Raw genomic sequence first — 123,153 nt, 5'->3', positions numbered from 1 at the left:
TACCACGGTTTCTTTATCCATTCATCTGTTGAAGGGCACCTAGGTTGGTTCCATAGCTTAGCTATTGTAAATTGAGCTGCTATAAATATTGATGTGACTGTGTTACTGTTAAGTCCTTTGGGTATAAAACTAGGAGTGGGATGACTGGGTCAAATGGTGGTCATTATGTACATAACAGGCAGTTATTTGAAGATATTTACAAGTGATAAAACTATAACTTAATCTAAGCAATGAAAAGAATGTACTGGTTCATGTGTTTAGGAAGATAACTTCAGGAATGGATGGATGCAGGAATTCAAAGGATGGATGCAGGAATTTGGGATGGGGATGTCTGTCTGTCTCTTTCCTCTCTCTCTGTCCTTCCCTCCACATATTGGCCTGTCTCTCTAAGTTTTCTGCTTTGGCCTCACTTCAGATACAGTCTGTCTTTGGGAAGCTAAGATGGCCCCCAACGGCTCCAGGCCCACATCTTGCCAGCTCAGCAACACAGGCAGAAGGAGTTGGTGAAGAAAACCCCAAGGATTAATAGCATTAGGATAAATTGTAGGGGAAGATGCTCATTGTTCCAGGACTGGGTTGGGTGCCTATCCCTAGACCTGGGGGGATGAGGTCAGCCCCTCCAGGTGGGAAATTAGAAGAAAGAGTTTTCCTAAAGAGAAATTGAGGTGCTGTAAAATCAAGGAGAGAAACTGCTGTTAGAAAAAGACACCCACTACCTCTCCTCCCTGAAAGAGGATGAAAGGGCCTGTCTGGACCTGCCTGTGTGGGCCATGTGCTAATTCAGGAATGTGGCTCACATTCTACATGTGAAGCTTGTCTGTGTTGCTGCCTGGAGACACTGCATAGCTCATGGGCCGTGTTTTGGGGGGTGCATAAAGCTGGACTCAGCGTCAAAGGAATCCCAGTTTCTCAGGGAAATGGAAGAAAAATATTTGGGGGTCAGACAGACTTGGATGAGATTTTTTATGACCTTGGGGCTAATCGTTTATTGTCACTAAGCCCCATCAGCAATCTTATCTGGAGAGGAACAGATTCTCGCTGTGAGAATGAAGCAAAGACGTGTAAAAATTATCTGGCACAGGGCCTGGTGCACTGTTTGTTCTCCACGTATTCAATACGCTAGTATTTTAAGTTGTACTTCTTGGCAAAAGAGATCATCTATTTGGGAAGTGGTGGTTTCCCTGGAAACAAGTTACTCTGCACAAAAGGTCAGGGACCTCTAAGGACGGGGACTCGCTTCTCTGACTTTTTCCCCTTCCAACCCACCCCGGGGTTTTCATCTGTCTTAAAACCGTTTTCCTCCTTTGGCTTAAGCTATTGATTTCTTGAAGTTCCACCAGATAGACACTATTTTTCGGCTCATGAATTTGGAATACTCAGATTCTCCGATGACCTCTTGGCTACAGATCCTTTGCTCCTTCTTCCCCTGGGAGTGAATTCTTATCTCTGGCCCTGGCACTGAGTTCATGTGGATTGGGAGCCACTCTGACTTCAATTTGTCTCTCAATTATTCCCTAGCCAGTACGTAATTATTAGCATCTACTTTTTCCAGCCCAGGTTTGGCCTCTCCCCAGTGAGGGAACAGTGTGGCTGAGAACCAGGCCACACTATGTTCCTGGAACAAGGCAGCGGAGGGGCTGGGTGGCTGAGGGGCAGTGCTAGGGTTTGGATGTGGTTTGTCTCCAAGGGCTCATGTGTCAGAGGCTTGGTGCACAATGCAATGTGTTCAGAGGTGGTAGAAACTTTAAGAGGCTGGGCCTGGCGGCCCCTCAACTTACTCTCACTTCCTGTCTCTCCCTCTTATTGTGTTCTGCTGTTGTGATGCCATCTGCTATAACCCAGCCAAGAGGGGCTCACCAAAAGGCTAATCAATGGAGCTGCCCAATCTGGGACTTTGAGCCTCTAAATTATGAACTAAACAAAATTCTTTAGAAAGCACCCAGCTTCAGGTATTTCATTACAGCAATAGAAAATGTCACACACTAATAACGGGAGCCAGGCCGGGTGAGCCAGGAGCAGCTCTAACTCTCAGGCATGCTCTCTTTGGCCTGCCAATGTTTAAAAACATTTTTTTTTACATTATCCTCACTGTATTCTTATATTAAATCTAGCATGAGATTAATTGCAAGATGGGCCTCTATTTTATTAAACACTAAGTAAAAAACAAAAAAACTCACAAACTCCGACATACCACAATTATAAGCTCGCCCGATCTTCAGTGATGTTAATATATAAATATATGTGCTTTTTAATGCGGTGAAATGCAATAATTACCAATATTTTAAAATTGGGAAAATAGTATGGAGGTTGGGATTGTGGCTCTGCGGTAGAGCGCTCGCCTAGCACAGGCAGGACCTGGGTTCGATCCTCAGCACCACATAAAAATAAAGGCATTGTGTTGTGTCCATCTACACCTAAAAAATAAATATTTTTAAAAAAAGAATGAATGAAAAGAAGACCAGGACCATATGATTCACTTACATGAGATAGTAGAATAGTCATATTCACAGAGACAAAGTAGAATGGTGGTTGCCAGGCGCTGAGGAGCAGGGGTGGGAGTTGATGGCTCATGGGTACAGAGTTTCAGGTTTGTAAGATGAAAAGAGTCCTAGAGCTGGATGGTGGATGGTTGTACAACAATGTGAATGTACCTACTGCCATGGTACAACTAGAAATGGTTCCGATGGTACATTTTATACTGTGCATATTTTACCATAATAAAAATATTACCAATTGAAAAGTCATATATTTTAAAAATTCAGCCATTTCACACTAAACTCCTGTATTCTGGTTTCTTCTGAACTCCAGCGAAACAGGGTCCATGTCTTTGCACAGTAACAGTCAACTGAAAAGGAATGGGCTTCCTTCTTTTGTTATTTAAAATCTCTTTTTTTATATACCTTAATTTTATTTATTTATTTTTTTATGTGATGCTGAGGATCGAACCCAGGGCCCCCAATGTGCTAGGTGAACACTCTACCACTGAGCCACTACCCCAGCCCCTAAAATCTCTTTATTTTAAATAAATAATATATGCTTTTAGGATTCAACAATCAAAACAATACAAAGAAGTAGAGAATGAAAAATCCAACTCCACACCTGTTGCCATGCACTCTGTTCCCAACCCCCTACCACAAATAAACCCTTATCTTAATTTCTTGTGTATTTTCCCTGTGTTTTTATGCAGATACAAACAAATACAAATAGCTTTCCCTTCGACTATTACTTATCCTGTCTTTGCTTTGATAACAATGTGTCGAGCAGACATTTCTAAAGCTGACCCCAGAAAGCCTCTGCCAATGGAAGCCTCCTCTTTCTTCTTTGCATCCCAGTGGGCTCCAGGGGCCATGAGGGTTCAGCTTCTCAGTGAATGCCAGGACCTATGGCTGGGGACAAGTAGGTTGAAGGTGAGGGGGTAGGATGAATAAAAGGAATATTTCCAGGTTTCTCTTTGCTGTCAAAATGTGTGTTGATGCTTCACTCTGCTCTAAAGGCTCTTGGATGAGTGAATGGAGATGAAGAGATAAACCAGGTACCTGGAATTCATCATTTTTTAGGCAAGAGGATGAAATGAAAACCAAAATGGACAATTTAAAGACTACTGTGGGGGGTATAATGTTGGGTAGGTAAATAGGATATTTTGAGCTTCTGATGTCTCATTTCCAAATCAGAAATATTTTAGTCCCTACCTTTTAGGGTTATTATGGTGATTAAGAGCAACAGCACAGTGGCTGGTATACAGTAAGTACTCAATACATAGACGGTTCCTGACTTAATAATAGTTAGAATTAACACATTTTTATTTTATGATAATGCAAATTAGGAACTACACTTTGAATTTTGGTCTTTGCCTGGGCTGCAGTGTGCAGTTTGATACTCTCTGATGTTGCTGGGCAGTAGTACCAAGCCACAGCTCCCAGTCACTGCCATTGGATTATGAGGGTAAATAACCAATACCCTATGGTGTAATATGTTGCCAAACTATGCTATTAGGGAGATTAAGTGTATTAAGTGCATTTTTGACCTATGATCTGTTTAACTTACAATGGATTTATCAGGACACAATCCCACCAAAGTTGAAGAAAATCTGAATTATCTCTGATGGGGCATAATGGAGAGGCTGAGACTTCTGCAGGTGACACCAAGTGGGGTTTTGAGGGCCAAGTAAGAGTTTGCAAGGTGGAGAAGTAGGAATAGTATGTTGCCACAAAGGAAGTAACATGACCTATGTCCAGCTATGAACTCTGTTTTAAAGAGAATGTGACTGAACCCCATACAGAAGATGTGATCTGCTCAAGGTCAGGCTTGCAGGAATGCAGAGCTGTGCGCCACAGCCTGTTAGGTCAGACTGAATTCAGAAGTCAATGCTGCCAAGACTCATTCATGCAGTTGGAGTTTCTAAGTTGTATTGTCTGCTCAGTGGTCAGATCACATGACCATGCCTGAACCAATCATGTCAGGTAGGAGAACGTGGTTCCCTCGCCTAGTCGCTGTGACCATTGCTGGAGCCCTGAGGAATCAAAAGTACAGGGGCTGAGAGTAGCGGTTGTTCCCTAAAGTCATTCTGAGGACCTGCATCTAGAGAAGGGGAGATTGTTGGCCAGCAAATTCAGCAAGTGTTCCTCACAAAAGCCCAGAGAAACTTATATCCTGGTCTGTGACCCTGCGCTAAGGGAAGCACAGGGCACCTGAGATGGGGCGGATAGGAAAGCCCTTGGAGGAGGTATGGAAAAGCATCCATCCTGAGGAGCCAGATTGCTGATTCAGGTGCACCATGATGGAGTGGGAAGCATTCTCATCTTCTCCCTGCACTGTCTTGTTCTGCAAATACTAAGGAGCTTTTCCAAATCCTGAGCTTTCACGATTCATGGGCCCAAACCTGGACACCATCTGATGAGGCTCTCCAGGGATGAGTAGTGATGATGCAACAAGAGGAAAAGGATTTTATGAATTAGTACTATCCCCTAGGGGGACAAAACCAGTCCGGGGGAAGCTAGAGAGGTGAGCCCAGTCCCCATGGTATCCACTGACCCTTTGTACAGAGAAACCTGTTTCCAGGGCAACCACTACATCCTGATTGGATACCTCACCTTGCCAGAGAGTGCAATTTGAAACATTTGGGTCTATAATTTATTTCTAACATTCTGTGTACGAGGCTTTCCATATATGATCTCCTTTCATCCTCTCTGCATGAAGCTGTATCATCCCCATTTTCCAGGCGAGGGAACCAAGGTTGTAGGAAGTGGGAAACTTCCACAATGTCCCCCCTGGGAGGAAGAAAAGCCAAGTTCCCCGAGTCTGTTGGATGTTCAAGCATTTGTTCTTCTAAGCTGAGACCCCTTTGATACCAGGGGCCAGAGACCCAGAGGCAGCCTGATGCACCCAGAAACATAGTAAGTGGGGGTGCTGCTTGTACCCTGCAGCCGCTTAGCAAATGTTCTGAGGAAATTCATCTATGAGACACTGGCAGAGAGAGACTTCGCCTCCTGTCCCCAGTGTCCTGGCCTGGACAGTTTCCTCCTCTCAGACTCCCCCAGACCTGACACTTCCTTTCTCATCTGGGGCTCAGATGGGGACTCCCTAGGTCCAATTTCTTCAGTGGGAAGGACAGAAGGTTTAAGAGAGGTGGGAGTAGGTGGGGAGGGGCAGGGCACAGAGCCCTGGGTCCTTGAGGAGGCGGGACGCAGGGAGGCAGCCTCATTAGCCTGTCCCCAGGGGACTTGGCAGCCAGTTATTAAATGCTCCCTAGGTTGGTGAGCTTGGCAGATGAGGGAAAAAACAATTGTGGGAACTGTGTGTGTTGGGGTAGGGGAGGGGAGGAGGCTGAGTCTGTCTGGACCAGAAAACCCCCTTGTCTCATTTTTTGCTGAGAAGGCTGAGATTGGGAGTTCTCCATGACCCAAGGTTATCATCATGGTACGAACCACTTCTTGGCAGCAGGTATGGCCATGATCATCCTTGGACATAGGCAGGGTGCTGATTCAACCGTGGAGCGGGTTCTTATGACCACTACAGGGTTTACCCTCATCTTAGAGGCTCCTTGGCTTCCCTGATAGATGGACAGGAGGCTGTGATCTCCTGGACTCTAACCCTTTCTTGCCCATCTCCAAGAATCCTCCCAGTTCTATATGTAGTCTTGGGGCAGTTCCCCAGCCTGCTTTTCTTCTTACTTATTTCCTGCCCTTCCACCTCTCAGCAACGACTCGGCTCCCTGCCCTTGCCTCAGAGGTCACTTCTGGGCAACCACCTCCTGGATATCTCTGGGTCAGTTCCAGGCTCCACAGACTCTGCCTGTTCTCATCATCCTCTGTGGTGCCCCATCTCAAAGAGGGGCTCTACTGTCCACCCACTAGCTGCGGCCTGAAAACCAGGACCCACCCCCAACTCCATTCCTTCCCTGACACAGTTCCTTCTGCCTGGAATGTCTTCTCCTCCACTTTTTGTTGTCCTGGGGACAGAACCAGGGCCTCGCACACGCTAGGCAAGCAGTCGGCCACTGAACTACACCCCCAGCCCCTGCTTTGGGTTTTAAATTTCTGCTCATTCAAGAGTGAGCTCAGCTTCTGACTCTTCTAGGACAAGCTCCCTGGATATGTCACCCTCCCTGCTCCTAGCAAGTTTAGGTGTCTCTACTCTGGGCTCTGGTGACATCCTGCATGCTTCTGCATTATGGCACTGATGGTGCTCTATTGGAGTCGACCACCCTGTCCCGTGGCTGACTTTTGGTGCCCAGAGGGTCAGATTGCTGTTCCTAGCATCCAGCTCAGAGTCAGGCACATGGTTAATGCTCAACTAGGGCTGCAGGAAGGAATGAGATATCTGTCACCCAATTTCTTGAGTGCCAATATTGGGGTCCTTAATGTGTGCCTTGATTTCCTATGGCTGCTGTAACAGATTACCACAAACGAAGTGGCTTAAACAACACAGATCCATTCTCTTACAGTCCTGGACATCAGGAATCAGTTGGGGCTCAATCTTACTGGGCTGAAGTCAACTCTGCACAAGGCCGTTTTCTTCAGAGAATCATTTTGCTTACCTTCTCTGGCTCCTAGTAGTCACTCATATTCCTTGACTCGTCTTGATATCTAGAGATACTGGACTGAGTCCTTTTCATGCTGCCATTGCCCCGGTTCTCTCTTCTGTCTCCCTCTTCCATTCTAAGGATACTGGTATTTTCATTGAGCCCCATTGGATAACCCACGATAATCTCCCTAATTCAAGGTCAGGTGATTACCAGCCTTAATTTCTTCTTAGCCTTAATTCCTATTTGGCATGTAAGGTAACAACATGTTCTTCACTTTGGATGGTTTTAGTTACCTGTGGTCAACTGCAGTCTGAAAATATTAAATAGAAAATTCCAGAAATAAACAACTCATAAATTTAAAATTGCACGCTGTTCCGAGTAGCATGATGAAATCTCATGCATTCTGTTTGTCCTGCTTGAGTTGTGAATCATCCCTTTGCCCAGCATACCCACACTGTGTACACCATCCACCTGTTAGTCACTTAGGCACTGCCTTGGTTATTGGAATGACTATTGCAACGTCACAGGGGAATAAGAAAGAACAGCATTATCATTAGGATGAAAGCATTTAAGAGTTTTGTGTAAGTTTAACAAAGCAGTAGCCAAATTTTCCAGAGTACATTTTTAACCCCATTTGAGCCAACAGCTGTTGAGCTGAAGCTGTTAATGATTTTATATCTCCTCAAGTCACTGGAAGTCAAGTATCTCAGGGTCCTCTTGTAGTGTTTCTTCTCTTTTGAGGAGAGTGATTATCTTTTTTTTTTTTTTTTTGGTGAAATCCTTCTCATTGATTACTTTGTGATCAAGTAAACCTTATTTTACTTAATAATGGCCTCAAAGTGGAAGAGTAGTGATGCTGAAAATTTTATTATATTGTTATAGTCATTCTGTTTTATGATCCATTATTATTGTTAATCTCTTACTATGCTTAATTTATAAATTAGATTTTTTTTTCATACTGGGGATTGAACCCAGGGGTGCTTATCCACTGAGCCATATCCCCAGCCCTTTTTTATTTCAAAACAGGGTCTTACTAAGTTGCTTAGGGCCTTGCTAAGTTTCTGAGGTTGGCTTTGAACTTGAGTCCTCCTGCTTCAGCCTCCCGAGCTGCTGGGGTTACAGATGTTTGCCACCACACCTGGAATAAATTAGATTTTATCATAGCTTCATATATATATAAGAAAAAACATGGTATATACTATTTGAGGTTTCAAGAATCCACCAGGGTCATGGAACATAACCCCGTGGATAAGAACAGACTACCATAAAAAAGGGATTCATTGACATGGGGAATGAAAAAAGCCACAGGTAGGAATTCCTCCAGGGACAGCTTGGTTGAGGTTCAGGTGATGTCCCTACAATTCTATTTCTATTCATTTCAAAAATTTCTTCGTCTCGCATTGGCTTCATCTTCAGCCCACTTGACATGGCAACGTGGCAGCGGCCACTCTTGCCTCACGGTCTGCGGGTTCAAGTCCACTGATGAAGAGCTATGGCAGCCTCAGCAAATCTCACTGTCCTGCCTGACGTCCCCCAAGTCCCCATCATAGGGCCAGGGGAACACTTGGTGCTGATTGGATTGTGTTCCATCCAAATCATGCATAGATGATAGGGAAGAGTGGGGAACAGTAGGCTCCTAAAGGAAATTCAGGGTGCTGTTTTACCAAATGGGTGGTACTCCCCACTCTGTCCTAGGGAGCACTGGATTGGGAAGAGACATGGATTGTTTCTGGTCCCACTGCTGCTTTGCTGTGTGACATTGAGAAAGTTACTTATTAGCTTCTCTGGACCTCCCTATAAAGTGAGGGGGTGGGACTGGATAGTCTCTAAGGGACCTTCCAGCTCCCACAACCTGGCCACTCAGGCTTTTCCCATCTGCTTAGCCCATCTGTTTTCTTGTATGTGTAGACACTAGTAGTAAAAATCCTTAGAAAACCCAGTGCGTTTTCTGTAGGGACAGTTGTGGGGAGTGAGTGGAGCTACACTCGGGATCTGTGGTCATTCTAGGGAGGCACTCCAGGCTCCGTTTTCCACGTGCAGGGTTGGGTGTGGGGGAGGCAGGCCCCAGGTTCCTAGGAGGATTTAGGGCCTGAGCAAATGATCAGGGGCCATCACAACCCATGTGTTTACCATGAGAGCTGAGCCTCACCAGTGCTTGTTCTCAAAACCTAGCATGTTGCCACGGCTGGGGGTGGCATGTGAGTTTGGGGGGTCCCCATATGGCTGATTAGAAGTCTCAGTCTGGATTCCAGGTGATAGTGGGGTCAGAGATTGGTCAGCAACAGATAGGGCAGGTCTGTGGGTGACTCGGGTCATACTGATTGGCTTTGGCCACATGCGGCTTCTCAAGCACTGTCATTTAATATTGTGTACATTTTACTTGCTCCTTTGTTCTTTGTCTGCCCCTTGACTAGAATGTCAACTCCATGCAGGCAATGACTTTATTCTGTGTGGCATCTCCAGCTCCTAGAACAATGCTTGTCTTCTTGTAGGTGCTCAATAAATCATGGTGGAGAGTCTAAATGCATCCAGGGGTATTCAGTGCTTTTTGTATTTGACTAGTGAGTTCCCAATTTTCCTGCTCATTAGAACCACCTGGAAAACTCTTAAAAATCTCCGTGCCCAGAATGCACCCCATATCAGATGAGACCAGGTACATTCAGGGTGGCTTGGCCATAGACTGCACCCCATACCAACTGAGTCACAAAGTCAGGGACTGAACTGGAGTCAGGTATCAGTATTTTTTTAGAAGATTATCTCAGGTTAATCCACTGTGCTGGGAAGTTTGAGAACCACTGCATCTGGCCACGTACAGTGCAGAGGACAGGCACCGTTGTGAGAGGACACACATGATGGCCCACACACATGCAGGAGGAAGGAGTGGGACTAAAGATGGAGCTGCAGTGAGGCTCTGGTTCTGGGTGGTAGGATGGAGACTTTTTGTCCTAGATGTCTATCACATTCTCCGGACACCCGCCACGGAGGTGATTACTTTGCTATCACAGAATGGATTTTGGCTGCAAGTCAAGAAGAGCTCTTGGTTCTCAGCTAAACGATGGCAAATCAATTTGAGGTCTCGGCTGGAGTTGCTGATTAGTGCTGGCAGCCAGGGAGCCTCTGGCTGTCAGAGACAAGGCAAGACTTGGCTAGGCCTTTGGGAGGAGGTGGAGGTGGCAGGCAGGAGCAGGGGGCCAGCTTTGGGGTGCAAGTGCCTAGGTTTTCTCTTGGGATGCATAGGAAGCCTTGACAGGTTGCTGTCCAGACGTATAGGCACAATTTCCATTTATTTAGAGCAGTAGTATTAATAGTATTAGTTGTCAGTTTTAAAAAATTTACAATGTGTTCGGTATCTTAGAATATATGTTGTGAAACTGACCTTGCAAATCTTATAGTCCTTCTTATTTATTTATTTTTTTGGTACTGGAGATTGCACCTGGGGCGCTTTACCACTGAGCTACATTCCTACCCATTTTTTTTTTAATTGTGAGATGGGGTCTCCCTAAATTGCCCAGGCTTTGTCTTTTTTGCAATCCTGCCTCAGCTCCTGGAGTAGGTAGGACTTCAGGTTATTTTCCCTCTTAATAGAGGCCCTGAGAGGTAAAAATAAAGTGCTCCAGGTTCAAGGGCTTCAAAGGTCCAAGCCTGGAACCAGGTCTGTCTGTGAAAAATTCGGATGTTTTCCCTTGATGAGCGGCTGGGTGCTGGTTTTCATGTCCAGACTATGAGCTTGAGGGCAGATTCAAGTCTGAAAGGCAGTACCTAGCCCAGGCACAGTCATGGAAAAGTCCCCTGGGGAGAGTTTACTGAAGGCAGAAAGGAACAAGGAAACATTCTCTAAATGGGTGGATGAATGGAGTTTACTAACTTGGGGCTGAAGAAAGAGCTGCAGGAGGTTGAGGTATGCATTGTGAGGTAGGCAACCTCCAGGAGAGCCCCAGTCCCCAGGTACCTTCCCTTTGGATTCATGCTCTACACAGTGTTTCCCATATTAAATCAGAGCTGGTCTGGGTGACCAATAGAATACTGCAGAAGTGATGGTGTATGGCTTCTAAGGATAGGTTCCAAAAGACACTGTGGCTTCCACCTTGCTCTCTTAAATAACCTAGCTGCCATATTGTGAAGGCATTCAAGTTCTACAAAGAGCCTTCCCTGAAAAGGAAACCTCCTGCCAGCAGCAGTTGCCAGCAGAGTGACTGAGCCACCACAGCCCAGGAGAATCTCAGATGACACTGCAGCTCTGGATGCCATCTTGGTGGCAACTTCACGATAGATCCCAATCTAGAACTATCCAGTCAAGCCATTTCAGAATTGCTGACACAGAGAAAATGTGAGAAAAAATGTTTACTGCTTGACATCACTAGGTTTCGGGGATAATTTGTTATGCAGCAACAGATCACTACGACACATAGCTAAGTTTCTTCTGAGCTAAAGATTCAAGAGAGCTTCCTGAAGGAGACAGTTATTCTCTCTGTCCCCTAACTTTCTTGTGACCCTTTCCTCTCAGCTTGTCTTGTTGTTACAGTGAAAAGACACAAGACAGATTGTTTCAAATCCAGGCTTGAATGACAGGAGGATTTTGTAATGAATTTGTAATGATTGTAATGAATTCTTCTCCTTGTCCTTTTTATTTCTTCTCCCTCCTTTCCACTCCTCCTTTTATTATTTTCCTTCACCAGTTTTGCCAAATTAGCAGTAGTATTTAGTAGCAGGGCAATCGATTTTTAAGTACATGCTATATGTCAGGGACTGCGATAGGGGATCCTTAGACATGACCTTATTTAAGTTCCTCAGTGATACTAGTAGCAGGGTTGGACTTTATTATACTTAGTTTTTAACAAATAAGGAAATCAAGGTCTGCAGCAGTTGAGTCATCTGTGCAAGATCGGAAGGAAACAGCATGCAAACTTGGTTCGTCTGGGTCAAAGTCAAAGTTCATTCCCATTGTATTCCTCTTCTTCCAAGCCTCAGCTTCCATGTTTCTATAGTGGGATAATACTAACCTTATAGGTCCCTGTCAGGATGAGGTGACTTTAAAGCCATTAGCTCTTGAGTATGACATACACAGTTGCTTGGTGAGTGAGGGCTCCCTCGCCCTTTTTCCCTCCCCGTGTGTATTAATATGGGCTCTCACAACCCTCATGGAGACAAGGCATGCCCAGCGGCTCCTGCAATGAGAGCAGCAGGGAGTTGATGTGGCCAAGAGCTGTAGACCCCGGGGCCTGCCCCAGGATAAGGTGGATGTCCTGGATTTGGAGTCCAAGGAAATTTGACACCAGTTCTGATGTCACCCACTGAGCCGGTACCATGGGCCAGCTCTATGCTTCAAGCTGCGAAGGGCCCTGCCTGAGCTCATTTGGAGAGAGGGAGAGCTGGAGTCTGCATTCATACCCGGGTTGGTGCCCATGGCGAGGCTGGGTGTGGAGAGACCTCTCCAGCTGGAGGATCCCAGCTGAGAAAACATTGTCCTCAGGGGGTATTGAATCATCTCTCAGATCAGGCAAGAAACCCCAATTAATTACAAGTGCTAAGTGAGTGGTCTGGAAGCAGGATTTTGCAGTCAATTAGGGAGATGCTGGAGGAGGTTTCATTAACCCCCTGCCTCCTGGCAGCTTTCAGTTTAGGTTAAAGAAGGGCTGTCTCTGACTAAAATGAAGGCTGACTAGAATAAGCCTTTGATAACTGAGGGAATGCAAGCCAAGAGTGCCCTCCACCAACGATGACAGAGGAGCTATTTTCAGATTGCATGGGAGGGTGGATAAATCCCCTTCCCACTCCAGGTTTCTTATTTTCTAGATGCTTTGGTCCTATGGCGAAGCCAATAGCCGAGTGCTCTATTTGGGGTTAGCCTGTGCTAAGTTCTGTTTGTGCTTCTCCTGGGTGAGCCACTGTGGAACACAGATCCCCCACCAGACTCTCCCCAGATGCCTCAAACCCAGAAGCCTCAAACTCATGTCCTCCACCTGTGTTCCAAACCTTGGAGAATGGTATCATCCAAGGTAGAGAGGCGGGAATTAATCTGGAACCTCACTCCTCCATGCTCCCTATCTCCAATCCAGCCAATTTGCTTTCCCATATATCCCTGCTTCACCCTATCCCCTTGTCTTTTCCAGAGGTCATTTCCAACTTGACATTGCACTAGCTTCTCCCTGGAGCTCCTCTTACTCTTAGTTTGTTCCCCTCACAGCCCTGATAATTGCTCCATCTACATACCTGATCATGTCACACCTTGGCTTAATACCCTTCACACTAACACTATTAATATCCATGGCCTTCAGGGAGAGCCCCAAGCTCTATCGCTTGGTGTACCAGTTGATGTCCCCAGACTCTCAGCCTCTCTCTGGGAGCTCGGTAAGTCCCTGCAGACATCTCTTGCTTTCCCCCTCTAACCTACTACCCAGATTAAAATACTTTTGTTTCCCTTATGCCTTTGCTCAAGCTAACCCCTCTGCCTGGATTGCCCTCCTGCTCCAGGGAGGACTCATCTCAGATGTTGCCTTTTTCCAGGGAGCCTTTACCAAGCACCCGGTTGACTGGTGTCCCATGCTGGATGGAGGGGGCTGGGTGATTTGTATTCTTGGTGCACAGGACAGTGCTGAGCATGTGGTAGAAGCTCAGTGAGTAATTCTTCAACAGAGAGGATTAAGATTCCTAGAATAAGGATTTCAGGATTAAAACCCAGGGGTGCTGGTATTTACCCACCAGGACACAGGGCACAGGCACACTGGGATCTGAGTGGAAAGGAGAGGAGAGGGGAATTGTTTACTGAGAGGAGAGGGAGTTGTTTACTACGGAAGGATCTTCAGGAGGTCGTGTCTGGGGTGCTGAGCACAGATGGACTCCCAGGGAAACCCAAATCCCTGCTGTTGTCTTTCTCTCCAGTCTTCAGCCTTGACAGGCCTTGGAGACAGCCAGTGGCTCAGAGAATGACCTTAGTTTGGCAGGAGTCCTGGGGGAAACTGCCATTGGCCACTGCCCCTGTACTGACCCATTCCTTTATCATTTGGGACCCTGTGGCTGAAGAGGATTGGAACTGTGGCTTCTCTGAGGCCCTGCTCAACTCTAATGGTTTGTAGGGAAGGGAGACTTTTGGCTGTTTCTGTTGTAGGCAGCTTCTGAGACTCTCAGTGATCCCACACCATGGTATTCACACTCTTTTTTTTTTTTTTAAATATTTATTTATTTATTTTAGTTTTCGGCAGACACAACATCTTTGTTTGTATGTGGTGCTGAGGATCGAACCCGGGCCGCACGCATGCCAGGCGAGCACGCTACCGCTTGAGCCACATCCCCAGCCCCGGTATTCACACTCTTGTGTAATCGCCTTCCTATAGGTGTGGGAGGGACCTGTGACTTTCTTCTAACCAATAAGAAATGGCAAAGGTAATGGGATATCACTTCCACAGTTAGGTTATGTAGCATTGCGGCTTCTAGGTTGCTAGCAGACTCTTTATTGCCTTCTTGGCTTGCGTGCCTCAAATCAGGCTAGCATTCTGTGAACTGTATCAATGAAAGAGCCATATGGCAGGGAATGGAGGATGGTCTCTGGCCATCAGTCTAATAGGAACTGGATCCTGCCAGCAACCACATGAGTCTGGAAGGCTCAGCTGAACCTTCCAATGAGACCCCAATCCTGGTCTGCACCTTGCCACTGCAGCTTCTTGAGAGACCTGAAGCAAAGGACCCAGCTAAACTTGTGCCCAGCCTCCCTAACACCCAGAAATTGAGAGATAATAAGTATGTGTTGCCCATATAGAGCTCTTAAGTTAGGGAGGGAGACATGCGCAGTGATACAACTTACAATGGAATTTGCAAAGAGCCATGCGCAGAATGCTTGGCACTCAGTGATAAGAATGTGTATGCAGGGCCCCATTTACTTCTCACAACAGCCACGGAGGTCAGAGGAATTGTTACCATACTATTTACCTGTGAGCAAACACTCAGAGAGGTTAAGTGACTTGTTCAAGATCATCCTTCTGGTGGTAGTGTGTGACCCAGAACACTCAGCTGTGATGTTCTGTGTTGTGTAAACGCAGCAAGACTCTGCTCTGGGGACAAGGAACTGTATCAGGGTGGACCTCACAGAGGAGATGATATTTGAGCTGGATCCTAAGAAGTCTGAGGAGTTATACCAAGGAAGGGGAGGTGTCATTCATCCAGGGCACAGGGGATAGGATATGCAAGCACAATACAGCATGGTATGTGGGGTGACTCAGGGCACTTGAAATCGAGGTGGGTGAAGGTCTGACCTAGGTTGGGGGTCATCACCCAGGAACATTTTGACCATTTAGATGTTATCCTGTAGGCAGATGTCAAGGCATAGGAGGGTGTTGTGCAGGGATTGCATTTTGGTAAGTCTCCTAGGAGGGGCTGGGAGACAGGGAGAGGATGAGTGGGAGGGAAGAGGGTAGCCAGGATGTGGGAGACCCCGTGCTTGGCAATGGGAAGTGCTGAGAATTTCAGGTGGGGTACTGACGGGAGTGCGAGAGTGGAGGGGGTCTCTGGTCTGGTCCTGACTCCTCAAAAAGACCTGGGAAGTGTCTGTGTCCAGGAGGAATGCTCAGTAGAGCCCTCTCTGTACGTCCCCAGCTTCTTACCCATGGCCTGGCAGAGAGTAGATGCTCCATCAATGTTGGTGGAATGACTGATTTATAGATCTGTGCCCACCTGAGACTTTGTGGTATTCTCAGAATGACATACCCTGAGGAGCTTGCGGGGGGGTAGAGAGAGTTGGGATATGGGGGTCAGCCTAACCACCTGGCCTCTGGGGTTTAGAGTTGCCATAAGGAGGTGAGTGATCCTGGAACTTTGGGGCCAGCCCCAACTGGTCTCAGTTGATTTCTGGGAGTCATTTCCATCATGTCCTTGCCAGAAGATGGGTTAAATGGAAGATTTTTCTGGGGCCTCTAGAGCTCTGTGGGATGTCTCTCCTCAATGGTGAGTCAGTGCCTCTGTTTAATCCTGGTGGTGTTGATGGACAGAGCAGATAGACAGACACATTGTTGCTGTACAAGGTCTTTTTCTTTCTTGTCATGGTTGGTTTTGTACATCTTAGCATTTGCATCATACAAAGGAGGGAGCAACAGCCATGGCTTTTGGTCAGGTTCAAGGGGGCATGAGGGAGTGGCCCTCCCCTCCCCCTAGGCACTGACACATTTAAAAGAAGCAGAGCAACAAGGACACAGCACAAATGTAGGAAAGGGGTTCCCCCGCGTGAGCAGGATGGTCCATCTCACCTGGGTATCAGTAGGACTCCTCACCCGCACCCCAGGGCCAGCAATGAGCACCTCCCATTCTCTCCCCAGTGAAGAGGGTGGGGCAACAGGAGTGGGGACTGGAGCCGGGGACATTTGGTGGGAGGCAGGTCTTAAGACCTGGAAGACATCCCCCATTGGAGTCGGTCTGACTCCCAGCCTCCCTGTGCAGTCAGGAGCCTGTGGATGGAACAGGTGGGCTGTTGGGCTGGGAACTCCTGACAGCTGAATGTTTGGGGGCTCTTAGGGCTGGAGAGTCTCCCCATGTCCCTCTAGCCACTGCTGCTTTGCCAACTGGCTGAACCACCTATGAAGGGTCCTGGGCTGCAATGCTTCTCTTTGTCTTATACACCTCGGTGGCCTCTCAGCTTCTTGCTTCTATTTGAAGGAGCACCTCATGAAGCTTTGTAGTTAAGGACATACCTTCCGGGCACTTTTGTGCGCAGAGTAGGGGACATCCACATTTGGAAATCCTGGTCCATCACTAGAGCTCAGCCTGGGGAGATCCAGAGAAGCCCTTTTCCTTCTCCCTGGTGGTAAATCCCAGACCACAGGAGCCTGGGCCGCCTTCCTGCAAGCACATGCATGCTCCCTTGGCCTCAGTCCATTTTTACCACCTACCAATGATTGCTCTTCCCTAGTCTCCCTGGGTGTCATGTATGTATGCTGAATTCTGGGGCCTTCCCCACTCAGTGTGTTACACTGCCCCATTTCTGTGTGACACACTCATGTTCCTTCTATCAAGTGGGTAACACACATCTCCCATTGCAGGTATGTTATGTGACCCTCCCTTCCCCTGCTGCAACACCCCATGCATATTTTGCCCGCCCCCCCCCCCAACTAGTGGGTTGGACAGACATCCTTTCTGGGCCACCCATTGACTTCTACCCACAGTCAAGTCTTTGTCAGAAATGAGAGTCACTCTATTCCCTGGACCCGACGGTGGTCACTTGGCAGTGGGTAGAGCCAGGTGCGTGCCAGGCAGAAACTCTCTCCCTGACCCCTGCCTCCAGAAAGACCTCAAGTCCTGCTGCCCGGGAGCAGAATGGAGGAGTCTGGGAGGTGCACCCAGACTAAGCCAGCCCAGCCTGGAGGGCACCGAGGTGGAGTTGAGAAGCCCTGAGCCCACCCTGGGGATCCAGAGGGGCTGTGGAGACCACCAGGGACACCATCTGAGGACCTGGGGTCCCTCAGGTGCACCTAGGGTATCTTGTATGGCTGGGTCCCCTGCTCATCTGCATCACTTTGTGCCCTGGCATTAGCTTCAAGGTCTGAGGGTCCCTGTCAAGGGGGAGACCTCTCTCAACACTGGTATCCACACCTATGTCCAAGTGGGACTCACACAGGATTTAGGGAGGTCTGGGGCCCCTGAACTGGGCCCTGTCTGTCTCTGGTCTGAAACCCCAGGCCTCTTGAGAATGACCATCCTGCCTGGATAAAAGACACAAACAGACAAGCAGACAACAGGGGTGCGAGGTGGCTCCCCATCACAGACACAGGCACGGTCAGACAATGGTCCCCTGGGGGGAACCCACAGAGGGGCACAAGGGGAGGGGGCGGGGGCGGGGGTGGGGGTGGATGGAATGTCCAGGGAGCTGGAGCTGCCGAGGCCCTGCTCCCCAGAGAAGGGACAGACCAGGGGACTGTTCTGGTTCCCTAAACATATGGATTGTTTTGTCTCATCTTTAAAGTATTGCAGTCTAACTGATATGGCTTTAACTATTGGAAACGGACAGAGAAGACTCCTGTCTCTCTGAAATAAAAGCATAAATCCACTAAAATGGAAAACCCGCAGAATGCAAACTGGGGCTAATGGGACAGGGGCTTCAGGGGCAGGCAAGTCGCCCCCTCCCTGGCCCCTGCTTTTGGGATAGGCCCTGGTAGGGGGCTAGCATGGCTTCCTGGGGCACTGTCTGGGTCTGTCCCAGTGGAATTCTGGGAACCTCAGACAGGAACCCTCCAAGGGTGAGAGGACTCTAGGCCAAGGACAAAGTCTCCTGTTGGATGTAGCCATCTGTGACCAAGGGTCTCAGGCTTGGAGGGGGTGTCTTCCCCACATTCCTTCTCTCCAAGCACACATCCATGCACACAACTGCCTTTTCAGATCCCTACACATGTGCACAATAGTCTTACTACGTCTGACACTTCTCTCAAACACACACTTCTACATTAACCATGAATCTATCACTCTGGACACACGTGCCATTTTGAAAACTCATGCATATTCAAGCTAACACATGCAATCTTAAACACATGAGATGGTTATCACACACTTAGGACATAATCGTGACTCAACTATATCACCTCAAACAAGCACGCATACACAAGGCTGCCTAACAAACAATCTCTAAAACAGAGATTTGATAACCAACACACACGCATTCTCAAGACTCACCTCACTCTAACTGTACATATATGCTAAAGTCTCCGGACACACGATCGCTGCTGCAGTCTCAGCCACGCAGTATCACAATGGACTCACACTTTCCTCCCTCATTTGCTTTCCCCCCTCCTCTCTCAACCCATTCTCATACAACTGACTGAATGGGAAGCCTTGAAAATCTGGGAGGGGGTAGTTGGGGGACAAATGCCAGTCCCATACATCCCAGAGAAGAGTTTGTTCTTGGCCAACAGGATGAATGGACAGATAGATGCCTTCTGTCAAGTGGGAATTGGCTTCTCCCCAGTGGCTTGGGGCTTTGGCCGGGAAGGGTCCTCCTGGGGACCATGGGGCCCTGGAAGCACATGGACAGGACAAAATGGGGAAGAGGGATGGATAGGAATGGGGGCAGCTTGGCCACACCAATGGGGGGGGGTCCCATGGCATAGACCATCACTGCCCAATGGCTCCAAGTGTTTTCTGTGGGCCTGGAGAGCCCCTTGGCTGGGCAAGCTGGGTCCAGCCTGGCAGTGGGGTCCCAGGACCTAAGTGGGGTGAGGGGAAAAGGGGTTGCCCTACCCTGAGGGTCCTCTACAGATGTGCTGAAGTCCAAAGAGGATCTGTTTAGAGGGACCAACTTGGCAGGGGCCATGCCTCTCCGGGAGGGGTTTGGGGAAGGGTGTGCTCCTGGGCTGGGTGTCACCAGGAAGAGAGGAGAAGAGTCTCAACCTCCTGCCCAGACCCTGGCCTGGCCAGACCCAAGCCCTCTCAGGCTAGGACCTTATGGAACAGGCTTACCCTGATTCCCTTCCTCAGAGCTAGGCCACTCAGTGCCCCTGCCCTGACCATGAGGCCCACTGAGGTATCAGAAGCCAAAGATCAGCATGCTGGGCAGGGCTGGAATGTGTCATTACTTTGGCTGGCTGGGGACAGTGGTCCTCCTGGCAGTGGGGAGCACGAAGGAATGTATGGGGGTTACCACACTAACATAGAACTTAGGCTTCCAGAGGGGGCCACCCAGTGCCTTTGGCCCTGGGTTCAACGCCCCCTGCTGGAGAAAAGCTGTCAATCCTTTTTTTTTTTTTTTTTCAAGCTGCTTGGGAGTGGAATGGGAATGGCTACCCAGGGATGAAGGAGGGTATAAGGGAGGGCTGAGGGGGAGGAGCCCCTGGCCAGGGAAGGGGGGCAGAGGCCAACTGAGGTTTTCCCCTTCAGAATTGAGACTTAACTGAATAAAAAGAAAAGAAAGAACAAAATAAATTAAAATAAAAAAGTAACAAGTGGAGAGGGAATGGGGCAGGAGGGCTGGTTACTTCTTGAACATGTCTTGCAGTGGCCCAGGCAGGTATTTGAGCACCGTGTCCAGGATGCTCTCTTCTTCCTCCTCGTCCTCATCCCCGCAGCCTGCAGGGATAGCCTTCTTGGGCCGGGTCAGGCTCCCCTCACAGGGCTGTTCGAGGGCTGCCTTCTCCTCTGCCTCTTTCTCCTCCTTCTTCTTCAGCCCATACTGGGAAGAAGGGCAGAAAGGAGTATGAGGAAGGTGGGCAGGACACAGGAGAGAGCTGAATCTCCAAGTCATGAAGATAGGTTGACATGCTCATGAGCACTCCTAAGCCTCAATCTCCTTATCTATAAAGTGGGGTTAAGGGTGCTTTCTCTGTAGGACTGTGCCTGGTCTTCAGAGTGTAGATAATTAATAAAAGAGAGACTGTGTTTGGGCTTCCCTTTATAATTTAGACCTACAGATAATAAATTCTTGCTCTTTTGAAATCCCCAAAGATCTAAACACTGAAAAGTTTTCCTGTATGTTTGGAGCTAAATTTCAGTGACAACACCAAGCTTGAACCAAGGAAGATTACTTACAGTCTTGATTTGTTGTGTGGTGCTCCCAGACAGGCACCTGACTGTTTGGCACACAGACCCAGATTCACCGGAAGTGCTACCTAACAGCACTGTCAGGTGTTCAGGGTACTATAGTATTTTCTCTAATATCTACAAATTCTCAACTCCACGCAGTTTTGACTCGGAGGGTCTTGCATAAGATATTGTGGGCCTGTCGCACTTGCTATGTGCATTATCTTATCTAATCTCCATAATGATTCATTGAAGGAGGCATCCCTTTGACACCCATTTTTTTCTGATGAGAAGAGTGAGGCTCAGGGAAGAACAAGATCTAAGATGAAAGCACAGGATTGAGGGGAACTGGAGGTTGGAGCCCTATTGCCCTCTCTGTCCTCCACCCTTCCAGGTGGTGCTGACCTTGTCGCGAATCTGCTGCCGGACCTTCTCGCGCTCAGCCTCCATGCGCGCATGTTTGGCCTTGCGCTCTTCCTCCTGCTGCCTCAGCGCCTCCTGCCGCTCCTCCTCCTTCTTCTGTGCATCGGGGTCCTTTTCCTCCTCTCCCCCCAGCATCTTCCCCATGTCCTTGGTGGCCCCTGTAAGGGGGTGGGAAGAGAAGAGATGTGGTAGATTGGGAGACAGGGTTGAGGAGAGAGGGGCCAAGTGAGTTGAGGTCCCCTCCCTTTTGGGCCAGGACCAGGTCAGGAATGTGCTGTGGGTCAGGGAAGGTGAAGCGGGGCTCACCTCCGAGGGCCTGCTTCATGACGAAGTCCATGCTGCCGGCTCTGGCTAATGTGCCCTAGCCAAGGGCTGAATTCGCATGCAGAGCCCTTGCCTGGCCTGGCTTGGGGAGATGTTTCAACCTGCAAGAGAGAAACTGGGAGTCAGATGGGAGAGGCCTCTGCCCAGGCAGTGGGGTGGACTTTGACATAAGGCAACTTTACCCTTGTTCACACTTGAGCACCCACTGGTCTTAGGCCAAGGCAATGTCCTGGTAGGAAGGGAGAGGAGGTGGAAAGGGGCTACTTCCCGAGAAAGCTTCTGCTTCCTATTTTAAAGCCATCATCTTTACCATGTTGTTCTAATTTGATTGAAACCAGGAATACTGGAACGAACTTGGAATTTGGTGCAGGGTGCATTTTCATGCCTCCTTATGTGACATTCAGCAAGTTACTTAGCTTCCTTAAGCCCCCAGTTTGCTCTTCTGTGAGACAGAAATGGCAATGTTTTCTTTCTCAGGTTACTGTGGAGATTGGAGAGAATCCAGCCCAGGCCATTGGATCAACCCATAAAAATAAATGAGCATGTGCTTATGGCCCCAGCAAATCAGAGGGGCATGGAAAAATGGGGACAGCTGGCTTGGATGAATATGCCCAGACTTTGGAAATTAGACAAATGGAAAAAAAAAGTTATTTTTTATTGCAGCATGCAAGTTTTTTATATTTTGTAGCTTAACATTGATTTTTAGTTTCAATTACACACGAAGGCATTGGAGACATTATAATCTTCTTGGGGCTTAGGGCCTTTAAAGTACCTAGCATGGGCCTTGTAGGCATTCTGCTAATGTTAGTCCTTCTTCCCTTCTCCCTAAATCACCAACTTTCATTTTTATTATTATTTTTTACTGTTTTTTCTTTTTGCCTTAAAAGATTTTCTCCAAATAAAATCTTAATGGGAATTGCAATATGCAAATTATGTAAAAGTGGAACTATTCCAAGGGTCGGTGTGGGAAAAGGACTTGAACGCTTCACCCTTGGCTTCCTTCTTACCATATGCCCCCCACATTCCTGAGATGAACCCCAGTGCTCTAACTCAGAGATAATCTTTTTCTTTTAACCACAGTTTCAGGGACTCTTTAACAGACAAAGCTACTAAATTCTCTTTTCAGGTGTGGATGGAGATATGGATGAGCTATCCAAAGTGTGATGTGGCTTTATGATTAATTAAGGCCAGTCTATTCCCCAAGACCTTTTTATCTCACACAGCCTTGGGGGCTTTAGGGTTTCTTAGGAGGAAAAAGAGTCCTGGAAAACGGTAACAGAGAAATCAGGCTGCATGTTATAGCCAGGTTGGGTTCAAAGTCATTGGTTAGTCATTGATGGATCTTTCTCATTTCCTTCAGAATGAGAAATCATATTAGCAGACCGGAGTTTTTTCATACCAGAGGGCCCAAGAGCTTATCTACTTGATCAAATCACCTGATAGATTGTTTTGGGAAGGGAATATCATGATACAGTAGGAAAAAAAAATCCCTAGGGACTTTGGCATCCATCAAACACAATTGGTTCAGAATCCTAGCTATAACACTGCTATGATTCCCTGGGAAAGCTTCAGTTTGTTCCCTGAAAGACAGAGGAGTATTAAGGCTGCCTTTGTACTGATGTCTGAAAGAGAAAAGAGAATCCTGGTCAAATGCCTGGGGTGTAGCTGGAGCCCATAAAATGTCAGCCACTGCAGACACTATATTTGTGGGGACTGCATTTAAGCCAAAAAAGGGAATATGCTTTCCAGGAAATGTAAGTGAACCCACCTTGACCCAGAAATCTGAGTTTGGAGTTTGCTCAGCTCAGTCAAAATGTTTTCGATGGACTTTAGGGCCTTGAGAAACGACTTCATTTGTAAGAACAGGAAAGGAACAGTGTAATAATGAAGTGATGTCAGGAACACTTGAGTTCTGCTCAGTGTTTCATGGAGCTCAAGGAATTACCAGGTGGTGGTGGAAGATGCAGGACTCTAATTTGAGATGTTTCAGGTTGGTAGGCAGGACACCTGGGCTTTAGTTCCAGCCTCATTCCCAACTTGTTGTGTGTCTCTGGCAATTCTCTTCGGGAACAGAGGATCCTCCAGTCCCTTTTCCTTTGCTTCTGTGCTAGAGCCATCCTGCTGCATTTGAATTGCTGACCTCCCTAATGTACCTTCAGTCCCCTCTCCTCTCTACCTCCACACCCCTCCCTGCCCTGACTCTGTGCCTTAGATCTTTCTCCTTTTCATCTCCCACTGCTCCTCCCTTCCCTCCTCCTTGCTCTTTTTCTTTTACCAACTCCTCTTTTTCCTTCTGTCCTTATATAAACTTGTTCTCCAGGACTCTGACCTCAACCTCTCTCTCTCTCTCTCTCTTTTTTTTCCTTCATTTTTAGCCTTTCTCTGGGAGAACACATCCCCTCTGGGGGGCTTTAATGACCACTGGCACTGATGGCACCTAGACCTCTTTCTTATCAGGGCTCTAGATTGCCATTTTTGTTCATGTAACCAGCATTAGCTGAGCCTCTACTATGTGCCAGTTGATATGGTAAGCATTGGGGATATAACAGTGAACAAAAGATACAAAGCCTGCCTTCGTGCAGATTACATTCTGAGGGGGTGTGTATGTGTGTGTGTGTGTGCATAGGTGTGTAGGGAAATAGGTGATGAATAAGGACACCTCATGGACACCTCCCTCTGGGTGTTTTAAGGGCACTATTCAAGTTCACCATGCTATCCATCATCAAACCATCTCTTTTTCCAGATACCTCTGCTTTCATGCATTCATTCAGCAAACACTGAATTTGCAAAGCATGCTTACTCAAGGATTGAGTCTTTTCAATGCTTATGTCTTTAGTACTCAAGGTGGCTGCTACTTAGCCTTCTGGGATTACTTGGGCCATCTTCTTGGGTCTTCCTCAAAACCCACCACCCAATCCCAGTGTGGCCCTCTGAATTAGGCAATCTCTTGTTTATTCTGTTGAGACTCCCCTAACCAACTTTCCAGTTTTTAAGGCCCAACCTATTCCTGACCCCTCCCTCTCAGCAGGTAACTTTCCTCTCACATCTTGTGGCAGCCAAGGGATATCAGCTCTGAGGTCAGGCTCACCGACTCAGACCCCAAGTCTTCCATTTCTAACTGTGTGATAGGAACTCATCTCATTTCTTGGATACTAGGTCTTCATTAAAAAATGAAGATTATACTACCACTTTGAAGGGTTAAAAATAACCTGCAGGATGTGTTTGGCAATGAAGCGCTCAGTAAATTGTGGCAGTTACCAAAATGATGAATCTTCAGCTATTGTGAGCTCTTGCAACCTCCCTTCTCCTAATTCCCAGAGTCTCCTCCTCTGGCTGAGGCCAATCCATTTGCTTGTGCTCTGGGTTTTCTCTCTTTATACCTTCCCTCCTTGGTCCATCCATCTGTTCCTGTTCCTTACATCTTCAATCTCCTCTCCAAATTATTCTCTCCTTCTCCAACTCCCTCCTTGAACCCTGAGTTTTCCTTGATCTCTGCCCTCTAACATTTTGATGAAGGGGTCTAAACTTGGGGTCTCTACTTCTTCACCTTCTGCTCAAGCCCTACCCCTCCATGAGTCCAGAGATCTGCCATTCTGCATCAGTCCTGCTGCCCTAACCAGAGTGGCCAAGAAGCTCCCGAAAGGCCAGAGCAGGAGTGTTTTCAAAGCCCTCCTCCACCTTCCCTCCATAGCATCAGATGCTAATGATGACTACATTCCAACTTTTTTCAGTCTTCTTCCATCTTCTCCTGAATTCTACGACAGTGCTCTTGCTGTCTTCACTCTACTTCTCACATGAGTCTTTCTCAAATTTGCTGGCTTCTTTCCTTTCCTTTATATAGACATTCTCGAAGCAAATTCTCTTCTTCTCCTCCCCACTATACCTCCTCTCCCCACTGTCTCCATGGGAGTCTCATCTATCACTGATTTTTATTTTTCTTTCCCAAACCTGCACATTTAACTCCCTACTGCATGTTATTATATGTGTCATCTCCAATTCAATCTGTCCAGAAATCAATCTCATTCTTGCCTCCTCCACCCAACCATCTTTTTCCTCCAGCATTCTTTGTTCCGATTGCTTTAACTGAAGATGCCAGAGTCAGTCATCGGTTCATTCACTCACTTACTCATACTGAATACTTTGAGTATCTACTCTGCCACATCCTGTTTTGGATGCTAGGACTATGGAAGAGAATGAGGGCGTCCCAGTGCTTTATCTTACAATATTCAGTTGTTTGGGGAGGGTAGACATTGCACAGCAAATCACACCAGGGCTTGGTGAGTACAACTAGGGTGTAGACCCAGAGACTGTAGCTTTGCAATGCTTCCAGCATCCTCACCCTCCTCTTTCCTATTGCTGCTAATTCTTTGGTTCAAGGCCTAGAGGCTCTGGATTTGCACATAACCTCTAACTGTCTCTCTCCCTGTTCTCATCCATCCTCTGTATGGTTATCCAATTAATCTTCCTAAAGGGCAGATCTCATTCAAACATACCTGCAATGGTTCCCGTGGCCTTGTTAAGCCAATCAGAGTCCTAGTTCTGACCTTCAAGTCCTGCACAATCTAGTACCTACCTTTTTTGCCTCTCACTTCCCATCCCTTGAACGTGGCTCTGCTTCAGCCAGGCCCCACAGCACATATTCTTTCCAAACAACTCTGGCCATTTGTACATGATATCCCCATCACTTTGGAGCCTCTTAACCTCATCCTACTGGTTCAAATCCTAGTTCTACCACTTATTAAGTGACCTTGGGCAAATACATTTTACAGTGTAAAATGGAAACACTAATCCTTATGCTCAAGGCTTCTTATGAGCATTGATATAATGCAAACACTAAAAAGAGTGCTTAACCCAGTATCTGGAACATAGTATGTGCTAATATTAGTGCTAATAACTAATATTACTTAGTTATCATAATCATTGTCATCATCAACATCAACAGCAGTAGCAGCATTAATTTTCAAAGATCACTCTCAAACGTCACTCCATGAAATTTCTTGGATTTTCAAGATGTGATAGTATCTTCCTCTTGAGACCCATGGCCCTTTCTAGGGCAGTATTGCCTTCCTCCACCTACTGCCCTACCTGTCTAGTGTCTTTCCCTTTCCTCCCTCTTTGATCTCCTCTCAATACAACATCTGTATCTTATCCTAGAATCCTATAGGATAAATACAGGGTCGAATTTAATGTTGTGTCAGCGAGTGTGTGAGCGTGCACTTCAAAGTATGACCTGCATGTCTAACTCTGAACTTAGACTTCATGTAAGTTTGTGTTAGCATGTCTGCCGGCATATGTGTAGATATTTTGCCATATGCTCCCCAGGAATGGGGAGGTCCAGGAGGTTACATGCAGTTGAGGATTTGGGCCGGAACGCCAGGAGGCGCTCCTTAGCGATTCTGCGGGAAGCCTTGGTCTGTCCCTACGCGGGAAGGATGGTGTGGTGGTGGTGGTGGATTCTGGGCTGGAGGAGGGAAGGAAGAGAAGGGGCGGGGGAGGGGTGCTTCTGTAAGCACCAGGTTTCTATGTTTTCTGTGCGTCCAGCACCCAGGGCAAGTCTTCAGCTTCGCTTCCTGACTTCCTCCCAGCTGGTCCCAGCCTGAGACAGCCAGAGGAGGCACCTGCTCACTCTCGGCCATCTAAGCCCCAGGCGGTTTTCGGGACTGCCCGCCCCCCCCCCCATACTCTCCCCTCCACCATCTGACAGGCAGACTCTGGCACCTGCAGTGTTTGTCCTTGTGGCTGTTTTTCTGTTTTTATGGCTCAAGTTCGAGCTACATTCACTGCAACTCAATTCAACACTCATTCGCTTTCTGCAAGAGACTCGAAGCTAATGGCGGTAGCAGAGAGAGGGGATATCCCTATACGCACCCACCCCCACCCACCCCACCCCACCCCACCCTACCCCCCTAGAAGGGAAAAGCATTGGGGAGGAGAAGGGGCAGTGGAGGATGGGAGAGGGTGGGTAACTGGCTCTGGCTGAAAAGCGGAAGAGGCGGGGGCTCCCCCATCCCCTCACCAGAGGAGAGGACAGGAACCCAGGAGCTCCTCTCGGAGACCAACATCCCCAGCTGCTCTGCCCTGCAGGTTTCAGTTGGCCGCTGACAGCACCCTTCCCCCAACACAGAAAGCTTAACCCCAAGACCCAGCCGGGTCTCAAACTTTGCTAAGGGAGGGGGCAGAGTGGGGCAGACGAGCGCGAGGGCACGCAGTGACTGTTCCCATTGACCCCAACAGCCGAGGTGAGCTGCTCAACCTCAGCGCCTGGGGGAAGAGGACAAAGAGTCCCCCTGGTCCCCCACCCACAATCGACGTTTAGATTCTCTTCCCCTCCACCTTCGGTCTGTCCGCCTCCCTCCCGCCACCTTCTGACTCACTAGGGAGCTCGAACTCTACCCCCGGGGGAGGCTCCCTTCTCCGGGGCGCAGAGGGCCCTGGCGGGCTCAGGGTTAACCGCAAGCAAGAAGTAGCTTAGATCGACGTCCCCCCACCCTAGCCCTGAGAGCTCAAAGTTGTTCTCTAGGTTCGGACTTGAGTCTCTCGCATTCGGGGCGGTCCTGGCTATTTCAGGCTTCTGCCCGGGGGTCTCGGGCTCTCGGGCTCCCGCCTCCCTCCCGGTGCGCGGCTGCCGCACTTCCTCCCCGCAGCGTGCTGCGCGGGGAGCTGTCCTTTCAGCACCCGGCGAGCGCGCCCTAGAGGGTCCCCGCAGCCGCCGCGCAGTCCCCCATTCCAGCGCCCCGGCAATCTTGGGGAGCCGTCCCCGGCTAAAGACTTACTCTCCAGCTTCCCGGGCTGCCCTGAAGCCTCAAGGCGAGAGCCTGGACCCTGTTGCCCACAGCCCGGCTCCGCCCTCCCGGCCCGCGGCCAGCACCGACCTGGCGGTCTCTGCAACCGTCTAAGGCGCTGCAGGGCTCCGACCCACTCAACCAGGCGGTTCCTTCTGCTATTCCAGCTCCCGCCGCCGCCTCGTGTAACTCCGCGGAGCGAGCTGGGGCCCGGCTCCTGCCGCGGGCGGCTGCCGAAGGCGCCCTCCAATCACGCCCCTCAGCCAGGCCCTGACGTGCTGCCGCTACCCTTTCAGATGGGAAATTCAAATATTCATATTCTCTCTCTCTCTCTCTCCCCCTCCCTCCCTCCCTCCCTCCCTCCTCTCTCCCCATCTCCCATTCTCCATCTCCTTCTGCACCTCCCCTCCTTCCCTCTCTCTCTCACTCTTCATCTCCCATTCTCTCTTCAAAAATCCCCTTCCTCTTCAACATTTAGCTGCCCACCCCCCAATCACATTTCCCCAGTCCCTGCAGACAGAAGTTCTGGTCACAGCTCCAAAGACCACAAACTAGTTGCTTTGGGAGAGGGGGCAGTGAATGGGGGCAGGGGTGGAGGAAGTGTTTTTAAAGCAGAGCTCCAAGGTCACCTCCTTGGGAAAGCCGTCCCTAGTTCCTCCGGGAAGAATGGGCACACTCTCCTCAGGGCTCCTGCCACCCCTAGAGGAATCCCTGTTTCAGCCACCACTGTTCCATCTGTTCGCTTGCATCTTGCCTGTTAGCAGCTCCAAGATCCTCTTTGCTGCCCCTCACCATAGTCCAGTCACATGACAACTCAAGAACCATTGGTGGGGAGTGTGAGTAAGGGCCTCATAGAGAGTCAGGAACCCTCTGATGTGTACTGAGAGGGATCAGACTGCTGCAAAATTGCAGTGGACCTTAGCTGAGTCACTCACCAATCCCTCTTTGATCTAATATCCTGTGAAGAAAAAGGGATCCTCTGGCAAAGTTATTCTAGAAGGCCGTTTTCCTTTCCTCCTATGGCCAGGGAAAAAAACGGATGAAGCTTCAAGAGGCAAGGCAAAATCTGTTCCCATCCGCAGTAGCCTTTCCTCTTCCCCTCACACTCTTTTTGTTTTATTATTCTTTCCTAATGAGCCTCTCCATTCTGCCTGCTATTTTTTGGCTTTTAACTGCTTCCTTTAATCTGATATGTAGGAAAATGGCTTCAGAGAGGAGGGGACTTGCACCAGGCCTTTGAAAAATTTACAGGAGTTTATGCATCAATCCGGGTTTTGTCGGTGGAAATGACTTCTGCTTCTATAAGGGGATGGCTTCCTTCCAGGAAGGGAGCTGTGGAAGAACAGGATCCAGGAGAGAAAGGAGGTGTAATTCCATTCCAATAAGCGGAATCTATTCCTTTGCACACAGTCACAGCAGAGGCCTCAAAGTTGGGGATCCCTACAAGCCAGAGGGCATTTGTGGAACCACCTCTTCACCTGGAGAGGCATCTTCTGAAGCTCACCTCTGTTTTCTCCGAATGGGCTAAAGGGCTATGTGTAAGGAAGACCCTTTCCTATGGCCTTTTCTCTGTTTAGCACTGTGTTGGGCAATCAGAAAAGCGTCTCATTCCATATTTCCTCCCCATTTCCTAGGGCATCAGACACCAAGGGATGGGGGAAGGCGGGTGTTTGATTAGAGTGACTTAGACTCACCACTAATGCCCCAGGGGACTTCTGGACACAGAGATCTGACATCACATTATTTCAAGAGCTTTAGTCCTACTCTTTCCCTATTTCTTCCTCTTTTCTCCATTTTATTCAACAATATATTCAGTTAAGTGGGACCTGGCCTCCAGTACTCTAGTTATAATTGGAGTTTTTCCACAATTGGCATTGCCTTTGACCAAGTTGGGCTAAAAAACCCAGAGTAGACTTCAGAAAATACCAATCTCAGTTGTGGGCACCACATTTTAAGATGGACTTTGATCAACTCCATTATATTAAGCTTGGGAGGAAGGTGGTTTGCAGTAGGCATCTGGAAGTCATGTCAAATGAGGGAAGGCCAGTCTTGCTTACCTTATAATTCCAGCACTTTCTTTGATGCTTAGCAAAATTGGTCTAAAGAAATGCTTGTTTAGTGGATAAATAACCATTGCAAAGAGCGAGGAGAGTTACTGCTTTCTGCCACTGTTAGAGATAGAATTAGGGCAGTGGAGGAAAGGTAAAGGAAGTTGATAAGTTCTAAGAGGAAGAACCATTTATTAGTTGGAGCTGTCCAGCCATAGCTTAGCTGGCTCTTGTGAGGTCAGGGATACCATCCCTGGAAGATGGTACTGGGGTAAGCGGCTGGTCCATATGACAACTAAAGCTCCTTTGAACCTGGGCTTCTATAAAAAAACTGCCTGGGCTGACATGAACCGTGTCTCGCTGGTGAGTAGGACAGCCCAGTCAAGTTTTGGTGGCTTTATTCCATTGAACAATCAGGAGTAAATCATAGCACTTGATGCTTCACATAGAAGAAAGCTGGTGAAGAGATGAATACTTGCTCCCTGTTAAGTGTTACCTGCCTGGACGTGATTTCCAAATACTCTACTATTACTGAAGAAAAGTTGTTAACTATTATAAGCATTTCCTCGTGAGAGCACTACTAAGCATAGCAACAATCTGAGCTTCCAATATGTCTCATATGCTAACTTTGGTGCTTTACATAAATTACATTTTCTTATTTAATTTACATACACTCTTATTTTCAAGATGGGAAGGTCAAAGCCCAGAGAGAGAAAGTAAGTTCTGGCAGAGTCAGGAGTCCAGGCCAGGTCTGCCTGACACTGACTCCTGTGGTCCTTACACCACGCGGGGCTGCTTCTCGTCTGACACATCCCACAGCCTATGGAAATGTTACTTTTGCTCTGCAGATTTTTTTTTACATTGACATTTATAGTTGTCCCCGTTCTTGAGTTTCCCCCTTTCTGTCTGTCTCTTTCTATCTCTTTCTCTCTCTCTCTCTCTCTCTCTCTCTCTCACACACACACACACACACACACACAACCTGCCATGAATTTGCACCCAGATCAGGGACTTCCTGTCTGTGTGGTTTACCAGCATTTCCTTCATCTGCATAGCTAATCCAGCTCACCCCAGTGAGCCTGAGTGTGTGAAAGTGCCAACAGTCCCAGCCTCTGGTTCTTGCAGAGCCTGCTCTGTGGACAGCTTCTAAGAGTCATTCAGTAAATTATGGATGTGGCTGTGCTTAAGGTGTCTTATCCTGGCAGGCACTGAATTTCTACTTTTATTTATGAGTCCTGGGGCCAGATTTAGACAGATTCATAAAATGATATGTGTATGCCTTGAATGTTCACTAGGAAGCTGATTAAGAGAGCTAATGTTAGAACTTTGTGTGAGGATCGAGGAACAATGTGTGAGGAATGACAACTATCACAGACTGTAAATGTGGTGTTCAGGGAGAATGACTCTCAGAGGGCACTCGTCCAAAGGTCAGCCCATTTCTTCCTTGCAATTGCCTCAGTCAGATGGAAGATGTGGGAGATGAGGAGGAATCTAAGAAGCATGGGCTGATCCTGAGCTTGCCGGCTGGTCCAGGGAGATGGATTCCACATCCTGCATTCTAGCCTGAGCCGGGAGGGGGAGAATTGGTCTTGATTTGAGAGGGTGGCCAGATGCCAGAGGCAGAAACAGAGCTGCGGGGGTGGAGCTCAGAGAAGGGTTACAGGCCACCTTGCTCATCTGATGAGTGCCTTCCCTCTTGTTGTCAACAATGGCGAGGGTGCCATCACTGCAAGGGTGTTCCGTGAGGCTCCTAGTCTGCCTCCTTCTTTGTGCATTGACACAGTGTGAAGGCAGACCCATCCATGTGCAGTGGTGCATCTGTGTGTGCAGCTACCAGCATGGGACCACCCAGCATCGTGTGGAGTGATGCATGTGCTGTGTGCCACCATCAGTGTGCAGTAGTGCAGATGTGGGTCTGTGGCCATGTGACCGACAGGGTGTGGTGGAGTATGCCTTCAGATGTGAAGGAATGTGATGGTGTAGAGCTACGTGCCTTGACAGAGCAGAATATGGCAATGGCATTGTGAGGGGGTTTGGGTGGAAGGCAAGGGCACCACATACAGAAGATGTGCAGGTTGTGCGCTGTACAACCACAGAGGCCCCACAGACCGAATCAGGTACAAATGCGCTAGGGATATGCCACTATTTCGGTGTAATGGTGTATGTCTAAGTGTTGCTGTCAACTAGGGATGACCCAAGTGTTAGGGTGTTATGGATATGAAATGGTGCAATCTTATGTCATCATCAGCAGGTAAGGGTGCAGAAGTATGTCACAATGTGTTGGCACATATGTCACTGTCACTGGGTGGGGCAGTAGAGGTGTGTGGGTGTGTCTATGTGCAGTCAGGAATATGTCATCACTGCTGTGCAGGCATGCAGACAAAATATGTCACTAGAAGTGACTAACCCCTCTTTTTCCATTCTTTTCCCACCAGAGGGGCCATGAGCGACGAACACGCTGGCTCTTGCCTGTTTGGGAAGTTGCAGAAATCCTAAGGCCTTCTATTCTCCATTTCTGCTTCTCAGAAAGAGGGTTCCAGATTCAACACTGGTGGTGCATGGAGCCTGAGTGGAGATTCCCTGGGGAGCCCCTCTCCATCCCAGAGCCTTGCCCCCACTCAGAGCTGCTCCCCTCCCTGCATCCACCTACCAGCTCCTTAGAGGTCCTCTGCATCCTTCATCCCATCCCCACCCTCCCAGATCCAGGCGCTCATTAGCATGTCAAAGCAGTCCTCTTCCAGCCCACTTGCAGTGTACCCTGGGATATCCCCACACAGTTGGCTCCCTCTCATCTGGAGCTTTCCTGAAACCTTGCATTTTCATGTCTGCACACCAGTCTGCAGTAACCCCTGCCATCCATCAAAGGGAGGATGTTTTGGTGATAAATCTTTCCTCTCTTGCCTCTAGTTCTTTTTGAAGCTCTGGACTGTGACTTCTGTCTCCCTTCCTCCAACCTTAGTCCTCCCAACTCTTCAGGACATGGTCAGGTGTCCCTGTCCATGGGGAACTCTTCAGACAAGCAGGTCCCCAGACCCAATTAAGCCCCACATTTCTGATCCTTAGCTCTGGACTTGCTCCAGCACCATTGATGCAGCATCAAGGTTTGCTGAGTGCCCCTTCATTGGGACACTGAGGTACTTGGCCCCCTTTTTCCTCCCCCTGTGAAACACATGCTCAGAAAGCTAGTTTTTACACCTTAGAAGGCTTTCTGTAGGCACATGGAAATAAAATAAAGACTTGCAGAATACTAGAATCAAAAGCAAAAGGCCATTTCAGAATCACATTTAGAATCACAGAATTACAGGCTTCCTACAGCATTATATGTCAGAGTGGCCCACTCCTACTCAAACCACTGGAGTGGGGGACTTGTTAAAAATTGCAGATCCTTGGGCTTCATCCCACATGAAACAAACTGAAGGATCTGAGATGGCAGCCCAGGAATTTGCATCTTCTCCCCAGATTCCCAAGCATTTCAGACTCATCTATTGGTTGCAAAGCCCTCGCCTTGAATCTGTGGACGCTGAGAATCCTCTGATCCTGGGCTCTCGTCTTACAGAAAAATGAGATCACAGAATCGGAATATTTTAGGATTAACAGAAGTTTACAATTGACCAATGACACATATTCACTCACACTTCAGAATCTTTAATGGTAAGAATCTCAATGTCTAGAATTGTAGAGTTGAAAGCGACCCTGGAGTGTGACTTTGTTCCCATTCTAGGAGGAAAACTTTTATTTTTTGGCTTCCATACTTCTTTTGGAATGGAAGGCTTTCACCCTGTCCCTTGAAAGGCTGTCTCCACAGTGTCGCCTACATTTGTGAAGATAGATGTTCTTTCCATATTGGTGCAAAGGCAGCCGGCAGAACCCCTGCATTTACAGGGCGGGTGAGCAGGAAATGACTTCTACTTTCCATTTAGGTTCAGCACACACTGGCTCACAAAACAGATCTTGCTCTTTGATAAAATGAATTTGAGAGGACATTATTGCTGTCTTACTGAAGCAGGAATATTGAGGAACATGGACAACAGAGGTTAATAAGCTCATGGGGCCTCTGGTCAAGGAAATGAAAGAGAGAGAGAATGCCAAGGGAAACAGCTATTTTAGAGATTGATAGCGAGTGTGTGTGTGTGCGTATTCGTTTTTAGGGGGAAAGAATGAAGGAAGACAATGAAACATGCATAACATAGAAAAGTTCATCTAGTACAGATGGGGAAACAGGCCCTAAAAGGGGAAGAGGTTCTCTCAAGGTTATATAGCAAGAGCATGAAACTTCTGGGGCTGGGATTGTGGCTCAGTGGTGGAGCACTTGCCTAGCACGTGTGAGGCACTGGGTTCAATTCTCAGCACCACATAAGAATAAATAAAGATATTGTGTCCATCTACAACTAAAAAATATTTTTAAAAAAAGATCATGAAACTTCCAACTCCTAGGTAAATATTCTTTCCTGGCATAACTCAGCATCCAGCCCCCAAGTTTCTTTGTGGTAGGTATTTTTCACACACTTATTCATTCATCAAACATGTATGTAGGGCTCTAACATGCCAGGCACTCTTCAATGCACACAAAGGTTTAAGAATTTTGGAGTTTCTCTTTCCCCCTCTTTGTTCCACTGCGAGAGAAGTAAATAAATACTCCATTGAGAGTGAGATAACACATGCACCGATTCACACTCTCAAGATCTTTTCAGATCCGAGACTCTCAGAAGCAAGCGGGGGAGAGATGCCCGCAAACAGTCCACGATAATACACACGCTAAGTGCTGTCCTAGTGAAGAGGGAGCTCCAAGGCGGAGAATCAAATACACACAGCTTGCAAGCCAGATGGAAGGGGAAGCTCCAAGCAGGGAATGGGTAGGGGCAGCCGGCGCCTGCTCTCGAGGCACCCAAGCTCCGGGGCCGTACAAGTCATCTCAGAAGTTTCCTGGAGGAGAGGGGGTTGGCTGTGCCACCTAGGGATGTGGGGTTAAATCTCAGAAGCACTCTATCCCTTCTTGGCTATGTGACTAGGGTGGGTATGACTTTTCTCTGAGATTCAATTTTTTTATCAGTGCAAACGGGAGAATGATCCCTACCTACCTGCCAGGGAGCTGGGAGGCAGCTGGGTCCTAGCAAGCATTCATTCTGTTTCCCTCCCACACCCCACAGGCATCGTATTCTCTTCTGGAGTCTGGGACAGTGTGACCATTAGACAAAGACTCCTTTAGGACCTTCTTGACCAAAGAACTCTGTCATTTCCCTGAGTTTAGGTTGGAATGAGATGGAGAAGATTTTAAAAATTGGAGAAAAATGGGAAAGACGTTTTTCTTCTTTACATTTTTTCCCCTTCCCTCTTCTCCAGCACAAGACACTGGGGTATTGCTTCCCTAAATGGGAGCCACCTGAAGGAAGTCCAGGGAGGGCTTAGGCTTCAGGACCAAGAGCAGGAGGAATTTTCCACCCACAAATCTAAAAATGGCTGTTCTGTGCTACTCAACCTCCAGTTGTTGCTTTCTGGCAACAAAACAAAACAAAGCCAAACCCCCTTTTATTTGGCAAGAAAACAAGGGTTGGAGAGGTCTTGGGAAGATGAAGCCAGGGAAAAGCTTAAAGGGGCTACAGAACAAAGAATTGTCATTTACTGAGCCCTTCACTAAGATAGGTGATTCATACTCTTTATCTGATTTAATCCCCACTCCTGTGTCTAAATTACCTTAAATGTCATTACATCCACTTCATATTCAAATAGAACATTCAGACTTAGAGAGGTTAAGCATCTTGTTCAGGGTAACACAGCCAAGAAGCAAGGGAATCAGCACTTGGTGTTGGTGTGTACCTGCAGGAGGCAATATTTCCAAAGGGGGTTGGGTGATTTCCTGGAAGCCAAGCCTGGGTCTGTAGCTTAAGGATAACTGGTTTTAGAGTTTGGGTGACACTCATATCCTAGGGGGACCTTGCTATGGACTGGTCTTTAATAGGTTCCATGTCTGAAGAAAGTGATGGAGGCTGTAGGTCAAAGGTCCAGAATGATGTCTTCAGGACTTACATAAGAAACCCCCCTCTGTGACAGTCCTTTGCTCAACTCTGCTCAGTTTGGCTCAGCCTGGCTCTTACTACCAGTTTCTAACCAGTGTGTCTGCCTCTGCTCTTGCCTTCTAATTTCTAACTGGCTTTCAGATTTGTAGGAGAATCGTGGCTTTCTAAAACATACATATGATTGCATCACTCTTCTTTTTAAAACACATGGTGGTCACAGCTTATTTTGCCACCCAGCACCCACTCCTCCCTCGTGTGGCACTGGCTTGGAGAAGCCCATCTGTGTATAGTTGTCCCTCAGTATCTGCGGGGGATTGGTTCCAGGATCCTTGCAGATACCAATATCCTTGGATGCTCAAGTCCCTTGTATAAAGTGGTGTAGTATTTGCATAGAACCTGTGCATATTCTTTGGAGCCAGGGGGATCACACGCACTGATTGGCTTAGTCCAGGTCATGTGATCCAGATGAACCGCAGCCTGCCCTCTGTGTCTACAGGTTCTTCATCCACGATTCAACCAACCATGGATCAAAAATATTTGGAAAACACTGCATTTGTACTGAACATGTATAGACTTTTTTTCTTGTCATTATTCCCTAAACAATATAATAACTATTTACATAGTATTTGCATTGTATTTTTAAGTCAGCTGGAGATTATTAAAATATATGGGAGGATGAGCAGTAGGTCAATGTAATGCTCTGGTATTTATATAAGGGACTCAAGCCTCTGTGGTTTCATTGGGGAAGGGTATCCTAGAGCCAGCCTCCTGAGTACCCAGGGGTGACTGTATGTACTGAGCATCTATTATATGCCAGCGTTTCTCTAGGTGCCAGCACACCATGGTGAAAGCAGAGTACAAATTTCTATCTCATCTGCTAGAGGAATTGAACCCAGGCAAACACACAGGGAACAGGGTGATTCTAAAAGGAGATGAGGGCTAAGGCAGAATAAGAAAAAGGATACCTGCTTTATGTCCCTCGCTTCAGATTTCAAGACAGGCCCTCAGAAAGCGGTTGTTTAATAAATGAACAGCCAGCGGTGGCTCTTAGCCTTTCTTTGTGATGTCACAGGGACTCTTCTGGAAGCTTTTGGTAAGTGATTTATTCTCCATTTCCAGACTACACCCCCTCTTGGGAGCGGGATGGTCACAGTTATACAAATGATTTTATGTGCGGGAGAAGCATTCGCCTCTTCCCATGGGAGCTGAACAAAGCCACCTTCCCTTTGACTTCCCAGGGCCTCATCCTCCCTGCCTCGGTCCTGTGCAGGAAGCATGATGTGCTCTCCTGGCTGACTTTGATCCAGGCTCCCTGCCTTCGACTTTCCGGTCGTCACTCTCCCGTTCCCCTCCACAGGCCCGTTGCCAGCCCTTTGATCCTGCCTGTGACTTTCCACTGGGCCTCATCGGGCTCTCTTAAGATGAGGAAGCTTCATCCAGCTCAGGTCACTCCCATGCTCAAAAGCCTTCATGACTCACCCTTGCCTGCAGTATGAGTCCAAACCCACGAGGGCCTCCCTCCATCTGACTCCAGCTCTCTTCCCAGCCTGTGCACTGCTACTCTTCTCCCAAACAGCCCTCCCTCTGATGTTTCTCTTGTTCCTTTCTCAATTTACCCCTCTGTGCTTGTCTCCTCTTTCTGGATATAAGCTGCTTGAAGGCAAGGATCATATTTTGCACATCTCTAATCACCGGTGTGAAACCCAAGGCTTTTCTGATTGCAAACAGTTAAATTATTGCCAGGTATTATGCTATTTGTGTGGGTTGAAATGGCTTGTCTTGAAGTTCCCGCCTCAGGGGTGGGATCTGCAGACCCAGGCTCCTTGCTGGGTGTGTTCATTTTTTTGTTGCTGTTGAAATACCTGGCAAGGACAACTTGAAGGAGGAAAAACTTATTTGGGGCTCATGGTTTCAGAGGTCCAGTCTATGGTTGGCCAGTTCCATCACTCTGGGCCTGAGGTGGGGTGGAACATCATGGCCGAAGGGTGCAGCAGAGGGAAACTGCTCAGCTTACGGCAGTCAGAAGCAGAGAGCAAAAGAATAGGGAGCCACAGGGTAAGATGAACCCTTCAGAGCATGCCCCCAGTGACCCACCTCCTCCAGTCCCACCTCCCCTGCCTATCGTTACCATCCAGTTAGTCCATTCAAACTAGGATGGACGGATTGAGTCTCAGCTCTCATAATCTAATCATCTCACCTCTCAATATTCCAGCTTTAACACAGGAGCTTTAGGAGGACATCTCATATCCAAACTGTAAACCTGGGCCATAGACCACCACAACAACTCCGGTAATCTGTTTTTAAATCTTGCATTTGCCCCTCCCAAAGCTTTTTTGCAGTTCTAAGTCCACACACACAGATTCATGAGTTCCTTGCATACTTGGGCCCCATCATAGTGGAATTTTGACTTTGGGAAGTTTTTGCTGTCACTCGCTGTAGTAGTAATGCATTTTTGAGCTGTTAGATCCAGTATCTCTTTGGAGTCCCTTTCTTTCCCCATGTTCAGACTTTATGATTAGGGGTTGGGCTGCCTCTATGCCCCACTTCTGTGGGTGGGCAATAGATCCATTGCCAGTTAATCAGAGCACTGGGTGTCCAACTGCCCGTAGTGATTAGCTCTGGCATGGCAAGTGACACAAGCTAAGCTAATAGGAATCAGCTTGGAACTTTAGCTGGAACCAATGGGAAATAGACTATTTCTGTGGGATTTTGCAGGGCTGGCAGAATAGGGTCCTGAGGATCTGGTGATTTTGCCATCCTCCAGGAGAGCCTGCCTGGTGGTGATGCCAACACAGACATGTGCAGAGCTAATGGAAGGGTAGGAGACACATCCCTGGTGACCTAATGATGGTGTTAGAGGACCCGGATCCTTTTCAGCCTTATCCATTCATGTACTTCACACTTGTGCAAGCCAATAAATGCCACTGTTTGACTTTTATAGCTTTGAATTAGGTTTTGTTTTAGCCACCCGGAAGAGACCAGCAGGGATCTGTCATCTCAGAGCTGTGCATTCCTTCTCTCAGAGAACTTCTCATCAGGCAGCTTCTGACCTCAGAAGGACCCACCATATAATATCCTTTCATTTCAAGAAGGGACTCAATCATTGTTGATCTCCAAGCCACCTTCTCACCTACTACAACTTGGTCCCCATGGTCATGTTGACTGAAGTTTGAGAAGAAGCTGGCGATGTCAGTTCTTACTCAAAGCTTTGTCAAAGTTAAAACTTCATATCCACAGATCCACATCCTCTCAAACATGCACATAGTTTTGGCCAACAGCTCTGCAATTTCACCCTTGAGTGGCATAAGTATTCTTGGGTAGGTGCCATCCATTCCTAGCGGTTTGTCTGCATCTAGTGTGTCAATTGGAGTTAGAACATTTGCTGAGAGAGCAGTGCCTCTGGCGCCCCTACTTCCAAAAGACAATTTGGGAGCGGGAATTTCCCCGAGGTCCTCCTCAGTGAGGCTGAGATGGAGGTTTCTTCAGATCTTCTGTACATCTCTTTTTCATTGCTGTGCTCTCTCGAAGAGCTGCGATCATCAGGTTTCTATCTTGCTGGGACTTCTTCTGACCTCTTTTCAATTTGATGCATTTGAAAGATCTCTTATTCTTGGTCTTAGAGACCTTCCCAAGGTGACTTTTGGAGTGAATTTGAACCACATAATTTCAAGGCCTCTCTGCCTTGAATGGGGCCTCTTGATTCCAAGTCACCACTTGTCCCAATGATGTCTTCGGCTTTTCAGTAGCCTCTCAGATCTCTCTCCTTAGCTTGCTGTTTTTGCGTTATTTTATTGTTTCCCACTGTAATGTTCAGACCATGCAATGCTGTGGTGGGAGGAGGGAAGCTGTGTGCAGAGTTAGGTGGGACTCAAGATAGTGATGCCACTATCTGGAGGCATTGTGGTAGGGAGAGGGAACCAGAGTGTCACCAAGGTTCCCATGCTGGGCGGTGACCTTGCAGCTACTTTCTGTTTCTTCCTCCGATTCCTCTCTCCCCCATCCCCGTCCTGCTTTGTACCCAGGAGGCAGGCCACCATCAGCAGGCTTGCTCTGTCCTGGGGCTTCCGTTGGGTTTTATCATTGGTACTAGCAGGGATTAGAGGCAATCAAGAGGGCATGATCAAAGGTCTTTCGGCTGAAGGTCATGGTTCCTGTCCAGTGGTCCCTTCTATACGCCTATGATCTCAGGTCTTGGTAGCCACTCCCTCCCTGCCCTTCAGGTGGTGAGGGCTCCCCACAGGCGCTGGCCTAGGGAACTGCACCCTGCTGTCGGGATCCACACATTATTGAAGTCCTCCTCTGAGGACCCAGAAGGAGTGGTCCATGTTCCTTGCCAGTTTCTGCTCACCATTCATTGGTCAGACTTAGTGCCTTGGGCCCACCCCCTGCAAGGGGCTGGGAAGGGTGGTGCTGCTCATGCTCAGGAAGAGAGAGAAACCAGATGTGGATGTGCTCTGTTCTCTTCACCGCAGAGCACACCTCATAACTCTGGTCCTCAGCACTCTGCTCCTACACAAATGTCTTTCCAAGGAACTTGTCTTACTGCCTGTCATATATTATTCTTCAAAGCTTTTCTTCCCAGGGTGTGGCTGAACAGAAGGGGCTTTGGATTCCTATTTGGACTTTGCCTTGTCTCCACCGTGTGACTTTGGGCGTGTAAATCCCCTTCTGTGCCTCAGTTTCCTCATTTGCAAAGTGGGGTACAGATGCTTTCCTTGTGGGCGCATTGCTGGTCTGAAATAGCATGCACAGGACCTGGGAGAATGCAGTGAACAGCAGCTGGAATTAACCATCCCACCCGTGCCTGGGAAGATCCGCAACTATGCATTCACATAACAGTGTCTCCCAAACACCTGCTCTGGGCTAGGCGTGCCTTGGACCTGGAATATGGAGTGAGGCGCAGGAGGATCTCGCCTCATGGAGCGTTTCTGGCGGAGTGGACAGACAATGAGCAAAGGAAAAGATAGGTCATTCATTGTGGTGAGTGCTCTAAAGAAATAAAACCACATGTGGGAGAAAGAATAGGGAGCAGGAAGGTCCAAGAAAGAAAGCTTCCTTCATGCTTGGTCTGAAGGACAGGAAGAGGGGCACAGTAACTAATGTCTGTGAGGAAGATTAGATGAAGGCTGTGCATAAATTCTTGGCTGAAGGTGAAGAACTGGTGCAGAAGGCTTGGTCCAGAGGTCACTTCCCTGAGCCTGTTCCCAGGACAGAATGGAACCCAGGTAGCAGAAGTGTGGTAGGAACCAAGGTCATGTGGGACCTTGCCAGCTCTGACGAGAGGCCTGGATATTATCAGATTGGAATGGGAGCCACAGGAGGCCAAGTCTCCCATGGGTTCGCTGTGCCTACTCCCAAACACCCTGATTTCATTTGCCTAATTTCCTTAACAAATAGCCATTCTGGAGAACTGAGAGCTTCCATTAAGAATCCATGCAAGTTTTTCCTCTCACTTCTGGGGAAACTGAGGCCCACAGTCCCTGGGGTCAGGTCCTGGCCCCCATGATGTAGATCATGGCCACGTGATTTCCCTGCCCCCACCTGTGCTGCAAGAATCCGCCGCGCATGAGCGGTGGTGCGGCAGCGTGCATGTGCCATTCCCTCCCATCAACCCGCTCTCCCCGAGGCTGGCCTGGTCACCTCTGTTCTGTAGATGAGGAAACTGAGGACCCAGCACATCCTCCTCCCTGCTCACCTCAGGACAGCTCCCTCCTGCATGCAGCAACCCACACAGCATCCTGTAAATAACTGCATGTTCCCAACACCTCTCCTCCTTCTCCTTGGAAACCTGCTCTCTCTTTGGACTTGGGCTGCTGGGTTGTTAGATTCCCCGGCATGGCTCCATACAGAGCATGGCAGGAACACAGACGATACATTTGAAGGCCGAGGGCTGGGCGCTGGCTTGGTCATTCACTAGCTGGGTGACCTTAAGCACATCACTGAACCTCTCTGAGCCTCCGTTTTCTCATCCAAAATGCAGGGGAGCACAATAACTAATGTCTATGATGAAGATTAGATGAAGACTGTGCATAAGTTCTTGGCTGAAGGTGAAGCACACAGTAGGGGGCTTAATGAAATGAGTTTTACATGAACTACATACACACACACACACACACACATTTAAGCTGCACAACAACCTTATGAGGTGAATCCTGTGGTTATGCTCATTTTCTAGACCAGGAAAGAGGCAGAGAGAGGACAGGAGATGTGCTAAGGTCACACAGCTAGAAGGTTCCGCAAAGGATTTGCATCCAGGCTGCCTCTGCCTGGAATTTGTACTCTTAGCCTGTTATTCTGAGTGGGAGCTGGGACTCACTCCAGCTGGGTGTAGGATAAGGTGGTACCCAGTGGTTACTCAGACTGTTGGCGTGCCACTGAGTGGTCTAGTATGGCTGTCCCTTGTCGGGGGAATTCTGCTAGGGTTTGTGTCCTCCACAGGTTCATGTGTTGGAACCTTAGTTCCTCAATGCACAGCCCTGGGAGCTGGGGCCTGATGGGAGGTGTCGGGTCGTGGGGTGTATTGATGGATGGACCGACGCCTCGCTCCTGTGAGTTCTCTCTCTCAAAAGACTGGGTTAGTTGCCGTGAGAGCAGGTGGTTACAAATAAGGCTTCCCCTCTTGGTTTCCTCTTCCTCATGCCCCTTCGCCCTCTGCCACCAATTGCAGCAGCATGAGACTGTCACCAGAAGCAGCATAAGACCTCGCCAGAAGCTGAGCAGATGAGGTTGTCCTGCTCTTGGACTTCCCAGACTGCTGAGCTATGATCCAAACTAAACCTCTGCTGCTTATAAATTGCCCAGTCTCATGTATTTTGTTTTAGCAACAGAAAATGGGCTAGGACAAAGGGCTGTGGTAGACACAGGAATCTTATTTGATCCTGAAGTCTTTCTTTTCATAGCACCATAATATTCCTTTAGGGAAATCACCCTTCACATGTTCTCTGGCCATGTAGTTTGGATAGAGTTGAATCCCCCTTCCCTCAAGCTCTAGGGATTGGCATACACTCTAGGTCTAGGATTTAGGATGGACAGGTGACCTAAGATAAGTCCCATGAGACTCAATCATGAGGCTTGTTCTAGAAATACTAGACAAGTTTTCTTTCTGTCGGGGTTACAGAACTGGGAAAGTGTGACCGGTGCTTCAGGGCAACAAGTGTAGAAGTAGCCTGATCAAGAGGAAAGCTAAGCTGAAGATAAGCAGAAAGTGACTAAACCTGATGATATGGCATGAGCTGCTGGATCAAGCCCTTCCTGAAATCTATACATCCCTTGAATTCTTCAGTTCCTTTTTTCCTTAAACAATTTTTATTTATTTCTCTATCACTCAAATATAAAATAGGATTTACTGGCATTATGCTAGGTACTCCATCTTTGTTATTTTACTTAATCCAGTGAGGTAGTTGACATTGTGTTCATTATTCAGATGAGGGAACCGGAGCTAAGAGAGATTATATTGGCTTTGGTGTCACAGCTATCGTGTGGCAAAACTGGGATTAGACCCCAGGCGTTTTGACTCTAGGCTGTGCCTTGATCATTGTGCCTTATGGTAGAAGGCTGATTTTACCCTCTGTTTAGTCCTGGGGGTGAAACTGTAATTTAGATTTTGTGATGTCTGCTCTCCAAGTCTCCTCCCACAGTTCTCGCTATTTTCTCATCCCTCTAAATCCCTCCTCCTCGGGGAAAAAGCCTTTGCTGGCTCTACCTCCAGACTAAACTGTGTCATTGTAGACCTTTTTTGTGGCATAATACAATTTTTCTTAGCTTGACTGAACTTCAATAATTATTTGTTCTAGGTTTATCTCTTCCACTGGGTGGGAGTCCCACGAGGGCCGAGGTGACGTCTGTCTGCCTGATGCTGCAGCCCCTATGCTCTGGCCCAGCGCCTGGCCCGTGGCGGACACCTGGTAAATGTTGGCTGAATAAATGAATCGTGTGATTTTTTTCACTCCCTCTGTGGCGCTGGATCACTGGACACCTGTTTGCCTACAGCACCGGATCATTCTGACCCTGCAGAATTCCTTCTTGCTCTACTGGATCGTGAGCTCCTTGTGACCTTGGATGCTTCCTTACCTTGGTTTTCATAGGTATGGTTTTTCCTACCAGTGAGTTCTTTGAAGATAGGCCAGTGTCTCTGGCTGTCATCCCTTTAATAGTCGTAAGAATAATAACAGTCCAAGTCGTCCACAAATACAGGTCACTTACCATCTGCCAGGTTCAGTTCTGAGGCTTTAACATGCATCACCTCATTTAACCCTCACATCAGCCGCATCATACGCACTACTATGAACCCATTGTACTTAAGGGAAAACTGAGCTCGCGTGGGCTCTTTCTGCTTTGCCTGTTTGAACTGGGTGTCTGTCTCATGCAATCAGAAGAGTCCTCATTTTTCTGAGTGACTTAAGCGGGTCAGTGCTAGACTGGATTGGAAGAAGTCAAGGAGAGCAGAAAGTCTGGGATGCTGGAAGGAGCAATTTGGTTGACTCAGCAGATGGAGGCCTGGCTGTCCCTGTTGAAAGGAGGAGTCTTTTTGGTGAGCAATCAAAGAAGGGAGGAGATGTGAGGCCAAGGAATGCCTCAGGGGAAGGGAGTGTAGAGTGGGCAGGAGCTCAGATTGCTAGAGAAAGGGAGCCTGGGCTCCTAGGTCCGCCTCAGCACTTCCTTGCTGTGTGATCTAGAGCAAGGCTTTGCACCTCTCTGAGCCCACTTTGCAGGGCTGAGGCCAGGCTTGGGTAAATTGCCTCGCCAGGGCCTGACATGGATTAACGGGCACCGAGCATGGGGTGCAGGCCACATGGCAGGGCTGCTGAAGGTTCTCCACCTGCATGAATTCTCCTGGCAACCTGGGATGTGGTCACCCTGAGGATCCCACTCTAGAGAGGAGACTGAGCTGAACGTGCAGCCACTCGCTCAAGATCACTCAGAGTAAAAAGCAGCTGGGATCTGGGCTCTCGCAGAGTGACTCTAGAACCTCTGATCTTTCTGGTCTCCTCCGGGAGGCTCTGAGCTTGGGTACTGGGGAGGAAAGGGGCTCCTGTGGCCCTTTGCCTCTTTGTTCTGTGGGCTTTTATGGTTGGTTCCAAGTTTCTTTTTTCATGATTTCTCCCCCTGGCCCCAGCCCATCTCGGACTCATGCCCTCCCCATCGCCCAGCATATCTGGCCCTGGAGCTCAGAGACTTGTGAACAGTTCTTGGGCTGCTTGGCTGGGGCAGCAGGTGCCTGGTGGTGGGGCCGAGGCTGGTGCTGTGGGCAGCGGAGCTCTGCATGCGCTCAGAGGTAGAAGAGGAGCAGACCCCGCGGCTCCCTGGAGGAGGGGCATTGAGCCAGTTTCTCAGGGGTCCAACCCTCTGAGGCTGGCCCTGGGGCCTGGCCCCGAGGTGAGCAGCGGCGTGTTCCCAGCTTTACACTCTGGAGTAGCACCTCCGTGGTTTTTGCCACAGCTACGTGCCACCTGTGCTATTGACTATCATTTCTCTCTAATTTCACTCACTTGCAAAATAAAACCCTTCAGTGCATTTATTCAAAAAAGAGATCCCAGAGGACAACTTTAAACCAGCAAACTGGTTCTATCGGTAGTAGGAGGGGACAACGCACATAAATGCAAAGAGACAGAAACACTGTTAATATCCAGCTCTGCGCCGGGAAGGCCTGACTGGCCCTGGTCTGAGGCTAGCCCTTGAGTTGCTGGAGGCAGAGAGCTAGTGTGGCAGAGGTATTAAGGACACACTGATTGAGACCTTCTCACGGATTCAGCTAAAGTTCCCGTATGAAAGAACTGAAGAACAAGAATAAATCCCTCAGGATACATGGGAAGTATACATGGGAAGGGGATGTTCTATCACTCGGATTCTCAGTTTCCCCATCTAGAAAATGGGCTAGCAGTTCCTATTCCCAAGGTCATTCAGAAGATTAAAATAAGATGCTATTGCTGACACTGAGAGTAGGTGACTCCTGCCCTTCAGTCCTGATCTGATCAAACTGAGAAACCTCACAGCCACCTTTACTCAATTCCATTTCCTCTCTTGCAGACTCTTTTTTTCCGGACAAAGAAAGTCTGACAGTTGTGTGCTCACATCTTCTCTCCTCCATTCTCTCCAGGGTCAGGTCTCCTCTGAGCCTTAATTTGTTTGTCTTTAAAATGGGCATAATAGCAGGCATCTCCCCAAGTGACTGTATTGGCAAATCAAAAACAAAAACAAAAACTCCAAACACAAGACCTTTGTCATTGGTGACTATTCATACATATGTAAAGATTTCTTTTGATTCTCTGTAACTCTCTGGGGTTGGAAGGTTATGAGAGTGCTCATGGGGTTGGACTGACTGTCCTCAGGGGAAATGCGGAGTTTGAGCCCACACGAAAGACTTCCTGAGTTCATGACAGTTTTGCACGGATGTGTCTGTTGTTGAGGGGAATATTGTGGGTTCCAGCTGAGGCAGCTTCTGTTTTTAGCTGGAATCATCGCTGCTCAGCCCCCTGTGTGGGAAAAAAAAAAAAAAAAAGAATGTGGTGCAGAAATAGCCGTCCCAGGGGCTGCCCAAGAGAAGGGCTTATTTTGACTCAGGATGCTGCCGGAGCTGTGGCAGCCTTGTCAAAATACATCTGCTCTTCTCGCGCGGCCCACGGATCCTCAGACTGGAGCCAGGACCGCAGAGTGGCTGCCAGACACGCACATCTGGAACCTGGCCCCTGGGAGCTGAGAACAAGCCTGGCTTTGATCCAACAACACACCTCCTGAGCTCCAGAGGGAAGAAAATAGATACTCTATGCCAGGGGCATGAAGGAGCTCACCTTGGTCTTATTCCTCTCTGTGGTCCCCATAGCTGGCATGGGCCTGGTAAGTGAAGGAGGGAGTGTCTACAGTCATTCCTCTGTGGACTTTGCAATGGAGTGACTGGTATACCCATGTCACAGATTAGCTAACTGAGGCCCAGACTTTGATGTGATTTATTGTGATGGGAATCTCCCTTCTGCCATGTCATCTTTTCTCCAAACCCTCCTCTGCACCTCTGAGCTGCATGTGTCTCTGTCTGTGATACCGTTTCTCCTCTTGTGACTGTATAATACAGGACACATGGCACCTCCCCTGGGCACAGCTGGTCCCTGCCTTATTAGAGCTTTGTACAAGTTTCACCATAGCCCTTTATCTCCCTGCCTGGTGACCTGTCCCTGAGAGGACAGAGTCATGTTTGAGATATAGGCCGAGATATATGCCCAGGGCAGACAGAACAAATGCTAACCAAAGAAATGAGTGAACGAACCACACTGGTGTGTTTCATTAAGTGTCTTCTTAACTCAAAGCAGAGGAGGTTGCTTCCAGTCTTCAGGGAGATAGGAAGACAGGCTTATGGTCTCCAGAGTGCTACAGCCACTTGTCTGTCATAGGCTTCTAACATGCAAGATGCCCCAAATTAGATTCATTCACTTCCGACCAGATCTGCCATAAGCAACAGCTTTACCATCTTTCCGGTTTCTTAAACGTAACTCCAGTACCACGTGTGGACCCCCTTCCTGGTATGTCTCCTGCCTGCCCCAGCTCCCATCTCTCCCTTCCTGCCCCTCCGCCTGCTGCCCTTGGCTTCACCTCTGTTCCCCTCCCTCGCAGGGAGCCGACTCCTGGCTCTGACCCAGCCGGCAGCCCTGGCTCCCCACAGCATTCCCCGAGTGGGCTGTGCGGGTGTTCGCAGAGGTTCTGAGGATAAAGGGGCCTGTGGTCAAGCGAGTGGGGACTGGCCAAATGAAGCCAAGCCGATTCCCCTCCAGGACTTCTCAGGGCTTTTAATGTGCTGTTGTGGACCGTGATTCTCAGAGAGGCAGCACAGCGTGTGACATTTCTAGAACTTATCTGATCGTGAACCTTTTGATGTAGTAAAACACCCAGGGAAGGGGCGTTCTAAGAAAACGCTCAACTCCCAACCTTGGCAATCAAGACCCAGCTCAGAGTGACCTGGTCTACCTTTCCGACTGACGCTCTGGCTGCCCTCGTACTTTCAGAAAATCCTGGCCCAGAACAGCACCCCGGGAGGCTGTGAGCCCTTCTGCTTCTGCCTCTCGCCCACTCACCCTCCTGCCAGGCTCGCTGTTCCCATGGGTCCACACCTGCCTTTTCTTCAAGGCCAAACACAATGTCACCCCTCATCTACTCCCTGCCAGGAGCCCTCCCAAATGATGTAAGCAGCATGGGTGACCGTTCCCTCTTCTTGTCCCAGAGCCCCACATCTTGCAGATGTTGGATCATCCTGATTATGACAGCATTACAGGGAGATCTTGGGATCCACTCTAATTTACTAAAAAAAACCCCTCACTGACAACCCTTGGTATTTTAATGAGCAGCACCAGCAGGCCCCGTGCCCATGATGCGTCACTCCACGGACATATCCTGATGTGGTGGCTGAGGGCCTCTGCATGACCTGCACGTTTCCAAGGATGACATCTGCATACGTGGTCCCTTTGTGCAGTGGGACCCTTGATTCAGTGGCCCAGACGTCACGCAGAACTACCTGCTTCTAGTTTAGTTACATGGTGGGCTCCCCTAAGGGAACAGTTCCACGAATGTTCCAGGAGGGGACTGAGGTTGACCGACAGCCCGCCCCATGCTGCTTAATTCCTGCCCTGTCACCTGATGGCTGGGGCAGGGCCAGGAGGGAGCTCCCAAGGGGAGAGGGAGTCTTGGGAGGGTCGAAGGATTTGCTCAAGATCATACAGTTAGATCCCAGCGCGGTGGCACACGCCTGTAATCCTAGTGGCTCCAGAGGCACAGGCAGGAGGATCACGAGTTCAAAGCCAGCCTCAGGAAAAGTGAGGTGCAAAGCAACTGAGTAAGACTCTGTCTCTAAATAAAATACAAAATAGGGCTGGGATGTGGCTTGGTGGTTGAGTGCCCCTGAGTTCAACCCCCAGTCTCTCCCCACCAGAAAAAAAAAGATCATAAAGCTGATAAACCAAGACACAAACTCAGGTGAGTACAGCTCCAGCTTCAAAGCCTGGCTTCTCCTCTTATGACCCCAATCAGGACCCAGGTCAGAGCCTCCCCTCACCCCTCCCTGACAGGGCCGCCGGGGAGAGGTGGTGCCTTTTCCTGAAGAGCAGCCACCCTACACTCAGGGGTCTCTGCTCTGTGTGATCTCCCCCTTCAGACCTGGGGCTCCTGACGGTGGAGTCAGATCTGTCTTTGCACCTCCAGATCTAACAGGGGGCTCAGCTGCACACACGAGTTTGTATGAGGGATCAGCAACTCGGTCCAAGGAATATTCTGGACTTTGTGGGGAACAATCCCAGCAAGATACACATTGATGTCCAGAGCATTCCTATGGGATTGTAAGTCCAATCCCTGACCTGACTCATGGCCCGCTAGTCATCACTTGAGGACATCGCTTTGAGCCACAGACACCCATGGCTGATGGCATGGGTGACATCTCCTGGAGATGGCTGGTGACAGCAGACAAGTCCGTACCACCCAATAAGAAAGCTAATGAATGTGTTCTCTGTTTACACCTGCCGAAATGTGGGTGTCATTGCAGCATACACAGCAATACTGGTTGGCATTAAAACACACACCAACACAGTCTCCCTGTGACAGGTGGAAGAATCTTAAAAAAAACTCATAAATTAGAAGAAGGCAGGTTTGTTTAAAAGTCTCCATTAACTTAGAATAAAACTACCACAGTTAGAATAAAATTCAGAGTCACTTCCTGGGTCTCTGAGGCCCCACGTGAACTGAATCCCTCTTCTTTCTGCCCTTCCCTCTCCCCTCACTCATTTTACTCCAGGTGCTTGGACTCCTTGTCTGCCTTGAGCTGCCAAGCTTATTCCTGTCTCAGGACCTTTGCGCTTGCTGTTCCTCTGCCTAGAAGACACTTTCCCCACATCTTTCCTTGGGAGGCTCCTTCTTGGTATTCGCATTCTGGCTCAGATGAGAGGTCATTAAAGTGGCCTTCCCTGTTCATTCTATTTCAAAACAAGATGTCACTTCCTATCACATTCCTCTGTTTCCTGGTTTTTGTGGCACTTGCTACTGTCTGAAATTATTTATCTTTGTTTAAATATATTTGTTGGCATGTTTTTTTTTTTTATTTGCCTTCCCAACTGGAACAGATTTTCCATGAGGGGAGGAAGGAAGCTCATGTGCCCTGTTCATTGCTGCCAGAAGCACCCCCTGTTGGCACTACCCTCAGAGGGTCTGACACCCCTCTTCTCCTTTGGTCCTGATAACACATTTGTGGTGCCCAGAAGAACCCCGCTCTTTCTTGTCTCTTGTGTAGCGCCTGCTTCTTTTGCCTGCAGCAGCGTGACCTCCTCCTGTCACCTGGTCTGCTTGGATGTCCTGCAACATTCAGTCCAGCATCACGTGGTCCAGGCACGCTTCCTGCTCAGGCATGTTGACCCCCCTGAGTGTCCATCCCATGCCTGGGTTCCCATCGTGCCTCAGCCTTTGACCTTGCCTGGTCATTCCTCCTCCTCCTTCTTCCCTGCCAGCCCATCCTGGGTACCCTAGGCCACCCTCAGGTGTGGCGGGTTCTGAGAAACCTTCCTGGGACTCTGCAGCTGGTCGAGGAAACCCACTCCCCCAAACCCTCCCTACTCCTAAGGCCATCTTCCCCCATCACCCTTCACCTCCGTGGTCTCCAAAGCCAACTTAGAGGCTGATGGAGAACAAAATTGTTTCTGAATGTCCCTTTGGCCCTAGGACCATGCCCCAGACCTAGCACAAAGCATCATAAATGGTTTGTTGAATGAATAGCAGTGATGGTTTACCCCGTAGGCAGCTGCTAGGTGGGGTGCTTACAACAGCACCATCAGCATGGGCAGCCAGGAAGCTTGCTGGCACCCCAGGAAGCTTGACTCTCAAGGCTCTGCTAATGACAGGGATGGAGGGAGACGGACTGGGGGTCCCAGGTGGTGCCTGTGGGTGCCTTCTCTTCCACTATCGTTGCCTGCTCCAGAGAAGCCAGGGCTTACTGCAGGGCGACTGGCACAGCCTGTCTGTGATTTGGGAAAGTTCTGCACCGCCCTCTAGGGATGTTGGGACTCGGACTGAGCAAGACTTTCCACCCTCTGATTCTGCCCTGGGCTGGGGATGCCCAGCTGAGGCCAGACACAGTCCTGGGGACTGGCTCATTTTCTCCTGAAGGACCCGCCACTCTGGCAGGGAGTGCACTGGACTATCTGTCCAGGACAGGGTGGTCGTGCCTCCTGGAGCTCCCAGGAACCCGGTGCATGGAGAACTGACCTGTCATGCTTCTCCCCCGGCATTGCCGATTAGAAATCTGAGGGTGCAAAATGGTTAGTGCTGGGCCCCCCCTCTGTCTCTGGGAAGGACATGGGCAGGCATTGGAGGAAACTAGAAGGAAACTCTGGCCTTAGAAGGCTGAGGCCTAGGTGTGTATTGGTGCCTCTTTTGTCTGATAGTCACATGACCTTGGGCACATTGTTCATCCATTTGTCCCCTGGGCTTTTACTCTGTGCCAGGCCCTAGGGACAGGTACCAACCAAACTCCTGCCCTTCAGAGACTCATAGTTTAGTCGGGGCAACAGATAACACCTTAACAAACAAAAGGCAAGATCTTTTGAGACAAAATAACACAAAGTGAGGTGATGGGCAAAAGTTGGGAGGGATTGCTCTAGGGGGAGCAGCCCTTTCGAGGAGGTAACCTTTGCATGATGGCATAATCTGCCACAAAGAGGAAAAAGAAGGTACAAAGGCCCTGGGGCAGGAATGAGCTTGGTGCAATAGAAGAGCATCTGGCTGGAGTTGCGGGTCTAAGCAGAGATTTGGAAATGAGGCTGACAAGGCCATCAGGTCATGCAGGGCCCTGAGGGGCCTGGGGTGGATTGTGGACTTTGGTCCAAGGATAGTGTATCCTCGCATGGTTGTAAGCAGGAGAGGGACATGTGAGGTTAAAGAGTCTGCTGTTGACTCTCACACAGGGTGGTTGTGAAGAAAATGGGAAACATGGACCATTGGTGCTAGAACCATAGATCAGGGATGTCATGGGCACTGGGAAGGCCTCCTAGTCCCCAGGACTCCCTCTCCCAGGGAGTCCTTGTCTGGCGGGGCGGGGAGGGGGTTCCTCTTTAAGAGCCTCATTAAAGGATGTTCTGGGTGAGGAAGGGTTAGCTGGAACCCCTTGAGCCTTCGCTCTGTAGCTATTCTGGTGTCTTCTACCATCCTAGGGACTCCTGTGTGAAATCTGCTTTCCTAAAATGCAGTCCACCCCGCAAACAGGCCCATCTTCCCAGCCCTTAGAGTTTACAGACTTACTATTTGGTCCTTGTGACAGTCTGGATCTTGAACACCCCTGGAGGCCCCTGTGTCCAGGCTTGGCGTCCAGCCTGGGGGCTGGGGGAGATGTGGAACCCTTAGGAGGTGGGGCCTAGTGGGAGGGAGGAGGTCATGGAGGGGGAGTCCTGTGGGGGGATATGGGGAGCCTGGCCCCTTCCTGTACCTGTCTATTTCCCAACTACCATCAGAAAAGTACTTCCCTCTCACCAGGAGCTGCCGCCATGATGCACTGCCACACCACAGGCCCAAAGGCAACAGGGCCAAGCCACCATGGACGAAGACCTCTGTAACCATGAGCGGAAAGAAACTTTCCTCTTTATAAGTTGATTATCTCAGATATTTGTGACAGTGGCAGAAAACTGACTATCACAGCCCTCACAATGTCCTACCTAATCTAGTCCCTTTCTCTCTCTGCAAATGCACTTTGAAAACAAAAAAGAAAACCCATTCCCGCCTTTTAACATCTATTTTTAAAACATGATCTCAGCTTCACGGAACTTCCTTTTCTTCTTAAAGTTATGGCCAGCTCATTCCATACTCCAGATCTTTGCATTTGCTGTTTCCTCCGCCCTAAGCTGCTATTCTTTTCTTCACCTGGTTGGTGGCCTCTGCTTCAGGTGGTAGGACAAATTCAGGTCACCTCTTCAGAGGGGACTTCTCTGACTTTTGCTGTCCCATTAGTCACCCTCCTGGCCACAAGTGATAAGCTCTCTGCTCTACTTTCCCATTGCACCTACTGCCCTTGGAACCACCTGACTCCTTGTTGACTGTCTTTTCCCAGCAGATGGAAACTTCACGAGAGGGATCCTCATCTGTCTCCACTGGTCTCAGAACTCAGTGCCTAGTACAGAGTAGCAGCTCAGTAAAGGTTTATTGAATGGCCATTTCTGGATGGTAAGTGCCATTTTCCTAATAAACAAGCTTCTGCCTTCCTCCCTCCTTCCTCCCTTCCTTCTGGCCTAAATTGACACCCATTTATTATGTCACAGTTTGGCAGTTCAGGTACACAGAAGGGCTCAGCTGTCTTTGTTCAGGTCTTATAATGCCATGATCAGGATTCCGGGGAGGACAGGCTCTTTCTGAGGCTCCAGTCACTCAGGCTGTTGGTTGAATTCAGCTCCTCATGGTTAGAAGACCGAGGTCTCCACGTCCTTGTTGGCTGTCACCTTGGGAGGTCACTGTCAAATTCTAGGAGCCGCCTGTGTCCCTCACCATGTGGTCCTCTTCATCTTTGGGCTGGAGGTGGTGCTTGGAGTTCTTCTGAGGCTTCAGCTCTTTGCCTTCCCCATGGTACTCATTCCTGTGAGGGACCCGCCCCCACCACTAACATCCCCGACTGTAACAGGACAATCGATCCTTTCCCTTTGCCTCTGCTTGGGCTCAGGCTAGCTGATGGTCAAGTTTCACTCTGCAAATTCTCCCTAGACAAGGTGGCACATAAACCCCACGCCCCCTTTTCCTTTTCTTTTGGGTACCGGGGATTGAACTCAGGGGCGCTCCACCACTGAGCCACATCCCCAGCCCTATTTTGTATTTTACTAGAGTCAGGGTCTCACTGAGTTGCTGAGGCTGGCTATGAACTTGCGAACCTCCGGCCTATGCCTCCTGAGCTGCTGTGAATACAGGTATGCGCCATATGCCTAGCTCATGCCTTCTTTTCGTAAAGCTTATTAACCTTGTCCTACAGGGGAGGAGATGCTGGGACATTCCTGAGGACAGGTGGGTAGCAATGGTCATTTCTGGGTGGGCGCACAGATCTGCGGCCCTCGAATCTGCCCGACATGGGGCAAAACCTCGAGGAGGAGGCAGTAAAAGAGAGGCCCCTGGGTGGGGAGGACTTAGAGGTGGGGGGTGTGCTCCACGGAGTCCTCTTTATTGAAGGTTGGCCTAGTTACTAGAACTGGAGCCCCCAGTGTTCCAGGCTAGTCTGCCTTGTTTTGCAGGGTTGCAGTGGGCTCTGCCTTGCTCCCTTGTTGACCCTTCACTGGTGAGGACTGACACTCCCAGTCTTCCTCAGCCCTTTAAATGATGGTTGGGATGAGGGTTCCTTTGCTCAGGAGCCCCCTCAGCAATGGAAAACCCAAGTGCACAAGTATAGTGGGAAGGAGGCCGTGAGCTGTGGTGGAGGCGTGTGTGTGCACAGGTGTGGATGTCATGACTTGCACGCTCATGTGTGTGTGTGTCAGGGGTAGTGCATGCTTGAGTGTTGCCTAACTCTGAGTGTGTCCCTGTGTGCCACACAACACAACATGCACGTGTATATGTCACGGCGGTGCATCCAAGCCTGGGTGCTGCCTCAGAACTCATGAGGAAGTCAGGAAGAGAGAGAGAGGCTTGGAGAGTGTGAGCTAGCCGGCTCGCTGTCGTCTGACCAGCAGACCCCATCTGACTGACTCAGAGACTGGCTGAGGGACACATGTCTGCCAGACCGACTGGCCCTCCCAGTTGCTGCTGGCTGACTCATCTTGCTCAGCACCTGTTCTCTGGGAAGCTTGTCTTGATCCTAGTTCAGCCTGTGGGCGATTAGCTGTTTGGAGCTGTGACTCCTGATTCCCATGGAGAAGTAAAGAGAAGGGTCTTTAGACTCACCACCTCCCTGGGGCCTGGAGAGGAAACTTGGTGGATGTCTTCTTCAGAACATGGGCCCTGGTCCTCGCCTCTGGAGACCCTCATCTCACTTTCCTCAGTTTCTTCCTCTGTGAAATGGTTGTCACAAGTTGACTGTGTAGCAAGAGAGCAAGGGCAGAGCTAGTAGATTCCCTGGTTCTGGGAAGGTGGCCTGACACAAGGAGGTCCGGGCCAGCGCCCGTGCAGGTGGATCACTGAGGCAGAGGCCTGCCTAGGGCTGCAGAGTGCAGGTCCACGGCTATCTAGCATCCATGGTGCTGGGCTCTGCAAAGACATGCAGGTCAGGAGGACAGTGTGGTTTCCCAATGAACTTAGCGAGACGTGGGGCTGTTTGTTACAGCAGCTGAGTGGAGAACATAGGGGAAGATGGAGTTTGGAATCTGGCTTGACTCTCATCTCTGTGACCTTGGACAGGTCAGTCCTCCCTTCCTGATATCCTTTTATGTAGAAGAGATAATAATTATGTCTTTGCTATGTTATTGGAACATTGTTTCATGGAACAGGAACATGCATGTGTGGTATCTAGCACACAGTAGGTGCTCAATAAGTATCAACATTGGGGTTGCAGAAAATGATTATCAAAGGTACTAAGAGATCTGCTGTTCTCAGTGGAAGTGTGGCCCTGTGGTCCCTGTCCTGCCTGGCAGCTCTGAGCAGACTTCTCCGGGTTCCCACAGTGCCCAATTGTCTCCCTTGTTCACAGCGCTTCATGCTGGATAATCACCATCTGTTTATGTCCCTGTCTTCTCTGAAATTCCCAGAGCTCCTAGAGGGAAAGAACTATAGGATAAATCATTGTGGCTGTTCGAACGATGTCCATCTGCCTGTCTGCTGCATTGAGCAGCAAGTATTATAAAGATAAGGTCAAGGGAAAGGTAATGGGCATTTACTCAGTTCTTCCTCGATGGTCTACACCCTTTATCTTATTTCTCCCTAATGCCTTACAAGAAGCTGAGATATCCAACTTGCCAACGAGAAGTCTGAGGATCAGAGAGCATGAAGACTTGTCCAAGGTCACTCACAGCTGGGAGGAGGAGATCTGGAATTTCCACCCATCTGTGCTTCGGACACTGTTGTCCTGTGTGGTCTAAGACATAGGAGGGAGACCTGCCCTGGTCCCCACGGCTCTCCCATGTGTCTGAGAGCCACTTGAGAGGCCCCCTAGAGTAGAGGTGCCTGTGTGCCTCTGCTATAAGGGACCTCAGTCCTCTGGAGACTGCAGTGTCCAGGAGCCTTGGGGAGTGCCTCCAGCAGACACTGCCGTGGGTTCAGCTTCCCCCTCAAAGTTCTTGCTCCTTGAATAAAGGTCAATCCTTTCCATCTCTCTACCCTAAAACATTCCTGGCAGGGCTCTTTAGAGAATTCGCAGTTTGAATCCAGGCTTCACCATCTGCTGTGCGGGAGGCTAGTGTTATCCACTTTCCTGGGCACTGGTTTTCCTCTGTGAGATGAGGATAGTCACTCTTTTGTGGCTTGGAGATGGCCCCTGTGTGGCCAGCACAGAGGAGCTTCTTTGAGCTGAGTGTGCTATAGAAAGAAGTCTTGTCAAGCCATGTGTTCTTCCGCTGCTTCCCCACGGTGCATAAGCTGGGATGTTTCCTTGACATTCTTACAAGACAATTTCCTTACTTTCTGGCCATGCCCACCCTTTTCTCTGGCACCAGCTAATGCAGAGGAGGCGAGACCCTCTCAAACCTGCTGTGTAACTTAAAATAACTGCACGCCTTTGCACTGGAGAAATGTTGCTTGTGTGGGCTTTCTCGACTTTCCTCTACAATGAATTGTGCTGATTTTTCACCCTCAGTGGAAAGGTAGAGTTAAAGGCAGAGGCCTCTGCTTTTTAAAAAGAAAAAGGCTACATAGAACGTTCAAAGTTACAGCCTTGATAAACTAAGGTGGGAATTTGCTTTGCATTCTTATGGCTTCCTCAGGCAGGATCCACCTGGTGGTGAAACTGGATATTGCAACCCAGCTCTATTCTTCCTTGTTAAATACCCAGGGAAAAGACGCAGAATAAAAAAATGCTATCAAGTGCCCCACTGAGACTGCAAGTACAAGCACTAGGGAAATCAGTATGGAGACTTATCAAGAGACTAAAAATGGAAACACCACAGTTCACTCTTGCTATTTATTCAAAAGAACTAAAATCAGCATACTATACTAATACGTGCACACCAATGTTTATAGCAGCACAATTCACAATAGTGAAGTTAAGGAACCAGCTTAGATGTCTGTCAACAAATGAATGGATAAAGCAAATGTGGTATATGTACACCAAGTTTTACTTGGCTATAAAGAAGAATGAAATTATGTCATTTGTTGGTAAGTGGATGGAACTAGACAACATCATTCCAAGTGAAATAAGCCAGACTCAGAATGGCAAGTGCCACATGTTTTCTTTCATATGTGAAAGGTAGAGAGGAAAAAAAAAGAAATAAAAAATGAGATTCTACAAAAACAGAAGGGAAAACAGTAGAGTAGATGAATGGAACTGAGGGGAGAAGAGGAGAGAAAAGGGAAGTACTAGGAAATGAAACAGATCAAATTATGTGCATACGTGAAAAAAAAATATATATCACAATGTGTCAATATGTCAATGAACCCCACTATTAGGCATAATTATAACACATCAATATGAACATTAAAAAAATAAAAATAAACTAACTAATATTGAAAGGTTGAAGAAGATAAAATGTAAAGGATAAAACTTGATTCTATAAAGTCTTTCTTCTAGTTCTGTTAAGTTACACATTTCTGAAGTAAGATTAAGTTTTGTTCTCCTGGGACCTGAAAATTGTGAAAGCATAAAACAATTCCTGGAACTGCCCATTAGATGTGTGTCGAAATCTCCCCTGACCACCTAGTTGCTCAAGGAGAACAACACCCTTTCCTCAGAAACCGTGCAGTCCCGCACATACACACCTCAGGGCTTAAACCAATCAGTTTAAATATATACCCATCTTAGTACTGGCCAATCACCCCCACCTGACCTGTTCCCGCCAGTGAATGTGCTAATCATGTTTTAGAGTTGTTATTTGATTTTCCCGCGGTATGTGATGATTTGCTAAAGGATGCTATGATGTATGTAAAGTCCCTGCCCCCTCCAAAGAATGTATATAAGCTCTGTTCAAATTGTTCCCGGGGCTCTTTGTTCTTTGCTCCTCTGAAGTGAGCTCTGAGCCCCAGCATGCTGGACCCCCAATAAACCCTTTGCTGTTGCATGAGACAGTCTCTTGGTGGTCTTTTCCTCCGACGTTCGCCCGACCTTTACAATATAAAGCAACTGAAAGAAAAAAAGCCATACTGAGCTAAGCATTGTGTGCTGGGTTTGTTGCCCACATGACTTTCCTTATGTTCTCTGGTCAGACAGCAGCCCTACTTTACTTGCAATGCACCTAGCCTGCTCAGGGTTACTCAGTGTTAGGAGAGAGAACCAGGATGTAAGTTTTGGTCTCCCAACTTCAAGTCATCTCCATGAAGACAGCTCCTTTAAAGAAAGGGGATCCTTGTTCAGATGAATTTCATGTGGAAGCCAAATAGGTGAGAAAAGTTCGAGTGAACCTGCTCTGGCTGAGGTGGCTGGTGGCCTTGGAGACCCCTGCATGGGTTTGCTTTCTTTCCCTGAGGTGCTCTGTGAGGCCTGTTGTAGAATCTTTGGACTTCAAAGAGCACAGCTAGAAAACCATGTGGGTACAAGCTACCAACTCCACAAGAGAAACCCAGCTCTGAGATCTGGCAGATAGCTCTGGAAGCCCCGAGGAAGTATAAAGGAGAATGAGAAAAGAGCAAAGATGTGAAAAATGCTAGAAACAGCTGCCCCCCACCCCCGCCCCTGCAAGGAAATGTAAGGGTGAGGCGCTGTCAGTGCCCTATGTTTCCCAGAATCCACTAGCGCTCTCCCCTACCCATGCCAGCAAAATTCCTGGGTCCATGATTCTGTCTACTGTGCCTATTTCTTGGAGGATGTTTCTCTGATTTCTAGATAAATGTGGCAAGAAAAATAGGACTCTACCATCTGGAAGAATTTTTGCGGTATATCATTGTTTAAAAAAATACATTCATAAAATTATTTCATAACAACCTCATGATCACAAACTGTAATTATCTCACTTGTTCATATTCTTAGTTTTATCTGTCTTTCCATCCAGACCACGAGCTACATGGGAGAAAGAACCTTGACTATTTCAGTAGGGCATCGCAGTACCTGGCCCCAAGGCCAGCCTGTGGTGGGATTCAATAAATATTGGTGAATGACCAACCAAAACAACAGGCAACATTATTCTCATTTTACAGACAAGAAAACCAATGTCCTTTGAGGTTGAGGGGCTACCTAGGATCAAGCAGCTGGCAGCTAGCCAAGTCATCATTTGGACCCAGCTCCCAACTTTATTGTTAACTATGGAGCAACAATGAACCAAATGCATTTATTTATTAAGCACCAAATCTATCTTCTAGTTTTCTGGTCCAACTCCTTTCAGTCTGAAAGTCACCAGACTGTCTGCATGTCAGGGACACAAAGGCAGGGAGATCTCTCGGGGGCCTGGGGAGGATTAATCAGCAATTAGAGTGCAAAACACTTTCCAGACAAATGTTAAGTATTATTAGTATTTAAATTTAGTTTCATCTTCTGCATCCCCACAAAAGGGGAACAGATGGTCCTGGCTCCAGGTGGAGAGGAGGAGGGCGGGGCTAAGTGGGAAGTTTGCAAGACTCCAGCTTCCAATTATCCCCTCCTGACTGATGTGAAAGCCCCCCCAGGCCCTGGCGCTCTGTGGGGTTCTGGGGAGGCCTTTCTTGAAAAGCTGAGTGAAGGTCATGGGAAAGCACAGCTTGGGTCTGAATTCCCCTTCCTGGCTGTGTGTCCTTGATCAGGGCATGACTCCTCACCAAGCCTCAGGTCACTAATACTGCCCAGCAGACTTGGAGCAGGGAATGAATGAGACCCCCATGCATGAGAATGCACTGGTCCTGAGCCCACTGACCATTCTTTTCTCTGTCTCCTTTGGGGGACCCAAGTTGGGGTCTTATTTCCTTTGAAGAGGATTTGTGAAAATAGAAAACATCTGGAATGTGGAATCTTGTGGCTCTGAACATAAGCTTTGGCCCCTCTATCTGTGAGATCTACTCCATTCTGGACTTCATGTTCCTTATCTGTGAAATGGGCATGACATTGGCACCTGCTTTGCCTACCTTACAGGACAAAGATCAACTGAGATGATGGCTTTCTAGATTATAAAGGGCAGTGCAATGGGAATGATGATCACTGTTTCTTTCCTCTTCTATGCCCCCAGGGCCTCTGGTTGGAGGTAGAAAGCCCGGACAAACCCACATACAACCCATATGGCTGAACCCCAAATCTGGGCTCCCCCCTGAAAGAGGTCTTCTCTTTTTTAATATTTATTTTTTAGTTGTAGATGAACACAACTTATTTTATTTTATATGGTGCGGAGGATCGAACCCAGGGCCTCACACATGCTAGGCAAGCGCTCTACCACTGAGCTATAACTCCAGCCCCGAAAGAGGTCTTCTCTTTCTAGATGACTGGCAGTTGGCAGGACAAGCGCCTGCCACTAATGGCAACCTCTTGCCATCCCATGGGGAAAACTTGCTTTAGACAATGGGACAACCCAGAGGAGGGCATTATTAATAATACCCTGGTTGTAGCTGTGCCTGAGTTTTCAGTAGCAGGAGCCAGTACTGTACCTTCTTGCAGTCTGAATTTTTAAAAACCACTTGCAACTAAAACTTTTCTTGTGAACTAACCTACAACAAAAATTTGATTCTCATAAAAACCTTTGATTTCAATAATGGGAGTAACATAGACATTAGTCTGGGAATAAGGTACTGACATTTGTATTCAATTTGCCGGTATTTTGTGCAAAATTTTGTGTTCATGAGGGATATCGGTCTATCCTTATAATGAATGCCCTTGTTTGGTTTTGGTATCAAGCTAATGCTGGCTTCTTAAAATGAGTTGGGAAGGTTTCCTCCTGTTTTCTCAAACCTTTAATGTAGAATTGGTATTATTTCTTCCTTAAATGTTTGGTAGAATTTTCCAGTGAATCATGGCTCAGATTTTTTGATGCTATAAATTTCTTTAAAAAAAAAAAAAGGAGATGTTTTGCTCACTATTTCTGTCTTATGCATTGATTGAACTATTTCCCAACATTTTGTTTCCCAACATTTTCCCTGGATTCTTGTTTTGGGCTCCACCGGGCTCCGGTAACTATAATATGATCTAAATTTATGTGTTATGATTTTGCAGTTTTTACATTTAAAAAAAGCAACAAATTGCTTGCAATCTGTTTAAAAGAAATGAACAGAATGTGGTTAACTTTGATCTTATGTTAAAGTTGATGCACCCTGCTTGCCTTCCAGCCTTGCCCATTGCTCTCTGAGGTGTCCCAGGTAGACCCCTTGGTCCAGTCTCCTGGCCTCTGTTCATGCTGTCATCTCTCTCTGGAGCACCATTCTCTAACCCTGCCCTGGCTCACTCCATTGGGATGCAGCCTTTACAAATGTCTCTGGCGTTCCCAGGCTGAACCAGGTGACTCCCTGACTACCTCTGCCTGCCATGCTTCCCTACTGAAACATGAATCATATTATAGTCATGCATCACTTAACAGCGGGACATATTCCGAGAAATGCAACGCTGTGTGAACATCCTGGAATGTACCTACACAAACCTAGATGGCATACGTCAATCACTCGATGTGGCCTCTTGGTGCAATCAAGAGACTCAGTAAACACAGGATGTGTGAGGCTGTTGCTAGTGTTAACATGGCTTATTGTTTTATGGTAAAACTTTTTAAATGTAAAAGGAGGACACACTAAAATAGCGATAACATGTATAATAAAGACATACAGCAGTAGCACAGTCATTTATTATCATTAGCAAGTATTATATGCTACACAATTGTACAATGCATACTTTCATATAACTGACAGCTCATAGGTCTGTTTATACCAGCATCACCACAAACACATAATGCATTGTTCCATGACTTTTTGATGGCTATGAGGTCACTAGGCAATAGAAATTTTCAGCTCTATTATAATCTAATGGTACCACCATTTCATATTTGGTCTGTTGTTGACTGAAACATCATTATGCAGTGCATGACTATATTGAAATTGTCTAATAGGTCTCTTTCCTATACTATGAAGCCCATGCATCTATTCAGTTCATTGTTAGATCCCTGCTCTGACAACAGAGACTGGCACAGGGGCCCTTGGTAAATACTTGTTGAGTGAATGAACATTTATTGTTATTCATGACTACAGTCATAGCAATAAAACCACTTACATTTCACTTCTCTAAATGGTTTATGAGTGGTTTGCACTTGCAGTGTCTCATTGGACTCTTCACAGTAATTCTACATAGTTGGTGTTATTACCTCATTTTACATTTGTGGACACTGAGGCCCGAAGAGACGTGTTGACTTGCTAAGCTGCATAAATGGCAGAGCTGGTACCCAAAGGCTTCCTGGCTCCAAATCCAGGGATTTCCTCTGAATCTCAGTTATATGCCAAGATGCTGTTGGTCTGGGGAATGTTATATGATTTACCCTTAAGCAAAATTTGTGCTAAAGCAAAAGCCAAATGGGGTCCCCCAGGAAGGAATCTTGAGCCATTCTTCCAGCTGGGGTAGAGCCAGTGTGCAGAAACCTTGCTTGCAGGTTAGACAGGACTTCAGGCCACCAAGAAAGGGGCATGAGGCAGTACAAAGTTGACAGCAAAACCCAGTTCAGGGTCAGGTAGAGTTTCCAAAAGAAGGGGCCTGGCTATGTCTGGTGGAGAGAGTCCCTTATAGTCTGGGACTTGCTGAGTTTGGGTGAAGGGATAAGCTACTTCCTTTCCAGCCTCTCATCCCTACCCCAGATCCTTATGGCCAGTGGATGTGGCAAACCAAATTTAAAAGAGCCATAGTTTGAATCTGGGCTTGGCACTAGAGCCTTTGATCTATTGCATATAGTTCCTTCCCATTTCCATTTGCCTGACTAACTTTAACACATCCTCCAGGTCTTGGCTTCTTCCAGGAAGCCTTCCCAGATTCTCCATGTGGGAAAGGAAGTCCCTTATGTGTCCCTCCTGCCCCATCTCCCGTGCTTCTTTTAATCCCAGATGTGAGCACCCTAGAGTCTCACTGTATGTTCACATTTCTTGATCACATTTGCAGGGACCGTGCTTTCTTCATTGCCAAATCCTTAGCAGCCAGCACGTCTTATCTGCAAAATGAGTGTGGCGATTCCTCATTAAATGTTAGATTACAAAGACTCTCTAATAAATGAGATTTCAAAACCCTCCAAAATTTTATAGCTAAGATTCAATGCAGATTAATTATTTTTTTCTTCTTAGCTAATGCTGCAGAGCAGAGAGTGCTAGGGCCTTCCTGTGTGTGGCCTCTCAGCACCCACTTCCTTCTTTTGGACTGAGCAGTGAAGAGTCCTGGGCAGAGTTCTGGAAGGCACGGAAGACTGAGGAGCCCAACCCAACCATGTCCCCTGAGTTCAAGCTTGTGCTCCTGCAAGACCTCAAGCCTGTTGAGCCCACCTTGGCTCCTCGGAGGGGTGGGAGAAAGGTTTGACTCCACTTTCTTGATGCTCAAGGGTTGATAACCTCCCCTGAGTTTGTCAGCTTAGCCAGCACTTCCAAAAGGATCATAAATGAAAGCGTAGGGGGCCCAGTAAGGAGATGGGTATAGGCGAACAAACAGCAGAAAGCAGTTTCCAAAGCCCACATTTCTGGTTGTCACCCAGCTCGACAGAAAAAAACAAAACACCCCAGATTCTGTCACACAGACCTCGTTTAGCTCTTAGGACTGTACACAATCTTAATAAGTCAGTTCATCTTTCTGAGCCTCAATTTTCTTTCCAGAAATGGGGCCATCAGAACTTAACTTTCTCTGTTGGTGCAGGGACCCAACAGGACTCTTGGTCCTGTTCATGCTAGGGCCAGACACATTGGAAATGAGGAGCTATGGTTGGTTGAGTATTAATGACTTTCATTTCCCACCTACAGACACTGAAACTGTGCTCAAAGTCACATTGGTACCTTCCATACTACTTTTCAGGGCCAGAGACTTTTTGGTACCCAGGAACATTTGATGAAGGAAGAATTAGTTCCAAACGCTAAGACTAGCAGGAACACAGAGAAGACACACGGATGGCAGAATAAGCAGAGTCTTAGGGTAGCCCCAGGAGGAGCTGGATGTCTTTAGAACAAAGTTTCAGGAAGTAGACAAGATCCTCTTATATGGATTGTGTCCCCGACTTCAAACACCCTTTCTCTTTCAGTGTCTGACGTATTAATTTTTCTCTTCAGTGTCAACCCAAATGTTTCTCCTCACTAGCATTGTTTTCCCTCCTAGGCAGAATCAGCTGACCCTACCTCTGGGCCTCTTTGGGCTTCCGTTCATGCCTTCACTAGACATGATGTCATAGTTGAATTCTTGTCATAGTTTTTGATCTACCTATCTGACCTCCTGCTAGATGGTGGATCTCTCCAGGGCCAGGGTCATGTCCAGCCTCTTTGTGATCTTTGTGGGCCCATGTGTAGGCTGCTGGCAGGCTTAGGTGATGCTCTTCCCTCGCAGGAAAGGCCGAACAAGTCAACATTCTATCCAGAGCTTGTAACAGATGCACCTCTTTCTGAAGCCCTCCCAACCCCTTAGTAGCCCATTTGAAGCTCAGTGGGGTGATGGACCCAGTTGGTCCCATCCATGGATACAGGAAAGGAGCAGCTGTTGACCTTGAAAATGGAGCTTGTATGGAGCTATGCAGGGGAGAGGCTCTGGGAGCCCCTGTATAGTCCTCTCTGCACTTGGCAAATCCCTTTTCTTCCCTGAGCTTCAATTTCCATTTTTGCTTCTTCAGCAGTTGGGAGAGAAGGGATTGAGCTTCAGAGAAAGCAAATGTTCTTCCACTCCTAAAATTCCATACATTTATTTCCTGGGTCTCTTGGAGAAAGACAGACACATGTAAACACACACATGTGCACACAACTACACACATGCACATAGATATAAACAGATGCACATGTACCCAGGCACATAAACACACAGGTACATTCACATCAACATGTATTGGCTTTCAGAGATACATGTACCTAAATGTCATGCTTGCAAAGTATACAAAGACAGTCAGCCTGCTACAAAGACACATTTACACCCAGATACACAAGGTTTGACTTCATAGGCCATACACAGGCACACAAGCTCATGCATATTTCCTTTGTCAATCCAAGGCCTCTTCTAGCAGGTAGAATTGGGGGTCATTGGAGTAGACCTGAATTTCCCTTGCAGGTAAGCCCCCTCCCTTCTCTCCAGACCTTGGGCCACATGAAGGAGTCACAGCTGCTTTACCTGGCTGAGCCAGGAGTAGAGTGAATGCAGCTTTCAACCCACAGGGGTGGGATCAGGATGGGGACTCATCTCCCAGGTTACTGTCTATGGATGCTGCTTTTTAAAAATAGCTTCCTGCTATTTCCAGGAAAGCTCTGGGGAATGAGGATTTCAGAGATTTGATTTGGCTTGTCCCTTGCCTGCCTGTGGAGCTATGCACAAGAGTCTCCCTGAGAGATCACCAGCCTCCCTATTAGTGCTCTAGAGCCTGTGGTAAAGAGGACAAGGCTAAGGGAGGCAGAGGGCTGTTTCACCACTAGACCCCACTCCTACAGGAAGGCTGCCTTGCTCACCTCTCCTGGCTTGGGCATCACATACCTCCAGGAAGACAGCATGACATGGTAGCTTATATCTGGGCTCTGCGACCTTGGACAAGTTGCATCATGTCTCTAAGTATCAGTGTTTTATCCAAAAAATGGGGCTACTCGTCTCTCCCTCCCTTCTGAGTTGTGAAATTAAGCAGTAAGCCTGATCATTATCCTCCTTGGCTCTGTCGAGGGGTGGAGAACAGCCTGGTTCACATGAGCATCTACAGACCTGCTCCACATTGCTAGCTGCCTCCCTTCCTGTCCCTTTTCCTAGTCTTCTCTGTCTACACTGCCCCTCATTTACCCTTCCAGCTAACATTGCTTCTTTTCTGGATAATCAGCTATCCAGAACCAGAGAGCTCAGAGGGCTATCTGGCCAAATGTGGGTGAGAGGGACCCCCAGGTAGCAGCCTGGGCCTGGCTCCCATCAAGAGCAGAAGGCAGGGCAGTTTTGACGGTGCAGGTACTGGGCTTCCCCGAGGCCCCAGGAAGGAGGATCTGGCAGCTGGTGGGCCCTGGGGCTTTCCCTCACATCCCTATGAATCTTGTGGCCACCGAGTAAGTCTCCAGGAGAGTTCTGGGTAGGCACTGTTACAGTGATGACGACCTGAGCCTCAGCCCTGGTTTGTGCCCTTCTAACTGTCTGATCTTGGGCACGAGATACAACCTCTTGGTTTCTTCATCTGCACAGAATGGGTCCTCTACTGTCCACGTGGCGAGGTCACATCAGGGTAGACAAGCGGTGGAAGATACTCTGTCAGCCACGTGTGGCCCAAAGGTTTCATCCCCATGTAGATGGAGACTTGGGGGGAAAGAAGACTTAGAATGATGGAGTCTTAGGATGTTAGTTCTGGAGGGAAAAAGTCACTCATTTTACAGATAGGGAAATGCAGGCCCAGAGAGAGCAAGTGACTTCTCTAAAAGACCCAGCAGAGTTCAGAGGGCAGGAGGAGCTCCAGGCCTACCTGATCACCCCTTCCACCTTGGCAAACACTGGCAGAGGGATGTGGAGGTCAGATCTGGCTCTGGATGACTCTCCTGGTAAAGGGGTAACTCCTAGGAGATGTTGGTGTCCCCTTCCAGAAGGTGAGCTTCCACACTTCCTTAGAGAAGGAGCATTGGGAGGTGGGCCTGCTCCAATCCCCTCACCACCACTTATTTGCCAGCTGCATTCAGGAAATTCCTAGCCTCTCTGAGTATCAGCTTCATCTCCACAGGCTGGGGGAGGGCCTCCTTTGCAAGGTTGTTATGAAAATCAAATAAAAGAATTCTTAAGTTAGCTCGTGAAGAGACCTCTGGGAAATGCACTTTCCAGCTCTTAGACTGATCTATATCTGCCTCTCTAAAGGCAGAGGCCTGACCCGGGGTGAGAGGCCAATTCCTAGAATCATCTTTGGATCAAGGACCAAGGAGATGGGGCCATAGAGAAGGTGAGAGGGAGGAGCCCAGTTAGGTGTTTGTAGGATATGCATCCTACCCTTTTGGCTGTTTTCCTCCCCTGGACCTCATTCTCTCCACCTGTCAGATGGGGGAAGCATCCCCTAGGGCTGTGAATCATAGTGTCTCTAGGAACAGAAGGAGTAGACCCAAGCTGCCTTGCACCTGTGGGCTCCGTGGGCTGCTTGGCTCAGGCAAGGGGAGCTTTGGGATGTGTGCGGGACAGAAATCACCTGACTGTGCAGAGGCAAGGCATTTAGAAGAGGAGAAGCTATGGGGGTTATCTAGGTCACTGAGGCTCTGAGAGGGGCAGGGACTCATCCAAAGTCACACAGCCAAAAAGTGACTGGGCCAGAACTGCAACTCATGGCTTAAGAATCTTCTGGTTGAAAAGGCTGAGGTCATTTGGTCCAACAGCCCAACCCAAGACCCTGACTACCTTCAGGAATGAGGTGGTCACCACCTATTATGGTTGTCTACACATTTTGCAACAGCTCTGGTCCCTAAATCTTTCTCTTTTACGCGGAGCTAAAAATCGATTCCTAAACCCAACAACTGCTACTCCCAGGATCAACATGCATCGCTTAACAGATGCTTAACCATAGAGACCACATGCCCCTGAGTCTTCTTTAGTCCAGACTTTTGCAGTCTTCTGTTCTAACAGAACGACTTCCAGACTTTTACCTTCTCAGTCAGCAAAGGGACCAGGATACCTTTTCAGGATTCAAAGCCAGATTTTCAGAGAATATACCATGAAACTCCCAGAGGCGGCTTCAATGAGGGTGTTCAATAAATGTAATAACAATTTGTTTTTTTTTTTTTTTTTAGTAGTAGAAACAAAATTGACTCAGAAGCGAAAGGGGAATTTTAAAGGCATTTTCAATTTCTGATTTTCATGGGCGGCAGTTAATTTACAAGGAAATAAAAGCCAGGAAAAAAAAATATGCAGTGAAATGTATTTTTTGGACAGTAAGTCTTACTCTACTAAATTGTATCGGAGAATTATACCTGAAATAGACTTCACTCACTGTGAACTCCTTGAGGGCAGAGTTGGAGTCGCTCCATCACCCATGACAGCCAGCGCTGCCCAGGGTGTACAGAAGCAAAAGGGTACCTACATGGGTATTTCAAGTTGGTTATTTCCAGTGTGCAAAAGGTCAAATGTATCTGTCTGCTCATTCTTCTTTTGGACTCCACAGGTATGTGGAGAAACTCTGGGTATAACACCAAGTTACAGATGTCAAACACTGAAAGTATGGTGGCCACTCTGGCTAGCCCCAGGCTGATGGGGCAAAGTGACAAAGAACACCGTTGGTGGTTTTGCATTCTGAGCATACATTTTCCCTTCCATTAGTAAGGGTGCCCTCATTTCCTTGGAGGAGGGAACTATTCTGCACCCAGTCTCCTGCCTGTAGATTAGGTGGGGCTAAGGCTTAGCCTAAGGATCCAGTAGATCCAGCACACGGCTAGATTTGGGCCAATCAGTGTAGTCCATCCTGCACAGGCCTCTATCACAGCCCTCCCACTCCCTGGAGGTTCTAGTCTGTCTCCATGTCCATTTTTTCCCATCCTGAAAGCTGTTTGCTCCTTGAGGATAGGGTCAGGACCTGTCTTTCATTGAGTCCTCAGTGTCCAGCCCATATCACACAGGGAGTGCCTCTTAAGCCTCTGATACAGTGGTCTCCCTTTATCCAAGCTTTTGCTTTCTGTAGTTTTAGTAACCTGTATAAACTATGGTCCAAAAACATTAAATGAGGAAAAATTAAAGAAAGAAGTAATTAATTTTAAATTGCAGGCCACTCTGAGTAGTATGATGAAATCTCATGCTATCCTACTCCTTCCTGCCCCAGACATGAATTATCCCTTGTCCAGAGTATCCATGCTGTATACGCTACCTATCTGTAAATCACTTAATAGTCATCTGAGTTATCAGATCAACTGTCTTACTATCTCAGTGCTTCCGTTCACGTAATCCTTCATAGTAGGGCTCTTAAATCACAATGCCTTATTCATCTCACTTCATCTTATCACAGAGGCATTTTATCATCTCACATTACCACAAGAAGGTTGAGTATAACATAATCAGATATTTTGAGAGTATATTCTTATAACTTTTATCATAGTATATTGTTTTACTCTAATGACATTGTTATAATAATTTTTTTTACTTACTTTGCCTAATTTATAAATTAAAATTCACCATAGGTCTATATGTATAGGAAAAAAACATACCACATGTAAGATTCAGCACTATCTGTGGTTTCAGGCATCCACTGGGGAGTCTTGGAATTATACTCCCCACAATATAACTTGGAGTGGGGGCAACTATACATTGAATTTCTGCTCAAGGAATTGCTTAGTGCTTCACCTCAGTCACCACATTCCCCCCACCCCCATTTACTCATTTAAAACCACTTTCAGGGGGAAACCAGAGAGTCAATTATTTAACTTCCATCTTATCTTAGAGAAGCAACTGTGGTGAGTGCAGCAGGCTTACCCTCTCTGGTGGCTGAGAGCTGAAATTTCCACTCCAGTTCCATTAGGCTGCTTTGGGGCAGTACATGGGGTTTCCAGGAGTGTGGTGGAAATTTCTAAGCCACTGCCAATCCAACACCAACAAAACCAGACGTGTAAGCAGATGGAAGTGACCAGGGGAGCAATGAAGCCTGAGGGAGAGATCCTTGTCCCACCTTTGACTCTTGTCTTAGAATTATTGGACCAGAGGAAAACAGCTCACATAATTGATAACAGGCAATGTTTTCCTGATCCACAGTTAGGAGATCTGCAAAGACATAAGTGATCCCACCTCAAGCCCTGGCTTCTGCATCCTTAAGCAGGAACAATGGAGGGAGAGGATGCCATTTTTAAATACTGTGCCCTTTGCTCTGTGCTGGGTCTTTAACCCATTGTTTATCCTGCATGATCCCTGAACCATTCAAGGAACCAGGCCGTCAAGGAATGGAGGCTCAGAGAGGTAAGAACATTAGCCAAACTCACATAGCTTTTAAGTGGAAATTTGAACTTCAAATCTGATCTCAGTGATTTCCTTGCCCCACTCCCAGCCAGGCCAGTGAGGAGGAGGGATTTTGCAACCAGTTGACAGAATTTGCAGGGAATCCTGATCCTTCACTTCCTGGCTATGTGGATTATGTAAATCAGGAAGCCTCTTTGCTGTTGAGTCTCCTCCTGTGCACAACAGGAGTGACCAGCTCCTGGGGGTGGGTGGGTGTTGTTTCATAAGAACAACGATGGAGACTCTATCTGGTGGGTCTGGGGCATAGTTGGGGCACAATACAGGTGCTGAGTCTGATGGATCTGCCCCCTTTCTTGATTGTCAAATCCCTTTTATGGCCTCATTGCCAAGTTCTAGGTCAGTTAAACCTGGAGAGAGGCCAGGCCTCTGCCTTCATATCCCAATAATCCTGGGACCTTAAGCAAGTTCATTCACCTTTCTGCTTCTTAGTTTCCTCTTCTGTGAACTGACAGTGTTGGGCGGAATCCCTGCTCTCCAACCTGGGGTTCTTCTATTTCTAGAGTTTTTCCGAATACAGTAGTGGACAGGGGATAGGGAGAGGGCATTTTCTGGCAGCAAGGTTGGGCTGACTAACAACATTGTCATATTTCTTAGCTTTGGGCTAGAGTGATATCACCTTGTGTCTTATCTCTTGCTGATCAAAGCTCTGGCTGGCAGTTAAGTGTCTTTGATTAATAAAAAATGGAGGGAATGAATTAATCATGACGTAAATGCAGTGTGTTTGGGAAACAGAATCTTTAAAAAGTCGAATTCACTGGGGCAAGGAGAGGACAAAAAGGTGTCCTCGCAGGTGAGAGGCTGGGGACTCACAGAGTGGATGCCCATGGAGGGAGCTCTCTGGTTGTGGACAGAGGACATGTGTGGCTGTGGGAGGTCTGTGGTCCTACAGCTAGGGACAGGAGGCTTGGTCCCTTTAAGGCTCCTCTCCCCACCACCAAGCCCCAGGCCTGTGCGGAGGAGGACATGCATTATTGAAAGCGCATTTCAATACCTATTCACTCTCCTCCTCCTCCTGTGGGTGGCAATCACAGTTTACATAATCTGTCTCTCTGTCCTCCCAGGCAGCTGCTCCCTTCTGGCTGAGTGGTTTGAGGAGGGGGAGGGAGGGGAGAATGGAGAGACATTAACTCTGTACTGCCACCTCAAGTAGTGGCCAGACTGCCTTGGAATGAGGGAATGAGGCAGGCTTTGACATCACGCAGCCGTGGCTTTCAGTGTTCTTTATGTGCTGTGTGAAATTTGGGTACACCACTCTGCCCTCTGTTCCATGATCCTGACCCACTCCATGACCTCCATTACAGTCTCCTGTTAAAGGCTCTATGACCTCTCTCCTGAACTCCAAAGCCCATCTATCAACAGCACGAGGGACAGCTCTGCTTGGTCATAGGTAGTTCAGGCTTGGTGTACTCCAAACTGATCTCATCAGTTTTGTCCCAAGCCATCCATCTCCATGCATCTATCTTATCTATCCATCCTTCCATCCCTAAATCTAACAACTGATTCATAGAGTCATCCATCCACTTATCAACCACTCATTCATTCATCCATTCATTTACTTATCCATCGTCTATCCTATCACCCATCCATTATCCACTCATTATCTATTCATCCAACTGTTCATCCGTCTATCCACCCACCATTTACTAAGAGTTCAGCATTTGTCAACATTGGGGCTAGAGTAAGACAGGCCCTGGGTTTTTCCTCTCAATACTTAAAGTCATGTGAAGAAGATGGACAAGTAAATAGAAAATTGTAATAAAGTTGATAAGTATTGTTCTGGAGCTGGGGCCTTCCGAGAAACTGAGGCAGTGAGAAGACCTCTTCTTCAAACCCCGATTCTTGCAATCGAGTCAGAAAGATTTCAGACATGCTGCCAAGAGTAACAGGAATGAGTTTATTGAAGGACTAAGAAAAGATGAAGGGGACACTCTCAAGGTAGACAGTTGGTCCCCTCAGAGAGGGACATGTGCCTCTTCTGCACTCTAGGTTTATTGGGGATCCCAGAGAAGTTTCCAGAGAGTCAGGCTCCGACCCACCTCTTTACTTTTGACTGATAGCAAGGTGACACAGACTTTCAAGTCCCCACTATCATGGTCACCCTGACCCATGCTGACTGATTTTAATTGGATTCTTTTTTTTTAACTAACTAATTAAATTTTTTAAGATATACATGCTAATTAGATTTTTTTTTTTTTTAGGTGCTGGGGATTGAACCCAGGGTCTTGTGCATTCGAGGTAAGCTCTCTACCAACTGAGCTATATCCCCAGCCCCTACTAATTGGATTCTTAACCATACATTCTTAGAAATTTTATGGTAAGGAGGAACTCTCCTCATCTCCCAGAATTTCAACATCTGGTCACAAAAATATGAGTTCCCCCCACTAACAAAAATAAGATGAGAATTTTTTTTTTTTTTTTTTTTTTTTTTTTTTTTTTTTTTAGGAAATGACACCAAGGCTGAACACTGTGACCCTGTGAGTTAAGGAGTAATCCTGTTGCTTCTCCTGTTCTTTGTCTCCATTACTCAAGGGGATTGCTTCCCAGCAACTGTTCCCCTTTCTTTTTGTGACAATGAAACAGTATCTCTTTGGGAGGGCTGGCCCCTTTCTCCCCTAATGACCTTATGGATTTGGTGGGAAGAGCACATCAGCTGCAGCTCCAGGAGACAGTGTGTGACCCAGGCTGTGGGGATGGGTTGGAGATTAATCCACTAATGTTCAATCCCAGAACCTAGAGTCACTTGGAGAATGGAATGCCTATTTCCCTTGGCGTTGCTCAGCTGGTAGAAAGGTGGAGGCTGTGTTGTCACTCTGAAGGGAACAGCCTGCCAAAGAGTGAGGACAACACAGAGGAGACCAGAATGGAGAGACATAGAAAGATAGGGTTTTGAAGTCGTCATTTCAACCCCTGGATCCAGATGTGTCTGATGCCAGCAATGTCAGACTTTCCTTTTCCCCTTTAAGCCATTTCGAGTCATTTTCTTGTTACTTGCAGTCAAAAGAGCCCTCTGAACAGTAAAGAGCCTCATTAACAGTAGGAAGCATTTCCATATCCTTTGTCTTATTTGATTTTCACAACAGCCCTTGGAGGCTGTTTATAGATGATGAAATGGAGACTTGGAGAGTTGAGTCAGCAGACCTAGACCCAGGTCTGGCAGCAACCGAAATCCATGCTTTACTCAAGATGCCTTAGAGGTTCAGTAGAAAGGATGCTGGAGGGAAGAGAGGTTTGAGAGGAGAGGATTAAGGAAGGGAAATTGAAGACAAAGCTTGAAGCACTGCCTTCTGTTCTGTGAAGGGACTGGAATGGATGAAAAAGAGAAGGAACATAGAGAAGGTGGCGAGATTTTGAAAGGAATGAATCATAATCAGAGAAATGTAAAAGTAGAAGAAAGATAACAATACAATTCCTTCCATTCCAGCCAAATGAATGGCATCTGGGCAATGAGTACACTGGAGAGCGAGCACATTCCTTCCCACAGTCAGCTCACATTTTATTGCATGGCCATGTTTCAAGGTCTAACTGAAAAAGTCAACTTCTCCAGGAAGCCACCAGCCATCCCCTCTCTTGATGCTTTGCAGACCCACTATAATCTCCTATAATATGGTCACTATCAGGCCCCCTTTCTCTTATTTTAGTGCATGACTCATCCCCCCTGCAGGGCAGCCCCTGCCTTCATCATCTTTGGTTGGATCCAAGCTTCTAATCCCATGCCTGGCACCCAGTAGGAGCTCAATGCATTTAAAAAGAAAAATTATTTGAACGAAATGATAAGAAGTCAATTTAGGATGTGAATGAGAGTGACAGGGAGATACAGAGGGGAAAGAGAGCTGGACACAGAGATAGAGACCAAGTCAGGGAAGTGGGAGGCCTGACAGGAGAGATCAGAGAATGAGTCTTGGGTGTGAAGATTCGAGAAGGTCTGCTGGACTTTTCTGGTGTGAAGTGTACCTCGCCATAGCTATTTTGTGGCAGAACTATGTGGAAAGAATTCAATTTGCTCAGAATCCAATGGAGTTCAGGGGAAGGAACCCTAAGGGGTGGGTGAGGAGAGACTCTAGATTCAAGGAAGAGTTCCTGTAGTTCCTCTCCCTGCCACTGGGGTCGGGAGATGCAAGACAATCATGAGGAGCTGGTAAGACTCAGCAATGGAGGAGAGGAGGAGGAAAGTAGCTAGCTAATGGTGGTCGGGAGCAGCCAGGACCTTTAGGTGTTGCCCCCTCCTGGGACTTCCCCTCAGGGATCAATGGTGTGACCCTTTCCTTCAGGAACTGCCAGAAAGGATCCACTGTGAATTTCTCCACTCTGCTCTGGCTGACTGTCCCTCTCCATCACCACTTTCCCCTTTATCCTCTCCATGGTCCTGAGCACCATCCGGAGTTATCCTACTGCTGTGTCTGTCTGCTTGCTTACTGTCTGTCTCTCCCACTGCAGAGGCTACTCCATGACAGGGATTTTGGGGGTCTCCTGGTGCAGAGCATGGCACATGGAAATGCTCACTAAATGCTTAGCCAATTAGTGAATGGAAGGTCAGGCGGGAAGGCAGTGCATGCTGTGCGGGGTGGGGGTGGGGGTGGGTGTTGCTTGGAGGTAGCTTTGATGAAGCACTTTACAAAGCAAGGCTCCCCAAATAAAGGCACCTGGGCTCCAAAATGAGAGCCCTTGAGAAGAGAAAGGCCCTATTGGGGCTAATTGTGTGGCTGTCAGCCAGAGTGCAGGCAGCTGCAAGGAGACAGAAGTCCCAGGGGAGGGATGTGGTTCCCGCTCCCACCACACCAGGGGCCTGCGGTAGGTAGGGTAGGTAGACAAAGGATGCTGACCCTGCTATGGGGCGGTGGGCGGGAGTCAGTGGATGCGGGGAGCAGGGAGGAGTCTTTCCCCACCAGTTCTAGATTGTTGAGGATGGGCAGAGATGAAGGTGTACCAAGTAAATAAGGACTGTCTTGTGCTGGGCACTTCATCTGTTTGGTCTCATGGATTTCTCTTCACAAGTCTCTGAGAAAAGGTTATTGAAACAGATGAAGAGCCTAAGGCTCAGGAAGGTAAAATGACCAGTCCAGGGCGTACAGTGAGCATGGCAGAGCCAGGACTAGATCCAGGTTGGCCTAACTCCTTCCTTTATACCACTGGGCGTCCAATGCAGTATCAGTTTGGGGGAGGCTCTGGTCTCCCATGGCTGCTCCCCTCTGCCAGGACTTGGGGTGTGATAGGAGAGGGAAGAAGAAGAAAAAGGGGAAAGAGAGGGACAGTTTCCTTTTCTGCAAGCTATAAAGGGACACAAGGTGTCCTTGTAGCTGAGTTCTATTTCTTCCTGGGACTGTCTGTCCAGTCTGAGATTGGCAAGGAAATGATCTCAGGGCCCCCATTCTTGGGCTCCACTCCATTCTTGGCTCCAGCTGTGAGATCCCCTTTGTGAAATGTTGATAACAAATTTTGATCTCTCAAGGTGGCAGTGAGGATTTAAGAAGGCAGAGAGAGTGGATGAAGCCCAGTACCCAAGAGAGATGCTGTTGGTATTAGCCAGCTAGGGCACCTACTTCCATTATTCTCGTCACCTTTCTTGGTTGCCTGAAATGACCTTCTATAATGCAATGGAGACCTGTCCTTTTCTTTTTAGACACTTAAATGACAGTTCATGAAAGAGGAGGTTCAATGGTCAGTAAGGATCTGAAAAGGAGTTTGCCTTCACTCGCCGTCAGGGAAAGGCAAATTATAACTATATAATCATTACATGTTTACCAGAATAGCTAAATGGAAAAGAGAGAAAATGCCAAGTGTTGGTGAGAAGTTGGAGCTACTGGAACTTTCACACTGTACAGGAGGGAGGGTACACTGGCACTATCATTCAGGAAAAACATTTGACAGTACCTGCTGAGGCTGCAGCAGCATCCTCTGGGACATAGCAACTCCACTCCTTGGCATACACTCAACAGAAACATGTATATACATTCATCCAAAGACTCATGTAAGGATTTTTATAGGGGGATCTTTCCAAGAGCCTCCAGCTGAAAACAACCCAAATGTTCATCTACAGTAGAACCAATGAATACATTTTGGTAGGCTCACGCAGTGGGATATAATACAGCAATGAAAACGAATTTCAACCAAGTGCAACGACATGAGAGTCTTAAACATAACACCGAATGAAAGAAGTCAAACACTGAAGAGTTTAATTACCGCTTGATTTCATTTGCATGAAGTTCAAAAACAAGCCAACTAATCTATGAGGTTAGAAGTCGGGAGAGAAGTTCCTTTGGCAGGGAGAGGTAACCGGAAAAAAAGGATAAAAGAAGGCTTTTCGTGGTGCTAGTAAACTTCTGTTTCTTAATCTGAGGTGAGTTACACAGGTACGTTCACTTTGTGAAAATTCATTAAGCTGTAAACTTACAGGAATACTTTATGAATGTGGATTATATTTTAAGAAATTTTTTCCCTAAAAACAAAACAAAAACAAAAGCAAAGAACTCTCTCTAGAGCTCTCTTCTAACTTAGAACAGGTTCCTAGCTTAAACTGTCATTTAAGGCCCTATACTGTCATCTGAGGCCCACCTGTCATGTCTCCCCATCTCAAGCAGCAGAAGATAGGGGTAGGTCTTTCACATAGCAGGCTGTTTGTTACCTTGGTGCCTTTGCCCATGACAAATTCTGCCCAGCATTCCCTCTCTCCTTATCCTCATCCTTTCCTGAATACCCTCCAGTTGGGTTCAGTACCCTTCAACTGAGCTCTTGTGGGACCCATCACAGACTTTATCTCAATGAATCTTATGGTTTTAATACCATCCAGGCATGGTGGTGCACGCCTGTAATCTCAATAGCTTGGGAGGCTGAGGCAGGAGGATCATGAGTTTAAAGCCAGCCTTAGCAAGGCACTAAGAAACTCAGTGAGACCTTGTCTCTAAATAAAATACAAAATAGGATTGGGGATGTGGCTCAGTGGTTGAGTGCCCCTGAGTTTAATCCCTGGCACCAAAAAAAAGCAAAAACCACAAACCAATATCTACTTACCTACCACTCCCCTAAGATCAGGGACAGCAACTGATTTGATTCTTTGTCCTCTATGCTCTGTAGGAAACCTGGCATGGTGGACCAACAGTGAATGTTTGCAGAATGAATGAAGGAAAACTCATTCTTATTTTAGATTCCTATGTGCCCCTCTAAAGCTCCCCATATTTACTCTGAGGCTGAACCTACACCATTGTCTTGTGACATGTCTTCCAGAGATTTCTCTGGGATAAATGACCCTAGTCTTGGTCCTGTCTCCTACAAAATGGCTTTCCCTGTTTCCTCCTTATGAACCACAAATGGACACACATTCCCTTACCTCCATCCCCTCACCTGCTTCATCCTGACCACTCTGTTCCCAAAGACAACACCTGGAAGCCAAGCTGGTTGGCCAACCAGAGTGTGGAGGGGAGTCAGGCCAAGATCCTTTCCCTCAAACCTTAGTCCCTTAAAGACACCAGAACCTAGATACATCATGAACACAGGATGCTTGAGGGGGCTGTGAACTTCTTATCATCAGAGATATACAAATGAGAATGATGATTGCCAATAGGGAACGCACCTGCTGGGAGGTTAGATGAAGTCCCTCCAACATCAACGGGGAAAAGGAAGAAAAATAATATCAGTTGAGGTCCTACTGTGCTCCACGACCTTTAAATGTGTAATCTCATGACTTTGCACAATTGTCCTGGGAGGAAGATGTCATTGTTCAATTTTTGAGATGATTAAACCAAAAGTCAGAGAGGTGAAGAGTTTTGCTAAGAATTTGTCTTACTAGGAACTTGTCTCCAGGCTTGCCTTTTTTTCTAAAGTATGTCTAAGATCCAGTGGTTCTATCCCAGGAGACTATTGCATCTTGCCCAGCCTGATGAAGGCATTGGAAAATGTCTTGGAGCTCCCTGGAGTGGGGCTCATTGACTTGCTGTTTGACAAATCTGGTCTGGCCAAGGCAGACAGTGCAGTAAGGGTCAGGATCCCTGAGTACATTGGCATCTGATCACAGAAGAGAAGCTCGGTGGACAGTTGCAGTCACCTCTGGGTCATCGTGGATCTCAAATAAGATGCCAAAGGGGCCAGCGGCAATTTCACTGTGAAGGGTTTGCTCAGTGGCATTTGACCTCTATTTTCCATCAACTTGATTTTCTTTTCCTAGTGTTTACTGATTAGAAAAGTAAGGTAAGGCAGACATCCTGGGTAAATGAAATTCTTTCTCCACTCTTCCCAGTTTTCAGGATATATTGAGCTACACATGCAGATTGGCCATTGCTGCCTGTGAACTCTGGGCTTGACAGCCTGGATTCGGGAGCGTGATTCACCTCTTGGGTATTTCAGTGGAGTTGTAGTGGATGAACAGAAGATAGTCCCGGGGCTTACAAACTGGCAGTGTGTGCTGTTCAGTAAGCACAATCTGGATTTGGGGCTTTACTTAAAACAAATCAGGATCTCCATCAGTTCTGGGGTTGCATGCTTTTGTGGTAACAATAGACTGGAGCTGGTGGTGGCTGCTGTGTAGACAGGCACCCATAGACCAGGTTCCTGTGGTGGTTTTGCTCCCTGCCTACTCGGAGGATGGCGGGGTTGGTAATCACTGACTGAGTTACTTCTCTTTAGACTTTCTTGGCCCAGCAGATTTTTTTCAGCCATGAGACCAAAGACCAGGCTTGTCCAGCTTGTCCTCCCTCCGACTGGGGCTCCCAGAGCATCAGGGGGGTCCAGAAGCCCCTCACTGGAAGCCTGAAGAGGCCCTGCCCCAGTAGAGCTTAGCACTGGCTCAAGTCAGCGAAGGTAAGAAAGGAGGCCGAGGGAGTGAGGCCAGGGAACCATGTAGCCTGGGAGTCCTTTGGCCCCTTAGAGTAGACTTTTGCTAGTTTAGGTTACCTAGAATCCATTCCTTCTCCTTTGGGTCACAGCCCCTTGATTTTGTTTTTGGCAATCATCCCTTCCTCAGGTTCAATCACAGAAGCAGTCTAATCAAGTTTTCATGCTTTCTGTGCCCAAGAGGAGCACTCGAGGCCAGGCCCACTGGACTGTCTCCTGGGGCCAGGAATCCCGAGCAGAGTGATACAAGCAGGAAAAAGCCCAGTCATGGAGGATCCATCCTACAGAGGACCTCAGAATCATTGGCTCCAGTTCTGGCTCCAGCCCTTACTACTCTTTGGTTCCTGTCCTTTCCTGAGCCTGGTGGCCAGCCTTCCCTTTGATTCTGGGTACTAGCAATGACCACCTCCATCCCAACTCACTTTATTGTTTGAATATGGCCGAGTTGGTTTCTGATGCTTATTACCAACGTAGCTCAACTCAAAGGCAGCTCCTCTCAAAGGCACTGATTTCTCTGAATGCCAAGCTGGCTCTCAGCTCCTTCTCCCTTCTCTTCTGGAACCATTGGATAATCCTTTTCAGGTTCTGCCTTGCTAGAGGCCTGGGATCTGTTAGACTGAACTTCTGATGATAGTCATGGTCCTACTGGCCACCAAGGTAAGGGGCAGTCCTGGTTCTTGAGCTCCTGGCTCTGGGTTACCTCCCTAGCAATCTTGCTCCTTCTTAGGATAAAGTTTGCCCTCTCCAGGATAAAGTTTGCCTTGAATGTTGCAATGGGACCTGAGACATCCCTGCTTATCTACCTTTATTTTATTTTCCTTGTGTACATTTTGCTTAGAATATTATTCACTTTGTACTCACTAAGAGTGAGAAATTCTTTTTTTTAGCCTTTAATACATATATTTTAAAAGGGAATACAAGATCATTCTCAAAACACGAAACCAGGACAGATGCTACTCAACTTACAGAGATGCATGGATCCACCTGACCTACAGAACACCCTAGATTGGTAATGCAGGGTGCTGCAGAGGTTGTTTCCTCTCATGATCAAATGGCTGATTGGGAGTCGTGATTGCTGTCGCTGCCAAGCATTTCTAGAGAGATCATTAACCAGTATTTCTAGAGAGAGGATCTTAACCACATATCATTAGCCTGGCAAAAGATCCAAATTTAAAAATTTTTACTTTTTCTTTTGGCCTTTCTTTTGTGTGTGTACATGTGTGCACGCATGCTAGAGATCAACCCCAGGGCCTCCTGAATGCTTGGCAAGTGCTCGACCATTGGCCCACATCCTCAGCTCTCTCCCAGTAGTATTTTTTTTTTTTTTTTGGTACCAGGGATTGAACTCAGGAGCATTCAACCACTGAGCCACATCTCCAGCCCTATTTTATATTTTATTTAGTGACAGGGTCTCACTGAGTTGCTTAGAGCCTCAATAAGTTGCTGAGACTGGCTTTGAACTCACAATCCTCCTGTCTTAGCCTCCCAAGCTGTTGGGATTACAAGCATGCGCTGTTGCACCCAGCCCCTCTCCCAGTAGTTTTAACTAGTACCTGAATAACTCTTAAAACTGTCCATTGACCACTGATGGTTTGTACCTCCTTTGTGAAAAATGTTGCTTTGGTGGCCTCTGCCTGCTCTAAGAGTATTTGGCTAGCTACTTGACCAGATTTGACCCCTACTTCCTTCCTGAACTTGGACCCCTGCTCCCTGCCCCATGCCTACTTTCATTCTGTATTTTAGGCCAACCAGGGCAGGACATCTGCTTTGCCCTAAATGAGTCTGGTTCTAGGCCCAGATTTCTCAGGAAGTTAAAGTGAAGAGAAGGATAAAAGGATTACCTTTTTTTTTTTTTTTGGGGGGGGGGGTACAGGGGATTGAACCCAGTGGGGCTTAACCACTGAGCCATAACCCACCCCTTTTTTATATTTTATTTTGAGATAGGGTCTCACTAAGTTGCTTAGGGCCTCACTAAGTTGCTGAGGCTAGCTTTGCTTTTCCTGCCTCAGCCTCCTGAGCTGCTGGAATTATAGGTGAGTACCACCATGCCCAAATATTAGAGAACTAACATTTTTGAGACCTGCCTGAGTGGCAGTCACTATGGTGGTTTACACAAGTTATCTGAATTTTCCCCAAACTGCAATCAACTGCAATTATTAATGTACCACCTTTATGATTTTTGCCCAATAGGTCCTATTCACTGATTTAGAATTTCTCTTCAAATTGATTTCCTTTTTTAAAAAAATGCATGATTTTATTTCAAAGGAAAAGCTATATTATTTCCATAAATCAGAGTTTGATGTATTTCTAACATGCAACAGTTGTGAGCTATTAAATAATAAATGTTCCTCTGTATACCACCTCCTAAAATCATCTTATACAACATTAATCACATATGTGCCAGCCTCTGGGAAATACTGTGACATCTTAGCTAATGCTCACACATCCCTGGGAGGATTGCTTAGGGAAGAGAAGGTAGATGCTGAATGTAGATGTCTGAAGTTCCACTGGTAGAAAGGGATGGGGCTGAGATTTGAATCCAGACAGTCTACTTCTAAATGCTTAGGCTCTTTCAACACCAGTGCCTTCCAAATGCTATTTTTTAAATCCAAAGAATCATTTAAAGATAAAATTGTGTGTGGAAATCCAATATATAAAACAAATAAAAGAAGAGCTTTTGTGATTGAAATCAGGAATCCAGTGCTGCTTCTTTGGGACCTTTCCCCCAACCCCCCAATCCATCTTCTTAATGGTTCTTGAGAACATTTCTTAGAAGCTTGGGACTCTGAGGAACATAATTTTAAACCCAAATTCCACTACCCAGTCCCTTGGCACTATTTAGTTCAGTTTTCCCTGTGAGCCAAACTCCTGAGGGGCAACTTCTGGGTCTATGCTGTCTTTCTTGGCTGGGCATCTCTAGTTTTGAATCTTGGCCATCTTGCTATCTTGAAATTTTCCATCTTGCCATCTTGAAATATTCCACTGGATTTTTTAAGCTTCACTCTGACCTAATTATTCATTCATAAAACACTGATGTCTAAACAGTACCCAGGTTTTTAGAGGGCACAAAGGGGAGACTGAGAGGAAAAGAATATGTTTTCTTTGATGGTCCCAAGATCAATGTGCGAGAGACAAACACAGACATGGCCAAGTACAGCATTGAAAACCTCCCTGCTCACCTAAAATTAATTTGTTGGCTCTGTTACTTTCTGTCCCAGGTGTCTGGTTGCATTCTGTGATGGGCAGTGATAGGGCTGGTGAAGGGGCCCCAGTGATGCAGTCTCCCCTCCCTTTCACATGGTGATGCCAGGGTCTTCCCTGATTCCCTGCTGGAGTTCCTAGGTCACTCCTGCCTTCAGCAAAAAATGCCTGATATAAATTTGGTGTTAGATCATACCTTGTTCAGACCCCTGAATCCTCATTCCAAAAGGACCAATTCACAACTGCCCCAGCATCTGCAATAGGGAACTCTGCCTAACTCCTGGCCTCAGCCTGACTTTTCTTCTCATCATTGAGACTATTTGACTCCCTAACCTCCCACTGGGGTATGTACTAAGGAAGAGGGGATCCTTTGGCCTTAAAAATATGGAAACATCTGGCAGAATTTCTGTATGTTTTTAAGTTTCCTAAAGGATATTCTGCATGGGGTGTCCCCTCACCATGTCAAGGCTGCTATCCTTTGAGTTCTAGCTATAATCTTGATCCTCTCTAAGTCGCTTCCATCTTTGGAAGATTCCCCAAATGTTTTCAATGAGACCCTTGGGGTCTCCTTTGTACTATAGTACTGGGTCTTAGCTAAGCCCAAGTTCCAGGAAGTTTCTTTCTTGGTAGGTCTGAGAGTTGGATTCATTCCCTAAATGCAAAAATACTCAAGTCAATTCGAGCCAGGTCCATTAGATCAACTCTACCCAGGCCAAAGCAAGCCAGTCAGCTCAGCTCAATGCACACATACTGTACTCCTCTACTTCTTTCCTATCACCCTTAGTCAGGCTCTAGTTTGGAGACAGGTAGAATCTAGCCATTAACAAAACACACTTATGGCTCTCAAGGAGTGTCTTTGTTTTCAACTTAGATTCCAGACTCAAACTTTTCCTTCAGCTGTGGGAACCCTCTGCACAAGGGGAAAAGATTCCTCTTTTCTAGACTGCAAACAGCCAAACTAGCCTGATCTCTCAGAACTGCTACCCGAGACTTGCCAAGCCACCCTCTTGGTGTTGTACGACCCTAAGATCCTCAGATCACAGAGTCAATTGTCCCCTTTCCTTTTAGAATCTGGTTCATATGGGTCTGGGTTTATTGATTTAAAAAAATAAACAAAACTTGCACTAAGCACTTACCGTGTGCCAGACACCTTATAAAGGTTATTTCATTTAATTCTGTGAAAATTAGATTGCACAGGTTTCTGTGCAATCAGTGTGGATGCAGAACCAGTTAAGTGACCACCCAGACTTTAACCCAATTTCAAAGCCTGTACTCATTTGCATCACATCTCAGTGTCTCTTAGAGCATTGAAAAGAATCTATCATAAAGGGTAGAGAGATCACTAAATACTTAAACAAACACATTGTGTATGGAGGGAAAGAGTGGATTAATTAATATTTTATGTAAGGCCGAATCCCACCTGACTGGTTTATTAGAATCCTTTGAGAAGTGAACTATATAGGGAGATAAAGGGTGACTTTCACAAAAAGCCTTTGTCAAGCTTCTATCCCAAAGCCTATTAATAAAATTGATTCATTATAGAATTGGGCAGAGGTGGGTGGTAAGTGGGAGGGAGTCTATTTTTGCATGGATAGAGAACTGGCTTAGAGACAAGAAAGAGGGTGGAGATAAATGGGTGCTTTTTCAAATGAAGAACTAGGGATCCCCAGGAATTGATTCTGAGTTTGGTTTTATATAATGCTCAGTACTCATGCATTGAGCACCCAGTGTATACAGGCCCTGCACTAAACAGGGGGGGTTACCCAAAACCAGCAGGACCTAGCTCCTGTCCTGAAGAAGCCTAAGGAAGAAAGTGCTCAGTGACATCTCCAAGTTTGCAGAGGACAAGAAACTCCTCAAAGGAATGAAGTGCCAAGACATTGGAGATAAAATTGAAAAGGTGGCTGAGGGAGTGGAAAAATCCCCAGACCAACAATCAGCTTCGAGGTCTACTATCAGCTCTGTTGCTGACACGTTGTGTGACACTGCACAAGTCTCTTCCCTCTGGGTTTCAGTTCTCTCTCCTACAGCAATGAAGGGATTGGATTAGTTCACCTGTAATGCTGGGGAGCTTGGAATGAAGGACAATGACTTGAAGAAGGAGAACTGGTTATGAGAAAGTCTCTATTTCTTGCAGCCAAAATATTCTCTTCTGTCCTGCACCGTGATGGGGGACTACTCTCTCTCTCTCCCTCTTTCCATTTGTGAAAAGTAATGACAAGGCAGAGAGCCGTGAGGTCTGTGAGGCTGGGGCTCCGAGCCCAGCCTGGAATCCCTCAGTGGCATTCTCTGCAAATGACTCAGCATCATAAATAGCTCCCATCTGGATGAGCAATGATATCTATAGCGATCGAGCGATCTCTATATCCACACACACTCTCTCTGTGCAAATATGTGGCTCACTGTATGCTAAATATGAGGTGGCCTGGAGTCGTTCCTCCTCTTAAAAGACTATTTGGTATGAAACTCAAGACTGTTTATTTAAAGAAACAAGTTTACAACTAGGCACATTGGATTACTGGTAGTGGGTGGTGGGGAAGAGATGATGTGGATGGAGGGATGCTAGATATGATCTCAGCTTGGCCAGCCACCCAGAAGAGGAGCTAAGGTTGACTACTCCACCTTTGTCCTTCTGTCCACAGCAGAAGGGGCTAATGGACACCATACCCAAGATGCTTGAGATCCTTGGATGGGGTGGGAGTAGAGGTGGGGGTGTTGAGCTCATTAGAGCAAAAAGAGGTGATTCAGCAGAAAGAGCACAGGACCTGGCGATGACAGGTAAGACAAGTTCTAGCTCAGCCCTGCCCTGCTATTCGTCTTGGGCAATTCATCAATTAGCTCATTCATTCATCAAACAGATACCACGAACCTACAAAGTGCACAGGGCAAGAAAAAATAGGTCAATATTCAGCCTTACCATCTACATACATTTGGGCAAGTTGTTTCCCCCTCTGAGTTTCAATCTCCTCATCTGTAACTGGGGATAATAATATCCACCTCTGGAGGGCAGCTCAGAATAAGACAATTCATGAAAAGCGCTTCTCTGTCGTAAACGACTCTTCAGATGCAATCTAACACCATTCTGCCATATTGCCTAGTTGATCCATCTCATTCCAACTTAAGGAGTGTTCTTGGTGAACTCAGAGGGGGAATGTCATCATGACCCTCTTCATCAGAACCCCAAGGCTGGGGGGTGGGTGCAGTGGTGCTTTCTGAATACCACCCATGGGTGTGACCCAGGGCAGTACCCTTACCTTTGCTTCCTGGCTAAGCTGGGATGCAGGAGCTTTCAGTCAGTGATCAGAGCAGAAAGCATGTCAGAGATGCCCAACTTCCTAGAGGAATGAGAGAATTTTGAAGGTGAAGAGAGAGCTCATGGGGTAGGCAACTTCCCGAATGCACATGGAACCCCAGGAGCAAATGAAGTGTCTCTGAAGGCCACTACTGCTTCTGTTAGTTGTATCAAATGACTGGGCAGGATGGGGCTGTGTCAGGCATCAGCCCCAACTGCTGATCCACTTCACTAACCTGATAGCAGCTGCCTACCTGACCCATTGGTTGAGGCAATACTTGGATTATATGCTGGCTACAATGTTTTATGACATAAACATATTGTTTTATGACATGATTCCTCATCTGTAAAATGGGACTGCTGCTTCTCTGTCACTCTCTCTCTCTCTCTCTCTTTTTTTCTTTTTATGTGTGCAGGTGTGTGGTACTAAGGATTGAACCCAGGGGCACTCTACCACATTCCAAACCATTTTCACTTGTAATTTTGAGACAGGGTCTTGCTAAATTGCCTGGATTAGCTTCTGACTTTCTGCATCGGCCTCTGGGGTTGCTGGGATAACACGAGTACCATCACACCCAGCAAAATGGGGCTTCTAATAGCACCACCCTCCTACATTAAGTACTGAATAAGTTCTGGTTCTCATTGTTAAATATGATCATGCCTGTGAAGAAGATGCCTATTACACTGTAGCCCCTCAAATTTTAGTTACCTTCCTCTGCTTTGTTCTAGGAGGCACCAAATATTCCTTAGAAGGTAAGGATGGTCCTTCATGCCCAAGGCCTGGCAGAACATAGGCCCCATTAAGCGTTTGTTGACTAACCATCACTTGACATGTTTGCTGGATTTTCTTTCACATATTAGGATTAGTGAGGTCAATGTTTCATCTCCATTTTTAGATTGGGAATAACAGGGGTGGAGAGGGTAAGATAGTCTGGTCAAGGTCACACAGAGATAAGTGTGGAGCTGGGATCTGAACCCACAATCCTCCCTCTTTTCACGCCAGTCCCTGTTCTCTTTTGCAGTTGGGGCCTCTCTTGGTCAAGCCCTAAGGTCTGGGCCACTGAAGGGGCCTGCAGTGTTTGCCAACCTCCCCTGCATATAACCTGTTACTTCTTCCTCTATTTTTCTCTTCTTTTCAAAGTGGTCCTATGGGGGCAAATATCATATATGGGAGTTGGGACTGAGGTTCAGAAGAATGAAGAGCTTCCAGATCATGGACTTAGTAAGGAGTGAAGGAGGGGTTCTAACAAATATGCCTGGCTCTAAGACCCTGATGTTACCAGCAGCCTTCTGGACCACCTTGGACAACAGCATTCTGACCCCTGGGTCTCAACTGAGTGAACTTGCCTAACTTTCTCTATGGCACTATCACCTCCCCCACAACCCCTCAATCCCACTGTCAGAATTAATTCCCTGATGCAGGGACTGGCTGCTCACCAGCACCCGTGCCTTAGCAGGACTTGCTAGGTATCTGCTGAGTGAATGAGTGAATGTGGTAAGTGAATGAGTGTGCCCGGTCATTTCTACATGCTGGTGACAGAGTAGTAGAAAGAGCAACATGGCTCCTGCTCTCAAGGAGCTGACAATAAAAACTCACAGCTGGATTGGAAACTGGGCAGAGTTGTTGTTTTGTGATGGGCTGGGGCAGGGAGCTAAGGAGGGCGTGTATGTGGGAATGAAGCCTGACCTCTGCCCAGGGCATGGGCAGCTCAGAGAAAATGGCAGCTTCCCTGTCCTTGGGCAGGGCCACCTCTATGCACGGTCAAGCATCTGACCTTTAAGATGGCAAGGAAAGAAAAACACATTGAGTGTTGACCTACTGCTGAGTCCACAACAGCTAGCACATTGCTGACACATATAAGGTATTGCCTGGCACATAGTAGGTGCTCAGTAAGCTTTTGTTGAATGGATGACAGATGGGCAGAGAGGATTTGGGGCCTTATGGGAATCGAGTGTTAACTTCCAGAATGATTATCCCTGAGTGGGGCTTTATTCTATAGAACCCCCTCATGTGCCAGTTATCCTCACTGTGCAGGTGAGGGTCCATTTTCAGTGTGTCAACTATGAACCCAGCTCCTCACAAGCACTATTTCGAACATTCTCATTAGCTTGGCAAGGCCAATGTCACAGCTCCTATCTCACAGAAGATGGCAAGGAGGCTCAGTGAGGATTGATCTTGCATGATTGTAACCCAGGTCTCCTGCCTTATTCTAGGAGCAAGATGTAAAAAGTCCACAGCCTAACAGGGACACAAACAGGAGAACAGAGTCACATGCAGTATGACTCCCAGATTTGCCAAAGGGGCTTCCCTCTGCCGAGAGCAGCAGGGAGGGCACCTCTGAGAAGTCAGGCTTGTGGCTGAGGCATAGAGGAGGCCAAGCAGACAGTGGGGGTGCTTTCCAGGCAGAAGGCACAGCAGGCCCAAAGGCATGGAGAGAACATGATCCACTCAGGGAACTGGGAGGAAGGTCGTGGGGCTGGAGCCTGGGGGTGAAAGATGAGACTGGCAGGTGGTCAGGGCCTGTGGAGGAAGGTCCTGACAGAAGCTGAGATAGGCCACCTTGTGCCTCTGGAGAGGAGTACAGGGGGTATGGGAATGAGAATGGGGTATGAAGATAGGAATCCTGGGATGTTTGCCAGGCCACAGACAGGGAGACACCTTAAGGCAGTGGCTCCGGGGTAGCAAAGACGGGAGGAGAAGGAAGCAGGACTTGGTGCCTGATGAGGTAAGGAGTTGATGAAGGAGACTCAGCCTCATGGACTGGGTCTAGTCTTCCCACTAGTTGACCCACCCTGTTAGAGGAGTTAGAGGCCCTCTCCTGACCCCCAAGAAAATCACTGCTGCAACTCTAGCCCCAGGCCCAGGCCCGAGGCCCAGAACCCACTTGACTACTTGCAGATGGTGTCTTGGCAACCTCTCAACCTTCACCTTGGCAACACTACCCTCTTTACTCCCTCTCCTCTGATTAGGCTGGAAGGCAAGGTGGAGCTGGGATGTGTCCTGACCCCTAGACCTGTCCAGAGAACAGACCAGTCAGGTGGAAAAGGTGGGTTTCAATCCTGGGAAGGGCTCTAGGCTGGGAGCCTTGGGAGCTGGGTTCTGATCTGAGACTGATGTTCTGTCTGAGCAACCTTGAACAAGTTTCTTCCCTTCCACCGGCCTCAGTTTCCCTTCTGTAAAATAGGAAGGTTGAACAGTACCATATCCAGAGTCCAACATGTTCCATGGTTGATCTTTTTCATGGTTGGATGCTCTATTACTAACACAGATTTTAGTGTCAGACTCCAGGAATGTAAATTCTGGTTACCTTAGACAATTTGCTTTATCCCTGAGTCTAGATTTTTTTTTTCCTATAAAATGGATATATTTCACGCTTTCTTACCCAAAGGGTTATGACAGTCAGTTGAAATGCTATTAACTAAATTGATTTATAAATAGCAAAGAGATATACAAATATTATCTATTCCGTTTCATTACATGGGCTGTTCTCAGGCACAAATTTCTTGAACTACCAGTGCAACCATCACAACCACAGCGTTTTTTGAACACTTACTACATGCCAAGCATTCTGATGAGTATTTTCCTAATATCTTCTTAGTTTATCTTCACAGCAACTATATGAATTACCTGTTATTATTATTCCCATTTTACAGATGAACAAAATGGAGGACTCACATGGAGAAATGTAGAAAGAGCTTGGTCAGGTTCCCTGGCTTCAGAACTTGAGTATTTAAGATTTAATGAGGTGTCCATCTCAGGAGCTCATCTCTCCATCTTGAGTTTTTCCTCTTGCCTGGAGTCAAGATCTAACTGAGAGCCCAGTGGGTAGGAAAGCAGCACTAAAATTTAATGAGCATCTCTTTTGTGCCAAGAATCGATCAGCTTCTCAGATTTAATGTGTGTGCCAATCACCAGGGGCTCTGGTTAAATGCAGATTCTTATTCAGTAGGTCTGGGATGCAGCTGAGATTCTGCATTTCTAATCAACTCCAGGCCGATACTAATGCTGCTGGTTAGGAGACCACACTTTAAATTGCCAGGTGTTAGAGGACTTCAGACATTATTTACTGAATCCTAGGGGACTAGATTTTATCAGCCCTGGGATCCCAGATAAGGAAATTGAGGCCTAAGAACTGACCAGTCAGTTCTGGGCAGGTCTAGTGGTCAGGAGACATCCCAGCTCCACCTTGCCTTCCAGCCCAATCAAAGGAGAGGAAGTGAAGAGGGTAGTGTTGCCAAGGTGAAGGCTGAGAGGTTGCCAAGACACCATTTCCAAGTAGTCAAGTGGGTTCTGGGCCTCGGGCCTGGGCCCAGGGCTAGAGTTGCAGCAGTGATTTTCTTGGGGGTCAGGAGAGGGCCTCTAACTCCCCAGGGTGGGTCAACTAGTGGGAAGACTGACTTTCAATGCTAGACTCAGTTCATTACACCTTACCAGGAATAAGGTGATGCACCTGACTCAGGGTCCCACAGTATATAAGGGATGGCATGAACCCAGGTCACCTCAACATTATAGTGCCCTGGGTTGCAGCCCCTGCATCACCTTCTTGATGTGTGGTCCTTGTTTTGGGCTTCTGTCTCTATAGAGGAGGCAGGCAGAGGTCAAGGCCCCTCATGAGCAGACTAGATCCCAATGTGGCTGAATGGGGCAGGGCCTGACCTAGGCAGTGTCAGTGCCAGTGAGAAAACTCTCAGGACTAGGACTAGATCTTGCTCATGTCTGACTTTCCTCACTTGCTGCACCCTAATCCCAGCTCTTTTATGTTCTGACTTTATTAGAATTTTTGATATTTTAGTCATAGAATTTTGGCATTAATTTTATTTTAAAAAATTGCAGTTGGGTGTGGTGGCACACATCTGTAATTCCAGCAACCTGGGAGGCTGAGGAAGGAGGATTGGAAGTTGGAGGCTAGCTCTGTCAACTTAGGGAGACCCTGGCTTAAAATAAAAAATAAAAAGGACTTGGAATATAGCTCAGTGGTAAACTGCCCTTGAGTTAGATCCCTAATACCATAAAATAAATAAATACAAATAAAAAATTGAGGTGGGTTGTGATGGCTCACACCTGTAATCCCAGTGACACAGGAGGCTGAGTCAGGGTGCAAGTTGAGGCCAATTTCAGCAACTTAGCAAGGCCCTAAGCAACTTAGTGAGACCCTGACTTGAAATAAAAAGGGCTGGGAATGTAGCTCAGTGGTGGTTTAAATCCCCTCCCCCAAAATAAAAAAAATTTGCATAGAATATTATTTACCCTGATGGCTGAGTTTTTAAGCACCTCCTTACATTTTTGCATGGTGGGGGGAGAATGGCTCTCTTACTGGCCTCACCCGGGTCTTGCTAGCCCTTTGTCTTTTCCCTCCCCTTCCAGCCTAGCTATCTATCTGCACTACACCACAGTGCCCACGTGCCCACGGCAGTCCTCCAGCTAAAGGATTTACTTCCCAGCAGGTGAATCCTGCAGATGCTTCACTTGGCCTGCCCTTTGGCTGACCTGCACTGGCCGATGGCACTGGGGCCTCTGGGCCTGGGAAGATTCAGAGGATCACTCTGAAGTGGGCTTCCCTCCATCTAGCCCCTTAACTGGCTGTGTGGCTGAGGGTGTGGCTTCACCACAATTTAGATTGCACCACCCTTCGGTCTCACAAATATGTTCCACGCCGCCCTCAAGGGCCTATCCAACATGTCCCCTCCACTCTCCTACCCTCCTCATCCACTGCCCCCCATCCCCGGCCCTGCTTTGTTCCTATCCTGAAACCTTACTGAGCTCTTTCATCTGCACTTTCTGCTTCCTCTGCAAGGGTGCTCATCCATGGCCTGACTCTTCTCAAGAGACATCAGTTTCAATCCTTCTCCCTTGAAGTCTTTTTTGGATACCTTATTTAAATACCACCCCCCTCCATCCTCCTTGCCATATCCCCCTCTTTTGTTTCCCTCTTAGCATTTATAGGACCTGGTAACACTATTTTATGTGTTCACTTGCTTGTTTTCTATCCTCCCACTAGAACTTGAGCTCTGTGAAGACACAGCCCTTGTCTGTCTTATTCTTTCCAGCTCCTAAAACAGGTACTGGCCCATAGTAGGTGCTCAGTGAGTGTGGATAACTCAGGGAACCAATCCCTGGGCTTTAGCTTCCACACATGGGAAGAGAGATGATAACTCTAACCCCTCAGGATAACTGACAGAATTGAAGGCCTGTTTGCACATATGCTGTCACTAGACAAAATGACTCAGTGAGGCCTGGCAGTATCATCCCCATTTTACCAATGATGAACTTGAAGCTCAGAAAAATGATGGGACTTGCTTCAGATTTCCCAGCTAAGAAGTGCCTGGCCTGGGGTTCTCTCCTGTTGGAGAAGTGCCTGGGCCCGTGCCCTGTTCTAAATAGGCATTCAGCGATGAGAGCTGGAACTGAGATCCTCCTGCCATCTGCTGCTTGAACTGCAAGACCCTTCTTGCCCGCCTGGCTGTCGCAGTTTCCCAAGGAGTCAGAGACAGGAATTCTAATGGCCGAGGAACACAAAGACCTGCCTTTTTCAAACACAGGGATAGATTTTTCTCTGCATTGGCAATTACCATACTGAATGTCTGGGGAACGTTTTTTTTATCTTTCAGGCACTTTACCAAGATTAACTTCTGAACCTTATGCGGCAATGCTTGTTGGGGATTGGTGGGGTGGGGTGGCAGGGGAAGTGTGGGTGGTGGTGTCTTTTGTCACGAGAAAACCTGGGGTTTGGAGGGACTTGAGATCCCAACACAACACCTCTACATGTTTGATCTAGTTTCCTGAGTGGCTTCTCAACTCTTCCAAATGCATTGACCTTTTGAGGAATTCAAGGTTTCTGATGTTTCCTGTCCTACTTGGTCACTGATTCGGCAATGTATTTCTCAAATGTTTACCAAGAATATCTTAGAACTGAGGATGCAGTGGTAGAACAAAATATATACTGCCTTTGCCTTCCTACAGATATCGGATCAACGGGGGAAACAGATAACAGAATCCTGCCTGAATTGGCTGTGTCGTGATGGGTAAGTGCCCTTCCCTCTCTGGGCCTTTGGGTTTTCTCTTACTCTCCATTCTTAACCTCCCTGCTTACATGTTTCTGATGGCTCCTCATTGCTTTCTGAGCAAGATGGGGTTCCCTGGCCTGAGATTCCACATTCCTCTGAGTTGGGTTCCAGTTGACATTCCTCAGCATGTGCTTCCTGTTCTCCCACCCCCATTTTGCCACATTTTAATTTAGCAGTACTCATGTGGCTAAACGAGTTCTGAGTGCCAGAACTTTCTGAGTGCTTCACCAGCTTAACTTAACCCCCACAGAAACCCCTTAGATAAGGGGATTTGGGTTCTCATCATCTCTGTTTCAAGGATGAGAACATGGAGGCACACAGAGGTAAATAGCTTGCCTAACCACTCACTGGGCAGGGCGGGGGTTTGAATCCAGGCCATCTGGCTCCTGGGCCACACACTGCTCTGCTATCATTGCTGCCTCTCTGGTTACCTGCATGCCAGCCCTACTTACTCTTATTTTCCAGGTACAACTCAACAACCATCACCTAATTCCTTGAAGCCTTCTCGGATGCCCCCATGCTGCACACCCCAGGCATCCCTCCGGACAGGGTGCTGCTGTTCTTGTTTGTGTATGGTCTCCTTGGCTGAACGCTAAGCACCTCCAGGCAGCAGAGGCTGTGTCTCTCCCTCTCTGCCTCCCCTGTGCCCAGCCCAGCATTCTTATGGCATCCATTCTCCATGCAGCAACCTGAGGTATATTTAACAACAAAACCAGTTTTTAATCACTTTCCTGCTTAAAACCATCTGGCAATCATCCACAGTATTTTGAATCAAATCCTACATTCTGAACAGGCCTAGAAGGTTCCGTGTGACCTAACCTCTCCCCTCCCTGCCTTCATCTGCTGCCACTCCCCTGCTTGCTCACTTGCTCAAGCCACACTGGCCTCCTGCCTGTCCCCAAACAGTCCAGCCTCACATTAGGGCCTCTGCTAGAGCTAATTCCTCTGACTGGAATGTTCTTTCCCACAGTTTTACATAGCGATTTCTTCTTGCTATTTGGATGTCAGTTCCATGTCACTATTTTGGACAGGCTGTCCCGATCTGTTTGTCTCTTTATATGTTTCCATATTTACCTGTTAAATGATATTAATGATGGTGTCTACTGTGAGTCTATAAGCCCCAGGGGAGCAGGGATGTGAGATATCTTGTTCTGCTATGTCACGAGCACCTGGAACGGTGCTTGACACAGAACAGCCACTCAATGAATAAGTGTCTTGAAGGAAGAGTAGAGACTCATCAAGTTCCTTTGGGATTCTACATATTGCAATTCAACTAGACAGAGACAATATAATACCTCTAAATTGGTCTCATCCCAGGCTAATAGCTGGGATAATTTCACAAGGTGAAGTTCACAATTTTGATCACCTGCCTTTGTCTTGCCTGACTCATCCTCCCAGAAGGAAAACAATTTCGTTGGCTGTTCTCTGTTGACTTCCCTTCAGTGGGGATGTTAAGAACTCCTTTCATGGGTTCTCATACTGAAGACTTGGGGGAACTTGTGAGATCTTATCTTTCCCATTTTTAAGTCAAGGAAGGGCTTTCCTGAAAAATGAAAATGCTGACTTGTGTAGTCAGAGCCCTAGAGCCTGATTGGGGCAGATAAACCCGTCATAGCTGTCACATTGCATCAGTAACTGGAGAGACATTATGCTCCAAAAAGGCTCAAGAGCTCTGAGTCCTGCCAGGGTCTGGGCCAAACACTACTCATTTAACACATCAAAGGAGCTGTGGTCTGTAGTCCAGAGGGATGTGCAGCCAGATTCAGGGCTAATGGAGAAAGGAAAGGCTTCCCATGCATCTGGTTGACTGGAAAAAATCCACAGAAATTAGGCCCGGGTGTCTGATTGCCGAGCCCTTGGGGCCAGTCAGGAGATTAGCACCATGGCCAGAAGGTAGTGGCCAGCAGGAGCAACTTACTTCAAAAATATGTAGAGGGGCAATTTATCAAAGGGCCCAAAGACCACCTGTCAAACATGACCACCCTCTTGAGAACTAGGAATACATTTCTTGCTTTCCTCCCCTTCCTCCTGCTGCCTCTATGAGCTGGTGAAGAAAATGCCATCCCATGTTTATGTGCGGAGAAACTCCAAGGCTGAATATTCTAGTCAAAATGGTGAACTGAAAAAACTTCAGATTATGGGTTCAAAGACCTTGGCTCTGGCTTTAGCACTGAGGAACTCTCTGTAAATTCCTTCCCATTCCTGACCCTTGTCTTTCTCATCTGTAAAATGTGGCTTGATGATTTCTAAATCAGTGATTTCCATAACTTCAAGCTTCTATCTTCATGAGTCCCTGATTCAGATTATTTTGAAAGGGAAACACTTTTTCTTTTCGGGGCTCCATTTGTCTTTTGGTCTATCTTTCAAATAGCTGCTGGCCTATGGCCTTAGTGTAGGTAGAGGAGTTAAACAAGCCTTAGGAAAAACCTGTTGAAGGTGGATGCCTGCCCCCTCATGCTTATTTTTTATTTTTTAGTTGCATTTGGACACAATACCTTTATTTTATTTATTTTTATATGGTGCTAAGGATCAACCCAGGGCCTTGCATGTGCTAGGCGAGCATTCTAATGCTTAACTACAACCCCAGCCCCTATTTTTTCCTAAAATAATTTCTTCTAAAGCATATGGTTTATCACCAAAGTGTGGCCTATCTCTCAAAACTTTCTGCTAAGGACAGGAAAGTTCAGGACTGAGAAGGGAAAGTCATGATTTGAGTCAATGACTTTCAAGGTGGTACAGCATCTGAATGGCAGAAGTTGTTATTGATGTTAAAATCTTTCCTCATGAAATGATGTGATGTGTTGTACAACATTTTGGGTTTGCTTTAAAATAAGTTGGGGTGTGTGTGAGCGCGCGTGTGTGAAAGAGATGAGAGTAGATGTTGATGTGCGTGATGAGAGTGGGTCTGAGTACAGAGGAAGCAAAATTGGCCAACTGTTAAGGCTGGATGATGGGCATGTGGGATTTTATTACGCTAGTTTTGTATTTTTCAAAATGTTTGAAATATTCCACAATAAAAGCCCATTTAGAAACTGGCTGCAGCCTTTCTACTCTCACTTCCCAGTGCCCATCCTGAGGACCTTCAGGCATGGTGACATAAACCTGGTCGCTGTGATTTTACATCTCTATGCCTTTACACACAGCTTCATGTGTCTGAGGCCCTTTCCCTCTTTCTCCCCCCACAGTTCCACACTCCTGCCTCCCAAATCACACAGCCTTGTTTATTAGCTTCCATACTTAATCACACCACACTGACATTGTGTTTTCTGTTTCCTCTGTTGGTCTGTGACATCCTTGGGACACTTCTTCATCCTACCAGAACATGGCCAGTGTTTGGCACATGATAGGTACTTAGCACATGTTTACAAAAGAAATAACAGCAACCATTTTTTGAGCATTTACTAGGTGACAGACACTACACTAAACTCATTACACAGCTTTTTCATCAAATCCTCACCATAAGCAGGTGCTATTAATCTTATTATTCCCCTTTAATAGCTGAAGAGGGTGTCAGGAGGTCCCTTTCCCAAGGCCATATGCTAGTAATTGACAGAGCTGAGACTGCACTCAGAATGGAAACCACTCTGCTCCTCTTGCATCTGGAATTCTGTAAGACTTCTCCACATTATACAACAGTCCCCAGGAATTAAGGAACTTGGTTTTAGGCCCAATTTTGCTACCAAATTGCTGAGTGACCTTGGTGAGTCACGTCTGCCCCCAAGGCCCAGTCTCCCGGGGAGAGTATCTGTGATCTAGAGGACCACGTGATCCGAAGGCCCTCCCAGCTTCAGCTCCCAGAGAAAAGGTTTCTCTTCCAGGTTTGGTTTCCTGCCGCGAAGCTGGCTTCCCTGTTTGGGAACCTCCCCGCTCCTCAGGCTCTCTCAACCTCTTTTCTTGCTGATTACAGTCTCCCAGAGCTGAGCCGCGATCCCCCACTGCAGCCCGGGTCGCCTCCTCCCCTCTCCCTTCCTTGCAGGCTGGGATTTCTCGGGTCGTGCGGGTGGAACACTGGGCAGGTGGGAGGGGGAGCCCGGAGCTGCCCGGTTCCTCCGCGCTCGGCTTCCCGGCGCTTTCTCGGCCCCCTCCCCCCGCGGAAACTCAGCCTCACACTTTCTAGGGATGTTCCGCGGACAGCCGGAGTCAGGGACCGCCGCTGCCAGCCGCGGGCTGCTGGGTTAGTCTCTTGGAAGTCCGTGGTCCTGAGCTGGGGTGGCGGTCTGGGCAAAGAGGGGGCGGCGCATTCCTTCCTGCCAGCTCAGACTAGGCCCAGCTCGCCCAACCGGAGCCCAGGACCCTCCTATGCCCGACTCCCCTTCTGCCCTCTTCCCGACTTGCAGCTGACACCCGCCATTGCACCGCCAGGCCTCGGCCAGCCGCAGACCCGAGCCAGAGACGCGCGGCTGTGACTAGGCCCCCCCCTCCGGCTCGCCCCTGCCCCAGCTCCGGGAGAAGCCGAAACCCCCCAGTCGATGCCGCCGCCCACCCGCACGGAACTCCGGGGGCCCCTGCCCCTCGGCTTTGTTTCGTCGCTCGCCAGGACGCCGCCGGCTGGGCAGAAGCTGTCCGCCGCGGCGGTGCTGACGCGGGGAGTGGAGCCGGCGGGGGAGAGGGACTGTCCTCGGCGGCCGTGGTACTGAACCGGGACGGGAAGAGGAGAGGACCCCGCCGGGCGGGCGGCCCCAGTCCACCGGTGCAGGGCGGACCCCGGGAGGAGGACCCCGCCCGGCACGGCGGCTGGCCCCGAGGTGCTGCTGAACCGTGAAGGAGGGAGCCGTAGCGCCCTCCGCCTCGCCCCGGAAGAGCCGGCGGCGGCGGAGAGCTGCCGAGAGAGGGAGAGGCCGGAGGAAGCCGCCTTCGGGGAGCTCGGCAGCGCGGGGCCTATGGCCAGGGTCTCTCCAGCGAACCCGCTCGCGCGGAGGACGGGGCGGCTCAGCCACAGGGAGCGAGCGCGCCTTCTACGAACCTGTTGGAGGCTGCAGCTCCTCCGCGGCCGACCAGGGCGCCCGGGACCGAGATTCTGGCGCGCCTCTCCCTCCCCTCTTCCTTGCCTCCTCCGCCAAGGCGCTCCCTCCTGCCTGGGTTAGCACATGTGCGCGCGGGGGGCGCCGAGCCCCTCTTCTGTTCACCCCGAATGTCAGCCGAGCTGCAGGGCACCGAGCCGAGAGGCCTCCCCCAAGGGCTGACCCGCTCCCAGGGAGACCCAAGCTTCCTGAGAAAAGAGGCGGGGGCTGGCGGCGGGGACGAGAGAGGGCGCCAGCATAGGTGGCTGTGAAATCAAGAGGGAGACTTGGGGAGTTCCCCACACACGCAGTTCTGCCTTGAAGTTTGGAGACTTAGGGGGGTCCCTCACTAGGGCATCCTTTCTTGGATCTCGATCTCCCTCCCTTGCTCTTCCTCAATTTCTGTGGCCAAAAATCAAACCTAGGTCTTTATTTACACCTACCTGTTCTATTGCTGGCGCCACTCACTAGCCTTACTGCCTCTAGAACCTTATTCTTGTTACCAACCCTGCCCCAGAGAGATCTTTCTAAAAATACGGTGTTTTTAAAGTCCTTCACCAGAAAGACCCAGTACCTCCTTTCTATCTGTATCATGACCGAGGACCACTCATTCTCAACAGGATTTTCCCAGTGCCTTAGTACCTACTATTTGTTCCCTTTGGCCGCAATGTTCTTCCCCCCTTATTCCTTATGTTTAATCTGTAAGCTAAAGTGTTTGCCTTCTCAGTGAAACTTTTCCCGTCCCCTGTGGCACAGTCTTCTGAGCCTCCCTCAGCTTTTACATGCCTCTACTAGATTTCCTATCACATCGTGTGACAATTATCTCTTCATCTATATCCTCAACTGACCAGCTCATGAAAACTAGCTCTATATTTTACTTTTCTCTGTATCTTCGTCTGTAGCATGACGAATGACACACCATAGATGTTCTATTAAATCTGCTGAATGAATCTACACATGCAAGGCTCAAAGTAACTTCCTTTTCTTCAGGTGATGGCTCATTTGGTTTACATATTTTGACCACAGACTTCAAGGCCCCACATGACAGCATTCCTGCTTTATCACCAACAACTCTTCTCTGAGTCAGAGACTTCCTCTATCATGACCTCCATTTTATAGCAAGCTTCTTTTAAAATTAAAAAAAAATATATATATATATATATATCTTTTTATTTGCTATTTTCTCAGCTTGAGGTCCTCATTACCATGACTCATATGGCCAAATCTTGGCATTTGGATTTTAGTTCAAACGTCACCTCCTCAAAAAAGTCTTCTCCGACCATCTACCTAATAATGCTTTCTATCCCAATCACTCTCTAACATCATTTCAATTTTCTTCGGTGTTTATTACTCTCTGAAATTATTGTGTAGTCATCTCTCAGTATCCATGTGGGATTGGTTCCAGGTGCCCCCACTGCTACTGCCAGACAAGGGGAGGTAGGAATAAATACAAGCTGTGGAGAAGGGTTTCAGAAGCTGAATTGAACCTTGAAGGATCCAGTGGGGATCTGCAGTCAGACAACAGGGGGAGAATGTTTCAGACAGAGGAAACAACATTCAAGGGCCTTGTGTGAAATTAAGGGACCATGAGAGATTTGATGCAGATGAAGTCCAAAACTGATATAGAGGATAGAGGATGGGAAATTAGGCTGGAATTGGCTTGGCCTCTGCTGCCTTGCCTCTATCTCACAGACAGCAGAGAGTCTGCTTTAACAACTGCCATCACCACCTTGATCATCCCTACAGTAACAACACTGGATCAATCCTTTACAATTTGCAAAGTGCTTTCTGCTGACACTAGAAATATCACTCTGGAGTGAAGTATGCCTGAAGCTCTGGGGGGGGGGGGCACCATACCTGTGGGCACATACTTACTGTTCTGGAACACCTTATAGAAAACTTGGACCAATGAAAGTGTTCAGTGACTATTTGTAGAAGTGGAAGAAACTGAGCACAAGGAGTCTAGTATAGAGGCAGCTACAGTAGTAGTTCAAGTAAGAGAAGGAATGAGAAGCATCACTTAATCCATGAGTGTACAACTCTTTGGACTGTTGACCCTAGAAAGTAAAAATTCACTGCTGTCTACCTCTGAGTACCCTGGGGAGGAGGCTGGGTTTAGCTTTCCGAAATGATTGCTGAATTATTTTAACATTTTCCTCTCCCACATACAGAAAAGCATATTGGCACGTAGGTGGCCAACACCCAGCCAAGCCAGGACTTCCTCTGTTTGATATCTTTTGACTCCTGGATTGTGGTCTTGATGGTCTCTATTTTGTGGCAATGATATTATATACCATCATTTGTTTCTATGCTAATGGTCGCTATGTTAATGAAACTCAGTCTTGGCTCAAGAACTAAAATCTACCTTCTGTCTCTCTCCACCTCTGGGAGATCCACATGGACCCTGCTAATGGCTAACTTACAGAGGACTGATTTGTATCAGTGTTACTCACTCTATAACAGCCATAAATTTCTTTTTATTCCTTGAATATACACCTCTCATTCTCAGCTCCGGGTCATGGCTCTTTTCAAGAATGACTCTTCTCAATATTCAGACCTTGGTATAAATGGCTTTTTCTCAGAGAAGGTTAACCTGCCCGCATTCTCTAAAATAACTTCTTCTCACCCCAACTTAGACTACATGGTTACCTTCTTTTATTTTTGATAACACTTGCTCTTTGAAATGTCGTGTTTACTTTTTTGTTGCTTATTTTCTGTTTCTTTCAGTGGAATGCAATCTCTAGGAGAGCAAGGAGCGTGTCTGTTGTGCTTATCTCTGAACACACTGTCTTAGTCTGTTTGAGCTGCTACAATTCCTGAAACTGAGTAATTTATAAAAGAAAATAAATTTATTTTCTCACAATTGTGGAGACTGGGAGTCCAAGATCAGTGAGCTGGCATCTGGTGAGGGCCTTTTGCTGCATCCTCACAAGGCAAAAAGGGGAGGACAAAAGTGGACAAGCACTGTATTCTCATCTAGCAGAAAAGCAGAAGAGAGCCGACTTGTCTTCACAGGCTCTTTTATAACATAATGAATCCATTCCTCGGGGTGGAGACCTCATAATCTAAACTCCCAGCATTGCTGCATTGGGGATTAAGTTTCCAAAACATAAGTTTTTGGGGACACGTTTAGATCATAGTACCCACAGTGCTTGGAAAAGTGGCTCAGGGTGTGTGTTGATTTAGGAAGAATGAGGTCTTCTCCATTCTCCATATCTATAGTCAGTGTGGTACACAGCATCTCAAGAGCTGCAGCATATTGTGCCGCCCTGGGTAGTTATGGAGACAATTTCCAACATTGTCATTTTGCACCTAAATTATTTTCTTATTTTTTTACTGATGCTCTCAAGACAATTTATATTAATTTTGGAGGAGAAACAAGGAAAAACTGATAATCCTTGAACACATCTATCTCATCAAATCCTCAACCATTGGAAGGGAAGTGTTATCATGCCAAATTTATGAATGAAGAATCAGGGACTCAGAGACAAGCATAGCAAATGCCCACAAAAGTGATTCACTTGGATTGCATGATGGTTAGTCTCAGGAAATCAGTTCAAATCCATGTCAGAAAGTTATAGAAATCTTACACATGCAATTAAGGTATTTAAGAAAGGGGTTAAGTATTGGCTGTGGGTAAACTAGATTCGAGTTTTAGGGCTGGTCTTATCCTTTGCTAACTTTGGGACAGCAGGCAAACACCTGAAAGTAAAGTTCCTCATATGCAAATGAGAATAAAATAGAGTCTATTTCTCAGGATTATTGAGAGGATGAAGTGGTAATGTGCCTGTAATGTGCTTCTATGAGAAGAGCTCAGTAAATGTTGGCTGCTATTATTGTTGCTGTTTTTGTTGTGTATAGAAATTCAGTTTGCTGTTTCAAGAAGTTGCTGAGGGCGTGCAGTAAAAGATAAGATGCTTAGAGGTAATTAATATAGACCTTTATGATTGTAAAATTCTTCAAATCAGAACACCGGAGAGTGATCCTCTTCTGATTGGAAGCAAGAACAGGCAAGGGTCGGCATATTTCTACTTGCATGCACAGAGGAAATCACAGTCACACAGAGAAATGACTTGGCCAAGGTCACAGAGCTTGGATTCGAGCCCAGTTCCATCTGACCCTCAAGCTTTGGTACAACACAAATATTTAGTTCCCTCCCCTGGGTTCTGAAGCCACAGCCCCTTCCCTCTCCATTGTGTCCACCACAAGGATAGAGAAAATCCATAGATAATCCCTAAATCTCATTCTAGGCCAATAATCACATCCATTTATCTCCCCACCAAGCTGCTTATTGCATTGGTGGACAAGAGGTCCAGCTGACCAGGGTCCACAGCTTCTCTGGCTCTGCCTGGCTGGGAGTGGGAAATTTTCTAATGTCTCTGCCAAAGGCAGATCCTTGCAAACAGCAGACAATCAGTCCCTAACTCCCTGTTAGGGATGGCATCTCCAAGGGTGGAGGACAGCAATACCTATATCCCTCTGGGGCAAATGAGAGAGAATACTTTGTAGGAATTTTTCCAATTTCAAAGATCAGAGGGGAAGAAATTTCTGAGCCTCAGTTTCCCTATCTGCAAAATGGAAATAAGGACATTTGCATTATAGAATCCTTGTGAACATTCAGTGATATAATGTTTGTGTAGCGGACCAGTTTGATTTCAGTGACAGCTGAAGTCACCTACCAAAAGTAAAATATGGACACCAAGTACCCTCAGACAAAGTGAGATGCTATCCACGAAGGACACACTAATGTATCACAAGATTGTGTGAGAACTGGAGTGTTCTTGTCTCACACACCTGAAGATGAAGTACGCAGACAACAGAGGGTGAAAATTTAGTAGCAGATTTATTAGAAGCAAGCAAGGAAAGAATCCCCAGCATGGGAGGGGTCCCACATCAGGGGCTGTCTAGGGGTTTTTATACCATTTTGATGAACTAAGCTTTCGTTGGAGAGTACCTCTTGATTGTTCTCTTTATGATTCAGTTGTACAATTTTAATTTCTTGTTCGCATAATGGGATGGTTTAATGTGTTTGTTAACAAACACATTATTTATTCATTCTCTGAGTTTTTCCTGTATTTGTTCTTTCCAACAAAAGAATTGCTTGGGTTCAAAACAACTCTTTGAGGTTGCCTAATATTAGGGTGGTCAGGGAAGCCTGGGCAGCAGCAGAATGTATGGGCATCCAAGGGTGAGAAGGCCTTCCACTCAGGCGGCCAAAAACAAAACAATAGGCTTTAGCCTGGGGTTTTAATCAGGGTGTGGGGTCCCATTCTCCAAGGTCCCCATTTCTAAAAGAGCCTGTCTCCTGCCTCACTAGTTGATTTTGAAACACATTTGGACGGCCTCGTGGGTGAAAAGGGTGGGAGTTGCAGAAGGAGAAAGGGTTCTTTGGAGTTAGTAGGGTTCTGGATGTCATCTTGTCCCATCATTGTCATGAAAGAGGGAGAAGAATAACTTAAGCATAGAAGGGGCTTCAGGGGAGCCCTCAGAGAGTTTCATATGGACCTCCTGATACTGGGGGGCACTCACCCATACCTGGAAAACCCCAAAGGCAAGAGAGTTGTTAACATTTATCATTTCAACAAATATTTATCGAGCACCTACTGTGCCATTTAAAGTTCCAGATACTTAGAAATGATCAATAAACAAAACACATAAAGACCTCTGCCTCTGAGGTGCTTGTGAAGGCAGGAAGATACACAATAAGCACATAAATGTGTCAGACATTTGTGATAATTATTATGGGAAAAATAAGACAAAGATGAAAAACTGAGGCTGTTGATATCTTTTCCTGAGCAGTCAGAGAATACCTCGTTTATAGGGTGATATTTAAGCAGATACCTGAAGGGAATGAGGGAAATGACCATTTGTAAGGAACAGGGACTACTGCAAAGGCTCTGAGGTGGCCAGCGTATTGGAGGGACCGTGAAGAAGGCAGTTGGCTCTAGTGGTGAGACTGAGGAGAAAGTGGTTGGAGGAAAGGTCAGAGAACTGGAAAAGAGAGTGCTTCCATGCTGTGGTGAGGACCAAAGTAGGTGTTCAATAAACGTTAGAGGAAGAAAGAAGAGAGGGAAGGAGGACAGAAAAGGACTTGGGGTCTAGCGAGAGCTGGTTTGAATGCATCCAGGGAATGTTCCCAGTGGCGAACAGTAGGACTGCCAGGGGCCTGCAGATGGATCATGCCATCAGTCAGACTCAGATGACGGAAGGCAGGATGCCCAGAACCAAGAGCAGAGTAAAATGGGTTGACTCCCCAACTCCCTGGAAACTCATCTATGAAGTCAGAGACAATGTTGAGAAGAAATACATAATTTTGGAGTTCACGTCCCATCTCTGGAGACTGGGATGTGACTCAGTGGTAGAGCACTTGCCTAATGGGCATAAGGCTCTGGGTTTGATCTCCAGCCCCACCAAAACCAAAATGCCATCTCATCACTGACTAGTAAGGTGCTCCTGACCTGCTCATCTGGATATGGTAGTTACTAGTATCTGCCTTTCAGAGAAAAGTGAGGCTCCAAGGAGGAAATAGATAAAAGTAACTTGGTAAACTGTAAAAAGGTGTGTGTGCAAACGTATGCCTACACAACCACCTGAGCACAGATGTTAATAGCAGCTTTATTCATAATTTTGCAAAAATTTGGAAGCAGCCATAATGTCCTTCAGTAGGTGAGTGGATAAATAAAGTGTGATACATCCAGACAATGGAACATTATTTAGTGCTAAGAAGAAATGAGCTATCGAGACATGAGTGGACTTGGAGGGAATATAAACACAAATTATTAAGTTAAAGACGACAATCCCAAAAGGCTTCATACTATGTGATTCCAACTCTATGACATTCTGGAAAAAGCAAAACTATGGAGACATTAAAAAGACAAGTTGTCGGGCTGGTGTTGTGGCTCAGTGGTAGCGCACTTGCCTGACATGTGTGAGGCACTGGGTTCGATTCTCAGCACTACATTAAAAAAATGAAATGAAGGCATTGTGTCCATTTATAGCTAATAAAAATATTTTTAAAAAATATAAGTTGCTGCCAGAGGTTGGAGGAGGGAGAGATGAATGGAAAAGCACAGAGGATATTAGGCTGTGAAATTATTCCATATGATAGCACCATGGTGGATAATGCCATTATAGACATTTTTCCGAATCCTTAGAATGTACAACACCAAGAGTGAGTCCTAATGTAAGCTATGGACATTTGATGGTAATAACGTGTCAACGTAGGTTCATCAAATGTAATAAATGAATAATAAATGTTCATCAAATGTAGTAAATCCCTCTGGTGTGGGATATTATAATGGGGAAGGCTGTGCATGTGCTAGCGGAAGGGAGAGGCAGGTACAGATCTCTGTAAATTCTGCTCTAAAAAATAAAGTTTATTTAAAAATAGATGTGCAGACATGCGTTACGATCACCTGGGGGACAGTTAAGGACCTTAACATGTTCTCTCTCCAGGATTTCGTGGAACTTGTAGTCTTGAGTCAATTTCTAGCCATCTAACATCCATTTTCCTCCTCCTAAAAATATCCTGCATTTCTTATCTATGTGTGTTGGTTTGTATTGACTCCAACTCCAGAAGGTGGACCCAATTAGCTTAGACCAGCTGGTATATCTCAGCTTCTTCTTGACCACAAAGATTACATGAAGATCAGCCAATGGCACATAATTCAAGTCAGCCAATTAGATGTAATAAGACTCAATTCCGAGATTTGTATTGAGCCGTTGGAGAATGGGCTTGTGTAATCCTTGGAGATCCTGACAGATGTCCTATGAACAAAAGGAGGGTCAGATTTAGAGTAAAGTCTTTAAGATGAGTGTTATAGAAAGGAAAGAGGAGATATGGGATGAAATTAAATTTTAAATTCTTGTTGGAATCATTCGAGTCTCTGGATCAAGCCTTACCTGAAGCTATACCTACCTCTTCCCTTTCCTGTTCTATCAGACAAGAAATTCCCTTTATTGTTTAAACCAGTTTGAATTTTGTGTCCTGATATGTTCTTGTTTTCTTTTTCTCTTTTTCCTTCTTTTTCTTTGTGGTAATAGGGATTGAACTACTGCTGAGATCCATCCCAGGCAGGCAAGCATCTAGAAATGGGAACCAGAATGTCTAAATTTCCCCAATCCATAGGCAATTATGTCCCTTTAAAAGTGAACTATTTATTACTTGAAATCATGAGGAAATTTATCAAAGCAGTCCAAACCATAGGTAATTAGAACCCTTTAAGGGAACACTTAATCAAAATCAAGGGGACCTTACCAAAGCAGACAAGCATCTATAATATGGTACTATAATGTTCAGTTTCCCCCAGCCATGGACAATTATAACCTCTTAAGGCAATTATTGTCTCAAGACCATGTCGCAGCTAATCTGTGACCAGGTCATCACCAAAGTCATATCACACCCTGTGACTAATTCACCAGGATCCTCACATAGAAAATTTGCTGAGAGCTATACCAAAGGGTAATTAACCTTTTAAGGGAGACTGAGAGAATAGAACAAGAACAAAAAGACTCAAAAGCTTTAAAACCCCCTGACTCTGTAAGGGCCATGTTGCCCTCCCAGAGGTGACCGGTTCAATCTGTCCTAAATGTCTGTACCTACCTTCCATCTTTCTAATAAACTCCTAATTGTTACTCTGTGTGAATTACTTCTTCCTGCAAGATTGCAAGAACCAGTGGCTGTGGATCTCCACAGTTCCTCTGGCCTTGCGGGTGGGTTCTTTCTGCAACATACATATGTATTGAGGGTCCATATCCAAGTATCCATATGAAAGCCTTGGATATGTATCCAGGACCATACTTGAATACACACCCGAGCATTCACACTTGAATACACTTGAAGATGCATCTCCAAGTATACATATGGAATGGAAAGGAAAACCAAGGACAGTACTAGGGAACGGGATGAACAAAGAAGAACCAAGAAGGCAGAGACAAGTGGAAATGCAGGGTGGGAGGAGAGTTAGAGGTATCCTGGGGCTTTGGAATGGGACAGCCGTCTTTGATCCTCTTTCTCCTTGGATGCAAGGAAGGGCTTGTCCTTTACTGAGGGAGAGGCAAGCTGTGGTGAGAGAAGATCCTGAGAGGTTGGGAAACAACCTCTTCTGGTGCTAAGGACAAAGTTAGCTGGGCAGGCAGACCCTACAGCCAAAGGATGTAGCAATATGGTCCTGGCCTGTAGAAGAGGTTATTGGTTTCTGTTATGACTAATTTTATGTGTCGACTCAATTGGGCCTCAGACAGTTGTTTAAACATTTGAGTGTGTCTGTGAGGGTGTTTCTAGAAGAGATTAGCATTTGCCATGTGAACCCAGTAAGGCAGATGGCTCTCTCTAATGTCTGTGGGTCTATCCAATCCACTGAGGTCCTGAATAGAACCAAAGGTGGAGGAGGGACAAATGAACTCTGCCTGATTGCTCAAGGTCTTACACCTCTTCTGCCTTCATTCCCTCTCAGGCTTTCAGATGCTATGCCATGGGCTTTCCTGGATTTCCAACTTGCAGCTGCAGATTGTGGGACTTTTTAGCCACCATAATTATGTGAGCCAATACCTTACAATGAATTTCTTCATATATGTATATATGAAGAAACACACATCCCAGAAAAGCAGAACCTACATACATGTAATATATCCCAGAAAAAAAGAAACTATATGTTTGTGCGCACAGTGCACACACACACAGGCACACACACACAGACACACACACACACATACACACACACCCTGTTTCTCTGGAGAACCCTGACATATACAGTTTTCTAAGAATAATTGGGGACCAGGAGTTGTGATCCTGAAAAATGCAAGATTTGGCCCATTTCGAGGTGTTTAATTTTAGAGGTCCCATTTCTTAATCTTGGTTTGGAAATCTTTGATATGTCTGTTACTTGATGCACATTCAGAAGTTTCTTTCCAGATCAATGCTCCTAATATCCTGGCCAAATCTAATGTCGCATCTTCCCTGCGACAAAGATAGGGAAAACATCAAGATGACATGAATCTTAATTATGGAGCCAAAGGACTGGTATCATGAACTGTATATTAGTTCATTTTAAATTTTTTATTTGGAAATAATTTCGGTATTACAGAAAAAAATGGCAAGGATAGTGCAAATACATGAACACTGCCCTGGCTACTACTTATCTAGTAATTCATCCAAGAATACTCTGAATGATACTTATCCAAACATGAGAGGAAAATTGCAACTTATCACCTCCTAATTGTAAAAGAGAGTTGAAGTGAAAAGAGGGCAGGTTGTCTTAGAGAATATAGCAAGTCTTGTACAAAGGCTTGCACAAAAGTGTATCTCCTGGTAGAGTTTGAGCACGACTCTAAAATACTAAAAATGGACATCTTCTGGCTGCTGGCCAGCAATTTCTCCCTTCTTTAATGGTAACAGGACCCCACATTTCCCACAGAAAACCATATCTTCCCCATTTTAAGACATAGGGTTTGCTTGGGTGTGATTTTTGCCAGGTTCTCTTAACCAAGGATGAGGTCTAGGTTGGTCCAATCAGAGTTAAACTGTTAGAATTAGGCTAGGAATTCTGGTTCCAAGAGGTATAATTTTTGTTGGACAAGTGTGATGGTTTAAATATGAGCTTCCCCAAAGCTCCTGTGTTTCTACAGAAATATTCAGAGGAGAAGTGATTGAATTATGAGAGCTGTAACCTAATCAGTTCATCCTGGTTTGAATGTACTGGGCCCTAACTGTAGACAGATGGGGGCATGGCTGGAGGAGGTGGGTCAGTGGGTCCTGCCCTGAAAGGATTCATTTTCCCTGTGGCTCTTTCCCTTCTTCCTTCTCTCTCTGCTTCCTGATCCCCCTGTTAACTGAGTAGCTCTCCTCTTCTGAACTCTTCCCCCGATGTGCTGCCTCACCTTAGACACAGAGCAATGGAATCAGCCATCTTGGCACTGACACCTCTGAAACACTGAGCCCCTAATAAACTTTTCCTCTTCTAAGTTATTCTTGTCAGCTATTTTGGTCACAGCAATGACAAAGATAACTACAACAATAAACAAGTAGAAATATTAGCCCAGGGATCTACTTGAAGTTTTCTTAGGAATATCAGGGTTACCGCCTTTTATACTGTAGAAGACAGAATTAACAGTGATAAAGAAACCAGATTCTTAGTGATGTTGTTGAGTTGCTGGATCTAGCTTTGCCGGAAGCCTGGCCTACTGCTAATACTTTTAAATGCCCATCAGCCAATAAATTCCTTTTACTTTTTTTTTTTAATGATCTCTTTTTTTTTTAAGTTGACAATGGATCTTTTTTTTTTTTTTAAGAGAGAGAGAGAATTTTAATATTTATTTTTTAGTTTTCCGCGGACACATCTTTGTTTGTATGTGGTGCTGAGGATCGAACCGGGGCCGCACGCACGCCCGGCGAGCGTGCTACCCCTTGAGCCACATCCCCAGCCCGGATCTTTATTTTATTTATTGATACATGGTGCTGAGAATTGAACCCAGTGCCTCGTACATGCTAGGCAAGTGCTCTGCCACTGAGCCACAACCCCAGTCCTCCTTTAACTTTTGAAAAGACATTTTAAGTGAGCTTCTTTGTTATTTGCAGCCAAAAGTTTGCCAATACTCAATACAAGAAGTAATATAGAGACTTGGGATATAATGTCAAGGATAATTTCCAGTGATGACAAATGTCCTAGGCCAGAGCTAGAAGTATGGCATAGTGTGGGGTGAGCTTTAGAGAACAAGGCCAAAGGTGCTGGGGTTGTGGCTCAGAGGTAGAGCATTCGCCTACCATGCTTGAGGTACCTGGTTCAATCCTCAGCACCACATAAAAATAAAATAAAGATATTGTGTTCACCTACAACTAAAAAACAAGTTTTTTTTTTTTTTTTTAAAAGAGAGAGTGAGAGAGAACAAGGCCAGAGTTCTTCCAAACTTTCTGCTTCTGTCCACAATGGAAGCATAACAGAGCCTTCAAAGAGTGATGGTCAAGAGTCCCCAACTATGAGGAGATGAAGACAGTTGCCTTGGAAAAATCACATCTTCCCAATTTTAAGAACTGTGTTCTGCTTGGGATTGATCTCACCATGATGCTGGGGAGAGCGGAGACTGTATCAGGAGTAGATCCATCTCAGAAAGGAGGCAGGCAGGGGTTGGACAATTTTAGGGGATAGGTAAGAAGGGGCACCTCAAGCACTCAGGGCACATACAGAAGGGTGATACCCAGAGGGAGCAGTGGATCACAAGAACACACAGGTACTTTGTATTACTCACCTGTGATGGTGATGGTGACAGTGATGCTGATGCTGATGACAATGATAATAATGCTGATAATGCTGGTGAAGGTGATAGTATTTGTGGAAAATTAATGCCACATATGTTTATTGAAGTCTGCTAGTTTGGCATGTCCAGTATCCATTCTCTCTTTTAACTATAATAGCATCCTTATTTTCCTTCATGCACTTCTTTCTCCATTATCAGTGCTTGTTATCTGCTCAAAGTTGAGTGGATCTGGAATCCAGGGTTCTGGACATGTCCATATGATCCAACATTGGCCAATGGGAGCATGATATCTCCCAAGGCACAGTGATTGGTTAAGGAGTAAACATGGAAACTAAAGTGGTCCAATCAGAGTCAATGAGGGCTAGTCTTCAGATTTGGCTAGACTTGAGATTTTTACTCTCTCTCCATCTCCCTCTCTCTTTCCCTCTACTCCTTCTTCTCTTCCCTCCTCTCTCTCCCACTGAGCTATATCCCCAGCCCTTTTTATTTTTTATTTTGAGACAGGATTTTACTAAGTTGCTCAGGTCAGCTTTGAACTTGTGATCCTCATGCTTCAGGCTCCCTGGGACTACAGGCGTGCACCATCATGCCTGACTACATCCTGCCATTTTGAAGGGAAAGTTTTTCTGAAAATAAATCCAATCTGGAGGACACTGGATCTGAGACAGAGAGAGGAAGGGAGAGAAAGAGGGGAAGGTGTGTGTGTGTGTGTGTGTGTGTGAGAGAGAGAGAGAGAGAGAGAGAGAGAGACAGAGAGATTCAAAATGTTTGATGATGTCATTTGTGCAATATTCAGGTGTCTGAAGTTAATCTTAAACTTTTTGGTAACACTTTGAATCAATAATTAGCCCCTTATTGTTTTTTGTTTGTTTTGTGTAACTTGCCATTAGATGGGTATCTGTCGTTTCCAATAAAAAATCCTAATGGTGTATTATCCTACATAATCCTTATAATAGCATTATTGCCTGTAGACATTACATTTTCCTCTTTTATAGATAAGGAAACTGAGGCTCAGAGTGAAAAGTGCCCCAACCCACACAGCTGGTAAAGGGCCGAGCTTATTAAAAATCAAGCTCCTTTCTGTCTCCAGGTGCAGTGAATCGTGTGAGGCTCCATGCCTTGGATGAGTTCCATGCTCCTTCCCAGCTTCAAATTCCATCTCTGTATCCTCACTGCCTCAGAGTTGGACAGGAGCCAGGTTGGGGGCAGCAGGTAGTGGACCAGCTGCTGCCTGGGTCAGGAGCCCAGCATGTTCTCAAGGACACAGATGGGCTGGCAGCCTTGTGCATGGGCAGGGAGCCTGAGGCGGGGGTGGACATTGGTTCCTGGTGAAAAAACTCATTCAAGACTCACTGATGCCCAGCACTAGGCTCTCGGCCTCCAGGGCCCTGGCTTGACGTGACTGTTCTTTATGTGCCTGTTGCTCAGCATGGAATGTGTTTAACTTAGCTCTTGAGACCGCCTACGCAATCAGGGGGACCCCCCCTTGGGTAATCGTGACCGTCTGCATGCAGGCTTCTTTGTGAGAGTATGTTGGGGCTACCGGAAAGCACAGAAAAATCTGGAGGCTCTTCCTAAGAATCTATTGCACCCAGAGGATTCCAGTAAAGTCTTATTGAATTAAGATGAATAAATATCGGTTTCTCAAATATCGTTTCAAATCATTAGACTCCCTTCTCCCGAACTACAACTCTTGGATTTTTATTGGATTAAGAAAATAATGAATAACATTTTATAGATTACAAATAAAATACCACAGCTAACTACTAGTTAGCATCATTTATGGAACACCTGCTATGTGTCAGGAACTAGTTTGGTGCTTTACATCCATGATCTTGTTTGATGCTCATTATAGTCTGTGAGGAATGTGTTATTATTTATTTCAAATTTATAGATGAAGAAACAGAGGCTCAGAGACATTAAAGCACACATCCGAAGCCGCAGAGAAAGCGTGTTAGCAAAGCTAGGAATATTCACTCTGATCTGGATGACCTGACTTGTTCCACTCAACCTACTCTGCTGCCAATTATTGAATTGAAGAGAAATCAGAAATCCTCAAGGCAGAGGGTGGTTTTCAAATGATTCAAGCATCTAAAACAGTTCCATTTCTAAGATGCCATCTCCCCAGGAGGTATGAATGTCTCTGGATGCTTCACAGGCAGCAGAAGCTCACATGGCCAACACAGAAGCTTTTATCCTCCTGATCCCAGACCTGTGTTCTCTACTGTCTTCCCCATCTTATTGGGCTGGTCAAGACGGAAACCTGGGCGTTTCAGAGACTTTTCTTTTTCATTCCTCATTCCTCATAGCTGATCTGCTAATAGGTGTCTTGGAGCACATGTATCCCCTGCCCTGTTTTAGTTCCCCGTATTGTTTTAGTCCTCGTCATCTCTTGCCCAGGTGATTGTAGCAGCCTCCTTACTGGTCACCCTACTCTATTGTTCTCCAATTCATTCTCTAGGTCAACTGCCTTAGTGTCCTTTCTGTGGCACAGATTCAAGCTCTATTATACATTATGGCCTATAGGATAAAGTCCAAGCATCTTTGCCAAAAATCCAAGGTTTTCACAAACTGATAGCTGCCCATTCTCCAGGTACCACATTCTGCTCTTTTGCCCTCCCCTTAAATATATGCTCCTAACTTTTAGTCACCAGTTGGAGGAAGAAAATAAGTGCCATGAACCCCGAAGAGTAAGAGAAGAGACACATGGGCACAACATTTTGGTCTTTTTTAGGCATGGTGACCTGGTTCACTAGTAAAAGTAGTCTGTTCAATGTTGTAGGAGTTCAGTAGTGAAGATTGCATTATGTATAAATATATCACATTAAACTCTACCTTTATGTGTATATCACATTAAACTCTACCTTATGTGTCTAAAGCACCAATATAAATACATGAGTGAAAGGAAGACCAGTAGAATAGAGGAGAGGAAGGAGACTAGGGGGAGGGTGGCGGAGAGGGAAAGGAGGGCTCTGTGGACTGAAATGGAATAAATTAAATTCCATGAATGTATGATTTTGTCAAAATCAACCCAACTATTATGTATAACTACAATGCACTAATAAAAGAAAGAAAATCATAAAAATATTGCATTGCCTGCTTCTGGGAGAATTAGAAGTGGGATGAAGAGTGGACCAGAGTATGAATCAGTGCCCACTCCACATAGATGCTGTAGGGGACTCAGAAATATAAAGCAGGTACATGAAATTCTCTACCTGGCGTCCATGTACCTGCCTCACTGGATCGATGACTTCTCATCTGCAGACCTGTTCCCCAATAGTGAACACCAAGGCAATAGTCCTCTCCAGTTGAGCTGACCCAGTCTTTATGCTTTTGCCAGTTGAGTTTCAGTTTTCCAAGAATCTGTTGTATTTGTTACCTTACAGCAGCTCACTTCTATGGGGTGTTTCCAAAGCCTTTAACTTTGCTTTCGAAGGAATCAGTGAGCACTCTTTTTTTTTTTGCACTCATATTTCAGCAATTCACATCATATTTAACTAAATAACAATTAAAATAGTGAGTTCATTGCAAATAAAATACAGGAAAAAATGTTCTACTTTCAAAAAAAAAAAGAGAGAGAGAGAGTTCTATTTTCTATGAGAACCAAGTTGAGTGCTTTGAAAAGACTCCAAAAAGTTTAATGGCTAGAAATATTAATTTCTGTTCAATAATATGGGGGTGAGAGACCTGTAAAGTGTCAGGGGGGGAAACAACCCATAAAAATCCCAAAGGATTCTGCACTCAAGTTGCTTCTTCTTGTTCCTCTTTAAGACTTACTGAAGTATAGGACATATTATGGCTGATGTGATTTATAGTAAAAGGAGAGTGCAGAATTTCAGCAGCAGAACTGTTCTTAAAGGCCACAGAAAAGTATTTGGACACATGCTTTTGGTAAAATAAGTTGCTTATTTAAGAAGCATTGTGAGGTTCATTATTTAAATCATTTCTTGCTTTCCCTGACTTTCTGATTGACCAGTCAGCTCCAGGCTCCAGCTAAGTGAATCCATTTTAATTGAAGTCAGCTCTCTGTATCCCTAGGTCCCACATTCATGGATTCAACCAACGGTGGATCAAAAACGTTGTTTAAAGTTGCACCTGGACATTTATCTTTTTTCCTCATGGTTATTCCCTAAACAATGCGCTTATTTATATAGCATTTACATACTAGGTATTATAAATAATCTAGAGATAACTGGAAGTAGAAGGGAGGATTGGGTGGGGTATATGAAAATACTATGCTATTTTATGTCAGGGACTTGAGCATCTGAGATGTTCTGGAATCAGTTGTTTTTGGATACCCAAGGACAACTATACTAGACAGAGGGACGAGAGGAGAGACAGTGTGGTTCTAGGGGATGGAAGATCAGATTAAAGAAAGACACAGATGTCGACATAGACGCAGATATGCACATTCATAGAAGTAGAAATGTAGATATAAATATAGGTGTAGATATATACATACATAATCGTCTTCTTTTCATATCAGCTCATGAGAATTCTTCTACTGTCAGAGTAATTTATTCTGCTGTTTGTGCACTTCCTGTTTTACATTGCAATGTTAACTATTTCCCTTCTATTTTGGTCACTCCCAGTAGAGATAAATCTTGATAAAGTGTAAGGAGCCAAGTTTTTTTTGTTGTTGTTGGGAGTGGCCAGGGATTGAACCCAGGGGTGCTTAACCACTGAATCACACCCTCAGCCCTTTCTTGTATTTTATTTAGAGACAGGGTCTCCTTGAGTTGCTTGGGGCCTTGCTGAGTTGCTAAGGCTGGTTTTGAACTTGCAATGCTCCTGCCTCAGCCTCCCAAGTCACTGGAATTATAGGCATGCCCCACTGCCCCCAGCAGGAGCCCAAGTTTTGAGATAAGATGGATTTGGGACTTCCTCCCAACATCACCTGATTGGCTGTTGTGACCTTGGGTAAGAATCATGACCTCTCTGAATCTGAGCTGTGTCCTTAAACAGGAATACATATAAAACACTGAGTGAGTGGCAGCTGTTATGATCCTTAGTTATTGTGGGATGTCCTATTGTTCTGTACATTTCTGTTGATGGGTCACTTTTCTCTGGAGATCCCCATGGCAGGACTGTGTCTCATTCGACTTTGTCTTCTCAGTGCCCCTTGATCAGAGTGAGAATGCATTAAGAGTTTGTAAGATAAATACATCATCTTGTACTTTCTTTGGACATTGTTAGTAATTTTCAGATCCTTGTCAGAGACTATGTAGCGGCTTTTTTGAATGTTTCAGGCAGGAGGAGGGGGAGGAGGGAGAAGGAGAGAGTTGGGAAAAGAGTGGAGGGGGTGGAAGAAGAAAGGACAAGACGAAAGAGAGCAAGCAGGACCTGGAGGATCCAGGGTGTCTGGCCTCACCCTCCAGTGGCCTCATTAGCTCTTGGCATGTAGGTGACAGGACGTGGCCATGGGCAGGTGCCTGGGAGGCAGGGCAGCCTGCTGGAGAAGAAGCTGCTCTCTCAGCTGGAACATCAAGCTGGTGCCAGAAGCCCTGGGGGAGGGGAGGACAGAAGCACTGATGGGAACAGGGGTGGAAGAGGTAATATTTCCTGAGTATCGCTGTGTTCTTGTCATGGTGCCAGGCACTTTTACACCCATCCTTATTTATTGCTCACTCTGACTCTGAGCAGTGAGGCTAAATACTGCCACATAGAGTGGAAAAGCTGAAGCCCAGAGAGGCTGAGTAATGTCTGTTGTCACACAGATAGGAAAGGCATTTGAAACCAGGTCAGTCTGAAGCTGGGGAGAGAGGTTTTATGGTCCACAAGACATCTTCTAGTCTAATCTTTTTGGGCAGAGCTGACCCAGGTTGTGTTGAATGGTCAACCTTAGGACTCCCGTAATGCAAGGGGCCCTAACTTCAGAGTTAGGAGCAGTCTTAGCTGATTTGCATGGTTATCGCAAAATACCTGAGACTGGATAACTCAGAGGGAACAGAAATTATTTTATTTTCCTACAGGTCTGGAACCTGGGAATTCCGGGATCAAGTTGTCTGGTGGGGGCTGTTCTCTGTTTCTAAGACAGCATCCTCTGGATGGGATGTGTCCTTACATGAAGGAAGGCAGAAAGACAAAATGGTGACGTTTCTTCCACCAAGTCCCTTTATAGGTGTGCCTAATTATGGTCATGAGAGAGGAATCCTCTTGGCCTAACTACCTCTTAAAGATTCTACCTCTTAATATCACTCACTACTTTGGAGACGTAACTGGAATCAAGGGCCAGAGGCCTGACTCTGGGGATCCCCATGAGTCAGGTCCAGCCATTTCCCCTTAAAACCAAGTGGAAAAAGTAATAGCAGAGGTTTGATAGTTATGTTGGAAAGACAAGGAGAATCAAGCATTCTCAACCCTGTCTTGGTGGGTACTGACCTGAGCTCTGAGATACGAATAGAAATATTCTAGAAATAGTCAGAGTCAAGCAGTCTTGTTCAAACTGTGGTTTGGTGATCATTATGTCAAGATTGGTCAGCAACTTGTTGTGATCAGAAAGTTGCTGTTGCCTGGGGAGAAGCTTCCACCCTTGCCATAGGCTGTTTATCCAACAGACCTTTTGTTCCTGGAATCCAGAGTGATGGTAGGAGAGAATGACTCAGAGAAAAGGAGACAGATGCAAAATGGGGGCAGAGAGACCAAGCTTTTAATCTGCTTTCAGTTACCCATTGGGCAATTGCAGGTATTTGCAGGGGCCTGTGAAGAATCAGCAGAGAGAGGTTTGTTAGCCGATCCAAGGTCACACAGCCAGAATGGGCAGAATGGGATGTAAACCAGATGTGCCTGACTCTAAACTGACCAAGGATGCTGCTGCTAGTTAATTATGATAATGGTGTTTGTTCTGGTCCTGAAGCGGCTGGAAGCCAGAAGTGGCTGGAAGCCAGAAGCAGGGTAGTGAAGAGTCACCTCCCAGGCTTGAGGGGATGAGATGCTGCTCTTAGCATCATCCTTTGCTTTGAGACATCCCTGCCTTGAGATATTTCTATTATGTTTTGTTTTGCTTTTTGTATTTTCACTAGTGTTTCCGCTGGCTTTTCTGTCCCGAGGCGCTTTAATCACCAAGGGCTCTGTTCCAAACGTGCAGTGCATAAACAAGGAAGGAAATAAATAGTGCCTGCTGCTTCCACAACAAAGCCGCCCAGCGGAGCCCGAGGCAGTGTGAACCCTAGGTGAGGGGGTGGGGGGACTTACAGAGGTTGCAGAGACTTGGAGATTTGGAGCCTGGCTCTGCCTGTTCTGCTGAGTGACCTCCGACAGCTCTCTGCACCTCAGTTTCTTAGGATGCCAAGTGGGGGAAAAGCCTGTTTGGCAATCGTCACAGAGATGGCCAAAGCGAACGCTTCTGCAGAAATGTTTGGGAAAATAGGAGAACACGATCAAGGTTGGATGAGGGAGCGATGATGGTGGTTTATTTCTCTTGCAGCTTAGTTATGTGATATTCAATTTGCTCCTGAAATCCAGCCGGGAAGCCCAGGGAGTATCTTCTAAAGGAGGTTCAGAGGGGAAGTGTCCAGTGTGACATCCCTGAGCTGGCACTGCAGGCCACACCGTGTGTCTCCCAAGCCCCGGTGCTCTTGACTGCACTCCTCTGAGGAAATTCAAAGACAGCTAGTGCCTGAGGCTGTTCTTCACAAGCCAGAGCAATTCAGTGTCAGACCAGTGGAAATCAGCAGACTCACAAAGCCCCAGCCCTGCTCCAGAGGTAAACATGGGTTGTCAGGGTGGGCGGGGCTTGGGCCTCCCTTGGGTGCAAACCAGACATCCCCAGAGAAACCTGGCAGCTGCAGAGGGGTGGGGTCTGGCCTGGAGGGAAGTGTGCCAAAATTAGGCACAAGGTGAAAAGAGCAAGGGCCACCCAGGGGCTGGGGACCAAGGGTGGGACTGGAGAGGAGGGTGAGACCAGAGGGGCGCTGGGTTCTCGTGTGGGACCTGGGGTCCTGGAGTGATCCAACCACATCCCTGTGTAATCAAGATGGCAAGCTCAGAAGAGGGTCTCAGGATTTAGTCTTGGCCTTGTAGCTTCCTAGCTGTGACCTTGAGCAATTCATCTCCCCCTTCTGAGTTTCTCCCCCTTCTGAGTGCTTTTCTCATAGCACACCTGTCTCAGGCTGGTTGCGGACCTTGGGTGACTATGATATCATGATATAATAAAGAATATATACATTGGTTTCTGTGCCCCCCACCTTCCTGATGTAGAGCTTCTGACACCATTGTACACAGGGGTGCTAAGAGAATCTTGGGTTCTTGGTTCAAAGACCCTAGTTCCTGACCCAGATCTCCTGGTACCTTCTCAATTTCCTGGGTGATAGGAGCATCTTTTGTTCTAATGAGGCATCTCCTGGTGGGTTCTGGGATAAACTCAGGGAAGTTGCCAGGGAACCCACAATGTGATCATAGGGTTGAAATTTTCAGCCCCGCCCCATGACCTCCTTGAGGCTGAAGGTTGAAATGATCACTGTTTTACTCACCTTTGGAATGAGGTGAACAAAATGCCTGACCAGAACAATTTGGAGGAGGGAAAGTTTATTGGGGGCTCAGATTCTGTAGATGGCAAACTCCGTTGCTCTGGGCCTAAGGTGAGGCGCTACCTCATGGGGGAAGGGTGTGGCAGAGGGAGGCTACTTCCCTCCTGGCAACCAGGAGGCAGAGGGGGACTGTCAGGCCACAGAGAAGATGCATCCTTCCAGGGAAGTCACCAGTGACCCACCTCCTCCGGCTGTGCCTCACATGCCTATGGTCACCACCATGTCAGCCCATGCAAACCAGGACGGATTGATCAGGTCATAATCTAATCATTTTACCTTTGCATCAACACAGGGGACACCTCATATCCAAACCGCAGCAAGCACCAATGGTCAAGGATTTACTCAATCATGCCCATGTAATGAAGCTTCCATAACTATCCAAAAGGACGCGGTTCATAGAGCTTCCACTGCAGAACCTGTGAAGGTGCCATCAAGGGTGGCACACTCACAGCAGGCATGGAAGCCTAGAGCTCCTTCTCCCTTACCTCATCCTGTGTTCTTCATCTTCTAGCCTTTGTAACATCTTTTATAATAAATGGGTAAAGTTCTGTGAGTTGCTCTAGCAAACTAATCAAGCCCAAGGAGAGGTTGTGGGAACCCTGATTTACAGTTGGTTGGTAACAAGTGTAGATGACAAATAATTACTTATTCATTTTTACTGGGGATTGAACCCAGGGGTACTCTCCCTCTGAGCCACATCCCCATCCCTTTCTTTTTTGAGGGGGGTTGTGGGTACCAGGGATTGAACTCAGGGGCATTCGACCACTGAGCTGCATCCCCGACCCTATTTTGTATTTTATTTAGAGACAGGGTCTCACTGAGTTGCTTAGCACCTCGCTGTTGCTGAGGCTGGCTTTGAGCTTGAGATCCTCCTGCCTCAACCTCCTGAGCTGCTGGGGTTACAAGCATGTGCCACCACACTTGGCCTCCTCTCTGTTTTTTTTTTTTTATTTTGAGACAGGTTTCATTAAGTTGCTGAGGCTGGCCTCCAACTGTGGTCCTTCTACCTCAGCCTCTCTAATCGCTAGGGTTACAAGCACACGCCAGCCTGCCCGGTGACAATTATTTTCGGTGGGTATCTGAAGTGGAAGGCAGTCTGGTGAGACTGATCCCTTATTCTGTGGGACCTGACCCTATCTTCAGGTAGATAGTGTCTGAATTCAGTTAAATTTTAGGCACCCAATTAGTATCTGTTGAATTGCTTGTTAGTGAAGAGAAAATCCACATGGACTTTGGCGACCAGAAGTGAAGTGTTCTGTGTGTGTTGAGTGCTGTACAGTATTTGTCCTTACCTGTAGGGGATACATTCAAAGTCCCCTGGGCCCCACCATGCTTAAAACCCCAGAGAGTTTCCAAACCTTTTCTTACCATGTTTTCCCTATACATACAATGCATACTGTAATGACTTTCACCATTTCAAATTTGGCTTCCTATTTGCATATTCAAATTATTAGCATCACTACTCTTGCACTTTGGGCTCATTATTAATAAATAAAGATTATTTGAAAACAAGAACTGTGATACCATAACAGTGGACCTGAAAACCCCAGTGGTTGCCAAGTGACAAGTATTGGTAGAATGTAGAGTCTGGATACAGTGGACAAAAGAATGATTTGTGTCCCACAGGGAATCATTGCTAATCAGAATGGTGTGCAATTGAAAACTTAGGAATTGTTTATTCTTAGAATTTTCCATTTAATGTTTTCAGTCTACCATTGGCCATGGGTAGCTAAAAATGTGGAAAGCAAAACTGCAGATGGGGGAGGGGTCCTACTGTATTGGGTGTGAATAGAAGGACAGAAAGACAGAAACTATTTTTCTCTTTATGGTGAATGTATAGCATTGGGCCTGACGAGCAGTGTTACGAATTTTTGTCCCCAAAGCCTGAGTCCTTTCTCCTTCTCTCGAATGTGAAACCAATAACAATTGAGTAGTAAAGAAGACTTTTATTCTAACCCACCTGAAGAGGAACTTCTGGTCTTCAGGCATTCTATCCTCAAAGATAAGCAAGATTGGGGCAGGGCAAAAATCCAGCTGGGCTACCCAGGCAGTAAGACCAGGGTGGAGTGACTCAAGGAATTTCAGTTGTTATTAATGTTTTAAAAAAAATACAGGCTGTACGTCCATTTACCTTTCTATTCACCTGTTCATGCATATGTCCATCTGACCATCAGTTCCGGCCAGTGGGGTTTCTAAGATCAAAACTAAACAATAGAATCTCCTAAACTTGTGTTCGCTGATGTTGGCATATGTGTTTCAGATCAGGGAGGGCCCTATCAGGAACCATCAAGAAGAGGAATAAGAAAATTCAGTGAAGGGATTTCCACATTTACAAGTGTGGACCAGGTTAAGCAATTATACAGGTAAGTTTGCACCTGGGAAGCCATATCACCCTAGGTTTCAAAGGACAAGAGGAAGCAACAGCTGGAATCCTGCAAGAGCTGTGGCTGAGGGGAGAGATCATCTGCAGAAGCCGTGGCCTTGGTAAGAACTCAGGGGCTGCCCAGCAGGGAGGGTGCAGAGGGGACTAACCCACCTCTCTGTCCTGTCTTTTGTGGGTGCCTGATATTTGCCAAGCCAACTGGAACTGAGAGGGCAGAGAAGCCCAGCTGAGATCCAGGTGAGAAGGAGTGGATGGTGACTAGCCACACACTCTGAACAGCCATGGTTGTGTGACCTGCTGCCTGAAGGACACCTGAGCTTCTATGGCATCGTAGCCCGTGGCTGTTTCAATGTTGGGGGGAAGATGATGAGGGCTTCTTGCAGGGTGGGGGTCCAGGGATGAGTTAGAATTTCTCATGCTGAGAGGCAGACAGATCCTCACAGAGCTGCCTGAGCATGGAGACAGAGCAAGAAGCTTGGGGTCTGGAGGAAGAAGTGGAGATTCTCAGTGTGAAGGGCGGTGTGCAAGAGGAGAGGGAAACAGAGGCCCACGTGGAGGTTGAGGGGGACTTGGTAGTGGTCCTAGAGCAAGCAAGGGAGGGGATGAAATCTGAGTCCCAATTCCTAGGGACTGGTCAGGCCTCCTTTCCCTTTAAGATTTCATTTCCCAGTGAGAGCCATTTTTCAAAAATTAAGTTTTAATGACACAAGTCAACCTTTCATATATTCCTCCTGTCAAAAAAGAAAGCACTATGGATCCATCACTCCCGAGGCACAGCCCACCCCGCTGCTGGGGTTTGAGGTGGCACTTCCAGGCCTTTGTCTAGTAATTTTTACTTGTAGTGATTGCTATTTTGCCCCCCCTGCTCCTGCCAGAGACATATGACAATGTCGGAGGCATTTTGGGCTGCAATTCCGGAGGTGGGGCTGCTATTGGCAGCTAGAAGCCGTTAAACATCCTGCAATGCACAGGGAGCCTCGGCCATGAATGGGGTCTAGCCCAAAATGTCAGCCGTGCTGAAGTTAAGAAATTCTGGTCTAGGCCACTGATAGTTCAACTTTTTTTGCACTATTACTCCACCAAGGAGCCTTTTAAGATATTTTCCTAATCATTTCCTCCCCTCCATCCATGAAGTATTTTAACACTACAGATAATTCTATATATGCTCTCTATTAGTATCTGCTTTAGATATAGGAAATCTAAGATTTTAGCCTCCTATTGGGTTAGACACTAATTAGGGCCTAGGAAAGCTTACAGTGAGATAAGAAGGTCTCTAAAAGAATGTGCTAACCACGGAAATGCCAAAGGGGTGTTGGCCGCTTCCCTTACCTGCAGTCCTTAGGAAAAATAGAGAGTGATCTTGATTGTAAATGTACTCATAGAACACCTGAAGGAAGCCATCTGTGCAGTGGGCATACGACCTATCCTATCCTGTATTTATTCCCCTGTGTCATAGGCATGGGATGGACTCCATTGTATCCCACCCCATCATGGCCAAGGGTAAGTAATGAAATACCAAAACCTCTCTGTTGAGTCTCTCTTTGGGACTGGTAAACAGTACACTTGGTTCTTTGCAGCCCTGAGTTTGAACAACCTCAAGAATCAATTATTGACCCTTTGGAGGTAATACTACCACCACTGAGAATTCATGGTACCAGTATGTGCATTTTGATATAAATGGTGCTATGCTGTATAAAGAGTTCTGCAAAGTAGTTTTGCATGTCATTCATATATATATATAGATAGATGATAGATTAGCTCTGCACAGCATTCCACTACAGTTAACCATTCCTTTACTGAAGAACATTTAGGTCGGTTCCAGATTTCCCCATCTTGAATACAAACAATGCTGCAAAATCCCTATGTACCAAAAGTCCTATGTAACTTTACCCTTTTTATTGAAAAAATATAGTATGATATCAAACTAGGATGTTGACATCGGTACAGTGAAGTCACAGAACATTCTACCAGCACGGGGTTTCTCATGTTGCCCTTTTGGAGTCATACCTGCTCCCACCCCCTGCACTCCCTAACCTTCGACAATCTCTAAACTGTTCTTCATTTATAAAGTTTTATCATTCCAAAGATGCTGCTTATAGACTCATTCAATATGTAATTGTTTGATATTGACTTTTTTTCTACTCAGCAAAATTCTCTGGAGATTCACTCAGGTTGGTGTGTGTATTGATAGTTGGTTTCTTTTTATTGCAGAGCGGTTTTCTATGGTATGGATGTACTATGATTGGTTTAACCATTTACCCATTGAAGGGTATCTGGATTGTTTCCAGTTTGGGTAAAGCTGCTATAAACATTTTGCACAGATTTTTTTTTTGTGTGTGTGTGTGTGTGTAAAAATCTTAAGTTTTAATTCTCTGGGGTAAATGTCCAGGAGTGTGGTTGTTGAATCATATGGAAGTTTATAGTG

At 46.8% G+C, this 123,153-nt stretch overlaps 1 protein-coding gene across 4 annotated transcripts; it reads right to left on the bottom strand.

Annotated features, from left to right (window-relative positions):
- Nucleotides 1–19,628: 19,628 nt before the first annotated feature.
- Cplx2 (complexin 2) lies at nt 19,629–97,769 on the bottom strand. 4 transcript variants are annotated; one of them, XM_046468099.2, is made up of 5 exons: nt 97,529–97,769; nt 85,463–85,543; nt 21,239–21,357; nt 20,915–21,090; nt 19,629–20,162 (listed from the first exon to the last, which is right to left on the bottom strand). In XM_046468099.2, exons 3-5 carry the CDS (start codon nt 21,267–21,269, stop codon nt 19,965–19,967), a joined length of 405 nt encoding a protein of 134 aa, XP_046324055.1. In that variant the 5' UTR covers nt 21,270–21,357; nt 85,463–85,543; nt 97,529–97,769; the 3' UTR covers nt 19,629–19,964. The 4 variants fall into 4 exon arrangements, with proteins under 4 accessions (XP_046324055.1, XP_046324056.1, XP_046324057.1 ...); XM_046468100.2 differs by lacking the exon at nt 85,463–85,543; XM_046468101.2 differs by lacking the exons at nt 85,463–85,543; nt 97,529–97,769 and adding an exon at nt 28,129–28,283.
- Nucleotides 97,770–123,153: the final 25,384 nt, after the last annotated feature.

The sequence above is a fragment of the Marmota monax genome, unplaced genomic scaffold, assembly GCF_021218885.2.
Source record: "Marmota monax isolate L192 unplaced genomic scaffold, Marmota_monax_Labrador192_F-V1.1 WCK01_AAM20220418_F8-fsc00196, whole genome shotgun sequence".
In the NCBI taxonomy this organism is placed as follows: Eukaryota; Metazoa; Chordata; class Mammalia; order Rodentia; family Sciuridae; genus Marmota; species Marmota monax.
Note: the sequence above shows the minus strand (reverse complement) of the source record. Positions and strands in the feature narration are given on the sequence as shown.

What these genes read in the sequence shown, in the direction of transcription:
- Cplx2 (XM_046468099.2), bottom strand. Translation starts at nt 21,269, where the DNA reads ATGGACTTCGTCATGAAGCAGGCCCTCGGAG. An exon ending in CATGAAGCAGGCCCTCGGAG is followed by an intron (nt 21,091 to 21,238) that starts GTGAGCCCCGCT and finishes ACCCCCTTACAG; the next exon opens with GGGCCACCAAGGACATGGGG. An exon ending in GGCAGCAGATTCGCGACAAG is followed by an intron (nt 20,163 to 20,914) that starts GTCAGCACCACC and finishes CCTTCTTCCCAG; the next exon opens with TATGGGCTGAAGAAGAAGGA.